The following is a 144179-nucleotide window of genomic DNA, read 5'->3' on the forward strand; positions in this document are numbered from 1 at the left end:
CACTGAGAGGTGACCCGTACTGATGGCTTTAAAGCAACTCATTGATACTTAACCCTGTGTCAGTGGTTTTGAAAAACATTAAAGCTATACAAACTCATGGTTTTAAAAAGTAAAATATTTCCACAAGGCTTGATAAAATTAGTTCCTTGACAGAAATCCCCTGCATTCTGCCTTTTTCTATTTATGGCAGCAATATTCAATTCTTGTAACTGATTTTTTTCCTCCCGGGGGGGTAGGGTGGAGAAGGGCACTTATCTCTATGTCTTTAAAAATGATGCTCATATTGCTATTTCTTGCTTTCTATTCTTTTAAAGGAAGGTCTTATATATTGATTTGTAGCTTCCTTTCACACATACCACATTCTACACTCTTTTCTTCCTAGTCTTCCAAAGTCATCATTTTATAACTTGGGGGGGGGGTATATGAAAAATCAGTTTGCCCATTAAAATGTTACACAGTGGAGATATATAATATCTTATGTTTATTTTGAGAGGCAGCAGGGAGTGAGACAGCCTAAAGTCCAACTGCCTGGATTCAAATCCCAGGGAAGGTACTTAATTCATGGTGCGCTTGAATATCTGAGCTTCAATTTCTTCAACTGTAGAATGAGGTTATAATAGTACCTATACATTGTTTTTGTGATTAATAGTTAGTAATTTAATAAATAGAAAAAGAGTCATAGTAATGTATCTCATATAATAAGTATTAAAGAAATGCTAAGAATTTTTGTCTTATTATTATCTTTGTGCAAATTTAAATTTTTCCTGGGATTAATAACAACAATAACAGCAACCATAACCATAACTTCTATTTGTATTTGCATAGTTTTCCATGTACTTATGGCTAATTTATCCCTAATCTCTCTCCAGTAAATCTATTCTCAATTATATTCAAAGGCATTTGGTAATATAGTCATCCATCCCATGTTTATGAAGTCTCCCCCAGAGTCTTTGCATCTGTTCTCATTTGTGCTGGGAAAACTTCAGGCTGTGGCAGAGTTGTCATCTCTCTCTTTCTCTTTCCCATCATGCGAGGAATCCTTTTACTTACGTTTTGTGTTTGATCACTTGTCTCCTAGATCCTCCCCCCCCCCCTTAGGTGGTTTATCTCCTCATTTTAGCAGAATATATCTTCTTGAGAAAAGATGAAAGTGAAATTCTCTTGGAGACCTGCATGTCTGAAAAGGTCCCTATTTTATCTTCACACTTCTGGCTAGCTGAAGAATTCTAGAATTCTCAGAATTTTGAAGACATAATTTCACTGTCCTTAGCTTCCATGTTGCTGCTGAAAAGTTCTATAGAGTTGTAATTTTGATCCTTTGTATGTACCGAGTTCTTTTTCTCTAGAAGCATTTAGAACCTTCCTATCATTCCCAGTGTTCTGGAATTTCATTTTAATGTGATTTCACGTAGATCAGCATCCATCTATTATGTAGAGTACCTGATGGGGCTTTCATTTGGGAAATTATCTTGAATTATTTCTCTGATAATTTTTTCTCCATTTTCATTGTTTCTTACTGAAATTTCTATTATTTGGATGTGGAATGGTCCTCATAATTTAATACCTTTATCTCCCACTTTTCTTTCTTTCCTTTTTTTTTTTTTGGTCCTTTTGCTCAACTCTCTGTAAGCATCAGTGAAATTGTATCTGAATCATTCTACAGAGGTTTTTATTTCTACTATTTTATTGCTGATTTACAAGTTTTTAAAAATAGATCTCCAAATGTCCTTTTCCCTCCAGTAAAGTGCCTTGTTTTCTTTTTATTAAAACAATGTCTTTTTCTTTGAAGATCTAAATAATAATTATATTAAATTTTTTCCTATCTCTCCAAGTTTTAAAAATTTGCATTTGCTGTGACATCTATCTTTTATTTTGGAGGATTTCTTAAAGGCTTACTGACCCTTAGATAATGACTTTTGTTTAAGAGGGAGACAGTGAGGATTCCATAGGAGAGTCTATGTCTGTGGGTGGCACTTTGCCAAGGACTGATTTAAGCTGGGCCACTAAGTTAGACAGGTGCGGAGGTCACCATCTGTAGGTCTTTTGTCTGGGCTGGTCAAATTCCCCAGAGAAGGATTGCATTTTCTACCTGTGGAGGATAGTCCCTCTTTCTAGATAGAGGAAGGAGTCTATGTAAACACTTAATTTTAAAACTTGCATTCATTCATCTGCTTTAAGTCCTGCACCTGCCCCTCAACTCTTCCTGGTGTCTTCTAGGCCAGAGAATTTTTGCTTTACCCTAGTCAGAGAAATTTCAGCCCTCTGTTGAGTGAGGGAAGAACAGTCACCCAGTTGGGGTGAGGGCAGGGAGGGTTTCTGAACAGCTAATTTTTTTCTTAAATAGATATGTTTTTAATTTTACCTCCTACATTCACAAAATCGGATACTAAGAGTTCTTGAGTTTTTTAGAACTTCCATGATATAGATTAGGCTGCTTATCAGCCTTTCCTAGGGTTAGAAGTCAGTTTTCTTGGCTCTGCTAGGTCAATTGCTACTCATACATCTGCTTTGTAGCTTCCAATGTTTTGTTGCATTTTCTTTAATTTGGATTTATGTCTTTAAAATTCATTACTATCATTCTGGTGGGACATTAGCGGGGCACAGAGAGCATTATGTGGGTAATATTAAAGAAGATAGACCTTTAACACATATCAATATATCAGCAAAAATTATAGAAAAAAACTATAGAGAAAAAATAATAAAGTAATTTAAGAGAACAGTAAAGAGGGACCTAATTTGGATTGGTGTTTTATGACATGGCTCTCTGAGAAGGTAATATTTCAGCCAAGTCCCAAAGACAAGCGGGAGCTAGTGAGACAAAGGATATAGGGAAAAAGCATTCCATGCTGATGAACAGCCTGAGGTGATAGAATCGTCAAAACTCTGGCTGAAAGTGAAAGAGTCTAAGTTTAAGCTAAAAACAGGAGCTGAATAGTATGTGTAACTGGGAAGTCTAAGATGTGGAGCTAGTAAGGCTTGGCTGGATCCAGGGATTGACATGAGGCATCAGGTTCCTGCCTCTCCATCTATAGTCTGCTTTTTTTCTATTTGGCCTCATTCTCACAGAGACTTCCTTCATTTAGTGGCAAGTTGGCTACTAGCAATCACAAGGCTACATCCTCCTCACAGCCCCTGTCCCAGAGAGAAAGAGAGAGGCTTTCCTATATCTATTTTAAGTAGCATCCATATAGGACATCCCACATCACTTGGAATAATAGAGTTCTATGTTTGGACAGAGATGAATCCAATTCTACAGGCAGAAAATAATCTTAATCATGCAAAACACTGAAAGATATTTACTATCAAAAGAATTGCGAGTCATACAAATATAGAGATTTAAAGCAGAATCTTGTAGGCAATGCTAAGCATTTGGAATTTATACTAACTGCAATGAGAAACTATTGCTGGATTTTAATCAAGGGGTAACATAAGTGCTGTTAATTACAGTCAATTCAACCCACACTTCCACACCAAATTCCCTTTCCAGTTCCTTTACCTGTGTCAGAGGCACTACAATTTCCCTCCTGCCTTAGCTTTACATTTCGAGTCATCTTTGAGGTCTCGCTCAAATTTATCACCATAAAATTAGTCACTAAGCCCAATGGGTCCCTCTTTTCTGAAGTCTCTTGGATTTATCCTTGCCATTGTGGCATGCCATTGTGGGCTCTTATCAACTTAGACTTGGTTTTTGTGATAATCTTCTAACAGGCTTCTCCTCTATTTCTCTCTGCTTCTAAGTCAATGCACTTAGCACTGTCAGGTTGTTCTATTGAAACTGCCACTGCCTTTATGTCACTCCTCTACACAGGGGCCCAGAATGTCTCTCTATCACTTAATGAATCAAGCCCAAATGCCTCAGCCCAACATTCAGAGGCTTCCATCATCTGACCCTGCTCCACCTACTGAGCCTTGTCTTCCAGTTACCCCTCCACCATAATAAGACTACATGGGCCCTGCTCCCACTCCTCCCCTCCAGGAGTGGAGGAAAGATGGATCGCTATCAAATCACTGTGCAGACTGAAGAGAATGGAAGCCAGGGTAGGAGAAAGAAAGGAGGATGTGAGTGATTCTACTGTGTAACAGCTCCATTAGGTGAGGAAGGGCTGTGGCTATAACTGCGTGGCAGCCCTGAACTTGGTGGTGTGGTCAGGCTAGCCTTTCTGAGCAGCGTGTGCAGATGACAGGGCCAAGGAGAACTCTCAGTGTGCATTTTTAAGGCGAGGCTTTGGCTGGGAGGAGGACATTTGCTCAGGCAAGCCTTTCCAGGTTGTAATACCCACTCCCTCTGACAAAATGTGTGGGCCTGGCTCACAGGTTTCTGGGCACTTGCCCAGACTCTTCAGGGTCAATTGGTGCCGCAGAGAAATGATGGATTATCCAGAGAGGTGTGAATAGTGTCAGGAAACATGACCAACCCTGGTGGGATCTCATTACTAAAGTTTGCTCAAGTAGCTTTTTGCTGGGGGCTTGGGGTGGTATTTGGAATCTGCAGAAATAAAGTGCTACTTATTACAATGGAACGGGATCTGGCAACTTTTAAACACTGACTAAAATTCTGAGGGAAATTGGGTACAAGATTTGTACCTAAAGCCTAAGAGAAAACAAAAGAAAAGTTTAAAAAGTCAGCACAGAATCACTATTATCTCCACTGGGGATTGATTTGGTTAACTGCTTATCAGTTATCAATGATCAGACAACCTGCTTAGATATAACTGGATCAAATTTTACAATAATGTCTATAAGACTTGAACTAAAATGTGAAACAAGGAGTTTTTCAAAACAAGGAATCTATGCTAGATTTTAAGGAGTGGAGAAGTTTTACTCCCCCAAGAGAACATGTGAAAAGAACATTTAAAAGGCCACAGCAATTCTGCGGTAGGAGAAAGAATGATGGTTCTCCAAAGAGGTACACACCCTACTTGCTGGAACCTCTGAATATGTTGGTTCACAAGGTAAAAAGAATGTTAGAGATGTGATTGAGGCTACTGACTTTCAGATGGGGAAATTAGCCTACATTACCCAGGTAGGCCCAAACTAATCCCTTAAGTCTCTAAAATCAGAAAATATTGCCTGGCCAGAGTGGCTCAGTGGTTGAGCATTGACCTATGAACCAGGAGGTCAGGGTTTGATTCCCCAATAAGGCACATGCCTGGGTTGTGGGCGTGATCCCCAGTGGAGGGTGTGCAAGAGGCAGCCAATCAATGATTCTCTCCCATCATTGATGTTTCTATCTCTCTCCCCTTCTCTCTTCCTCTCTGAAATAAATAAAAATATATTTTAAGAAAGCAAAACAAAAATCTGGGGTTTCAAACTGGGGTTGGTCAGCAGGAAGTGTGAGCATGGAAAAGGAGTTAGGGAGATGCAGTGTTGACTGGCTGTGAAGATGGATGATGGGGGTGGTCATTAACTAAGGGGGATGGGAGGCCTCTGCAAGGTGAAAAATGCAGAGAAGCAGATACTCACCTAGAACCTCCAGAAACACAGCCCTGATGGCATCTTGATTTTAGCCCAGTGAGACCAGTATTGGACTTCTGACCTACAAACCGTAAGAAGAAATTTGTGCTCTTTGAAACTATTAAGTTTGTGGTAATTTGCTGTGGCAACCATAGAAAAGTAGTGCAAATTATTTCATAAATATATTTAGAATGAATGAAACTAGTCTAAGAATTTATATTAAAACTTGAGGCCTGGTGCATGAAAATTTGTGCACTGGAGGGGGGGGGTCCCTCAGCCCAGCCTGCTGCCTCCACGGCAGCACTAAGGATGTCCAACTAAGGGCTTAGGCCCACTCCCTGGGGCTCCTGGGCTGCCAGAGGGATGTCTGACCGCCAGCTTAGGCCCAGGGGGTTGGCGGCTCCTGCCACCACAACTACGCTGGCCAGCCATGAGCTGGCTTCTGGCTGAGTGGCGCTCCTCCTGTGGAAGTGCCCTGGCCATCAGGGGGCAGCTCCTGCATTGAGCATCTGCCCCCTGGTGGTCAGTGTGTGTTATAGTTACTGTTCCCAGTTGTTCTGCCCTTAGGGTCAATTTGCATATTACCCTTTTATTATATAGGATCATGTAAACAGGCTCCTTTTGCCTGGGAGTGGACATACATATGCCTTTCAGAAGTGATTCACTTTTAAACGAAGTTTTATTGAGCACTTACTAAGTACTGGGCACTTTTCTTTGTTCTTGTATTAAATCTTCACAATAACTATGATCATGTCTATTAGTTGTTGCTGTTATCTTTCCAGAGTAAAGGAAGAAGCTGTTTTGAACCTGAGAAGCTGTGGGACTCTGTTTAATCACTACAATTGTGACTCCCACATTTAGCTGAACATCAAAATCATTTGTGGAGTGTTTACAAGCCCCAATACCCAGATCACATCTCCTGTCAATTGAACTTGAATGTTCCAGTTTGAAGCCACACTTACATATTTTTAAAGATCTACTGTGATTCCAACATGCAGTAAAAGTTTGGGAACCACTGCATGTGGTGCAGTCTCTCAAACTACATGATAAATGTGGTTATTTATTCCACCTAATAGAAAGAATTGAAGCTCAGTTTGCTTAAAAGTACCATCTAGATTACCTCTAACACTACATTGGTGGTTTTGTCATCGTTGGTATAGCAACTGTTATTTGGATAAAAGAACAGTTGTTAGTTAATCCAAAGACTACAATAAAATTGATTTTGCATATAGACACAGTTTGGATTGTCAGTCAAAATAAGGGAGGGCCAGCAGTAGAGAAACCTTTCCCAAAATCAGACAAGGAGGAGGGAGAAACACAGATCTTTATCAGGTCTCTGCCCCCCATTAGATGGGCACTGTTGCTGAGAGCCTGTGTGCCCTCTATTTCACTGAACCTTGGCTTCTTTTGCAGTACTTACTGGATAGCTTCTCCGGGGGGGCCAATCTCACCAGCGAGGCTGTGTTCCCCTTCTGGGCCGACAACTGACCGAAAGTTTGGGCACCATAGAATTTTGGCTGCAATCTTCTGGCTGCCACGGAGGCAGATGACTCCTTTTTTCTTCTAAATAGCATTTTCATAAGTACAATACCCAACCTTCCCCGAGGCAGGACAGGCACTCTGTTTCTTAATCTGCTGCAGAACTTCTTAACTTTTTCAATTAGTTTTGCAAAGAGAAATTGGTTCAGCGGGTTTCAACTGGAAACAGGTGTTGATGGTAGTGTCCAAATCTTCGATTGAGGTTCTTCTCTCCCCTTTGCCAGCCTTTCCATGGGAGTAATGAGCAGGCCTGTGTTGGACGTAGCAGATGCACATCCCCACATGGGCCGGAGCTCTTGGTTCAAATTACTCAGATGAAAGTCATAAATTAAAATGCACTTTTGTCTTACTGGCAATAATCGCAGATCCCGGTACATCATCTTTTTGTATACGCTAAGCCATAAACTTGCTTTAGCCAGGATTACCTCAAAATTCCTAGCTGAACACAGGCAGTCCTTTTGGCCAGAGTTCTCCCAACTGGCTACAGGCTCTCTGCACCAGTTGCCAACATTCTATTCCAACTTGTGCTGTGTAGATGTGGAAGTAAATTTGCTAAATCAGAAGAATGAAGGAAGTAACTTTACAAATTCTGCATGATGATCATTATTGGTTTTCTCTGGATTTACTCATTATTATTACCAGTTATAATTTCATTTTGCTTTTTTTTTTGTCCTTATTTACTTTCTGAGTTTTTAAATTGATCAAGACAGGAATTTGGATTTAAGAGAGATTACTCTAAATGAGATTACAGCCTAAATTTAGTGGAGAGTTTCTTGTTAATCTAATGGGTTCATATAACATAAACAGGTAGAAATACCCTCCAAAAAGTCATGTTGAGGTAATTGCATAAAACTCACTTTTCCCATCACACACATTTTCCTAGAATAAGAACTCCAGGCTTTTTGAGGTTTAAAGATGGCTGAAAATTCTGTAAAAACCACCGAGAATCGAAATCTTTCTCAAGTAATAAACTCTGTAATCCCCCACAAAACTTAAACTAGAGAAAATCAGCACTGTTTTCTGAGAATTCCCTTCCTCTACATTTTCCTTGTGGTTAATATAAAATTTCCCTTTTCTCAAAACTAATTTATATTTTATACAGTTGTTAGGTGCTATTCTATGCTTTACATTTTTCAAGAAGTTATATGATTTTCCTCTTCCTTAGAGATAATTTTGACACAGTTTACAGACACACAAATTTATCAGCCAATATCAGTAAATGACCAACACCCTAAAAAAATGATTGAAAATTAAATTTGGTTATGGTATATTGGTACCTGCAATGTGTTGGCTAATTATCCATGTTTATAAATAGGAGGTAAGAGCTTAATTTTGTGTCCTGTTTATATCATAATTAAGGAGGAATTTTGAGAAAGTTCTGTAATTTAATGGTTTAACTGTCTTTTATTGCTATATGTAAATTGACTAACAGCAGTAAAGGTTAAAAACAATCTAACGCAATACAATTTATTTGGAACACAATTTGAATTTCAAATTATGTTGAATGCTTTTGTACATATTACAGGTCTCTTTTTTAAAGCTTATCACACATAATTGACTTATTTGAGGAAACTGGAATTTGGGGAAAACAGAAAAGTAGAAGTAGAGTGGTTCTTTTGGAAATTTGACCAAATTTGTTCTTTAAAAGTGCGTCATTTACTTTCAAATGGTCCTTTCCTTCCATTATTTTGAGCTTTATCAGTATGTTCCTGTGTTATATATTTAGATGATTTCTCAATAAGATAATTTTTCCCCCAACTGCATTGTATTACTTGGCCTCAAACATTTCCTCTGTCTTTTGTATGATTAGGCCTCCAGGTACTAAGACACAATGTGCATGTTTGTTAGGCCACTTCTTCCCGTCAAAATGATTCACTAACAGACATCCTTCGATTCTGCCCTTGGTCCTGTCTTCAGGACCATCATATCCTTCCACCTGAAATAATGTTCAGTGGAAGAAAAAAGAAAATTCTGTTTTCTTGGATCCTATCTGATTTTAAAGTGTTACAGTTAAGATATAAATATGAAGGCCAGATAAGGAAGGAAAATGGAAAAAGTTCTTTTGAGGGGCAGAATTAGAAGGCTCGGATGAGATTTCAAGGTGGGGGTGTTAGAAATAAGCCGGAGGGTGTAATCAGCATTCTCTTGGACTGCAGTCAGCAATTGGGAGGGGATTACTTGAAAGCAAACTCATTCATGAAATTTATAAATCTTACAAGGAGAGCACTCAAAGTATATTGTGCGTACAACAAGGCACTTTGATCTTATGGATTTTATTTTTCAAAGAGTTCAATTTCGTACGCACAGGAGGACTTCAAACAGAATTGAGAAGATGTGGAGACAAAGTTGCTTTTAGGTTAAAAAGGAATCTATAAATCTACCATAATAAAATTATTACAAAATTTAGCAGCACATTATTATTAATGATCCATTGGGGAAATTCTTGTTTATTCTTGTTTAAACGCTTGCCTTCTTAGGGTGACTCCTTTTCTGACCTCCCCAAAACTTCCACTCTCAGGTAGTGTGATTAAAGGAATAGGTGTCACGCATTTATTTCTGAATTTATCCTTACTGTGTGCCAGACTTAAAGATGTAAAGGTGGACCAAACAGTAATGAAACTGAAAGGCTGCTGAAGAGGACACACAGTAAACAAATAATTATAATATTGTAATACATTTCTAGATGGACACTAGGAGGCTGGAATAAGAAGGGGCTTGCTCATTTTTGTTGGTTCCTGTTCCTGTTCAGATAAATCCAGCTTCTTGAGGGTAGATACAATGCTGCACTTTTCCTATGTAATAGAACAAAAGTCAACTCAAGTATAGGGTGTTAAAGCTAACTGTAAGAAATGCAGTGTTGGAGAAATATAGTTAAGTTTTCTTTCTGACTGACTGTATTATTAATTTCCCATCTTCTGTTTCCTGATTGTAGTTTTTCACGTGGTGTTATAGTTTTCTCCGCCATCTCCCTGTTTCTTTGCCCCCTCTAGTCACTGTCGGGGTTGATCTTGGTGATAGACACAGGGCTGTGTTTTACAGATTATAGAATTATAGATTTGTTCTTTTGTTGATTTATGTTGCAGACCTTGTATGTCCCACCTATCCCCTACTTATAATTGAGCTGGGTGTGATTTCCAGAAAAATAGCTGACAAACCGGTCCACATCAAGGTATAAAGTGAAATGTCAACATTAACATAAGGGTTTGGACTTCCACCAGCCTTTCCTGGATGGACAATTGCTCAACCTGTTCTTATGTCGTGCGACTGCTACGTCATCTGACAGTTATTACCCTATTCATGCTGCTATGTAGCCATGCTGCCTCGGTTGCGATTTGGCAAGATGACAAAAACCCACAAAGCAGCCACGTGATTTTATCTTTTTGTTATTGGGGGCAGTGACTAAAGACACGTAGTTCCAAATGAGCACTCGATGGAAATGTTATATAGTGTCAGAAAACTGACTTTTCTCTATGAAGAGAGATCTCCACAGAGCTTACTTGTCCTTTGTGAGGAAGAGTTAAATATCTCATGTCTCGGAAGAGATGTGACCCCATTGCAGGTATATCTGTTAAGTCAATGTTCAACAGGAAACTGGGGGTGGGGGCAGTGAGTGTGATTTGCCCTAACTACAGGGAACTTAAAATCAATCATAAAACTCACTAAAAACGGTTGGTTTTCATTATAACCAGGTGCTGGCATTTCTAGACAATGTCAGGAACAAAAGACGTCTTTCTCAAAAAAACGTTTGTTGGTCTGCTTTCTAAATAATCGTAATGGTGAATCTTAGTAATATACATGTAGCTTCAAATTAGCACCTTTTATTGCTTGCCCTTTAATAAACATTGTTTTCTATTTGGATGTTAACTTGGAAAACTCCTAGCTCTACCATTTGTTCCTCAACACATAAGGACTCAGCTGAAGTGCTTGTTTTCAGGAGTTTGTTGAGGATTCAAAATGTTTCAGCACTATTTGAGTCTTCAACTCTTGTGACACAACTCCTGTGTCTTAAGCAGTAGAGTTGAAATAAACCATAATAAAGTATAAAAATAAAGAAATAAGTACCTTCAATTCTTTGTGACCATTCAGAGTTTTAAATCTGTGTTTAAAATGTAAAACACAAAGTTCAAAGTATTCATTGGAAGTGTATATTGTAGTTCAGAAGTAAAAATCTTTTACTGCATTTGAATAGCATGCTTAAAAATTCATTTAATTTTTTAACAAAAATTGTCAGTTGTTTTAAACCTAAAGACCAAATAAAAAATATACAGTGCTACATCAGGAATACCATTTGGTACTTAACCTAAATTGTACTTTTTGCAGATATTTCAGTTTTATTAAATTCTATTTACTAGTTATTGGACAATTACCTCTATATGATTTTTGAACTAGATTTTCAATAAAAGAAAACCTATCTCTGCAAATCTTTTCTTTCTATTATTATTTTCGTGCATCTCTTGGTTATTCCCATAAGTAATTCTGTCACAGAGGGCAAGAGGTGTTAAAAATGATCTCCTGTTGGGGGAGGTTTGTCACCAGTGGAGCATTTCCATTCATAAAATGGAAGTGCATGTTTTCATCATTATGGAGCGTGCTCCCATGGAAAAACTTAGAGTCACTTCACATTTGCAGTGAAAAGATGATCTTGAAAAGCAAAACACTTGTATTTGGGAAACTGGATGGTGGAGATTCATTGGCAGCGTGGATTTTTAGTTTGTTGGTGGCATGTGGCTATGAGTTTTTTGTCTTCAACATACACTCAGAGGCTGAAGGCTAAAATGCAGACAAGCTTCAGAATCATAGAGATTTTTGTTTGATTTTAAGCCCTATCTCTTCCAAGCTGTGTAGGTTTTTTTTTTTTTTTAAGAAAACTTGTCAAGGCAAATTTTTTTAAGTTACAAAAATATGTGCATGTCAAAAATACACATATAGTTCCATACTGTGTATACTATATGTACATATTCTACGTATATGCACATACTGTTATATAGTCCATATAAGAATAATTCCAGCCATTTAAATGTTATACAGAGTAACTTACACTTTTTAAAATATGAACTTATTCTGATTTTGGATTGGCTTTTTAAAAGGTACAGCTTTAGCAGCAACAGTCAGAATATCCAAGTTGTGTAGTCTCAATTCACTTAATTTTTTAAGCCTCAGTATCCTCACCCATCAACATGTAAAAAAATACCTATATTTCGTGAGAGTTGTGTCATATAAGTGGAAGTACTTAGCTGATGCCCAACCCAATACATAGGATGTGCCCAGTGAATGTGAGTTTCCTTCCCTCTATTCTTTTAAATACTCAATTCAGTTATTACTTCTTTCTTTGCATATTTTTTACTAATTGGACCTTTTTCATGTATTCTGTACTGATTTCCAAGAATTAAGGTGATCCACTGAACATTTGCTAATAAGTTGTGGCATGTACTTTGGTTTCTTGATGTCTTTGTTGAAGTTTCCACAAATTATGTATTGCTTGATTCAGAGATAAGATAAATGATAAGCATCAATTTTTACTTTATTAAACCTGTATCTATCATTCAATAATAAATGGGATCTTTCAGCCCCTCAAATGGAGACCCGGAGAAGGTGTGGAGAGTGTGCAGTGTAAGGGTGGATAGTGAATGAGGATTACACAAAAGTTGATCCACTGTAACAATTTTATAGCATTCTCTTCCCAGGGAAGATTTGTATTGGTGGCCCCAAAGCAGAGAGCTCTGTATCCCATTACTAGCCAATGAGTCATTCAGTCCCCCACAGATCCAAATAAAGTTTTACAGAATACCCTATGGCAGGCCTTTCAAAATATATGAATGCCATAAAAATATAACATTTATTTTACCATATGAACTGACTCTGTCCCTTTTTCACCATTTGGGATAGCAATCTCACCATGTGTTTTTGGCTGTTAGGTTATCATCAGATATATTGGAGTTCTCTGAGCTTTTCCATTCTTAGTCCCCATGGTATTTTCAGGAGTTTTATAACTTGGTTGTAAAAATTCACTCTAAACTGAAAGTTGGCAAACAATATATTAATCTGGGAAGTTAATTTCTTTTATAAAGTCCAGGATCTGTTTAGCCCCTCTTTTGAATTTTCAGAGACCTTAGAAAAATAAGGTGAGCAATTAAAGTTTTTGTGTTTTAAAAAATGTAATTGCATTTTTTTTCCAAAATCCCCTCAACCCTATTTTTACAGGTGAATAGCTTATATTTTGGACTGAGTTCTGATATATTTTGAAAGAGATTTTTTAAAATGTTTTGGCACAGTGAACTAGAGTAATTAAAAAAGGAACTAGACTGAGCTTACCCGTTACATCACTGGAATAATAAAGCATGTTTAGAGAGTGAAGCCTGTCCGAATGTACAGAAAGGCCCAAGATGTTAATGTGACTGGATGTTTGCAAACCTACAAATAAATCAGTCAGAAGTATCACTTAAAATATACGATGAGCCCTCAGTCTTACAAGAGTTACTAAATGGGGTTGAAACTTGTACTTGGAGTTGAATAATTGGATTTTTGGAATGACTTGGCCATCAGGCAGTGACAGCAAATCTGAATTCGACTTGCACATCCTTTCCGCGCCAGAAATGCTGTCACCACCCTCTCCCTCTTCCTGGGAGCAAGCGTCGGGCTGAGCTGCCCCTGCAAGTTGATTGACTAGATGGAACCTATACCAACTGCCATCTCACCACGGACTAGGCCCAGGGACTAAGGAAGCTCAACACATTCCGAGGACAAAACAACGACATTTAAAATGAGGCTTTTCCAACTTTAAAATACTTTCAGTTGTAATTTACAGAAGGAATGCGGAGGAGAATTAAACCGTGGCTTCTGGAGTTGGACAGACCTGATGGTTATTGGCTGTGTGGCCCTGGGGGAGCTACTTAATCTGTGCAAGTCTCACACTCCTTATTCCGGAAAGTAGGAATAATAATAGTACATACTTGTTTGGGTCATGGAAAGGCTTACAATAAGAAACTATATGTAATGCAATTAGCAGAATGAGTAACAAGCAGTAATTAATCAATATTAGTTTTTGTTATTGTTCACTTTTCTGGTTAGCTTTATGAAATAGATTTCATTATTATTGTCATGATCATTTTACTGATGAGAACTATTTAGGTTCAAAATGGGCTTTAACCTGTGCAAGATTACACAGCTAGTAAGTATGCTTAGCTTGGTTTGAAATCTAGGTTTCCTAACAATAAACCTGATACATTTTTTCTTGATATCTGAGTGCATATTTGAGTACATACTAGATAATGCGTTGTTTCATCAAGAACACAAACATAAAAATTAATATTTTAAATTTTAAAAAAGTTAATTTATAATAGTTTGATTAAACATATTTAATGCACAGGTATCAACTTGTTTAATGGATAGAGTTTCAGAGCCCCTGCATATGGCCATACCACCCTGAATGTGCCCAATCTTGTCAGAGTCAACTGAAGTTCTTTTTATTTTATTTTATTCAAGTATATTAACCATGTACTCAAATTGCATTGTAATGCATCCAATGTATCAGTTATAGCTTATTATATCAAGAACACCTGTAGGTCTCAGTGGACAACATGGTTTAGAATGAAGTAGCCATACTAGTTTAATAGCTTATTGATTTCTATATCCTTGGAATTCAGCTGTATATTGTAGGTGTTGTTCCTGCACACAATAACCACGAGGGCTCTTATATACAGCTGGTTACATGTACACATTTGTGTGAGGCAAAAACTTGAGGAGGAAAAATTAGGGAAGGTTTTAATTTTATCTGACGCTAATCTGGATTTATGTAAAACAATGGAGGAACGGGGCTAGGTTCGTCAGATTAGTAATAGATACGCTGGATGTAGTTTTACACCTAGATCACCCTTCAAGACTGTGCGCTCATTCCCCTAGGTGCCATTGCCTCTCCCTGGCAACTGAGAACTTTTCCACCTCCAATGGCTCTGGACTGAAAGGAGCTGCTTTGCCCAAGTGGTTTCCCCCTTCCTGAAGTGGCCTCTGTCTATGACTGGCTAGTATGAGTCTTAAAAGGCCTGGCTCTTTTGCCCCAATTTGAGATAGCTTTGACATCCATTCAGCTCAGAGCTCCTGTAGGATTGGCTGAGGCCCCTGGTGCAAAAGTATCACAATTCAGCTCCTCCTTCTGCTCAGCCAATCCCGCTTCCATCACTTCCTTACAAGTGTTCTACAGAGTCCTTCCAATAAACTTCCTGCATGCAGATTTCCCTCTGAGAGCCTGTTTCCTGGGAATTTCAACCTAAAATTGGAGCCATGCACAAAAGAGCTAAGTAGGCTTATCAGAGCCCCAAGGAGAAGACACAGCTTTACAATTACACAGGATGTGGGAAGCAGAGATAGAGAAAAGGCAATGAGAATGGATGAATTTGAATAGGGGCTATAGAGTATCATATAAAGAGACATATATAATCCTTAACTTATTTACACAATGAGAATAATAGTACATGCCTCTTAGAGTTGTTGTGAAGGCTATACAGCTATGCAAAGTATTTATAAAACAGACTTGATGAGATGAATCAGAGAGGATGAACCTATATTACTATAGTGTATTATATGATGGTCATAGCTGGGTGGGATAATGTGGGTTAAGTCTTTAAGAGACAGTTAAAATATTTCTTGTGTGGCGTCTTGGTGAACATAGAATTGGAGGTCAGAGAGCTATAGGGATGGGCCTTAGGGGTGGTCTCACTAGTGGCTCAGCAGTGATGCTCAGATGGTCAGTGGGACTCCTGTGTGACATAGAAATGAATGACCCTCATTTAAAGCAGCAAGGGCCACACAACACCCCACTGTTGTGATGGACAGATATACGAGACACACGGCAGAATTAAGGGACAATTAGTAAAGGATCAAAAAACAAAACAAAAAACCAAACACAACAACCCCCCCAAAACAAGGAAAGATGTATCCTAGTCTTGGAATAAATGAGGTAAGGAACTAAAAGAGGAGCCGAGACACTGAATACAGCAGGGATCCGGATGCAGGAATTGGAGCATAATCAGGTCTAGTGTCTGGTGAATTTGTCAAGAATGATTGGATTCTTGGTCTGATAGAGTGGTACTAGAGTGATTTTATTTACAATTTAAAAATATTATTTACATGCTGATGATTCCCAAGTCTCTATTCTATGTTCACCACAAGCGAAATGTTTAATCTCTAGACCCATGTTACTACTGGGCATCTTCATGTGAATGCCCAATCTGAACTTAATATTATCATGTGTGAAATTAATTTTTGTCTTCAAATTTCATCATCCAATTCCCACTCTTGCATTATCACTTTCTGGTTATACTATTTGTCCCTGTCAGGACATGAACATAGTCACCCTCATGAACATAGTCACCCTGGGTGAGCAGCTCTTAAATTTTGATGTAGAGGGACTTAGGGGTAGAGGAAGATGTGGGTGTTCCTAGTTTGTCTCCAGTCTGTTTTCAAGTTTTGCTGCTCTGGTTCCTGGTCCCACAGTCATGACCCACTGTCATTATACTCTCCAAATCAATACAAACTGCATGTCTGTACCTCCTGGTATCTGGACTTGACCCTCAAACTCTTGGGACTGTGGTGGGTGAGGGCCTTGATCCAGCCAGCTGCTCTGTGTCTTCAGCCTTCTGTTTAATAAGTTCCACAAATTAGTTTTATTTTGGCATATCTGATCGTAAAAACTAAGGACAAATTGCTGGAGGAAAAATTGTATTTCACTTTACTGAACCTCAAACTACTAAAAAATAATTTGATAATTCTCTTTGAAGAGCACAATGTTCAACTCAGTGGAATCAAAGATGATGCAAACAGTGGATCACCTGGAAATTACTTCCTTAGCTTTCATACTGGATGAGAATCACCATTCATGTGTTTCCCGATTCATTAAGTTGAAGGGCAATGCTGATGGCAGGGAGACTCCTTAGCCTGTCACTCTGCCAGAAAAAAAAAAAAAAGTTGATCACAAGAAAAAACAGAGTTCCAAGTGGGCTAAACTTGAGAAGTGGCTCAAGGTTATCTTTTATTTATTCATTTATTCACTAACTACATATCAAACACTCTGTCTTTGGTGACTTTAGTCTCCCTATTTTTCATCTTTTCTCTTACATCTTTATTTTCTCAAGTATTCACTGTTCTCGTGTTTCTTTTTCTCCAACTCATCAAGACTTTGAGGTTTTTTCAACCATACTAAGTTTTTAAGCAATTAAGATGTTAGCTTTCTTTGGAAACCTGGCAATTAACCTTCTAATACAAAATATCAGGTTAAAGAATGAAGCGCATATCAATCATTGTGATTGTAGGACATCTGAGCCTCCCCATCTCTCTGAAATCACATTACCTAACTGATCTATGCAGTAGGTTGGCCTTAGGCTCTCATGTTCAGGATTAAGGCAAACCAGAAGTAAATTACTATAAAATGGAATGTTTGAGAGGAGACTAGCAGAGAAATCTCATTGAACAGGTGACTGTGTAAAGTAACAAGGCAGGGGCTTTGCTGTTTGACATAATAGACTGAGACTCAGTTGTGAAACCAGATGGGAAGGTCAACTATGACCTTCAGCAGGCTATAATCCTTAATAACTTATTTACACAATGAGAATAGTAGTACATACCTCTTTGAATTGTTGTGAAGTCTATATAACTATACAACATATTTATAAGATAGTGTGGATATGCCATAATTGCTTAATAAATATCTGTGATGATTATAAGGAAGAGAAGGAGGAGAAGGAGGAGAGGAAGGACTTGAACTTGATTGGTCTGTGAGAGAGTTATATTAACATCCTATATAATAAAGAAGTAATATGCAAATTGACCATCATGCCCTCTCACAAGATGGCTGCCCCCATGTGGTCACAGGATGGCTGGCAGGGGAGGGCAGTTGTGGGCGATCAGGCCAGCAGGGAAGGGCAGTTAGGGGCAACCAGGCTGGCAGGGGGAGACAGTTGGGGGCGACTGGGCTGGCAGGGGAGGGCAGCTGAGGGCAATCAGGCTGGCAGGGGAACAGTTAGACATCAATCAGGCTGGCAGGGAAGTGGCTAGGGGATGATCGGGCTGGCAGGCAGAAGTGGTTAGGGGCAATCAGGCAGGCAGGCAGGTGAGTGGTTGGGAGCCAGCAGCCCTGGATTGTGTGAGGGATGTCTGACTGTGAGATCGGGCCTAAACTGGCAGTCGGATATTCCCTGAGGGGTCCCAGGTTGGAGAAGGTGCAGGCTGGGCTGAGGGACACCCTTCCCCCAGTGCATGAATTTCATGCACTGGGCCTATAGTTACTAAAATAAAGCATGATTGATTGCCATGTGCATTGTACTGATTGCCATGTGCATTGTTCCATTCTTGTCCCTGACTCTACCTTGAAACAACAAATGCTTGTAATTTAGTCAATCCTTTGTTTCCTGTGTTTTTATTTTATTCAGCTTTGATGGAGGTTTAGTTAGCAAGACCTTAAATACAGATGAGGTTCCATAACTTTTTTGAACATAGGGTTTCTGCTATTCTTTCATATAACAAATATTTATTGAAATTTATTATATGTCAGGCATTAAGTGCTGAGAATTCAATGGTTAATTCTGTGCTAGTGGAGCTTAAAATTCAATGGAGGTTCATTTGAAAAGATACTAAATATCATTAGTCATTAGGGACATGCAAATTAAATGACAATGACATATTACTACACAACTACTAAAATGACTAAAATACTGTTTAAAAACATGCTAAAAGTACATAATGCTGGAGCAACTGGAACTCTAATATACCATGGGTGAGAATGCAGAATAGTACAGCCAGTTTGGAAAATAGTATAGCAATTTGGTTAAACATACATTTGGTATATGACCCATCAAACCCAATATTCCCAATGAAATAAAAATTTGAATTCACACAACAACCTATATTAAAGATGTATAATATATTTATTAATAATTTCCTTAATGTGGATACTAAAATATATTTAAACTGATAAATGAATAAGCAAGTTGTGGTACTAGTACATCCATATATTGGAATACTGCTGATCAATAGAAAGGAACACATTACAAATACATGTAGTGCTGTGGATGAATCTTTAAGGCATTATATTGCAAGAAAAAAGCCAGAACTCAACAGGATTACATACTGTATGAATTCATTTATGTGACATGTCATATCAGAAAACGGATCCAAGTGATTTCCAGGGACTTGGAGTTGAGAGGAAGAGATGGCTACAAAGGGATAATATGAGGTACCTTTTTAGGTAATGGAACTTTTAGAGTTAAAAAAAGTATATTTTTTGTATATAACTTTTAAAAATTTATCTAAAATAAGAAAGAAATGGTGACAGAGGAGGGGAAGGGACATTCAACAATGTATTGATAGATAGTTAATGAATCAAATATTCTCATCAAGAGATCTAATGATACCCATCTACTCCCTCATTTCTTGGGGATAAAATTTCTATGTGACCCTGCTCATGTCAATGAAATACCAATCAGGCAAACATAAATTTCTAATAATTATGATAGATCAAATCAGTATTTCATAATAAAATGTTTAAATAATTATTTCTTTTAAAAAACATAAATAGGTTATAAATACTCAACAAACAAGACTTTAAAATGCATGATTTTAGCTGGAGTAACAAAGTTGCAAAAAGTAAAGCCCATGTGAAAGGTATGGACTTTAAAGTCTTGTTGATGCAGAAAACAAAATTTACTTATAAAAGCAAGCTTAATTTGATTGCTAGTAACTTGAGTTTGATTTTTTTTAAAATGAAATCTGAATCCAGCCCTGGCCAAGAATCAATGTATCTATAACTAAAGTTCCTTAACTCAACTTGTCAAAGGTGGTATTCTTTTTTATTTTGAGAGCTCCAACCCTGAAAAAAAGTCAAAATAATTATAGCGGTTACATAGAAAGTTATAAAAATAAAATAAATAATAAGGAATTAGACCCATGATGTTAACATTTAAAATAATTAATTGGCTTTGTAACTGTTTTATTTCTTATTTCAAGTGTTTGTAGTGTTCAAAAGCATCAACCATGTCACATATATAGTAGCAGTTAAAATCAAGATAATTTAATACATTTGTAATTGTTTAAATGCCAAAGAAGGATGAGTTTCAAAATTTTGTTCTTTAGATGAATGAGTTGATTAAATTCAGCATGAAATAAACATGCATAAAAATGCATTGGGAGTGGCAAATATGGGGCAAATTGAGAGAGATCAGTGGGTGGGTTGAAGCAATGGCATTGGCATTGGCGAAGAAGAGTTTGGACATCTGGGGATATAAATAAATGAAACTTATTTTCTTGAGGAGTAAAGAAGAGCCAATAGTTTGAAGATAAAACCACAGTTACTTGACTATGAAAAGTTTCTGAAATGCTGGATAGCCAAAGATTGATCTTGTTATTTTGCCTAGGGCTCTGGTGGTAGCCAACTACTCTTTGAAGATAGAAAACAATCTCTTTGCCTCTTTTGTTACATTGATTTTTGTTTGTTTTTACAACAGATCTTAAAGTGTCCTGAAAGTGTGAGAATAGGGTGTTGGATGGGCACTCTCTGAAGAATCCCCATGTAAATCAGGGCTGTATGAACATAATTGTCATCTACTTCATATCAAACTGTCCAATATGGAGTTTGTTATTTCTTTCTTATAGGTAACAAACGAACCCATCCTCCTATCTTGAAGTTGTAGCTCTTGTTTTCGGACCTTTAGGCCTCCCTCTCTTTCACACACACACACACACACACACACACACACACACACACACACACGTTACTTCATTGAAGTCCATGGTATTTAGATATACCATCCTTTTCCGAGGCTCATTGCTTTCATCTACTGATCCCTGTTCACTTCACTTATCAAAGAACTCAAACATTTTTTTTCTCTTCTCTAGATCGCATGATTATTCTTAGGAAGTTGAACATCCATATAGAAAAATTGCTTAATACCTTCTATTCCTTGATCTGCTCTCATGTTGTCTCACCTCAGTTTCCTGGGGCCATACCTGAAAATATTCCACTTTTGAAAGATTGTTTTGAAATACCCCACTTATTCATAAGCTTTTAAATTTTTTCCTACCATGTATTTGACTCCACCCAATGCCAGTACTCTTTGGCAGCATTAAGATATACAGTCTGCTGTCTCCCATCAGTTTCTTTTTATGCGCCCTCCTCCTAATTGCCCCACTTCTCTTTTGGTCTTCTCAGTTTCCAAATCTCATCACTATGATTGCTGATGAAAAATACCCTCAGGGCACCCACAAGCTTTTCCTCTGTCATTCTCCTGACCACACTCCAATACTGGATGAACTCTTCCATAATACCAATATGTGAGAAGGTTAACTTTGCTGGAAAACTCTCACCACTGAGTGGAATAATTTTAGTTTAAATTTATAACTTACTTTTTCCAACAACTATTTATTCAGCCCCTGTTTAATTTATGTCAGGTAATATTTTAGACCTTGGAGAAACGAAAGAAGTACTAAATATAACATTCTAGCCATCATGGAGCTGCAATGTTAGAGTGTTATTCTTCTCCTTCCTTCATATCCAATTTACTCATTGACTCACTGCAGTTGGACTTACTACTCCATCAGAATTGCTCTTATCAGTGATTCCCATGTTGCTAAATCCAGGGGACAATTCTTTGGCTTCATCCTTGTCATGCACAGAACAGCATTTTTCCAGCAAGCCCTCTCCTTGGTTTGCTTCTTTTGGTTTCTGTTGTCACATCTTCCACCTTTTTGTCTACCCCACAGGCCACTCCATCTCAACCTCCTTTGTGATTTCTACCTCATCTTGTACCAGCCTCTCTATCTATGCATTTCTCAAGAGGTGACCTCATCAATTTCTCTGCATTTAAATGCCATTGTTATAGTGATGACTTCTAAATTTTTGTATTTAGTCTAAACTATTTCCCTGATCTCCAGATTTTCACAACCTACTTAACATTTCTAGCTGGGTTGTTCACATACATCTCAAACTTGATATATCCAAAATATGTCCTTTCCCCCTTGGGTCTGTGCTTTATCTCTTTCACAGCAATTTCTGTCTTAGAAAGTCATACCATAGTTCACTTATGCAAGCCAGAAAAACATATTAATAATTTCTTTAGTTATGGCTGTGTCTTATCCCCATGTCTATCACTCTCTTCTATCTCTTTATAACCCAACCATCCTAGTTGCTTCCACTTCCTCAAACTCACAAAATCTTTACTGACTCAGGGACTTTGCTTACACTATTTCCTCTATTTGGAGCATTCTTTTTACCCCGCTCAAAATGGCTATAGAATAGCCATGAAGATGATCGATTTCAGGCTTATAATGCTCCACAAGAACTACATAATTCCTTTCTACCTCAAGTATTATGAGTGTACGTATTTGCATTTATTGATTTTGATACCATATGTGGGTGGTTTTGATGGTGGCTGCTGTCTCCTTCTAACACCTGGTTACGGTTACATGTGAATTGAATACAGCCACTTGGACCCCTATTGGGCAAACATCTAGTTAGAGCTCCTCTATTGAGTGGCGATAAGTTAGGTTTTTAGGATACCCTCACTTAGCACAAGCATAACACAGGCATAAATTGGAGATCCAAAAATGATACAGTTTAGTTTTTAATACCATGAATTAATCTTAAACACAGCCGATGAATAAAAAGGATGACATCTCTAGAACAGTTAAGCTCTTTAAAATGCCCTGGCTGAGGACTCTGTGTCCTGTATTGTGTTCTTTCTTCAGGGAACACCACTGGTTTTTGACAATGCTGCTCTGCAATAATGCTCAGTACAACAATAAATTTCTTCCAGTGTGTGACTAAAAGCTGCCTGAAAGGCTTTGTAGTCATTCGGCCCATCAGTCTTCATAAACTTCCGCATTGCAATTCCATTTGTTTCTTGGTTATTTTGTACAGTTTCCCTTTAGTGGATGTCTGTCAATTTCTTCACATCTGGATGCAATTAGAGACCACTCTTTGTATGAATCTAATTATCTGTCTCTACATGTGCTCAGCAGAGTCATGATTATTAATAAGAGTTTGAATGTAGCTTTCCATTTTTAAATTGCTTTGTCCTTTTATACAATCCTCAATAACTTGAATTCCAGCCTTAATCCCAACTCTGGCTTTTAGAGAGACATGGAGAAAACTGGGACACCAGAAAGTGGAGTAAATTTGCTCTTATAAGTGGACCAAACCAGGAGCAATCAGACAAGACTAAGTGCTATGTGTATAATTTCAGGGGTGCAAGGGAGGGCCTTGGTTCAAATATGTTCTTTGCCTTGATGGTTTAAGGAGTTCTTGCTGCTCTGCCACTACTGTCAAAAGGGGAGGTGGCTTTAAGCTCATATGGTGTGGTTTTTTGTTAAATCTTGACAGCCATGTTTCTATCCTCCCCCCCTTTTTGTTAAAAAACAACAACACACTTTAATTTCTTTTTGGAGAATTTTTCAGCCCTTAATTTGTATGTATTCAGGGGCAGGGGATGTGGGGGGCTCCATACTCATGTCCAGGGGTGACACATGTGATGCAAGTCTGGCCATTTACCATTTAATGTATCCTTCATCCTAGGAATTGGTTTAGAAATGAGGATATTTTGTGAGCTATTCTAGTAAAAGCAATTTTTAAGTCTTGGGAACAGATACCAGGCAACAACACTGAACTTGAAAAGACATATGCTAAGGTACTGGAGCCACTTTTCTTTTACATATGAGTCATATCAGAGAATGTAGCCAAGCCAGAGAAAGCAAAGCTGTGAGAAGGAAAGAGAGAAACCAGGTTCTGTTGCTTTTATTTGAATTCCTGGATTGATCCAAATCTAATGTTCCAGTAACATTTATTATATTTTTAAATTATATGCATAAAAAAATTTGCCTTGTGCTTAGGAGAGTTTAGTCTAGATTACTGTTGGTTCTGACTGAAATGATTCCTAATCAAAACATTGATTATTTACATTTTTATTTTTAGCTTCTTGTCTGCAAGTAAGACTTGATACTGAAAACTGAAGGGAAAACATGATAGCAATGGATGTTGAGCAAACATGGAAGTAATTCCCGGAAAGAGAAATGTAGAGAGAATGGAACCCTGGAAGTTCAGATTTGAAATTCAAAGTCCAAGGCTTTTGATTCTGTGCTGGGATCCATTAAATCTAATTTCTCTACTAGTGACTTCTGACAAGTGCAACTATGTGGAAATGTGGCAGAAGACACAATAGTGTACGTTATGGGCCAAATGTTGTCCTCACAATTCATATATTGAAGCCCTTATCCTCAGTACCTCAGAATGTGACAGTATTTAGAGATAGACCTTTAGAAAGCTAATTAAGTTAAACTGTGGCCATTAGGGTAGCCTTAATTCAATCTGACTAGTGTCCTTATAAGAAGAGAAAATGTGAACATACAGAGACTCCAGATATGGGAGGTACAGAGAAAAGACCATGTGAGAATACAGCAAAGAGGTAGCCATTTTGCATGCCAAGGAGAGAGACCTCAGAAGACACCAAATCTGCCGACACATTGGTTTTAGAATTCTAGCTTCCAGAACTGTGAGAAAATAAATATCTGTTGTTTAAACCATCCAATCTGTGGTATTTTGTTATGGCAACCCTAACAAATTAAAACAATATACAGTTTACATTTATTATTTTTCTCAGAAATGGACTTTAATTTCAAGAGTAAATAATATATATTTAGATTTGCCAGTTACTTAAAAATGTGTGTCTATTATGTGAAAGACTGTGGTGTATTTGTGGGAGACTGGGAATCCCACAATATAAGACAAAATTCTGGAATACATAATATTTATAGTCAATTTAGGTACTTAGGCCATTTGCATATAAAACAAACAAAAGATCTAAATCAAGAAATGATAAATGAGTAATGCAAACTTGAGTATTCTGAGGGTGTCTAGAAAAGGGGAGTCACTTTAAACTGGAATGGTTAGAAATTTTTTTTCCAGAGAGATGCCATATGAGTAGGGTCTCAAAATTAGAAGAGATTTTAGTTAAGAGCAAAGGGAAGGAATTCTGGGTGAGGCAAATTTTACCACTAAAATAAGAAAATACAGCCCTGGCCGGTTTGGCTCAGTGGATGGAGCGTCGGCCTGCGGACTGAAGGGTCCCAGGTTGGATTCCGGTCAAGGGCATGTACCTTGGTTGCAGGCACAGCCCCAGTAGGAGGTGTGCAGGAGGCAGCTGATCGGTGTTTCTCTCATCGATGTTTCTAACTCTCCATCTCTCTCCCTTCCTCTCTCTAAAAAATCAATAAAATATATTTTTAAAAAAAGAAAATACAAAAGACATTAGGGGTATAAGAATAAACCATTTAGTTTAGGAAAGAGGATTCCTATGGGGAGTTGTAATAAAATAAGCCTAGTAAAATAGTGTAGAGGTAGATTATGGAGAATTTGACTGTCAGATACATTAACTTGGATTTTTTTTTCTTAAAGGCAAACAAATGGGGAACCATTAATGGTTTTCAGCAGGGAAGTGATGTGAGAAGCACCTTCTTGGGGAAAAGTTCCCTTTGCCAACCCAGAGGAGTGTGTTGGAAGGAATTCAAGGTGAGACACTGGAGTCAGGATAGGCAGGTTGACCACTGTCTTCCAAGGAGGAGACTGGGGTTGATGAAAGTTCCCCTCACCTCTCACCTGGAAATATGCGCTTAAGTGTAACTTTTAGTTTGATTTGCCTCAAGCAATGTTAACATCATATTAACTATTTCTAAACATATTCTAAATTCTCTTTTAAATGTTAAGTAAGTCCTTGTTCAGCTAACTTGTACATGAGAATTGGCAAATCCTAATAATAATATACATTCTTGAAATAAGATCTTTATATTCTTCAGTTACTAATTCCCTCTGGTGTTGTTGCATAAAATGCATGAAATCTCCTCATTATTGCTTAAATGCCCTTGCCATTATGAAACTATTTATTTCATTGTGGGAATTTCCCTTCAAACACCTGTTCCTTTTTTTTTTAATCTGAAACCTCTCTCTAGTTCAAGGTTATCTCTCTCTTTCTCTCTCTGTGTGTGGTAACAAGTATTCAGCCCATTGAATCAGTTTTCTTATAGAGTCCACTGAGGAATGTACTGATCTGCTTTCTCTTTCCAGATGTGGTTTAATTGTTTAACATAAAGACATATGCTGAGATTTAGGAAGAACTCCCTCCAGAACCCAGTATTATCATTATGTGCCAATTTAAAACCATCAATGATCAACCAGAGATCTTTTCTGCCCTTCAATTAAAACATACTAGATGGGCAGGATATGGTAAACCAGATGCAATAATTAAGAGAATGGTTTAACTGTTCATATTGCACATTGCTGGTTGCTACAGCATGACCGTTAAACAAAAAGTAAAGCCAAGAAGGGTTGTATGGCCTCATAAAAATTCCATTTGGCTTGGAAATACAGTACCATTTTACATTAATGTTAAACACGCCAAGAGATAATCACACAGTCATGAGTCAACTGTGTCAAATAATTAAATATAGGAAATAGATCAATGAAAAAAAGTCCCTCTCCTTAACTTTGACCCGTTCCAAATTAAAGAAAACATATTCACAACCTGCATAAAAGAATTGCCTTTGGAAGCCCTTGGGAACTGCAGGTGGCAGTCGGGAAGAGATTTTAATATCACGTTCCACAAACACAGGAACGCATTCCCCCACTAGGTTCAAGATTTTGCAACAAGAGTGTTTATCTAGGAAGAGTAACTATTTGGCAAATCCATTAAATTATTTCAAAGGGTTGCATAGGATAAGTTTCATGGTGACATAAGTTATGACTTTCATTTTAGGTGATTATGGGAAGGTATTCCATGAAAATCAAATAGGAAGATTTTGGATTATATGGCATATAACAGTATAAATTATCCAGCTAATTATTTCTGCTGAAGACAATCATATTGGAAACTATTCCATTTGAGTGTTGATACTGTAAACATTTATTATTCCATTTTGAAAATTTCCTTCTCTCCTTTTTTTTTTCGCCATGTCGTTCTCCCTCTGCAGATTAAAGACATCTTTCTGCTATCTTGTTTGTTAATGGCAAACTACTCTGTTTTGGAATGGGTGGGCAGAAGTTTAAACACTTTTGTGATGTTTTTCTTATGAGGGACATAGGTGTCTAACTTCTCTTTGATAGCAGGTAGTTAAGCCCATTAAAGTCTCCTTTTCTTTGGGGTTTTTAAAGATCCCTGATATGAGAGTAGCTCCGAATTCCCTGGTCTCCAATTAAGTTGTTGAGAGAGAAGGTAACCAGGGTTCTCCTAAGAGCCTGATGTTCAGGGCAAGAACTAGCGGTTAACTTAATGAACCACTCAAAGGAATTTATAAAAAGGTGACAGGCATGGGGGATCCAGAGAAGCAACTGAAAAGGGAATTACTCAGTTACATCAAAACCAAGAAAGTGAATTAAAACAAATCTTCTGAACTTCTAAGAAGTGATCATTTCATTTTAATTGAATCTGACCTTAGTTTTTAAGAATTTTATAATAAAGAATTATGCGCTCAGCTCCTGTTGGCTTTCAACCAGGCAATTAAATCCCCCACCTTAAGGGTTAGAAAAGTCCTTTTAATCTCAATTGTGTGTGATTCATGCTTTAATACTTGTGTTGTAAACTTATATTTTTATCTTTTATAGAAGAAACAGTTTAATCTAGATCAATAACTCAACCATGTTAGTGAGCCACTGGGAAGAGAGCCCAGAACTACGCAAGATGAAGGAACACTCTTATCAGGACTTTCCAAGTTAGGGTAATGGGTAGTATAATCCAGTGATGAGTTACACTTAAAGTACAGTCACATTTTATAATATAAATACATATAGGCCAACTGCATTATGTTCACAGAGTGGATTTTCCCAATGCCTTGTGATAACTTCTGGCAGAGGTTATAAATTTATAGCAGGACACCATCCCTGGGCTCAGATGTGAATAAGTATCATCATGAAAAGGCCTTCTGTTGGAGAATGAAATAGAAAATGATTGTGGCTTACTTCTTTTCTTTTGTTCAGTTTATCATCCTTTGTAGTGGACATATGGTTGTTCAGTCATTCTTCCATAATGCTCTGCAAGTCTGTATGGCCAGAATGGGACTGGCACCCCCAGGCCTGTGTCTCCAGGGTGGGCATGTGACCCAAGTTAGGACAATCAGAATCTTCCTATTCTCTGAGCTCTCAGTAAAAAAATGTTCACTGTTTTTTAGTGAACTTAAGCTGTAAGAGTGCTGTGCCCATCTTGCTGCTAAGAGAGCCATTTGGGGAAGGGGTTCACACAGAATGAAGCAAACAAAAGAAGAATAAAATACAAGACCCTGATGACAGGAAACTCTTGGAATCATGTTTGAATCTAGTTGCATCTTTTGAACTTTCTAGTATTTTGAGCCTATTATTATTATTATTATTATTATTATTCAGGTTAGGTTTTTGTCATATGCATCCTAAAGGAGCATAATACAATCTATACTAATAAAAGAGTAATATGCTAATTAGACTGGGAGACCTTCTGGAGACCTTCCGGACATCCTTCTGGACAAAGCCAGGAGCTTGGCTGGCCCGCAAATTGCTTCCAAATGACCCTCACCCTGATAGAGGCGTGGCCAGCCTGCAAACAGCCATCAGCCCCTTGCCCAGGCTGGCCCCGCCCCCCAAAGGGACTCCCGCCCTGATCTGGGACTCCCTTCAGGGCAGACCAGCTGGCCCCCAACTGTGCACCAGGCCTCTATCTATACTAATAATCTATACCAGTGGTCGGCAAACTGCGGCTCGCGAGCCACATGTGGCTCTTTGGCCCCTTGAGTGTGGCTCTTCCACAAAATACCACGTGCGGGCGTGCAGTGTGATTGAAACTTTGTGGCCCATGCCCAGAAGTCGGTTTTGGCCTAGGCAAGTCTATTTTGAAGAAATGGTGTTAGAAGAAGTGGGGGGTGTCAGTTGGTCGGGCAACGGGAGACGCAGCGCAGGCGGGCAGCAGAATACACAGCCTGGGGGAGGCACATGTGATTCATGCACAAGTTGAGTGAGCCAGTCAGTCAGCAGTCTCATTGTGCAGTGGTTAGTGCTAAGTCGCGTCTGCAAATCGCGCGCAGGTGGCAAAAGTACCTACTCGAAGCATAAAGTTACCTGTATTTTTCCAACCAGCTGCAAATCCTACAGGTATTTTTGTCATCAATTTAAGAATTGTAATTATTTTGTGATGGTGGCTTTATTATATAAAATGAAACTTTTTTTTAGGTATGTCGAGATGGTTTGGACATATAGAGAGGATGAACGAAAGGAGACAGACGAAACAAGTATACAAGACGAGTGTGGATGGGAGAGTTGGAAGGGGTCGACCTCAGCGAACGTACCTCAATCAGATTGAGGACGTTTTTAGCAAAGGCCAGCTTAGGAGTACCCTAATTAAGTTAATAACAATGTACCTACCTATATAGTTTAAGTTTAAAAAATTGGCTCTCAAAAGAAATTTCAATCGTACTGTTGATATTTGGCTCTGTTGACTAATGAGTTTGCCAACTACTGATCTATACTAATAAAAGGATAATATGCTAATTAGACTGGGAGACCTTCTGGATGTCCTTCAGACAAAGCCATGGTGGTGGGGCTGAGGCAGAGGTGGTTAGGGGCGAGCAGGCCAGGAGGGCAGGGCAGTTGGGAGTGATCAGGCTGGTGGAGGTGCAGTTGGGGGCGATCAGGTTGGTGGGGGGCAGTTGGGGGTGATCAAGTTGGCAGGCAGAGGTGGTTAGGGGTGATTAGGCAGGCAGGCAGAGAGGTTAAGGGTGATCAGGCAGTCAGGCAGGCAAGCAGTTAGGAGCCAGTGGTCCCGGATTGCAAGAGGGATGTCCAGCTGCCAGTTTAGGCCTGATCCCACAGGGGGTCTCAGATTGGAGAGGGTGCAGGCTGGGCTGAGGGAAACCCTCCCCCCCCTGCATGAATTTCATGTACCAGGCCATTAGTTTTTAAATAAGAAACATTAATAGTATGTGAGACAGGGTTATCTGTTTCTAGCTTTCAAGGATAAATATGGCTTCAGAAGATTTCTAAGGCCCCCAGTGAGTACTAGATGCCGATAGGTAGACAGATTTGAATTGTGGATCATTCCAAAATATGTATCTTTGATAGCTTCATGGGCACCCTCCCAGTGATTTTGGTTAAGTATAAGTGGAGTAGAACCAGCTCAGGAAGTTATATTTATAATGAACTCCTCACTCTACACAATGGTATTGATACCTGATAGACTGGGAAAAATAATTATGTCATACTATTGTATTTACTATAAAGAAGGGAGAGAGTGACCAATTCAAAGGACCTTCAAAATATAGATAGGGTGATGGTGATTAATGCCATGGTAGAGGGTTTTCCGAATTATCGACTCATTATTTAATTAAAATGATAGCATGTAGAGTTTATAAGTTTAGGATCTTTTGGTCCTAACTTCTATGTGATGCATTGATTTATTTTATTATAACCCTGTTAAGATGTCATTTAGCTTTCATCTGAATATCTACTTCTATTAATGTTGATTATCTTCAAATATATCTAATTTCATTTTGGGAAGATTTTATTAGAAAGTTTTCTTTCATTCTGAACAGATTTTTATTGCTGTTTAACTTTAACCTATTATACTAACCTAAAGATTTATAGAGTAAGTCATCACTCCCCTTCATATGATAGATGTTTATGTATTTGAGGACATCTAGCAGAACTTGACAGCCTTCTCTCCTTTTATGTACTGTTTGTTAGTTCTTTCAACCAAACCACTTATGCCATAACTTCACAAAATGTTTCTATCATGGTTTCTGTTTTCTGAATTGCTTCAATTTATTAATCCTTCTCAAGAAGTATGCTTTGAATCACATACTACACTTGAGATGCAATTTGAAAGCACAGGAAGAAATACCATTATTTTCCCTGGTTCTGGATACTAGACTTCAATTTATATAATTTAAGACAACTTGTTTGGGCAGCCTTATAACAGAGTAAATTTGTTTTGAATTTGTACTTGACAACACCCAGTTGCAGAAGCATTGTGTGATTATTCGCTTTGATTGTCCCTTTAAGAAGTTTTTTGATACCAATAGCTTGTAATTATGACACTATAATATACAACTCCTTATATAATTATGACTCTTAAATATGACTCCTTAATTACGACTCCTTAATTATGACACTATAATGTACGACTTGCTAGAAACCATCTAAAGTCTTGCAAGTCATTGGTCATAAAAAGAGTGACCATATAATTTATCATATAATTGCAACTCTTTTGAGAATATAAGGGGGTGCTAGTATTAGTACTTAGACCAGTGTAAATAGAAACTAACCCAGCCAAACTGGGATGATGTATGGTTCCCTTAACTGTGGAAGGATTTGAACTAATATTTATACAAGCTTCAGTCTAAATAAGAATAAAATCAAACTCATCCGCTTGAAAACATTTGTTAACCACTGAGTCACTTGACTGTGGTTTATTGATTTAGGAGAACCATTTTATTATTTTTCTCTATTTTGACCTTTTTACTCTGTGGATTTAAAGGATGCCTTCTTTGACTCAGAATTTCAGGTTGACTCACCTCATTTCCTTCGGAGAAATAGACGCGCCAAGCCAGCATCTCCAGTTTCAGATGCCCATCTTTCCCCCCTCAGTTATCTCATGGGGTATGTTTCCTCCCCTGTGAAATGTACAGTCAGTTGAGGTCACTGGACAAACATTTAAGTAGCAACCATCAGCTGAAAGCTGCGTGTCTGGGCTCCACCCATGATCTCCAAGGATTTGAAGAATTCTAAATCCCTCTAAAATTCCCTTTGGGTGTAACAAGGAAGAGTGTGCAGGCTGGGAGCCAACTTGTCCTCACCTCAACTTAGTGCTCATGGTCCACTTGGGAACAGGCAGTTTTAAAACAAAACAAACAAAAAATGCAATCCGACCGTTTCTTCAAATAAACTTTGTAAAGTACCAGAGTTGAAAAAAAATCCTTTGTGCTTGTTTTGTTTTTGTACTCTTCCTTTCTGGATGTTGCATATGGGCTGTTTCCTGCCTTCTAGTCAGAGCCAGACTCCAGGCTTGCATAAAATTGTGGAGGTTAAAAAGAGACATGCTTTTGGGTGGAGCTGGGGGTTTGGGGAGGGCAAGTGGAGAATAGAGACTGCTTTGAAGTCTGAGATTCCTGTCTTCCCGATTCTGCTTGGTATTTTGCAGCAGTGCCTTACTAATTGTAAATATCTTCTGAAAACTTGTTTAGAAGAAGTAAGTTAGGTTTGCAGGGTCATTTTTAAATTAAAATTTATAAAAACATTACAGAAAAATGTAATTTATTCCACACCGTGAAAAGAAATGTACTGTTTCTGTTTCTCTTCTTTGGCTCTCAAAGATATCAAAGAAAGCACATGATCTCCATAATCTTCTCAAATCCAATTTCTGAGACTATGGAGATGCATATCACAAAAGACTTATACTTGAACACTAATGCTTTTACTTTAAAGACCATAAACTTCCTATTGAAGAAACTAAGTAACAGGAAGATGATTTCAAATTATTTACTTGCTGTTTGATTTATTTTAAGTGCACCCAATGCTTAAGGGCTTCTAAGCTCATGTACCAAGTATAAGTGGCACAGTAAAACTCACGCCAGAAGACTGTCCACACTGCATGGAGCAAGGCCCAAGAGATTTAATCTTATCTACATTTCCCAAAAAGTGAACACATTGGAACTAAATCTGGATTTTCGGGAAGCCGCCAAAAAAATAAATAAAAAGGAGATGCAAAAATCATAGCAACACACTCAGCATGCTAACACTGTGTCTCTGGCTCAATTCCAAGTCACGTTTTCCTGGATGCCAAGTTGGCAGAAGGGCTCCTACTGTATCTGCTACATCATCCACATATGCATCTTTTGATATGATCAAGGCCAGATTGCTTCCTACCCCTGGTTTAAAGAGAGTGATACCATTATTCCATCATAAGCAAAGCTACCTCTACGACATGTATTTTCTTCAAACTGAATGGATTTTTTTCTGATTCTGAACATAGACTGTCTTTGATGATCAGGAAATAGACAAGAAATGCTCCCTGTCTCAGCTGAGGAAGTAACTGTCTCAATTGCCTCAAGTTCAAAACATTAATGGAATGAGGTAAGCAGAGCCTTACTATGCTCATCATTGCCACTCCCCATAGTCCACCCCTTCCCAGCTCTATAAATTTGTAAAGGGAATCTGTGTAAACTTGAAAAATGCCTGGATGCTATTGGATCGATTCTATGATTTCTGTCACGACTCAACTAGGTTTTAAGTAATCCACGTCTCATGGATAGTAATTAATACATGTTCCCAAGTAGAACACTTGAGCCCTTGGAGTGATGAGTATATACTTAGAAAAGTTTAAAATATATTTTAGTTTCTTGATTTTGGCACTTTCTCCATTTTTTTTTATTACTATCCACTAATCTTAGAGTAATATAGTCAATTGGTATACAAAATTCTTATTCCAGAATATGGAAAACTGGATAATTACAAAAAAGTAACTATACATTTTCATTCTATTTGCTTAAATAAACTTCCAGGGTGTTCATCTGCTCATTTATTATATTAATTCCAAAGAAAAGAGTGTGGGATTTAGTATATAATACAAGTATTTGCAAATAAAAATAAGGAAAACAATTTCATCTATTGTTTGGAGTTATTGTGATTATCAGCTAGATTAGTGGATATGAAATTGTTCTATCAACAATGTTCTATAAACATTGTTAACATTTATTATTTCTTTCATTCATCAAACTCCTATTTGATATTATATAATACCTCAGCTATAGTGTTCAATGCTGTGTACAAAAGTATGAGCCAGACACAGTTTTGCTGTGAAGAAGCTTACATCCTGTTGAAGGAGATGCATTCCAGCATCATGATTGTCATCTTGTTATTTATTGCATATCCACTATGAATCAGGTTCTTGTTCTTCGCCCAAAGAAAAAACAATGGTGAGGACACCAGAGTCCCTGTCCTCCTTGGACTTAGAAAGACAGTAAGTAAGGAAATACCTTTCAGATAGTGAAGAAAATAAAGCAGGATTAGGGTATATAAAGTAATTGGTAAATATTTTTGATAGGGTGGTTAGAGGAAAACTCTCCAAAGAGGTTATGCATGAGTTGGGATGTGAATGATTTTGAAGAAACCATGCAAAGACCTGGGATCAGGAAAATGACCTCTCAGGCAGTAGCAAAACCATGTGGTGAATTGGAAGGTAAGTGAAGAAAGGAGAGGTCAATCTTAAGTGGTACTGACAGGCTGATTAAAATTAAGAGTGAGAACTGAGCTCTATGTGGGTAAAATGAAGGTCATCGGTGGCCTTGTAAGAGTGGTTTAGGAATTTTTTGGGAGAAAAAGACACCTGATTGGAGTAAGATAAAGAAAAGTTGGGTGGGTAGTAAAGAGGTGGAGCCACTGAATATAGACAAAATTTTAAAAACTTTGTTTGAAAAATGAGAAGTAGGAAACAGTGTAGTACTTACTAAGGGACATAGAACCAATCTAGAGTTTTTAAAGATTTCAGGTCAGTGGTTCTTAAAGTTTTTTTGTTTTAGAATGCCTTTATATATAGTTATTGATATTTACTGTATTAGAAATTAAAATGTATAAATATTTAACATATAAATTGATTAAAATAACATTAATAGTTATTGCATGCTAACTTAAACAACATATTTTAAAAGAGAATAACTATATTTTCCAAAGCAAAAAAAAAATACTGAGCCAAGTTTTTACATAATTTTACAAATTCCTTTAATGTTTGGCTTAATAGAAAAAAGATGGATTCTCATATCTGCTTCTGCATTCAATCGATATGTTGTTTTAGTTAAGTATATGAAAAAGATCAGGCCTCACACAGATATGCATTTTAATAAGCTTTTCTGATCATTGCGAGTATATCATGTAGCTTATCCTTAGATACTGAGAGTGAGGAATTCCAATCATTTTCTTGTATCTTTATAAAATAATTTTGACCTTATGGACACCCTGAAAGCATTGTGGGTCCCTCAGTGGTTGATGGACCTCACTTAGAGAATCACTTACCTTATTTTATAGCCAACAACATCTGAGTTTAGTTTTGCATGAAATATTAGAGTAACAAAGAGTGAAATAACCAAAGCAGCAGAGAGCTTATGGAAAGCTGAAATTCCTTTTCTTCCAAAAGAGCAATAGCTACATTATTTTTTTTAAGTCTTATAAAGTATACTAGCTATGAGGTTTGCTGTCTGGCAATACCCCCAACTTGACAAATAGAGATTATATATATTCTCCAATTGTGTGTGTGTGTGTGTGTGTGTGTGTGTGTGTGTGTGTGTGTGTGTGTATATATATATATATATATATATATATATATATATATATATGTTATACAACTTGATGTTTTGATGTACCTATACATTGCAAAACAATCACCACACACTGGTTAACATATTTATTACCTCACATTGTTACCATTTTTTTCTTTTTGTGGTAAGAGCACTTAAGTTCCATCCTCTTAGGAAATTTCAAGTATACAATACAGTATTGTTAATTATAGTCACTGCAGGTGGTGACTGTTCTGAAAAGAGTATTTCCGATGACTAGCGCTTTCCTATGATTAGTAATGGATTTTAGAAATTGTTATTTGTCCTTTTCTTTCAGCTGTGAATTATTTTGGGGGTGATAGATGGATATGTGCTGAAATGCATTAATTTTAATGTGTTTCTTTATTTTTCATGTCATAAAATTAGAGATGGAAGAGACCTCATGAGTTGTGCAGTCTATCACTGTGGCATAATATCATGGTTCTTTCCAGAAAGGCTTTGTCTGGCTCAGTTTTAAATGAGAAAGGCAATTATATTCCCATTAGTTCCCATGGGAGACCGTTCTATTTACTGATAGATCTCCATTTTGAAATGTTGCCCAACATCGAGCCCGTGTTGGCTGAATACTATTAATCCTTGACTGGATATGCCCTGTGTGGCAACCTCTACCCACATTACTCCTATAGTAGATGTTCTACTAGCATGCAAGCAATCTGTGCTCTATGAACTGTGCAACCCAATGGGTTACAAGTGCATTCTGCACACTGGCTTATAAATTCTCTCCTGTTGAATCATCTGATAAAGAATTTATTACATAATTTAAAATTTCTGCAAGGACATTCACTAAAAAGGCATTAAGAATTATCATATGTAGAAGATAGGTGAAAGGGTGATCTTGCTTGGTAAGAAAAATGTTATGCACCAGAAAGAATGAAGTGTTACTGAGATATTCAACATGTTAGTCCAAAAATAGTCACAAGTGCTTTTCTTAGAGTCACCCTAGGAAAATGACTGCCTCTGAATATGTAAATAAGTATCTCAGGTATTTGTAGTAATGATGATGACATTATTTTATAAACTTTTAAAAGATAGAGAACACATTTTTTATTTTTATATCAGAAAGTCAAGATATAAATCTCCAGCTGCATGCTTCTAAAACGGGTAAATTTTGTATGCCTTGAGGATATTCATATGGCTTATTTAAACCTTTTTTTTTCTGGAAGCATTAGTTCGAATTCCCAGTTTCTTCATGCTTAGCCAATTGGATGATGGTCTGGGAGACATACTCCCCCCTTTCTGTGCATTTAAACATTTATTTCTATTTACTCATAAATCTAGATTATTTTGTCTCCACTTTGAAAGCAATTTCAACAAATCTCTTGATGTAGTCCAGTAAACATTCTCATGTAAAATGATCTCCAAGTTATTTCTTAAGAGGCAGGTTTCCCCCTCTACTGACATAATTTCATGATTTGTTCAAGTTAAGAAGAGGAAAAAGAAACAAACAAGAAATGAAAGTATGTTTATTTTATTGTTCCAGTGCTAAGGACTGGGGCAGAATGTGGTTGTTTTTTTATTAATATAGAAGACCCTCATGGTTTTAGTTGGTTTTGTTGTTTTTGTTGTTGTTTGTCTTTAAAGGAGAATGTTTGGGTGAGTCAGTGCAGCAATAATGAAAAACAAGAGGTTGGAAGTTCCCTCTGTCCTCTCCCAGACATCATGAGCCAAAGCAAGTGCTCCATATGGTGTTTTGAAAATAAATCCAACTCTTCTCTGTTAAAAGTGTGTGTGTGCACTCACACACACCACATACCACTCATACACGCACACACACACACACGCACACACAAGCTAAGGCTCATTAGCTATGAAAGAGAATCTTTTGCTCTGACCGGTTTGGCTCAGTGGATAGAGCATCGGCCTGCAGATTGAAGGGTCCCGGGTTTGATTCCAGTCAAGGGCATGTACTTTGGTTGCAGGCACATCCCCAGTAGTGGGTGTGCAGGAGGCAGCTGATTGATGTTTCTGACTCTCTAGCCCTCTCCCTTCTTCTCTGTAAAAATCAATAAAATATATTTAAAAAGAAAAAAGAGAGAATCTTTTTTATTCAATCTGGAAAGGCAATAGTCCATTGTTCTTTTAGAAATAGTGCTTTCTCATCTTTAGAATTTGTTTCACAAAGGCAAAGCCAATGCTGATACTCAGTAACTCCATTATATATCCACAAACTTTTAGGTTATTTACCTGAAATTAATTTAAAAAATAGAAACTGCTCTTTTCAAGGTCACCTAAAACCTCCATGTAGGTGAACTCTCTGGTGAACCTCACCTTTTTTTACCGGACCTATTGGCAGCATAAGCATTAGCATTAGCTTGTTCTCTCCTCTTGGATCAACTTTCTCCTTTTAGCTTCCATTTCTTCCCAAACGTTTGTTTTTTCTCCTATTTCTCTAATTTTTCCTCCCCAATCTCCTTTGTTAATCCCTCCTTTCCTTCCCAATATTTAAAGTCTGGAATGCCGGAGGATCCAGTCCCCAGAATGCTTCTCTAGTTGCACTCATTTAAGTGCAAACTCATCTGGTCTCATGGTTTTAAGTAATGCTTATATCTTCAATGTTTTCAAGTTCATGTTCTGGTCCCGGACTTCTCCCTTGAACCTTAGACTTATCTCTCTAGCTGCCAACTAAACTTTTCCATTTGCTAATCTAATAACAATCTCATGCCTTGGACCAAACTCCTGAACTTCCTTGCAAAAATGGTTCTCCAACTGTGTTTCTACTTAGTTAATTGCAAATCCCCATGTTTGGGTTCTCAGGCCAAAAACTTTACATTTATCCTTGAATCTATTTTTCTCATACCTTCATCTAATCCATCAAATTCTACTGTCTCTACCTTTAAAATATATCATAATAAACCATTTATTATCACTTCTACCACTAACACCCTGGTCCAAGCCACTATCCCTGCTCTGGATTATTTCAGTTCCTCCTAACTCAGTGGTTCTCAACCTTGGCTACACATTAGAATCATCTGGGAATCTTTTTAAAATCCTGATTTCTTGGCCTCATCCTCCAGAAATTCTGTTTCTTTGTTATGGGGTAGGGCCACAACATTAGTAACAAAGAAACAGAATTTCCGGAGGATGAGGCCCAGGAATCAGGATTTTAAAAAGATTCCCAGGTGATTCTAATGTGCAGCCAAGGTTGAGAACCACTGTCCTAGCTGCTCTCCTGGTGACACAGCTGCCTTCTGTGATTCTCTACCAGCAGTGCTGTTGATCTTTACTCACTGGTACCTCACCTTACTTTAAGTAAAAACCAATGTCCTTCAAGTACTTAGTACAGACTCAAAATATTGAATGGCATGTAACAAAGAGCAAAACAGAATGTCCAATGACATAACTGTTCCTCCTCTTCTGTTCTTATGCCATGTCACTTCACTTAACCTCAAGAGAGATGTTTCATGGCTGTAACAGACTCCTATGCTGCATCTCAGCCTTTGGCACTGGTAGTGGGATGAGCGTGAAAGGAAATGGTAAATATGAGAGACTGAGATAACTTTAGGCAACAGGAAAATGTAAGTAATGGTTAATGAGCAAACATCCTGTGCTTTTGCTCTCAGGACATAGCCTTAACAGTGGTCAGCAAACTCATTAGTCAACAGAGCCAAATATCAACAGTACAATGATTGAAATTTCTCTTGAGAGCCAAATTTTTTAAACTTAAACTATATAGGTAGGTACATTGTTATTAACTTAATTAGGGTTCTCCTAAGGCTTAGGAAGTGCCACACTCAAAGGGCCAAAGAGCCGCATGTGGCTCGTAAGACGCAGTTTGCCAACCACGGGTAAGACATGCTAACTGCTGCCTAAAGGCCACTTAGGTTAACCTTTTTTCATGCTCTTACATAGCCTTGATAGTTTAAACACTAGCTCTTAAAAAGATAATCTGTTAAACATAATTATTTTTAAGCATAATCAAATAGTATTAAGTTTATACCAACAAATTTGATTTATAAGCATCTTTTCAAACAGGGATTTCCAAGCCTTTTATTGTCCTGGTGGAAAAAAGACAGGAGGCAGATGGCTGAGAACACACAAACCAATGTAGGGTGTTCAGGGCACACAAACTCGAAAGAGAAACAGACTATTTGTTAACATCCTGTAAGAGTGCTGGGAAATGATTGTGATTGTTTTCTGTAAATATAGAAGACCTTTTTCTCCCATTTATCTCCCTAAAATAATTTTGTACAAACCATTTTCTTCTTCAATCTGGCATACACTAAGCTTACTCTGGGAGTAATTCAACAGAGACTTTTTAAAAAAATAGTTGCTGGGTTGCTGTGCCTGAAAATTTGTGTAATGTCAGTGATGGCAACAACTTTTGTAGAAGGATTTCAGATGACAGAGGGACAATGAAAACTGCCTTTATGGGGCATGCACACTGTGCCAAGCTTGAGACTAGAAGATCTGAAAATATTATAGAATTCTGTCCCTGTTTGGTAGATGTACATACCTGCTAGAATAATAAGTTTCTCCTAGTCCTCTCCTCCATTTTCAGCAGTGACTTCAGATCTTTTCTGCACTGCTCAGAATTCTGACCTTGTCATTTTCCCCACTCTTAAGAAATAACTGTGCCTTTTACACTACAAAGGAACCAGAAATAATTAAAGGAAGTTGTCTCAGTTCCCTTACACCAAACTAATTTGGACACACCGAACTGTCCTTTTCCTTATTCTATTTATATTGACAGAAAAATGCTCTCCCATCTTTACTGATTCTAAAACATCAGTATTAAAACATGCTTGGGGGACTTTTCACTTTAAAACAACAAATGAATAAGTAAATAGTCAAAAACTCCTATTTCTCATCTGGATCTTTTTACTTCCCTTGAGAGCCAAACTTTTCTACTCATTGTCTCGAATTCTTCACCCCTCTTCTGTGGTCACAATGCTGCCTTCCCCAAGGTCTCACTCCTTTGAACTCTCAATTGCTAAGTCCAGTGGATTCTTTCCTGTCCTTATCGCCCTGTCCTCACAGTGTTATTTGGCTCCTTACTTCTTTTTTAAAAATTTATATATTTAAATAATAATGTTTCTTAGATTCCACACATAAGTGAGATCATGTGATATTTGTATTTCTCTGAGGGGCTTATTTCACTTAGCATTATATATATTAACTTTATATATATTAACTAGAGGCTCAGTGCATGAAATCATGTGGGTAGGGTCCCTAGACCTAGCCTGCAATCAGGGTCATCTTCTGCCCGTTCGCCAGTCCCCAGGCTGAAGGCCGCCTCCGCTGCCAGGGAGGGTAGGTCACAGGCTCGCCCCGCAGCTTCCATCAGCGCCACAAGCCCCAGTGGCAGCGGTGATGGTGGCGTCCACGTGAGCACCCTGAGGGGGCAGCACGTTCCATCAGTGGCCAGCCCATCGCATGCGCATGGAGGTGAAGTCGCCAGCACCCACTTTCCCGCCAGCCTGAGCCCCCAAACAGCCATGCACACATGGAGGTGAAGTCACCAGCGCTTGCTTTCCCACTGGCCTGAGCCCCGGAGCAGCTGGGGATGAGCTGGGGATCCCAACAGCCTGACAGCCAGCCTGGTTCTCTTGCCACCCACCCTGATTCCCCTGTTCACCATCACTGATCCATCAGAGCCGGTGGGCCAGAGGCAGGGACCAGGAGGTCAGCCGTTCAGCCCGCTGGCCAGTCCCCAGTCCTGCCCCGCCACTGCTTGCAGCTCTCCGCCTCTCCCGCTGTGCTCACGGGCATCACAGGCTGGAGTGAGGGGAGGGACCTAGAGGTAGTCAATGCATCTCATGGCAACTGGTTGAGTGGTCATTCCGGTCATTCTGCTTATGGTCCCTGGCCTTTTATTATATAGGATGTTGACAGTATTACAGATTTCCCCCATTTCCCCTTCCGTTGCCCACCCCCCACCCGACCCCTACCCCCCACACCACACTACTTACCACACTATTGTCTGTGTCCATGGGCTATGCATATAAGTATATAAGTTTTTTGGTTTATCTCTTCCTGTTCCCCACCCCACCTCTGAGATATTTTGGTCTGTTCATGCCTCCGTGTCTCTGGACTTACTTTGTTGGTCAATTTATCTTGTTTATTAGATTCCACACATAATTGAGATCATGTGATATTTGTCTTTCTCTGACTGGCTTATTTCACTAAGCATGAAGAGTTTTCTTTTGTTGACTTCTGTAACTATATGTTCCCCTGATTTTCCTATGGATAGCCCTTCTTATTCTCTTAGTGAAACTCTTTTTCTCTGCCCAGTTTGATGTTGTATTAATATTTCTTAGGGTTCTGGCCTACAGCTTCTCTTTTTACTCTATGTATTCCCTGGTAGTGTCACTTCAGCAATTGAATTTATAATATTGTTTTTAACCTTTTGCCTTTTGTTACACTACAAATTTATGTTCAGGGAGCTTGACTCTTCTATACATTTTGTAAGTGTTTTTGGATGCCTTTTTTGTAATATGTGGGATTAACATTCCTTTCTGATTATGAGAACAAAAGCAGCATTTTTTTTTTTTTAGATGAGCTCTGGTTTGGAGGACTCTCCTCAATTTAAATCATTTTTCTTTAGTCTTATTTCAGCTTCAGGATTCACATCTCCTCTTTCCTTGGGGCAGGTTTAGCATCAATAATTTAGCACTTTATCTCTCTCTTGCACTCTGTGTCGAATACTACAGCAACAAGTAGGTTTCAGCCACAGATCTACCATGTAACATAGCAGACAACTTGTATTGATGAATTTTTAGAAGCATGAAATGAGTTTCTCTTTAAGGAAGATGTACTCAGATGTTCAACACAATAGACACGAGGATCCTGTTTGGTCAGAGACGGTGGGATGGGAGTATTGAGAGTGGGTCTACAGTTTGAAATGAGTTGTAACTTAATCTGTAAACACAAATATATACACGGGTGTAAATCTTGAAAGATGAGTGAACTTTGTGGTGCAATCTTACCTGTGGATAATAGCTTTGTAATGCAAATACTAATTTGGCAAAATTTATTAGTGGATCTCAATATATCTACCTGGTATGAAGAATTTCAATAGGTTTCACTAAGTAGAGAACTCACTCGAGTTTCCTTTTTTCAAAACATTGTCACAAGGGGCACCTTCATATGGATTAAAAAGCTATTGAAATAGAAATAAATGACCTTTTGAGCACATAATAAACACATGGGTCAGGTCTTCCATACACAGGCTTACATTTTCACACATTACCATATGTTTTTCACACATTGTACACCTCTTATTTAGAATCTTGGCCACCACTCAGTTCCTCTCACACCTGCCTTAAACTACACAAATACATGTTTTATATTTTTTATGTACAGTGTATAAGTCAGGCAAGCCAATATCCCCCTTTTCAAAAGATTTATTCACATGGGGGAGGTCTACCTTCCATCCACTGTGCATGTATAACTCAAATGCAAGCTAAGGTAGACTATGTTTTCATGTCTTGGGAGGAATAAACTTCTTAAATGCTTTACAAGGCTTTTATTTTGGCACTGGGACAGGACCACCTTGTGTTCTCCAAGTCTTTAAAATATGAAATCTTTGATTCATTTTGGTTTCTGAGAGCAATTTTTTTAAAGCAGCAGACAGAGGTAATCTCAGCATTCTGATGTACTACCTGCCACAGTATATTCAATGTAATGAGCATATTGGAAATAGAGGCCACTAGCAATAAGGAGATTCTTAAATTGAGAAGAATATGGCTAGTTCAGAGCCAAAAGCTGTCAACTTGTTAGGAACCAACACCATCTATTGTTTCAAAAAATATGTTCACAATGATAATCTGTGAGGGAAGTAGCTGAGTTTTGTGAAAGATGAGGTTTAAAGTGCCTCTCTTGTGCAGCGAGTGAACCTTAGATGAAAAGGCCCACTGGGCTGGAGAGAAAAGTACGTTTTCCACATGGCTGTACATATTTTTAACAAATAAACTAAGATCATTTATTCTTCTTGCATTCCAGTAGTCACCTCTCTGTCACCTCACAGTTCAATTTACAGAGGCTCTGTGTCCTGTTATTTTTATCGTCGTAGTGCAAACATATAGGAGCAAAAGGCAGCAACAGAAATGCAAAATCACAGCTGTTCTAATCCAGATACATGAAGTGAAGACGTGTCTGGGGCTTGCTATGATCAGAGCCACACTACATTTTCTGGCCAGCAAGCAGGAGGCATTACTGCGTCAGAGCCAGGAGAAACTGGAAGTCTGACTTAGAAGTCCCTTTCATCTGAGCCAAATAATTTCTCCCCTCCCCTCCTCTCCCTCTGGCATCATATTTGCCTGCACAAAGAGAGTAGAATGAGACTCACACTAGAAGGTATATTAACTCTCCCTCTTAAAACACCTGCACAGAGAATAAACAGGTTCCAGATTCTTTGTTAGTTTGAAACAGATATAAACCGGGTTTATAACATCAGTATAACCTTTAAATTGGTAGAACAAATCAATAGAGTAGAGGAATTAAAAGCAAAACAGACAGATAAAGAAAGGGGGGCTGAGTTTACCATCAATTCTTCATTTTCAACAACCAGGAGAATCAAATCTCAGCATCCAGTGATCTATGCGAACAGGTCCACTGCATCTTCAATATTGACCTGGAATCTGCCACTCTCAGGAGAAAGGGCTCATGTGCCATTCTTATACATCAGCATAGTCCAGCTCTATGTCACTCAGAGACAACCCTGTGTGGGCTGCATCATTTATGTCATCCTGCACAGACATCAAATAGCATTTTTCAGTGCACAAATTTCACTACAAGTCCAACTAAGTTAATCTTGTAAATGACACCATCTATGGCTGTGAAGCCTGCTTCTTATGGACTGCAGGACGTGAGTGTCCAGGGAAAATGAGGAGAAATTAGTTTATTTACTTACTGCAAAGATTGGAAAATACTCTTTTTTTAAAAAATGATCTAAGTGTATGTGTGTCATGATTCCTGGCTACATGAACATTAAATTCCTGTATAAGTATGCTTTCTATGTAATCATGTTGGGGCATAGCTCAAAATATTTGGATTCATACATCATGTACAAAGAAGAACTTTCCATGTTTAAAAAAATTATCTAATTATGTATGATGCCTGTCTCAGATAGGGGGCACACACAGTGATGAAAAGAAGCTATTGCTTGCTTTCTCAAGATTTATTATATCCATTGGTCTATTTTGTCATGAAACTTCATTGTGCCCAATTCATTAGGGTAAAGAAAAATGTCACATATTTCAGAACATGTATGCCAGGCAGTAAAAAGGCATCCTCCACCAGATAAATCTTAGATCAAAACTATCATGCAGTCTCTTGTGAAGGCTGGACTCCTAGTACTGTGCTTTTCATTTGGGCCAAAGGCTTTCTATTCCTCCAAATTAATGAGAGGGCCAATGAGGATGGATTCAGACTGCCAGGTTCCCATCTAGCACTTGGCTGTGTACAGATATGGATTTAAAAAAAAGATTTCTTACATTTTTACCAAATTTTTTGCTTATGTCTTCCCTTATTTTAGACCTTTCTGGAATCACATTCCTTTCACTTGAAGTATTATTAAAGCTTAAAGTTTCTTTTAATGGTTTTACTTTTTATAAACTCAATTTTTGTTCATCGAAAATGTCATTTTCATCTTTATTCTTGAAAGATAATTTTGTTGCACACAATTCTAAGTTGACAGTTATTTCTCTGCACCTTGAAAATGTTATTATGCTGACTTTTGCTTTCTATTATGAATTTTGAGATATTTGCCTATCACATTTTTTCCTTTTGTATAAATTTATCTTTTTCTCTTTGCCAGCTTTTAGGATCTTTTGGGTTTTGGTAGTGGTTTCACTAAGTTATGTTTAGCAGTATGTGTTTCTTTTTATGCATTTGGCTGCATCAGTGGGGCAATACAGATCTGGGTCTGTATTATCTTCCCTTACTAGTAATTGTCCGGGCTCAGTGGATGAGTTTCAGGTTCACTTCCCATTTTGAGGTGGTTGACATTGTGTTAAGGATAATTCTGGGTTTCTCATTATTAATCACAGGCTGAGTTCAGTTCACTGTTCTTGAGATTTTGAAAAAGATCCATAATTCATTAAGTTTGTTTTGGAAATTTCCCTTTCTCAGAATTCTAGCAATGCATTAAGAAGCATGTTTGTTTTCATAGATCCATGATCCATTTTCTTGTATCAGGGGGATCTTCAAAGCACAAAGGTCACTGTGATTTGAAGCAGAGATCCTTATTAATTTGCTTTACAGATTCTCTTTTTAGTGTTTTATTTTTTTCAGAACCATTCAATCCCTTTTTCTAAATGCACTTACTGACTATAAAGTAATCATAATCCTCTCACTCTGGCATGTCAATGTTTCCTTCCTTTATGTCTAGCTCTTTCCATGGTTTTCATGCTTTCAGCTTATAAAGAAATAGAATATGTCTATATCTGTGTGTGTGAGTATGTGCTGTCACAAAAGTCTGTGCCATAGTTATAATCAACTTTATCTAAAAGGAAGATAACCTAACATTCTATGCCCCTAGTAAGATGCAATATGTAGCAAAGTTCTGCCTCCCATCACCCTTCCCCAAATATTCTGAATTTAATAAATCCTTTAATATAATTTTTATAGAAATTCAAGGAGCACAGAAAAAACTTTATGAATATCACCATAAAAATAGATCAGCCTTATGGAAAATTTGTGATATTCTGCAGGTGAATTGGTTTCTTCAATAAGATAATGGAATAGGGAAATAAAAAAGAACTGAGGAAGGGGATGGCTTTGGATTAAAAGAGAGTTAAAAAAAGAAAATCAAGGGGCATAACAATAAAATATATTAAATAGAGACTTGGCTGGTGTGGCTCAGTTGGTTGGAGCATCATCTTATGCACCAGAAAGTCATGAGTTTTTATCCCTGTCAGGGCACATATCTAAGTTGGAGGTTCTATCCTGGTTGCCTGATTGGGAGTGTACAGGAGGCAACTGATGGATGTGTCTCTCTCACATACTTCTTTCTTTCTTTCTTTCTTTCTTTCTTTCTTTCTTTCTTTCTTTCTTTCTTTCTTTCTTTCTTTCTTTCTTTCTTTCTCTAGAATCAATAACAAATAAATAATAAATAATATATATTATATATAAAATAGAAATTGTTTGTATCCTTATTTAAATGAACTAAAATAAAAATACATTTTGAGATAATGGGGGAAATTTGGATATGGATTGGGCATTAAATATTAAGAAATATTAAATATTAAGAAATGATTGCTAATCAGTTAGGTATAATAATGACACTGGGGTTATAAAAGAAAGCATCCTTTGTTTGAAAATAGTTTTACTGAAGTATATCAGGGCAAAATTATATTATGTCTGAGATTTATTATAAAATAAATATCTTCAAGATAAAAAAAGATTATTTAAATGGGACAGTTCTGGCAAAATGACATTGGGTTTTGATGCTGAAGTACATAGTGGTTTATTGTGTACTTGCAAGTTTTCATTGAAAGTTAGAGATGTTAAATCCACTGACAAACATATATTTCAAATTATTCTGTGACAACAGTTAAGCATAAATAACGCCCTAAAATATGCTGTGTTTAATAGCCTGCTTTGAGTCACCATTAGGAACTGCAAGGTTAAAAAGAGTTTTTATGCAGCTACAGCTTTGAGAGTCCAGGGCTTTAACTAGTCATATTGTAGGTTGTCTGCCCCTATTTGTTGTTGTTGTTGTTGTTGTTGTTGCAGTTAGGAAGATATGTAAAAGATCATGCTTGTCTAGTACAAGCTCTAACTCTAGTTTCTGGTTCCTGGTTGCTTTCGTCACTGATTTTACTTTGACTTTTTTTTTGAATTGCTCATCCCTCTATGTTTGGGAAGGCCTTTGCTTTAGATTTTTGCCACCAGTGAGTCACCACTTTACCAGAAGTAGACTAAGAATAGTCAAGAGCTCCAGCTTATAGTGCTGCCACTGCTCAGCACGATGGTCTTAGGTCTAGATATGATTGTATTTTTTTTTATTACAGTTGTAACAAATTTCCACAAACTTAGCAGCTCAAAACAACACCAAGTATTACTTTATAGTTGAGTAAGTCGGAAGTCTGGCATGGGTCTCACTGAGCTGATATGAAGGTATGAACAGAGATGCATTTGTTTCAGGAGGCTCTCATGGAGGATCCCACTCCAGGCCCATGTGGGCTGTTGGAAGAATCCAGTTTCTTCTGGTTGGAGAACTAAGAGTCCTGTTGTTGCTGGCTGTTAGCTAAGGGCTGCCCCAGCTTCTAGAGGTCATGTGCATTCCTTGGCTCATGGCTCTCTTTCCTCCATCTTCAGTACCAGCAGTAATGGGTCCAGTCCTTCCCATGTTTCCAATTTCTCCTCTTTTTTCTTCTGCTTTATCTCTCAAAAACCCTCCTCAGCTAAAAGAATCACTCTCTGCTTTTAAGGATTCACATGATTAAATTGGGCCCACTTGGAAAATCCAGAATAATTTCTCTGTCTTAAAGTCTGTAACCTTGATCACATCTGCAGAATCCCTTTTACCATGTAAGGTTTTGAGGCTTAAAGACTGGACATAATAGGGGTCATTATCCTGCCACCCACACACATTTTTACATCTCTGTCTCAGTTTCTTCATCTTTGCAGTGGGGCTAATAACTCTCAGTTATATTGTTGAGAAGATCCACTCACTGGCTTGTAGTGAGGATCAAATGACAAGGTTTATGTACTTTGTGTACTGAAAATAATATACAAACATGAGATAGGAATAAAATTATTAACAAGTAATATGATTGCTAGACTCTCTTCTTAACTTTGAGTCTCCAGTGATTAGCAAAGGACTTAACACTCAATACATGTTTATGGAGTGACAGAATGAATAACTTACTATTATTATCTTTTAATAGAGGAGATCCTATTTTTGTGAGACTGTAATGTTATACAATCTGTAGGATCCTCTTTAAGAAACAGATCTAAAATTATACATGTACAATTAGGTACAGGAATTAGAAGGAGGGGCTTTGATTTCAGTTTCATTAGTTTTCTCAAAAAATCTACCTCTGCCTCTATCTTTACTGTTTTTACCTTTTTCCATTCTTGCTGCACATTGCTCCCCTTGCCTTGTACCTATATTTGATTCCTTAATTCCTGTCCTTTTGTTTGTTTGGTGTTGCTTATCCTAGCTTGAATCCCCATTTCACTGATTTCCTATTGTCTCTTGTTCAGTGTGACAGTAGCTATGTACTAGAGGAATACACAATGTAATATATATATATATTACCCTCAATACGCCAGACATTGGGCACAGAGCTATGGACACTATGATGACACCATAGGTTACATTTCACAAGCTGCCTGCTCTGACTGAACAAAAGATAAATCCTGAGGACAGACATTCCCATGCAGAGGATTTACTCAACATAGCCTAAGGAAAACAAGCTGGAACAGAATCAGATCTGCTATAAGAAGTTATATCTCAAAAAACAACTGGCAGATGAATAAACAAAAATGGGAAAGAGGAGTGCATTTGAAAAACCAAGATAATTGGAAGCAAGACAGGCCTTGTGCATGTGAGGAGAGGGTATAGGAGCCCAAGTCAGAATTCCACTGCTGAGTCCCCTGGGACCCAAGGTGAATTGAGGCCACATAGCGTATCGGGTGTGGTGCCTAAAGAACTTTACAGGGCAACATGCCAATTCTGGAGTTGCTCTTTATCAGTTCACCTTGAAATCCTAATTTGGCATCAAATTCTCTTTCCAGAGCTTTTCTTTTTTCATCAATCTTTTCTTTTCTCATGTCAAGATGAACTTAGGTTATTAATCTCTCATAGACATTGTGATGTTTGACACATATTGTATTACTGGGATAAATGGAATTATTAATAGAAATTCCAGGGAAACTGAAGACTCTTGGGAAACATTTAAAATGAAAGAGACAAGACTTTTTATTTTATTTTTTAGCAACCTTTTAACAGAGTCACCGGGAGCACCCACGATATAACCTTGGTTATGTCTGGTAGTGCCTAGTTTGTGCTTAGTATTTGTTGTGGGATTTTGCATATTTGTGGCACTTATAAAGCTCTCAGAGTGAGGGAGGTGGCTGGCCTTATTTTACTTGGAGTCTGTACTTACCCATAAGTGACTTCGTCTCTCAACTCCTGACACTATATTGTTCCAGAAACTGTGCTGAGGATGCTGAGACAAGACATCCTCTATCTCAGTGTGGGGAAAGACCAGATAGAGCAGTGATTTTCAACCTTCTTCATCGCCTGGCATATATAAACTAATTACCAAAATTCTGTGGCCCATCAAAAAGTATATTTTTTACCAATATGACAAAAAATAGATATAATTGTAATTCATTCACACCAGTCAGCTTATTGTGTCTATAGTCATTTTTTTTTAATTTGACAATCTAAGGAGAATCAGGGATTGCCGATTTTTAAAACTGTTGCAGCACACAAGTTGAAAATCACTGAAATAGAGGAATATTACATGACTGGTGGAACAGACCATAAATAAGAAAAAAGACACCCTGCTTAAAAAGTGAAGAGACAACTTCCCAAAGGCTGATGTTTTCGATTTTTGTCCTAAAAGATGAGTGGGAATTTATTAGGCTGCTATAATTCATGAAAGCAAATAGTTATTAAGGTGAGGGGGAAATGGGTTTGGGGAATGTGAAAGGGCAGAGAGATGAGGATTTTTTAGCAGTTCAGGTGTTTGGAAGGACAAGAAAGAGGTGCTGTTTAATAGGTGAGGTGATAAGGTTACAGAACCCAAGGCCTCGAGGTTTCATCAGATCTGTTGGCACTGGATTCAAGTCTTTTCTCTCCTTCCACTAGTCTGCTTCCCTCCTGGCTTCCTAGGCATATGCCCCTTGAGCCTCAGGGTCTGGCATATCATGGGCACCTAAATATTACTGTGGAAGGACAAGGAAGTACGTGGATGATTACCACACTGCGTCTTAACTGACCTGTAGTTTCTTTTTTTACTTTTGGGCACTGTGGACAGATCCACTCTACTTCTCTGTCTAATTTTCTCTATTATTGCATTCTCTCTTTTCTACCCACTTTCATGCTCTCTCTTACACACACACACACACACACACACACACACACACACACACGAGTTACCCAATAGTGTCCACTATTCTGATTGACAAATCATTTACACTTCACAAGTATAAGCACAGTCAGGAACTTAGAAGCTGGTTAGTCAACACTCTCATTATGAGCTTTGGATATGTGGAAAATTTAGAACAGAAAATCCTAGTTACAACTTCTAACAATTTCAAGCCATACATAAAAAAAAACCAAATGACTACACTTCAACAATCATCTCTTGTCTGATTCTTCTCAACTAAAGTAGAAATGGTGAGGAAGAAGCATAATACCTTTTCTTTGAATTCCACTTTTTAGAACTATTGTTCACGTGGCCAAAGAAAGAAAGAAATTCTATGAATTAGACATAATGATAGTCCCTTTGACTGCGTTGACTTTGATTAAAAGCAGGACATTTTCTACTGTTTTTAAGAAAACATGAAATTACACTCTCTTTCCTTGTAATTTTTCTGGTTGTGACTCATTTAATGAAATATTTAATTGGCCAACTGGTTTTCCAGTAAGTTGTTTTAGCTGCCATGAGGAACAGCCAAGGTTTAAAGTCTATACATCCTTTGTATAGAAAGAAGACACTCTGCCTACCATTTGAGAAAATATTTTGAGTGTAGATTTGAATAAGTTGTATGGCTCTTTTCTCCTGTCACCCTGCTTTTTCTACTCTACTTTTTGATCTACCTTCTCCAGATAGTGTCCCCCTTTTTCAGATCTTTCTCTGCCTTCCTACAGTCATACTTTATTGTATTACATTCCACTCCCTCATATTTTTGCTTTCAGTGAAGTGATGAAATTCGATCTGTAAACCAAAGCATGTTATTGACTGGGAGCATGTGTACGTGTTGGCTGTCCATCCGAAAACCCAGAGTCATGGCTTTCCTAGTGGGGATTTCAGGTACTACTTGGACAGAGAGGAGTACATTTTCTGTTCATCTGCAGAGGAAGTTCTTGTCTCCAGCTAATGCAGGAATGAAAAGAGGAGAAGTTGAATATGGCTATGGCTTCTGGTTTTAGAAACAGATGAGGATGCCTGGACCATTTTCAGATTGTGGAGCTTAAAATGAAATGTTCTTCTTTTAATTCTACTGAGTGCAAAATTCTTTTCCTTTCTCTGGAAGACTCTTTAGACCTTAGAAAATACTCATGACCCTGAGACATTGCCACATCTTTGATGACATTTTAGCTTCTACAGACAGTCTGAAAAGAGTCCTTTAAGATGATCTTTCCAGCTGCTTCAGCTGCACACATAAACATAGATAAGTCACTATACTAACAAAGGTATTTCCTTAACAGCATGGAGTGAGTGGGAAGGGTGGTGGCAATGAAAAAAGAAACTTGATTGCTTCTGTTTGAAAGAGCTATCTGATTAGAACCATAGCAACAATAACAACACCAACAAAGAGGAAAATACCACCAAAACAAAACAAAACAAAAAAATCCCCACAATTTTCACTTTGGATGGGCAATTTCCTTTGAAATAAAAAGAAAAAAAAAATGAGGCAGTTACACCATGGGAGTCCCTAGCACAAGATGAATCCAACCTATAACTTCTGATTACTCAGAAATTCACCGAAAGTAAATCCAGATAAGATTAAGAAAGCCCCCAGGGACTAACAAGTGGGAGAATATTTATTTGTTTATACCAAATAATTAACTGAATAATGAATAACTATTAGCTTATGTTGCAATAAACACAGTTATTTAACTGAGACCTAACAGTGTGCATTTTTTCCTTTTTCTCCTCAGCAGCCTCTGAACATCTGAACAACATCTTCAGAGTATCTCACAGAGGAAGACTATGACCTCTATATAATGGAATAGCAGCATTGTTTTTCAGCAATTTTCTGATCTTTCCTTTTGTTTTCCAAAGAGATGCTTGTTAGACTATAAGAACAGACACTCACAAAAATATATTTGCCCATTTGGACAAGGGTAAAGGTTTGCTTTATCTAGAAATATTTAAGTCTTTTATAACAAGGTGATGTTTTTAGAAGCAGAAGACTAGGTTCTAATACAGAATTATGGTTCTCAATCACTGGTTATCTTCACCATCCCCTTTATCCATGTCTTTTGGGGGTGAATGTATTAACATTAAGGTTTATCAAGTTATAGAAATTGAACACATTTTCATTTTTTCTTATTTGATACTTTTTGTGGATATTTTACTAGGGAATACATTTGTAGCCAGAAAACCACTTGGACATTTAGGGAGAAGTTCCCCTTTAAAAGAGGGAGATAGTCTGGCCAGTGTTGTTCATTGGTTGAGCATCAACCTATGAACCAGGAGGTCACAGTTTGATTCCTGGTCAGGGCATGTGCCTGGGTTGTGGGCTCGATCCCCAGTAGGGGATGTACAGGGGGAGGCCAATCAATGATTTTCTCTCATCATTCATGTTTCTATTTCTTTCTCCTTCTCCCTTCCTGTCTGAAATTAATAAACATAAATTTTAAAAGAGGGGGATATACAGGGCTTTCTAGTATCCTTAAAATATTTTTTATGTAGTACAAGATAGGAGTATGACAAGAGGACCTATTTCAGAGGTGAAAAAATGGAATATAAAGGGGATATTTATGCACAAGGGCTTAGTCAGTGGTTCTCAACCTTCTGGCCCTTTAAATACAGTTCCTCATGTTGTGACCCAACAATAAAACTATTTTCATTGCTACTTCATAACTGTAATGTTGCTACTGCTATGAATCCTAATGTAAATATCTGATATGCAGGATGGTCTTAGGTGACCCCTGTGAAAGGGTCATTCGACCACCAAAGGGGTCGTGACCCACAGGTGGAGAACTGCTGGCTTAGGTTATAGCTTTATGTAGAATAAGGACAATGCTTGTAGTTCCAATGTGATGAAGAGGTTGTAGTTATATCTTTATGTTTCCAGATGTATCTAGGGTAACAATTTGCAATATTTATCTGGATTCTTTCTCTCTCTAAATCACTCCTTCTATTCCTGCCAGGGAAGAGGTGTATAAAGACAGAAAGTAGAAATATCTTGTTAATCTCTGGGGCTTTTTATTTGTTAGATTATTTGTTTGTTTTCCAGAAAAATCCCAGAGAAGAGAGAGAATTGGCCGGTTGGCTTGAAATAGCAGGTAGAGCTGGACTCAATCCTTTAAGACTAGAGAGATGTGTCTTAGCCTGGAAGGTGAAAACAAGATAGCATGTACAAGCCTGTGTGTGGTAGGGACTGAGGCCTGGGTCATCAATAGCAATAGTGAGCAGTGGCAAAACTCTGAGAGGAAATGACTGTGTGGGGTGCTGGAGAAATAGGATCCAGGGGTAAACTCAGAGAAGAGTTCTCTGTACCAAGCGTTCCTGAAAGCATGAGTGAGCCGGCAAGTTAGAATGGGTCATACAGATGGAAGCTGAGTGAGTCTCAGTTGCTCTCGGTATGGATGAATGCTTGAAAATCAGAGGTTCCATTACCGAATCCCAGATCACTCTCCAAGGCTCCACAAGGAGACAAATTATGAATGGGTTTGAGTTCAAGTTGCCTACCACTTCTGTGGGAAAGGTGCATCTCAAAATAAAAACTGAGTTTTAAAAAGTAAAGGACTGTATATGTATTGCTCAATTGAATTTGTAGTCTGAGCTTTACACCTGTTAATAGAATTAAAAAGAACAAGTACTCTAATATTAAATTGATGATACAGGAGGTAGGGTTGAGAAGGGAAAACAGAAAAGATCCTTATTCATGTTAGGTAGCAGGTACCTGAACCATCCTGTCCTGGTGTTCTGGGATCAGCAAACACCCTGAGTTTACTGTTTAGAAGACCGTAAGGATAGAGCACCAATTGCTTCAATTAATACTGGAAGCCCAGGGGTAGTCCTGAGGGCACAAGATCAGTGGAATTTCTTGAAAGTCAGCTGGTTAGCATTTAGACCAGTGAGATCATCACAGAAAGAGACTACCTTGACTAGTGGATGGGGTAGGGCCTCTTTCCATTGTCCACTGTGCTGCTGCAGGATGCAATGAAGGCAATTATTTGAGAGACTGAGTCTCTGCAGGTTTGGGTGTGGAAGTCTGTAATCCTCTTTTTAGTTTGTGTAAGCCACCTTGAAAAATGAAGAGCACCTGGAGGGAGAAACTGGACTTTTTTTTTTTTTTTTTTTTTTTTTTTATAAGAGAGGTAATCCTTGAGCTATTGTTTGAAAATATAGATGTGTTCATATCTGCACTCAGATTTTGCCAGCATTTCATATAGGAGTAATCCATATAAAGTGTGTGTGTGTGTGTGTGTGTGTGTGTATGTGTGTGTATTTTTTTTCTCCTCCAATGAATCTGTTCCACACTGCACTACTGATTCTCTCAATGCCAGAAGATTTATTTCAGCCGGTTGGTGTTCTCAATAATTCAATATAGCAGAAACAAATTCAGTTTATGTGAAGGGTTTCTAAGCCAGGTAGAAAATTCTGGATTAAGGGTACCAGGTTGGAGTCAGACCATCTTGGGCATGCCTTGTCTATTTCCTCATTAGTAAAATAGAGATGACAGCACTGTATGGTGATGCAGAGAACAGGCTGACATTCTGCTCTCCAATGAAGTATGATGGAAGTACAAGGAAAAAATCATTAATTATTCCTGAGGGATGGAATCGGAGTAAGTGACAGTTAGCTTTGAGATTAAAGGTCTACTAGAATTTCATCACACCTAACATTTTAAGCATAGCCATAGAGGTAAAAGTGAAAATGTGTGCCATGGGCACTAAATTGGTGCCCACCCATTATGGCTTTGGCATTCACCATCCTGGTAACTTGCATTCTACTGGAAGCACCTGTAACCTCTGCTGGAGACTTCCTATCGTCCATGCACAGGGCAGGCTAAAAGTCTGAGGGAGTGAATGCACTCAGAGCAATTCTTGTCCAGTGGCAAATAGATTGGAGAATAAATATTCCTTGGAGGCAAGTAGGATTTGGGTTTGGATAACAGAGAGGGGGCTTTCTTGCTGTCCCCCAGGATTTTCCAGTGACAATGAATCTAAATTTCTCTAGTTCTAAAACCTGCTTGATGATAAACACTTTATTGGTCTTTTTTCTTCCCTGTCTCCCTTTCCCAAATGTTTAAGGTACTTTTGGGGGACATCTCCCAAATTATAAAACCATTATATTCAAAGCCTTGTCTCTGCATCTGCTTCTGGGGAAACTAACTCAACATAGAGACATACAATATAGGGAATATGAAGAGGGTAGGCAGGTGTTGATGGGGGAACTGTTGTTTGGAGGCAGATAGTGAAATCTGATAGGACATGTTAGTATTTAGATAATATAGGAAATAGGAAGACAATGAGAGTCTAAACAGAGCGAAAGCAGGGAAGGAAGCAGAAGCAATATTTCATAGCTACTTTTTTTAAAAGATGATTTTTCAAGAGCAGTTTTAATTTACAAAAAACATTAAGAGGAATGTATAGGGATTCCTGATATATGCTCTGCCCCCCCCTCCTTATCAATATCATTCATCAGAATGGTTCATTTATTACTAAGGATGAAAATATATTGACACATCATAATCATGCAAAGTCCACAGATTACATTAGAGTTCATTCTTGATTTGTATACTATATACATTTGGACAAATGTAAAATAACATATGTTCATCATTATAATAGCATATAGAGTACTAAAACGGCCTAAAGTTCTCTGTGTTCTGCATATTCATCCCTCCCCGCAAAACTTAGCCACCACTGATCTTTTTACTGTCTCTATAGTTTTGCATTTTTCTAGAACATTCTATAGTTAGAATTATACAGCATGGAGCCTTTTTGTATTGACATCATTCACTTAATAATATACATTTATATTTATATTTCTCCCATGTCTGTTCCATTTCTGTTGAAGTCTCCAATTTTAATAGTGCAGTCATGTGTATTTCCATGAAGTTCTATCAGTTTTTGTCTTATGTAGTTTGACACTCTGTTATTAGGTGCTCTTGTGTTAAGAGTTATATTGTGTTCTTGAAGAATTGACCCTTTATCATTGTGCAATGCCCTTCATCCTTGAAAACTTCCCTTACTTAATGTCTGCTCAATCTAAAATTAATATAGCTACTGATTTCTTTTTATTATTATTAGGGTGGTATACTTTCTCCATCTATTTACTTTTAAATAATATGTGTCTTTAGATTCAAGTAATTTTAAATAGGCAATAGTTTGGGGGCTTTTTTCTTTTTGCTTCATTCTGACAATTTCTGTCTTTTAGTTGGTGCATTTCAACCATTGATGTTCAAATTGATTATTGATATAGTTTGATTAAAGTCTAAGATATTTGTTAGTTTCTGTTTTTTGACCTTGCTCTTTGTTCCTATTTTTGCCTTCCACTATTTTTCTTCCTTTTCTGGTTTTAACCTGAGCATCTATTTTCTCTCCTTTCTTAGCATATCAAATATACTTCTTTTTTCTACTTTTTAGAAAACAAATACTACCAACTTATAACAAAATAGGTTGGAGAAAGCATTATACTAGGCAAAATAAATGAGTCTAAATATTATTTTGGTAAGTAATAATGAAACCAAAATTTGTGTTCTAATAGTGAATTTGAAGAGAGTCTGTAGAACTTGGTAATTATTTGAATATGAAGTTTAAAAGAGGGAAAAATAAATGGACTAATTTCTTTGAGTAGGCAACAGGGCTTTGTCTCCAGTGCATGTGTGTTGGGATTGGCTCTAGAAAGACTACAGGAAATTCATCTTTCAAAACAGCCAGGACTGCCGAGTGAGTACAGATGCCAGTGGGTGAGTGAGGAGATGTAGCAGTGGGAGTGTGAGCAAGTTCTCTTCTAATTGTTTTACTTTTCCTGGTAAAGGAGGAAGAGAGATGATTATGAGCTGAGAGTGAAGATGGGCAAGCAGGCATTGGAGGCTTAAAGGAAAATTAGGTGTGGGACAGTCACCTAGGAGAGTGGACTGGAAATGAAGTATAACAGTGGTTCTCAAAGGGTAGTTCCCAGACCAACAGTATAAATATCACCTGGAAACTTGTTAGAAATGTAAATTCACAGTCCTTACCTCAGAACTATTGAATGAGGAACTGGAGGGTAGGGTTGGGGTGAACTCAGCAAGTCCTCCAGGGATTCTGATGCACAATGAAATTTGCAAGTCACTGGATGGATAGTTACTGTATGATTTTGGGGTCACCCCAACTACCTTGAATGTCAAGAACATGTAAAGTGAGACCAGTCAGTCAGTGCATTGTAGGTTTTTCTCCAATTGCAATCAGGTATAGTTTTTTATGGGATAGACTAAGAATCAGATTTACAAATTATGGTCATCTAATCTGATAATAGACAAATATTGAAATTGACCGTACCTTCGCTACACCTCCCATTGGCTAATCAGCAAGATATGCAAATTAACTACCAACAAAGATGGTGGCTAATTTGCATAATGTGGGCAGATCCCGCTGCGCCACCCAAGGGGAGATCCTGGCCTACCATGTCTTGGGTGGGGCGGGCAGGGCGGGCAGCAGCACATCTGAGCGGCTGCTCGCCCCAGCTCTGGATCCGGGCCTGCCTCATCTTGGGCGGGGTGGGTGCAGCTGGCGCAGTGGGTGGCAGGGTGCTCCAAGCTACTGTCTGCCCCAGCACGGGATCTGGGCCTGCCATGTCTTGGGCGGGATGGGCAGGGCGGGCAGGGCGAGCGGCAGCGTGATCAGTGAGAGGGCACAGGTTGGGCTGAGGGACCCCCTTTCCTGCCAGTGCACAAATTTTTGTGCATAGGCCTTCTAGTCCTATATAATAAAAGCCTATATGCTAAGTGTCCGGTCTTTCGTTCAACCAATCAAAGCATAACATGCTAATGATATGCTAAGGCCACTCAACCGCTTGCTATAATGTGCACTGACCACCAGGGGGCAGACACTCCTACCCATAGGTTAGCTTGCTGCTGGGGGCCAGACATGCCCTGCAGCCCTCCCACGGTTTCTCTCTTGCTGGCCAACCTCCCGCGCCCCTCCCCGGCCCTGATCGTGCACTGGTGGGGCCCGTCAGCCTGGCCTGCACCCTGTCGCAATCTGTAACCCCTTGGGGGATGTCGGAGAGCCAGTTTCAGCCGATCCCACAGGCCAGGCCAAAGGACCCCACTGGTGCACGAATTCGTGTACTGGGCCTCTAGTTGTTTTATAAAAGATGTAATGATTACTGTAAAAATTATAATAATGAAGACTTTTATGGGTTTAGTTGTGTCCCTCCCAACATTCACATGTTAAAAGTCCTAACTCCAGTACCTCAGAAAGTGGCTATATTTGGACATACGGCCTTCAAAAAGGAAATTAGGACTCAGAGACACAGGCAAGGAAGATGTGTGAAAACACTGGTACTATGTGGCCATCTGTAAGTCAAAGAGAGAGGCCTCAAAAGAAACCCATCCTGCCAACACCTTGATCTTAGACTTCCAACCTCCAAAACTTGAGGGGGAAAAAAATTTTGTTTTTGTTTAATCCACCAATTTGTGGAACTGTGTCAGGGCCTGATAAACTAATACAAAGAGACTAGGAAAATATTTTATTTTCTAAGCATTTACGATAAAAAGGGATGACTTCACTTACTAGGTCAGTACTTGGGCTAACTGACTTGTGTCGTTATTCCTTTCTGTCTAGGAGAATTATAATAGCACCTACCTCATAGGGCTAGTGTGGAGATTAAATGAGATAATTTATGTAAAGCCTTAGCTCAGTACCCAATCCACCAAGTCCTCAAAAATGTCAGTGTGAATAAAATGGCTCACCTCAAAAGAGCGAGTATGCCTTACCAGGACAGTTCTTCCTCTCGAACCCGCAGTTAGAACTCTAATTGCCAAGTCCCCGAGGAATCGGGCTCTGCAGCTGGCGATTTGAGGTCTGTGCTCCCAATCCTCTGGCACTGCCCTTTTCTTCTTCTGCTTACCGAAGCAGCCCTGAAGGCCACAGGCAGGGTTGGGATTCCTGGATTGATTTTCTATTTGACACAACGGGCACCCTGTCTGGTTTATAAATTGATCCTATGCTATTTCCAGGTCTCTAATAAAAATGAGCCAGAAAATTCTTTCTTACAGGATTGCTGGATTTTCTCTTGTGTCATTGAGTGGGTTTGTGGAAGCAGAGATGGGGGCAGGGAAGTGACAGAGAGACATTCTTTTTCTCCTCCCAGTTTGTATGTACCTGTTTCAAAGTGTCATTACTCTGAGAAAATACTGTTTAATTGCGATGTGATAATTTTCTTACATAAGTCCCAGTCTAGGCTCAGGATGGTATTTACTCTGATTATCATTTCCAAGTGCGATGGATGCTTTGTTGTATTTTTCCTCCACGAGCAGTTATTTGTTTGTAATGGATTTCTGTAAGCCAAATTACATCCTTCCTTTAAGGACCATTTTGACAGTGTATCTACAACACCCCTTTCAGAAAGGGCTAATTATTATTGACAGGGGTGACAGAGAGACAGATTCTCAGAGCTCTGGGCAGTTAATCACCTCTTGTACCAATTTACTTTGCACAGATCTGTTGTTGAACGGACATTCATGATTTGTGTTTAAACTACAATAAAAATAAATGTGGAATGTCTCAATTTATATAAAGACCAGCACTTCTATGATCTTAAAGCCCTTTTAAAATTCTGCTAGTAGATGTTTGTGGATTCCAGACTACTCTTAGGGTCACTGAGTATAAAGTAATCATTTTGCAAGTGCCATATTTTTCCATTAAGTCTGAGAAACAAACTGGTGGCTTAGGGTTGAATCAGTCCTACATAGCTAAGATCTTTGTTCACTTACCAGAGTCAGAGTGTTTTTCTTTTGGTTTCATGTGACCTTGATTTAATAGGGATCTCAATCCAATATCTTATATAGTTGTTCAAAAATTTTCCAAGGTAGTATTGGACTTTAATTTTACTTATAGTGTTTTCTATGGTGAATAGTATAATGTTTTTATGTTCACAAACCTATTTATATTTTCTCTTTTGATGTAAAGTAAAAATGTACATTATTTTTACCCCTTTCCCCTAACTCATTAATTATCCCACCCTTTTCTATTCTTCCCTGATTTTAAGTGCTTCTTTTGTGACACATTCTCATTTATAGTATACCAAGTAATCTATATAAGATATCTGCCTAGTTCCATGATTTGTAAGTCTAGTATCCGTAGAGTATATTTTCATGTATGGTAAAATTGGTCATCTATTACTCCTCTTTATCAAAGAATTTTATTTATTCTGACATTCTTGTCAATTCAAATATACTTTTAACATTGTAATTACATACATGAAACTATCAAGTGTGGAAGGATATCTGGTAAAATACAAAAATATCTCTTTGATTTTTCAATCCCACCCTAGAATTAAACACTTAATTTCATGAGTGTACTTCTGGATCTTTTTCTATACATTTGTATATTATGTGTTTTCAAAGTACTTTCAAACTTTGTTTTTACATAATTATAATAATATGCATATACATATTATATATATAAATATATATATACATATATATATATATATATAATATGTATATATATATATATTGAACATTCACAGATAGGCACTGGGATACATGTGACTAATACAAGCAGAAATCAGTGGGGCTTGTGGAGCTTACAGCTTAGTGGAGAAAATTCACAATAAACATAATTAAATCATTAACATCATAGACTATAATAAATTCTATAAGAAAGCAAAGTAGGATATGGGGGTGAGAAGTTCTTATGTGTGTAGTGGGAACTGTCACATTTTTCAGTAGGGTGGTTAAGCATCCCCACTGAACAGGTAACATTTTAGTCTTGTAGGAGATATCCCAAAACTTGGTTTTAACACTTAAACTATCTTCAAGTTCTTTTGTGTGTGTGTGTGTGTGTGTGTGTGTGTGTGTGTGTGTGTGAACATATAAAGATCCCTTTGTTCTTTCAATTCCTCTTTAATATTCTATAGCACTTTTGTTCTTCTTTCTTGGAAACCAACTAGTTTACTAAGAGTTCAAAAGATTGAAGAAACACAATAAATAACATATATTTTCTAGACATAGAGGGATGTAATCTCAGTTAAGAATATATATTATTTTCTAACATTATTAAAATATATACAACAAAACTCACCATGCATTAGGCAATAATTACTGTCTCCATAGTGATATTAGAAACTATTAATAGCACTGTAAATACTATTAATCAATTCCTATGGGATACAATGAAAGAAATATTCAGAGTTATTATGGAAACCTTAAACATTTATTTGAAAATCACATAGTTTAAAATAAAATCTAGTTCCACAGTAACACAAAATGCTGAGTCGTTTGAAGCAATGACTGTTACCTCTAATGTAAAGGGAATGTGATCTCTAAAGTTTTCACCCAGAAAATATCTCATTCAAGTATAAAAGACAATTAAAACTACACCCATATACATTTTTTGCCTATCAGATTAGCAGAGACCAAGAAGCTTAATAACACACTTTATATTTGCAAGAGTGTGGGAACACAAGGGTTCTCTTACACAGCAGGTGGGTGATCCAATGCTATAACTTCTATGGTCATTCCACTCCTAGTTTTTTTTTTCTTCAGAAATAATTACACAAAAATATCAGGATATAACACAAGATTTTCATGTAATATATTGGTTATAGAAAATTATTGGAAGCAAACTACATAACCATCAATAGGGAAGTGTTAAAATATATTGTTATATAACAAAAAGAATAAACAAGGTAAGTAACTTTCTATTGTAAAAGGCCAGATGGCAACACATTTTATCAACGAAGGAGCCTTTCTAGCTGCTTACTCTACAGTCAAAATTCTATAAAGATTGTTTTAATAATTAGAAATACAGCTACCATAAGCATTCTCTTCACCTTATCCTAAATACTTTCAATAACCTGTGGATACCTTCCCCTAAGTGCCCTCATATTTTCCCTACCTTTTGACTCATCAAGACTCTATCTTAAGAAAACTATGATAATTTATTCTCTCTTTTTTATTGATAAGAGAATAAGAGAGAGAGAGAGAGAGAGAGAGAGAGAGAGAGAGAGAGAGAGAGAGATTGCCTCACACACACATAAATGTCTCAGGAGATATACTGCCTGACGGAAGATCCAACCCTCAACCTGGGTATGTGCCCTGACAGGTAATCAGGTAATCGAATGCCACCTTCTGGTGAATGGGAAGATGCTCTAATCAACTGAGCCACATCACCAGCCAGGAAACATCTTTTCCTTTCTTTTTTTTACTTTTTTTTATTTATTAAGTTATTACATATGTGTCCTTATCCCCACATTACCCCCTACCCCCACTCATGCCCTCACCCACCCCTGTTGTCTGTGTCCATTGGTTAGGCCTATATGCTAGCATATAAGTCAGCGGTTCTCAACCTGTGGGTCGCTACCCCTTTGGGGGTCAAACAACCCTTTCACATGGGTCACCTAAGACCATCGAAAAACGCATATATAATTACATATTGTTTTTGTGATTAATTACTATGCTTTAATTATGTTCAATTTGTAACAATGAAAATACACCCTGCATATCAGATATTTACATTACGATTCATAACAGTAGCAAAATGACAGTTATGAAGTAGCAATGAAAATAATTTTATGTGGGGTCACCACAACATGAGGAACTGTATTAAAGGGTCGCGGCATTAGGAAGGTTGAGAACCACTGATATAAGTCCTTTGGTTGATCTCTCCCCTTTACCCCCAGCCTCCCCTACCTTCCCTCTGAGGTTTGACGGTCTGATTGATTCTTCTCTGACTCTGGATCTGTTTTTGTTCATCTTTTCTCTTTAAAGCATAAATGTCTCAGGAGATATACTGCCTAATTTGGGGGGGGGGGATTATTTGCTGTTTAAGAGAGTGCAACACTCTTTAGCCAAATGAATAAATACATTATTGTGGAGTCTCTGTGCCAGCTTGCCTGGTGATGAGCCCGGGGAGGTTGGTGATGGTGGGAATGTAACCATTCCATTGTTACTCAAATCTTATACTTGGCCTAGGTATAATCCTGGCCTTGTCCAGAAAATACATTTTTGCATGTACTGGTAGAAAAAGTTTTTCTATTTTTGATATTTTGTGAGCTTTTTATCATCTCCCTTGGGCACTTGCGTAGAGAGTTTGTTTATTTGTTTGTTTTATGTCCCTCTGTCACATTCACATGTCACACTGCATTCAACTAACGGCTAGGGAATGCGATATAAGATCTTTTCAAATTCAATATTTTATGTGCAAATAATGCATAAGCATTCTCCTGAGAATTATGAAGAACATTGGAGATTTTTCCTGACCTGTTTCCTCAGTTTAAGATTCACTGAACCCCTCCCTTCCATATTCTCTCAAAATTTCTCTTTCGCTTTCTAGATGTCTGTTTTTGAATAGACCAGCTAAGTATTGCCTTCGCCACAAAGCCTTAATTACCTCTCCAAACCCAGAAATCTCTTTTCTGAACTCATGGCCCAGACTGAATAGATCTATAATGTGATAGTTTACCAGAAAGTAGCACTTCTGTTATCTCTCTCTCTGGCCTTGCTGGTGTGAATTTTCAGGGTTAACAGGTTCATGGACATGCTTCTTTGGTTACAATGTGTTGTATTCAGAAATATTTATTTCATTGAACTAAGCGATGTCTCTTCCAGTTACAATTTTTTTTTTAAGCACTCTTGGTACAAAAATACATTACCATTCTTAATTAATTCATTTAGAAAATAGATAATTAGCAACCCACTCACTACTTGCTAATAGGAAACTACACTGCCTCATCATGTCAACATTGGGAAATTACTGGCTGTGGGGGCATTTATTAAGCTGTTAATAAATTTAAGATGGACCAAGATGGGGAAATTTCACTTGTGCTTCCTTGCCATGGAAGCAACCATCACGGATTCCCAGATTAGAGTCAGTGCCATTTCTATCACGATTCCACAGTCGTTTCCCATCTTCCTGGCTGTTGCCTTCAGCAGTAGATTGGCCTCATTCATTTCATTCACTTTCAAAATCAGGAATTCATGTTCAAAACACTCCCAGTTTATAAGAGATGGAATAGACCATATGTTTTGCTTTTAGTGACCCCTTCTAGAGTACCATTCCCGGGTTATGCATTCAGGGTTTACTATTTTTTCCTGGTGGTTCTCTAACCGGATCCTAAGCATTTCCATGCAGCTAACACATCTTTGTATCCTTGGAACCCTTACCCAAACCTACTGAACCTACAACAGAGATGTTGCTAGACCATTAGTATGTGTTACTGAGGGGATGAGACATAGCCCATGCTTTCAGGGAAGGGTAGACCGGATGGCTTGTGTTCTGCTGCAGATAACAGCTGAGTTCCTGCTCTCTTCTGATTTTCCACTGTCCCACTACCGGGTTGTAAAGTGATGTTGTCAAATGTCATGGCTGGTGGCTGGTCAGTTCCTGGTGAGCGTATCTCTCCTGCTATAACATGAGCATTTCTGAGGAGAAAATATACTGGTGGGCAGCCAGACTCTTCTCTCCTCTGCTCAGGTCCCTTTCAGGAGGGAACAGAGTTCTTATTCTGGAAAAGAAGGTGACACTAAATCTGTTTTTACAATATCCAGAACATCACCAATCCAGGACCCTTACCACTTTTCTAAATTAAATTTGCTAATAAATCATTCTCTTCTCATATACCAACTAGGGTGATTTCCAAAATTCATATTAGGCATGTTTTATCAGATGGGTTCCATGTCATGAAAGAGTTAAGTAGATCTATATTTGGTAAAAACAAATATGTAGAAATAGCATTTTTTGACCATACATTTTAAAATCATGGTTTCATCCTATAGATCAATAGGTCAAGCATGTTAAGTCAATAGTTACTTTGTAATAACACTCAAGTATTTTTACTAAAATTTAAACAAAATTATTTGTGGCCATCATCCAGGTTGCCCAAGATGTAGTGCTTTCAATATTTTTCTGAAGTAAGACTTTTTATTTTCTTGCGGTTGGATGATTTGATATAAAACACATATCCTATATAATAAAAGCCTAATACGCAAATTGTACGACTGGGAGTTCAACCGCTCACTATGACATGTGCTGACCACCAGGGGCAGTGTGGAACATGGCAGGCATTGGCAGTGGGTGGCAGTGGAGGCACTGCTGGCCATGATGGGCCCAATGAGAGTGGGACCACGGCGGGATGGTGGAGCAGGTGAGTGGGTGGTGCCAGGCCAAGGCGGGTGTGAGCAGGGGCCCAATCACCCTGCTGATTGCCTCACAGACAGTGACCAGCAGCGGCGGCAGGGGACAGGGTCACGGCCTGGCTCCCAGGTGCTGAGGGAGCTGGTCAGGGTGTCAGGTGGGGCTGTGGGGCTGTGAGACTGAGGGTACTAGCTGGGGCTGCAAGGCTGGGGGCATGAGTTGGGGCCCGATTCCTACAGGCCACCCTGAGGAACCCCACCATGCACAAATTTGTGCACTGGGCCTCTAGTCCTTTAATATATATTTCCCAGGGAAAGTGGAATCTCATTGGATTTGAAATTTATGGCTGAGCATTTTTTTCAGCTTATAGACAATTTGGTAAAATCAGATGAAAATAAGATACACAGGAATGAATTCTGAGCACAGTTCTCGAGCTTGTTTAATACTATATATATATATATATATATATATATATATATATATATATATAATATATATATATATATATTATACAGTTCTTATTCTCAGGGGCTAGCTTACATGTAAGGGAGACCTTCAAACCTCCTTTTAAAAGGTTACTATACCTGCCTTAGAATTGTATCCTCCTAGAGAAAGATTATGTATTGAAATAATTGTAAAAGTAGACTTTTTTCCCCAAGAAAGTTAGAAAATTTTTCTTTGTGTTTTATTCATAGTAGAGGAAGTCTGAGAAAAAGGTCTCCGTTGACCTAGATTTGCTGTTTTCCTGTATGCCAATAATTTAAAGAACTCAGATTTATGCATTTGACACTATCTCGTCATAAGTAACGATGTTCCTGCATATATAGGTAGAAAGTGCTCTTTAAGAAGTGCAAATCATTTTTCACAGATTTTCTCATTAAACCTTCTATGCTGTTAATGCCCAAATTTCAGGAATATGGAAATTAAGATCCAGAGAAGTGGTTACTTACCAAAAACTTATACTATGCTAAGTAAAGAGTTTAGGAATGAATTCCCAGAGTTCTGTTCTTTCCCATAGCATCTTTGGAATGTGTTCCTGCATAAAGTACCATATACTTTGAAATAAACAGGGATATATATTTTAGGCCAATTAAATACTTTTTTAATTTATTTACAGTGGACACAATGTTTCATTTGGGAGATCAATACCTCACCAATACTAAGCCATGAAACATAAATTATTTTGCTTAAGAGAGAGTTGCCTCCCTTATCAATTTATGGAAGTTGGCTATTAGCATCATGACCCTCCAATCTTTCACATTGGCATAGGCTTTGAGAATTTATTTTGCTAAGGGCAATATTTATACACATGAGCCATTTTTTATTCCAATAATGAATGCATTAGCTTCCCTCAAATGTACAGTGAAAAATTACTCTGCAGTCATTACTCTGGCTCAGTAGATGGGGCTAAGGATGAGGAAATAGTCCTGTGAAGACTTTTTAAAAAACTATCTTAAAGCCATCATTCTTCTACAGGTGTGCATCATGTATGTGCAAACCATTCTGAAGAGAAGTCTCATTCAATCTTTACTTCATGTCCACTTTTCCCTCCTCTTTGAAGTGATTGAAAAGTTATAAAGTATACTTCCCAGACTCCTTTGCAGCTAGGTCTATCACTTAGATGGACTTGAATGAGATCCAGAAACCAGAAGTGAAGCAGGGGCCATTTAATTGCTGTTGCAGCAGTTGACAGATATTCTCTAAGAGTTGTGAGGGATCATAGTGGCTCAACATGACATAGTTGTAGAATAGTCACCAGTGACAGTGCCATCGATGTGAGGAGACTGTGATCCTGAAGTGACAGAAATCAGTAGCAGTAGCTGTTGCTTGTCTCTAGGGTTTCATGTATACTGGTATGACCTTAAAACTGAAAGTTCAAGAGGAGACCACGGTCATCCATCCCTCCAGCCCTTCCAAAGATTTGGTAAACACAACTTCCCTGAATAAAATAACTTTCTACTCGTTATGTTTTCTGTGGTTTTGTAACCTAGTGAAGCTATAGCTGCTCTCCCACTTTTAAGTGCTGAGGAATACATAACTGAGGGTTGTGTCATCACAAAGTGGAAGATCAGCATATTTGGGTCCAAATCCTGGTTTTGACAATTAATAACTGAAATTTTGGTTCTATCTTTTCATCTTAAAAATGAGTCTAAAAGTACCAACTTTATTGGAGTTTATGTAAGTAATAATGTGCATAAAGTGCTAAATCAATAAGGTGGACTTGGCTTTAGTAATAATATTTTTGAAAATACTGTTTTACTAAAACTGGTTTAAATAATAAGAAAATTTATCATCTCAAATAATTGCCAGTTACAATGAAGGATAAACTCCAGGAATTATTTAACCTGTGGTGCCGGAAGCTGGTCCATCCTTGCTGCTTGACACAGTCGCTGCAGGGAAGAAATATCTGCACAGCATATGTTTCAAGGGACCTGGCGTATATGGCATACTGTTCTTAATATGTTTGCTCATCTTCTTGGCACTATGTGTTTTAACCAAGGTGACCTCTTTGAGAAAGGTTGTTTCCCCAGGTAGGGATTTTCCCCTGAAGTTAGGGAGGGAATAAAACCCCTTAACTAAATGCCAGGTGGGTAGTTAATCACTTTAACTATGAACAATCACCCTTAAGCTACATAATCTTTACTCCCTGAAATGGAGATAAGAAACGCCCTAGCCTTTGGAATAGAAATTGACAGGATTAAAATCAACTGGTATAAATACAGATGTAACAAGACAATAAAACACAGAACTTGGCTGGAGATTCTGGCTAGAGAACCTGGCTAGGCTGCTGATCAACTGAACGCTGTCTTTGTGTCATTCCTTCTTCACCCACTCTGTCCACACCTTTGGGAACCCCTGGACCTGCTGGGGTTGGACCCCAACATCTGAGCTGCCAAGGATAGTAGTCCTCCAGCTATATTGATTGGCTGCAGGTGGGCAGTGGAGCTCCTCTAGGCACCTACCTCTGTAGCTAAGGACCTCACAGGACACCGGGGGCTGACCTTAATTGACAAAGAGAAATGGCAGGTGAAGGAGCTGTGGCAAAACTCCAGACCGAAATCAACTGTCCCATCTGCCTGGATAACCTGAGAGACCCTGTCACCATCGAATGTGGACACAACTTCTGTCGTTCCTGCATCGAGAGGTCCTGGGCTGATGTGCAGGACAGGTTCCCTTGCCCTGTGTGCTGTCACCCATGCAAAGAGAGGCACCTGTGGAGCAACACCCAGCTGGGAAGGATGGTTGACATGGCCAAGCTCCTCCAGATCACCGGGGCCAAGGTGAAGCAGCAGGAAGAGAGGCGCTTGTGTGAGAAGCACAGCCAGGCCCTGACCCTCTTCGGTGAGGAGGCCCTAAAGTTGTTGTGTCCCCTGTGCACTCAGCCCCCTGACCACCAGGGCCACCACGTGAGGCCCGTGGAGGAGGCTGCCTCTCATCACAGGCAAAAGCTCAGAAGTTACATTGAGCCCCTGAAGGAGCAGCTGGCAGACCTTCAGAAACTATTAGCCACTCAAGACAGGCAATGATCAGAACTGAGAGAAAAGGTGGAAAAGCGGAGAGCGAAGTTAGCCTCTGAATATGTGAGTGTGATAGCATCCATAGAGTGTGAGCAAGCGGCAGCTCAGTCAAGGCTAGCTGCATAAGAGCAGCACATTCTACAGAATCTCACTGCAAACAAAGCTGCATTTTCAGACCACATTTCCAAACTTAGAGTTCTATGAAAGGAGATGGCAGAGACGAGTGTGGTGTCAGATGTGAAACTGCTGATGAACATCAAGGGTGTCCTCCATCATTGTGATAACCTCCAGATGTCTATTGCGTCAAGTATAAGAGAGAAGAATTCAGTCTTCCTCCACAGTGTTCGGCCCTGCTGCAAATCATGCAGACATTTAGGGAAGAAGTTACTCTGGATCCCAAAACTGCACATGCTAATCTGCTTGTGTCTGAGGATAAAAAGTCTGTGACATTTGTGAGGAAAAAGCAAGGAGTTCATCGGAATCCAAAGGGATTTGCAGACGTCGCAGTCCTGGGTTCTGAAGGGTTTGACTGTGGCCGACATTACTGGGAGGTCCAGGTGGATGACAAGCCTGAGTGGGCCGTGGGGGTCTGTAAAGGCTCCCTTTCCAAAGAGAGAAAGCAGCCCCTGCTCAGACAGGAGAACAGATGTTGGTCGATTCAGCTGCAGGATGGTGACTATGTGGCTCCAGGTCCTGTTCCTGTCACCCTTGTGCTGCAGGAAATGCCCAGAGGGATTGCCATCTACATGGACTATGAGATGGGTCATGTTTCCTTTTATAGTTTGAATGAGATGTCTCACATCCATTCCTTCAGGGATACATTTTCTGAGGTGCTAAAGCCTTACTTCTATGTCAGATGTGATCCAAAACCTCTTACCATCCATGCTTTAAGAGATTAGGAAGGATGAACTGTTACTTTGATTCATTTTCTTCCTGTGACTTCTAGGCAGTAGGTAGAATCTTTTAAGTTATAATTTTATTGTTACTTTATTTTTTAATACATTTTTATAGATGTCAGAGGGAAGGGAGAGGGATAGAAACATCAGTGATGAGAGAGAATCATTGATTGGCTGCCTCCTGCACACTCTCTACTCTTGATCCAGCTCCCAACTGAGGCATGTGCTTTTAACTGAATTGAACCCAGAATCCTTCAGTCCACAGGATGAAGCTCTATCCATTGAGCTAAACCAGCTGAACCTCTTGCATGGGGGCGCTTCCCCTCCCTCATTTGCACACCTCACATCACCCTGCTTGGCCCTGGAGGATGGCTGGTTAGCCAGAGATGGGTAAGATTCCTCAGGGAAGGAACAACCTAAGACAGGCACAGTCGCAGAGGGACCATCGGGAGACAACTTGGGGGTCAACAGAGGTGGGGCACAGACCCTCTTCCCCCCAACTTCGCAGAGGCCTGAACCCTCACCCCTTCTGAGGGAAGTCTCCTGCCCCCATGGCTGCTTCGCTTCCCATGCCCAGCTCAGATCGGGACCCAGGTAAAGACAGAGACTGGCTGACAGCAGCTGCCCTCTCATTGCAACAGGACTTGTTTCCCATTTCTACCTTGGACCACAGGGAAAGGGGCAGCTGAAGGAAAGGGCTGTGTCAGGATGCTGACTTCTTCCCTTTTTTTCTCCCTCTTTTTTCTAAACACTTCCATGCCTTGTAGTTATTTTGCTTTCTCTTCTTTTTCTCTCTACTACCCTCCATGTCCACCTCATCCTCCTCCCCGGTATCATCCATATCGGCCGACCCAGAGGGCACAGCTGACTCCTCCCTGGACACAGACACCACCATCAAGCATGGCCTTGATGGACCCTTAGATGCAGCCCTTCAACTCGCTGACGCTTCGGGAAGCCCGTTGACAATGATGCCGCCCGCTAGCGAGATCAACAAGGACAACCAAACCCCCGACTTGAGGACAGTTGAAATCCCTTGACTGAAGAGGCCAGCAACCTTCTACAGGGACAAGGCTCCTTGTGCACTCCATCCACTATGTTTATAGCTATGCTCACTATCATTGCGTGTCAGTCTTCTTCCAAGTCTTAAACAACCCAATCTGAGAGGTGGCTGCTGATTTACATGCACTATCATTTAAAAAAATAAAAAAGGGAGAATTTGCTGGAAGCCAGTCCATCCTTGCTGCTTGACACAGTCACTGCAGGGAAGAAACATTTGCACAGCATATGTTTCAAGGGACCTGGCATATATGGCATACTGTTCTTAATATGTTTGCTCACCTTCTTGGCACTATTTGTTTTAACCAAGGTGACCTCTTTGAGAAAGGTTGTTTCCCCAGGTAGGGATTTTTCCCCTGAAGTTAAGGAGGGAATAAAACCCCTTAACTAAATGCCAGGTGGGTAGTTAATCACTTTAACTATGAACAATCACCCTTAAGCTACATAATCTTTACTCCCTGGAATGGAGATAAGAAACGCCCTAGCCTTTGGAATAGAAATTGACAGGATTAAAATCAACTGGTATAAATACAGATGTAACAAGACAATAAAACACAGAACTTGGCTGGAGATTCTGGCTAGAGAACCTGGCTAGGCTGCTGCTCAACTGAATGCTGTCTCTGTGTCATTCCTTCTTCGCCCACTCTGTCCACACCTTTGGGAACCCCCGGACCTGCTGAGGTTGGACCTCAACACTGTGGCTCAACGATATCAAAATGGTTCAATGATATTAACTGGCCAATGGCTGTTTTTAAAAATGAAATTTTATTTAACTGGGTTATATCCTTCTGGTGACTTTTGCATTACAATGGTTAAATTAAATAGTTACCACAGGAACCACAGACCATCATGTTAGCAAAGCTAAAGTATTTACTATCTGGCTCTTTGCAGTAAATTTATTGACCCTTAATAGAAACAGTGACACTACTGTCCTCAGCAATCTTATCCTAAGGATGGATCCCTCCATGCCCACAAAATGTGCCAGCATCAATCAGAGGGAGAGAGAGAAGGAGGAAGGGATGGAGGAAGGGAAGCATGGAGGGAAGGAGGAAGGGAGGGAGAGAGGATAAGAATAAGAACTATTTCCTCCAGGCATGGCACATTTTGTTTCCTTCAGCTTTATTGGACCAGATTATATCACACACTCACTCCTGGACAAATAACTGTTGTTCGGAGACCTGTTAAGCATACATTGGTTTAGAATTCTACTTTGGAGCTTATCATGGGCCACTTACCTGAAAAAATTGGGGGTTTTATACGGCTGAAAAAATGCTCAGCAAAAAACATTATTTACCATAAGCCCCTAACAGAGTGCTCAGAGCCGGATAGGTACTCAATAACTTTTCATTCCTTTGCCCAGCAATGATGGTCTCTACTTGGGTAGGTTAAAATAAGCACTGGGCTAGATGTTGAGTGACCTGGCATTTGATATTGACTTAAGCTAAGAGTAGCTTGTGACCTTAGAAAAAAATCATTTAATTTTAATTTTTGCATTGAAATATAAAGGGTTATGGATTAGACACTATCTAGAGACCATTCTGGTTATTAAATAAAAGTATTCATTAATGGACCTATATTTGTGTAGTGCATTAGCATTTTCAAACTGATTTCCATATACACTACAGGGAAGCTTGTTGGCAGTAGTCAAGGAGAAAATGTCTCCAAGGTGCAAGATCAGAGTGTATGTTTACTTCTTGATAGATTCAAATCCTCACTGGGGCTGAGTGTCAAGCAGAGGTGAGACATGACCAATGTGGCAGAACATGTTCATTCATTCATTTATTCGTTCAATACATATGATTCAGTGTCTGCTACCTTCCAGGCACTGAGCTAAATAGAAGAGGGGCCATGATCTCATAGAGTCTACATTCAAAGGGCAGTAGAAGAACAGTCAGAGACGGCACAAAAAACAACACACTTTTATATAGTGACAATGTTTATGATGATAACCAATGACTGTGGGGCTGCATCATGTGACAGGGTCAGGATAGACTTCGGTGACAGGATCTTTCATCTATGAATGTGTAAATCTGGAGGAAGAACATCCCTTTCCTTTTAATATATTTTGCCTGAGTTTTAGGTTCCATTGATATAGCAATAATTTTCCATTTCTCTCCTAACACTTTTCTCTGTTGAGAAGTTCTTACAAGTCTTCCCTTGGGAAAAAGATATGTGTTAGAAAAAGGAAGGTTGGGGAAGGGGAAATGTTTAAATAGTTTTTGAGTTATTTCAGAATGACAGAATTTCAGCCATTATAAAAGTTAAGCTCATGTTTTCTAATTTTGGAAGCATATTTTAGGCAATAGAAACAAAAGTACTCAGAGACCTATAGCAATCTCTTTATATGCCAATCAAATCACATGAAGAGGCACAGAAAAAGCACCCTAGATTGGCCCACTCCTGAGGAACGTGATTTGTTAAGCTTCAGAGAAAAGGAAAAACATACTTCAAGAGGTAGCAGTAGTATCTTTCTGCCTAGACTGAAAATGGATTCCTCACGTGCACAGGGTACAGCACTTACGGTATTGCAACCTCTCCACACAACAGTAATTGATGATGTTACCGCTAAGTTAATCCTTTTGCTATTGCAGCAAGCGTGTGATGTTACATTTAGTGAACCCTCATTCATGCTTCCTGCTCTTGAATCTCTAAAACCCTGTTTCTCCTTTTGAATGCATTTTTCAAAGCAGCTTATAAGCATTTATACATTTGAATATATTGTTAATGTGACACTTGCAGAGAAAAAAATTGTGTTAATCTGGGAAATACAAAAGCAGCTTGGAAAAGCATAAGCCTGCCTCCAGGCAAAATGGACCCAGTTAATGTTTGTAATGATTGGTTTGCAGGGATTTTATAAAAGTCAGTTTGTCTTATCTGAGGCTGAGTCTACATAGTGCAGAAACAAAAGATTAATGCAATTACTTTGGTGACTCCCTCCCTAGCCTCAGGAAAAAAAATAAACCTATTTTGTATCATTGTCCCCATAGCAAAATTCTGAATATATCACTTCATTCATAGTATATGATTAAATTTTTTGAGATCATAACAACCAAACTATTTTGAAGATAAAAATATAAAAAATGTAATTGTTTGAGAAATCATATAAATATAGCTATATATCCTATCTAATAAAAGATAAACATGGTAATTAGCTGTACATCCGCTACCCTTCCCATTGGCTAATCAGGGCTATATGCAAATTAACTGCCAACCAAGATGGTGGCCAGCAGCCAGGCAGCTGAAGCGAACAGGAGGCTTGCTTGCTCCAGTGATGGAGGAAGCCAAGGTTCCCCGCCTGCCGCTGCCGGCCTCTGAACTGCACTCTAAGCAACTATGTTGCAATTATAGAAGCTAAACAATCCCCAGAAACCTGCTTTCAGTCAGCCGGGCCTCAGAGCTGGAGTTGCAACAGTGTTACAATTATAGAACCAAAACAAACCCAGATACCTGCTTTCAGCAGCCGAGGTCTCAGAGCTGGAGCCGAGACTCAGAGCTAAAGCTGGCTCTCAGCTCCAGTGACAGCCATAGAAGGTAAATAAAACCCAGAATAAAAAAGAAAAAAAGGAGAGGTTGAGAGCTTCAGTCACCCACCAGCCTGAAAACAGCCCTCAGCCCCTCATCCAGGCTGGCCAGGCACCCCAGTGGGGATGCCCACCCTGAAGGGGGTGTGATCAGCTGCAAACAGCCATCATCCCCTCACCCAGGCTGGCCAGGCACCCAAGCTGACCCCCACCCTGATCCGGGACACCCTTTAGGGCAAACCAGCGGGCCCCCAACCGTTCACCAGGCCTCTATCCTATATAGTAAAAGGGTAATATGAAAACTGACCCTAACAGCAGAAAGACTGGGAATGACTGGTCACTATGACACACACTGACCACCAGGGGGCAGACTTTCAATGCAGGAGCTGCCCTCTGATGGTCAGGTCGCTCTCATGGGAGGAGCTCTGCTCAGCCACAAGCCAGGCTGATGGCTGCCAATACAGCAGTGGTGGTGGGAGCCTCTCCTGCCTCCTCAGCAGCGCTAAGGATGTCCGACTGCAGTTTAGGCCTGCTCCCCGCTGGCAAGTGGACATCCCCCGAGGGCTTCTGGGCTGCCAGAGGGATGTCTGATTGCTATCTTAGGCCCAATTCCCCGGGGAGTGGGCCTAAGCCAGTAGGTGGCCATCCCCTGAGGGGTCCCAGACTGCGAGAGGGCACAGCCTGGGCTGAGGGACCCTCCCTCACCCCCGAGTGCACAAATATTTGTGCACAGGGCCTCTAGTATATATATAAAAGCCTAAGCAACCTTTACAACCAAATGACTGGTCGCTATGACATGCAATGACCACCAGGGGGCAGACACTCAATGCAAGAACTGCCCCCTGGTGGTCAGTGTGCTCCCACAGCCAACCTCCCCTGGCCCGCCAACCTCACATGGTCCCTCCCCCCGAGCAGCAGGCCCCGATTACCTGATAGGGGTTGGGCCCTGGGCTGGGATGGGGAACCAGGGGTGGGTGGCGGTGAGGCTGGTGGCCAACTTCCCCTGAGCTGGCAGGCCCTAGTGATGGTGTGGCGGTGAGAGAAGGAGGAGGGGGTGAGGCGGGGAACCACATGGTGGCAGGGGTGCCAAAAGCAGTGTCGGTGTCTGGCATCCGTTCCTTCTGTGCCAGCCAAGTGACTGTTGCCTTTACTCCCAAGCCCACCAGGGCCTTCAGGCCCCAATCGGCCTTGCCCCAATCACCCTGGCCCCAATTGGCCCTGATCACTGGCCAGGCCTAAGAACCCCACCAGTGCATGAATTTTGTGCACCGGGCCTCTAGTACATATATAAATAAGTGACAATGATAGCACTAAGATAGTTCACATGCTTACAATACATCAGACTCCACCTGATGCTGCAAAGCATCATTCAGGTAGATAGATTCTTTGGAAATTCTAAACCCAGACCCTAAATAGCACCCTCTTGCCTTGGTGGCTACAACAATGTCCAAGTTGGCCTGGATAAAGGAAAAGAGATATTGGGTATATATACATGTAGAGAATGATCAGGATTGCCTCCATTTTAGAGGTCAGAAATCGAGGTTTAAATAAATTTTAAGTAATTCTCCCAAAGTCACATAATTCATGAAAGTTGGGTTTTAAGCTCAGGTCTTCATAATGCTAAGTTCTCTCTACTACAGCAGGACACCTGCTCTAATACATTCTTGCATTTACCATCATGCCCACTACATATGAAACCCAGGCAACAATTTTCTAATAGACTAAAATAATGGCAATACTCTACATGTTAAAAATAATTGAAATTATTAAAGTATCCTTCCAACTTCCAATGCTTATTTTTACTCTCAGAGTTAAACAGATGGTTGCAGGCAAACTTATTTTTAAAAGGGCCAGGTATTAACTATTTTAGGTTTTGCAGGCCATATAGTCTGTGTCATAATTCCTCAACCCTGTTCTTATAGTGCAAAGGGGGCCACAGATGATAGTAAGCAAATGAGCATAGTTGTGTATAATAAAACTGTATTTATAAACATGGGGCCAGCTTTAGTTTGCTGACCCCTGGTTTAGATAGTAAAGCTATTCCACTTTCTGTTAATAATGTGTATTTTATGATTTTACACCTGTAACTTATAGCATTTGCTTCCTGTATCCATGTAGACAGAGCTCAGTTTGACTTGCATTGTCCTTGTACATATCCTCTTTTTGATATTTGTGACTGTCCCTCTCATAGCCTGTTAACTGACATTATGAGCAGCTATTACAAATTACAAACTAGAAAGGATTTCAGGACAATTTACTTTGTGTAATATTCTTTTGAACAAAGCACAGACTGGGGCAGTGATGGCAAATCTTTTGAGCTCGGTGTGTCAGCATTTTGAAAAACCCTAACTTAACTCTGGTGCCATGTCACATACAGAAATTTTTTGATATTTGCAACCATAGTAAAACAAAGACTTATATTTTTGACATTTATTTTATATATTTAAGTGCCATTTAACAAAGAAAAATCAACCAAAAAAAAATGAGTTTGTGTGTCACCTCTGACACACATGTCATAGGTTCCCCATCACTGGACTAGTGTAAGTCCTTCTCTTCGTTTTAAGATAATAGCCTTTGCCTGGCTGGTGTGGCTCAGTGGTTGAATGTCAACTTATGAACCAGTAGGTTATGGTTTGATTCCCAGTCAGGGCACATGCCTTGGTTTTGGGCTCAATCCCTGGTAGGGGACATGCAGGAGATAGCCAATCAATGAATCCTTCTCTTCATTGATGTTTTCATCTCTCTCTCTCCCTCTCCCTTCAACTCTGAAATAAATAATATGTGTAACGGACTTTTATTAACTACTTTTCCAAGCAGTTCTGAGTTCACTCATTCCTCTATAGTTTCTTCATAAGATTCTCCTCTGCTGCATTCAGCATCCTAGTTGGGATGGTTTTATTACTGTTATTTTTTAAAGTATATACTTCTCTGTATGACTCCTTGAAAGCAATGCCCAGGTAAGTGTCACCCTGGCAACTGGTCCACTTAAATTACTTTCTCTCTTGCCCTGAGCCTGTCTTCAGAAGAAAGAATGCATGGCCAAAAACCTCATTTAAAACTTTCAGACAGAAAACCAGGCATTTGAGGAATTGCTTTGGACTCTTTGGACAGTTTCAAACACAGTCAAAGATGAGAAAGTGATATGAATAGGAGGAAGAAAGGGAAGGTAACATATTGGTGGGCATACCTTGTTTTTGATAGCATTTTTATAGTCCATAAAACAATTTTAATGTCTTATTTCATTTGTCTCATACAGCTTCCTGAAGTTTGAGACCTTTGATATTTTGAAAACTCAGACTCAGATAAGAAAAGTGAGATGTCAGCATATTTGATAAACAGAATTTTTTCATATCAAAATCCATCGTGTTTTCTACATTTTTCCCATGGAAGCTTTATTTATTTTTTATTGATTTCAAAGAGGAAGGGAGAGGGAGGTAGAATCATCAATGATGAGAGAGATCCTAAGAGGAGGAGAAACCAAGATGGCGGCATAGGTTAACGCCGGAGATTGCTGCCTCGAACAACCACTTCAGAGATATAACTAAAGGACAGAACAGACATAATCCAGAACCACAGGAAGGCTGGCTGAGTGGAAATTCTACAACTAGGAGGAAAGAGAATATCATACCCAGACTCAGAGGAGGCTCAGTGCTGAAGTGAAATACTCAGGTGCGGAGTGCGTGCGAGCGGGCTGGCGGCGGAGGGCGCGGTTGTTGTTTTCAATCGGGAGGGAGTTTCAGACTCTGAGCTCCAGTTCTGGGCGAGTCTCTGGGGACCCAGACTCAAACGGGAGAAGCGGAACTGTCTGGCTTCCGTCGGAACTCGAGGGCAGCTTTCTCTCCGAGATTTGCAGCGGTTGCTGGGACTCTGAGAGGCAGAGCACCTAGGGACGGAACTGAGAGCAGCCATAACTGCTTGTTCCGCCCGACCTGTAGATCCCCGAGGACCTGCCCCGCCAAAGCCCTGCGCAGAGCCATTTGCCGATAGCCTCAGGCAAAGGCTAGATTAGCACAGCCCTAGAGATCCAGCACAGAAGCTCTCCCACTGCAGACACAGCTGACTCTCATAGACAGTTAGCCTGGAGGTCAAATCACCCCTGGTATTACCGACAACAATCAAGGCTTAACTACAACACTGCGCACAAAGACCACTAGGGGGTGCACCAAGAAAAGATTAAAAAAAATGCGGAGACAAAGAAACAGGACGCAAATGTCAGAAATGGAAGATATAGAGCTCAAAACCACACTTTTAAGGTCTCTCAAGAACTGTCTAGAAGCTGCCGATAAACTTAGTAAGGCCCTCGAAAAGACTGGTGACACCGCCGATAAATGTAGTGAGATCCTCAAGAAATCTAATGAGACCCTCGATGTTGTGATAAAGAACCAACTAGAAATTAAGCATACACGGACTGAAATAAAGAATATTATACAGACACCCAACAGCAGACCAGAGGAGTGCAAGAATCAAGTCAAAGATTCGAAACGCGAAGAAGCAAAAAACACCCAACTGGAAAAGCAAAATGAAAAAAGAATCCGAAAATACAAAGATAGTTTAAGGAGCCTCTGGGGCAGCTTCAAGCGTACCAACATCAGAATTATAGGGGTGCCAGAAGATGAGCGAGAGCAAGATATTGAAAACCTATTTGAAGAAATAATGACAGAAAACTTCCCCCACCTGGTGAAAGAAATAGACTTACAGGTCCAGGAAGCGCAGAGAACCCCAAACAAAAGGAATCCAAAGAGGACCACACCAAGACACATCATAATTAAAATGCCAAGAGCAAAAGACAAAGAGAGAATCTTAAAAGCAGCAAGAGAAAGAAACCCAGTTACCTACAAGGGAATACCCATACGACTGTCAGCTGATTTCTCAACAGAAACTTTGCAGGCCAGAAGGGAATAGCAAGAAATATTCAAAGTGATGAATACCAAGAACCTACAACCAAGATTACTTTATCCAGCAAAGCTATCATTCAGAACTGAAGGTCAGATAAAGAGCTTCACAGATAAGGAAAAGCTAAAGGAGTTCATCACCACCAAACCAGTATTATATGAAATGCTGAAAGGTATCCTTTAAGAAGAGGAAGAAGAAGAAAAAGGTAAAGATACAAATTATGAACAACAAATATGCATCTATCAACAAGTGAATCTAAGAATCAAGTGAATAAATAATCTGATGAACAGAATGAACTGTTGATTATAATAGAATCAGGGACATAGAAAGGGAATGGACTGACTATTCTTGGGGGGGAAAGGGGTGTGGGAGATGCGGGAAGAGACTGGACAAAAATCGTGCACCTATAGAAGAAGACAGTGGGTGGGGAGTGAGGGCGGAGGATGGGGCGGGAACTGGGATGAGGGGAGTTATGGGGGGAAAAAAGAGGAACAAATGTAATAATCTGAACAATAAAGATTTAATTTAAAAAAAATATCCGAAGAGGATAAAAACAAAACAAAACAAAAAAAATGATGAGAGAGAATCATTGAGCAGCTGACTTCTTCATGCCCCAAACTGGGGATCAAACCTGCAACACAGATATATTCCCTGATTGGTCATCAAACCATGACCTTCATAGGTAGATGCTCAACCACTGAGCCACGCCAGCTGACTTCCCATGGGAGTTTTAATATTAAACCTGAAACCATCAAAAAGCTTATTACTAAAATTAAATATATTATAATTTAAATATAATAACATAATTATATATAATCCTAACTATAGTGCATTGTCTCCATATTTGTTGAACAAATATGTATACTTCTATATACTTATATACAATTGTCATGCACAATCTTATTTCTATAGAAAAATGGTTTTCATTTTCACTCTAGGTACAAAATATGTTTTGCTATATCAGTGGTGGTAGCACCTTCCCTAGTGAAATTGGAACAGAACCTCCACAGGGCAATAGAGGGGTGCAGACAGCATAACCATGGCAAATCATAAGGACAGAACCTCTGTATTTCTGCATAACACAAAACATCTTTCAAATACTCTCTGTACCATGGTACTCAGGTTACATCATCTCCTTCTCTGCACATGGCAGGGATTATACCAGCTGCCTGCTGTGGGCAAAAAAGGAGATGCTGGGACAGGAGTACCATTTTGCTCTTATAGATTTTAATAATAGAGAAGTTTTGGAGGAGTCATTTACCTAGTGGGTTGACAGTATTCTTTCTCATTTACCACAGAAGTCACCTCAGAATCTGTAACACAGCACTCTGGGCCTGCAAAGCCAATCAGTAGGATTTTGCACTAAAATCAAAAACTCTTGCTGTAGACATTCTGTATTGGATATTAAGGTCAATTGTCTCTTTTATTGGATAGATTTTGGAAGTGATTCATTCTTGCAAACACATGAGTTGGGGCCTATCTCTATGGTGAAAAATGTTGTTATACAGAGATTTTGTTATATTGACCTTGAGTTAATATAGGAGCTATACTTAATACATTTTTACTTCATTTAATCATCTGTTTTTTATATTTCACTTCAATCTTTTTGACCACATAGAAATAAAAATAACAATAATGAACTTCAGTCTAGTGTATTATGCTTGATGCGACATTTAAAGATAGAGTGAAAGTAAAATTTTTCTATTAATTTTATTAATAGTTCTTTCAAACTATTCTCTTATTTTTGCAACTGATTTAACTTTAAAGAAGTATTTCTGTTAAAATCATATTCTACGTTTATTTTAGAATTGTCAGGTACTTCTCAGGGATATTTTCTATTTATTTCATGTTTGGGACTTTGTTTTTACTTTCAAAGTATTCTGTTTTGATATAGTCATTAGCGATAACAACTATGAAGAGTAGTGTAGCAAAAATAGAAAGTATCTTGACACTGAAATAAAATAATTTGGCCCTAGCTGGTTTGTCTCAGTGGATAGAGTGTTGGCCTGTGGATTGAAGTGTCCTGGGTTTGATTCCTGTCAAGGGCACATGCCCAGGTTGCAGGCTTAATCCCTACTAGGGGTTGTGCCGAGATCAATGATTCTCTCTCATCATTGATGTTTCTATCTTGCTCTCCCTCTCTCTCCCTTCCTCTCTGAAATAAATAAAAATATATTTTTAAAAATTTGAAAACTGGACTTGAAATTTAATACTGTTAGTTATAAGTTCTAAACTTAGAAATTAGTTCTTTTCTTAAAATTTCCTAGTAAATCAGTTGTTCAACCATTATAGTTAGACTGATAGACTAACTCCTAAAATCTAATTAAAACAGAGTAGAGCTTAAGGTTTTAGATGTAATGAGTAAAAAGGTAAATAGATAGCAATATGAATAACACAACTGGATAAAATGATGTTTAATTTATTTTGAATATATATATATAGTTTAATACAAAAATTTATTCACTTAAAGAAAAAGAAAGATATAGATGAAATATTTTATAAGACTTAAAAAATAAAATTTAGGACATTTTTAGAAATGTTTTAGAAGGAGGCACTGATATTTTTTAAATTGCATATAATTCTGAAAATGGTTTTTTATTTGCATTATTGTATTTTCTGCTCAAATTAGAAACATTTCTGGAATCTATACAAAGAAAAGGAAATAGAACAAAAATTTCAGTCAGGTAAGGGGGGAATAATTGAAAGAGAGAAGAAAATATGAAAGGTTAAATATATTTGTGAGTTTTCCTCAGGTGAAATCAACAAAGTAAGAGAAAAAGCAGAACATCTATGGGTTCTACCTTTTATTGGGTGGAGAGAGGATGTTGAGAGAAAGATACAGTCATGGTTGATAATGTTGGCCTAGGGCAGTGGTCAGCAGACTGCAGGTCAGCAAACCGCGGCTTGCAAGCCACATGCGGCTCTTTGGCCCCTTGAGTGTGGCTATTCTACAAAATACCGGCTCTTCCACAAAATACTGACTTCTGCGCATGGGCCATAAAGTCTCAATCGAACTGTCCGTGCGCGCCCGCACATGGTATTTTGTGGAAGAGCCACACTCAAGGGGCCAAAGAGCTGCATGTGGCTTGCGAGCCTCGGTTTGCCGACCACAGGCCTAGGATAAGTTGCTGTATGTTTCCAGTGAGCTGTGAAAATGGTATAGATGCCACAGCCACCTTAGAAGAAAGTTTAGCAGGTTCTTATAAAACTGAACATGCTTTTGGCATATCATCCAGCAGTCACATTCCTTGGTATTTACCCAAAGGAGTTTAAAACTTATGCCCACACAAAAACCTATACACAAATATTTATAGTAGCTTTATTTATAATTGGCAAAATTTGGAAGCAACCAGATATCTGTCAGTAAGTGAATGGATAAATAAACTGTTGTATATTAAGAAAATGGAGTATTACTGAGTGAAAGAAAAAAGCCATCAAGCCACAAAAAGACCTGGAGTGACCTTAAATGTAATTTTCTAAGGGAAAGAAGTCAATCTGAAAAGGCTACATACTGTATGATTACAACTCTAGGATATTCCAGAAAAAGTAAAACTGTGCAGACAATAAAAAGACCAGTAGTTGTCAGAGTTTGGAGGAAGGAGATGGATGAATAGGTGGAGCAAAGAGGATTTTTATAGCAGTGAAAATAATCTGTATTATATCATAATGATGATACATGTCATTAAACATTTATTCAAAGCCATAGAATGAATTACACCAAAAGGGAACCCTAATGTAATCTATGGACTCTGGGCAATAATGATGTGACTATGTATATTTATCATCCTATATAATAAAAGCCCAGCAACCAAAATGGTAGAACGACCAGAACAACCAGAGGCCAGAATGACCATGGCCCCTCACCCTGGCCAGCACCCCCCCCCCATTGAGAGGTTAGGGGTGATCAGGTAGGCAGGAGAGCAGTTAGGGGCGATCAGGGAGGCAGTAGAGTGGTTAGGGATGATCAGGCAAACAGAGGCGGTTAGGGGCAATCAGGCAGGCAGAGTGCTTAGGAGCAATCAGGTGGGCAGGCAGAGGCAGTTAGGGGTAATCATACAGGTAGGCAGGAGTATTTAGGGGTGATCAGGCAGGCAGGTGGGTAGTTTGGGGTGATCAGGCAGGCAGAGGTGGTTAGGGGCATCCAGGCAGGCAGAGGCAGTTAGGGGTGACCAGGCAGGCAGGGGCAGTTAGGGGTGACCAGGTAGGCAGAGGCAGTTAAGGGCAACCAGGCAGGCAGAGGCAGTTAGGGGTGATCAGGTAGGCAGAGGTGGTTAGGGATGATCAGGCAGGTAGAGGTGGTTAGGGGTGATCAGGCAAGCAGAAGGGTTAGGGGCGATCAGGAAGGCAGAGGGGTTGGGGCGATCAGGAAGGCAGACAAGTGGTTAGGCTGATCAGGCAGGCAGGCAGGCAGGCAGAGTGGTTAGGGGTGCTCAGGCAGGCAGGCAAGCAGTTAGGGGCCAGCAGTCCTGGATTGTGAGAGGGATCCCGGATTTTGAGAGGATGCAGGCTGAATTTCGTGCACCAGGCCTCTTGTTTCTAATAAAAGTACCACTCTGCTGAGTGATGTTGGTAATGGGAGGGGCTACACATGTATGCATACAGGGGAATATAGGAAATCTCTGTACATTTCCCTCAGTTTTGCCGTGAAACTTAAACTACTTGAATTTTTATTTAAAGTTGGTATAGAGGCTAAGGGAAATGATTCATTTATTAGTTCTTCACAGCTAAGGGGTATCTAGTGGTTAAGATACCCACTAACTGTATTTGTAACAAAAGATGCACACACACATAACTAATAGATTGGTCAGTACTTTTGTGTATGTGTGGAAGAGTTGGGGAATGGATCATTTTACCCCTTGTACGGCCTTACAATGGGAAGTTTGCTGGCATATAGAGAAATTCAGTCAGTACAACACCCGCTTCCAGGTTAGGATGATTTACTGCGATGTTCTCTGTATTGCTGTCTTCTTATAAATATGTTACTCAACCACAATTTCCTTGGTAGTGAGCACTACCTCTCCGTAGTTTTCATCTTGTCCTACAGATTGAAAATCTCGATTTTGTTCATAAATTTGTAATCCTTGGTCCAATGCAAACATACTGAGAGGATCCCAAGTTGTCCCTACGTTTCTCTGGAGAACCAGAGTGGCTGCATCTTTCATGTGTGATTAACAGGGACATCTCTCCTGAAATATCAGAGATTGTTACACATCCCCATTCTGAGATCAATCTCCATAGATTTCACTGCCAACACTGAGCTACTGTGAATAATCTGATCACTTGGATACACATATTATTAAATTGCTCTTGATTACATTCATTTTGCTTCATTTTCTCTGTTTCTGACAAAAATATGTAGAGAGAACCAGGAATTAAGTGCAAGAGATTCTAAAGAAGATAGTAACTTATTTCTGAATTACTTTTTAAAAGAATTTAGACCTGCTATGTGGGCACTTAGGTCCCTTCTTATAATATCTACTTCCTTTTTAGAGGAAAAAAAAAGTAACTAAAGTGATTTTATTCAAGTATAATTATTTTGAGCCTATTTTCTGGCTCTGAAGGCTCTATCGTGAAATATTTTTGACATGCAGAACATAGCTCCCATATAATATTTTATTTAAAGAATTTCAGAATAGTCAAAAACACCAAAGTCTGGAGATAGACTATTTCTTCCCCATTTTCTGAGCAAAGACTTTCTTTAAAAAAATGACAGACACAGCTGTAACAAAAGAAACTTGAGGGACCATGCCTTCTTATATCAACTAAAAGTTGCTAATTTAGAGATGTGATTGTATTTTCAGTATATTATAAACAAATGTTCTAAAATAGTGTGGTAAAGGGGAAATTTTCCTGGACATAGCTGGAAGACATAGAAATTATTTCTCAGTTTTTGATGAAATAAATATTATTGGATTCAAGTAGAGTTTGCATGTGCAAACAAAAATATGGATTGACCTACTTCTCAAGCAGCAATGTCCTGGTGCTAACGACATGCTGCTGCTTCCAGATTTTCTGTGAATGGGCAGGAGAATGTGTGTGCTGTGTGTGCCTGATGCTTACATCATAGCAACTGGTAGACTTCTCTCTGAATAACATTTGCACCGGAAAGGGTTCTAGAAGAGAGATGACGGCATTGGGGGCAGCAGCCAGTGCTCAATCCTGAAGCATGTACAGCAGCAGGATAAGGCCACCAGTGAGATGAGGATTAACATGCCTTCTCCTAATTCCTCTGGCTGACACACTGTCGGAGCTACAAAACAGAAGGGGGCTTGATAATGCCCCATGGGGTCTCAGCATTTGCTTGAAAACTTCTGAGATTCCCTTCCTTTTTATTTAGCAGAGAAGTGGGGAAAATTGAACATACCTTTCAAAATCACTTGGGAAAATTTGGTGTCACAGTCTTAAGGATACTGGCTAGTAACGAAGATAGAGGGTCTATTGTCTTCATATTCTGTGTTTATTTAGAAACCCTAAGAACCATATTTCTATCACTGGGAATAATAATTTTAAAGCCTCATGACCCAAACCATATGTATGTGGAATGGCCTAGACAACAGCATAATGCATTGGAGCTGCAACCCCCTCTGTGGCAATGTGAACGCCGGTGAGTGAGTAAGGAGTGCGAGACTTTGGAATACGTAGCCACCTGCATCTTGTGACTTGGAAGATGCTGGAATGGTTTCTTGTTTAAAAATGTCTCCTATATCCTTTTCAACCAGGTATCATTTAAAATCCTATAAAAAATAAATATTCTTAGTTGAAAAAACTTTGCTTTAAATTTCCTGTTCTTGATTTTGTGGAGAAATAATTATTTTATTATATTTTTAATCTTCACCCTAGGAGGATATCTTTTTGTTAAGACAAAAAAAGAGGGGAGAGAGAGAGATTGCCTCCCATACATGCCTATGACCTGGGGATTAAACCAGAAACCTAGGTATGTACCCTGACCGGAAATCGAACCCACAACTTTTTGGTGTATGGGAGGATGCTCCAACAAACCAAGCCACCCAGCCAGGGCGAGAAATAATGTTTTTATAAATTCTATATAATTATTATTGATAGAAGTAATAATAACTTAAAAAAACATTAAAATCACTTATTGAGTGCTTGACATGTGTCGGTCGCTGGAAGAATGTTGCTAAAGGAAAATCAGACACTTAGCTTTTTATATAACTATAAAGAATGCACCCATGGAGGAAGTGTGCTTGTCCTCACTGCATAGCTGGTGATTTTATATAACAGAGTTAATCCCGTTAGTCCAGGTCATATTGTTAATGATTGAAGGCAGAACATTCACTCCCAGAACATGTTCTCTTGATCACCATAAACTTTGTTTATGACCTTGTGTACTCCTTTTTACATTGCTATAGATAATGTCATGTGACAGTATAAAAAGCTAAGAATATAAGACTGTTTCTGCGTTGGCTTATGCAGTTTCCTCCACCTGTGCTTTCTTTCACTTGAAATTCTTTATAATCCTTCTTCCAAATCAGGTCAAATGCTAAAGGGTCCAAGAAGTTTGTTTCAGTACCTCCCATCCATTTTCATCCCATGTGCTGGAATTATTTCTTCTTCTCTGCCCGAAAAGCATGTTCTCTGTGCCTAAATTATGGCAAATCACACTGGGATTATTTGATTATCTCTGACCCATCCTGAGATTGCAAATTCGCTCAAGTGCATGAACTGTGTTTGTCATATTTCAATTCCCCGTCCCTAGCTCTTTTACCCATTACAGGTACACAATAAACAACTTGTGTGGGTTTGAATTTATTCCACAATCCTGGGGGTAGAAATGGAATGCTTCTTCACTTTCTCTGAGTCATACTCGCTGATAAGTAGAAAATTAGTTCGGAGTGCATGGGAGAAAGAAAATCAGAAAAGGAAGCTGGCAACAAGTACACTGTATTCTGAATACTTTACATGTCTTCTAAGAGACAAACCAGAGAAAAACACCTGTTAGTCTTGTTCTAGACACAAACAGCATATCAAAGAGACTAAATAACCAGATCTGGAGTGACTTTGGCCAGGAGATAGAATCTCTTTAAGTATAAATTCTCTTATTTGTTCTACTAGTTAGGATAACAAATACCTGATCTACTTATATAAAAACCCTGGATGTAACATCACATCCCAAAGCTCGATCAACCGGAAGTCAGTCCTGCAGGGGTCGTCTTGGAAACAGCTGCACCCTCCCCCAGCTGTTTCCTGGAGGGCGAGGTTTCAGGCAGGAACCTACCCTTGGAGCAGAGCGTGGAAGTACTGAGTCCTGGGTTGCCTTGCCAAGGGGTGTGCCCTCCCCGAGCTGTTTCCTGTGAGGCCCGAGGGAAGAACCCATCCTCGGAGCGACAGGAGTGCCCAGCAGCAGTCAGTCCTGGGTTGCTGAGGCGGAGGCCACAGTGTGGTAGAACTCTGGGTGTGGCCCAATAGGGGGCGTGGCCGGCCTTCAAACCAGACCCTGACAGGAGGGAGGAGGGAGCCCCATTCCTCACAGAATCTGCTGTTGGATAGCTTGCTGTCAGTGGCCTACCAGCCAGGAACCCCATTCACCTGCACCCTGGAGGGAGGAGGGAGCCCTATTCCTCATGGAATCGACAGGTGGCCAGCTTGCTGTCAGGGGCCTGGCAGCTAGGAATCCTATTCACCTGCATATCTGTATAAAGTTTTAATACATTATATTAGAGGTTGTGGTGGTATTGTTTTACCCACAGTGTCTACAGGAATTGCTACAAATTTACTTCTCAGTGGAAGTGCCTTTCATTCCCAATATAAATTACCCATTCCATTAAAGGAAACTTCAATTTCTAGACTCAATATAAAGAGCGAAGTTGCTAAAACTATTAAAAAGGTCCAACTTCTCATTATTGATGAATGCACCATGGCATCCAGCATGCTATGAATGCCATAGACAGATTACTAAGAGAAATTATGAGTCTGAATGTTGTATTTGGTGGGAAAGTTCTCCTTCCTGGAGGGGATTTTCGACAATGTCTCAGTATTGTACCACATCCTATGTGACTGGCCATAGTACAAACGAGTTTAAAGTACTGCAATGTTTGCAGATGTTTCAGAAAGTGGTCTCTACAACAAATATGAGATCAGAGGATTCTGCTTATAGTGGATGGTTAGTAAAACTTGGAAATGGCAAACTTGATAGCAGTTTTCATTTAGGAATGGATATTACTGAAATCCCCTGTGAAATGATTTGTAATGGATCTATTATTGAAGCTACCTTTGGAAATACTATATCTATAGATAATATTAAAAATATATCTAAACGTGCAATTCTTTGTCCAAAAAATGAGCATGTTCAAAAATTAAATGAAGAAATTTTGGATATACTTAATGGAGATTTTCACGCATATTTGAGTGATGATTCCATTGATTCCACAGATGATGTTGAAAAGGAAAATTTTCCCATCGAATTTCTTAATAGTATTACTCCTTCGGGAATGCCATGTCATAAATTAAAATTGAAAGTGGGTGCAATCATCATGCTATTGAGAAATCTCAATAGTAAATGGAGTCTTTGTAATGGTACCAGATTTATTATCAAAAGATTACGACCTAACATTATCGAAGCTGAAGTATTAACAGATCTGCAGAGGGAGAGGTTGTTTTGATTCCAAGAATTAATTTGTCCCAATCTGACACTGGCCTCCCGTTTAAATTGATTCAATGATGGTTTCCAGTGATGCCAGCATTTGTGATGACTATTAATACATCACAATGACAAACTCTAGACAGAGTAGGCATATTCCTACCTGAACCCGTTTTCGCACATGGTCAGTTATATGTTGCTTTCTCTCGAGTTTGAAGAGCATGTGACGTTACAGTTAAAGTTCTAAATACTTAATCACAAGGGAAATTAGTCAAGCACTCTTAAAGTGTTTTCACTCTTAATGTGGTGTACAGGGAGATATTAGAATAAGTTTAATTACTTTATCAGTCATTGCATCACTGTTTTTATATCATGTTTTTGTTGTTTTCATATCATGTTTTTGTCATTTTTTATCATGCTTCTGCTGTTGTTATATCCTTTTGTTACTGTTTATTTATTAATAAATTTATATATTATTTTCATATACATTTTACTAATTTCCTTTCATCTCTCACACTTCTATTATAGAGAAAGGGCAAATAGCAATATTAAAATATCTCCGCTAATTAATTCCCTTTTAATGTGCATGAATTTCGTGCACTGGGCTACTAGTATTTAATAAGAGGTTTTAGCTGAAAAAGTCATTGGTATATTTTTACTGCATAAATGACTATAGACAAGGTTCTTAGTTTGAGCCTGTTTCCTCATGTCTAACCACTTCTGGAAGATTCTAGTACTTAATATTTGGGGACACTGGATGTAACTAAAATACAATATTTATTTGATGAGGGGTTTTTGCTTCCTTTTTCTATTGTCCCAAATGAATATCCCTCAGAGACTATTCTGAACAGAGCTCAAACCAAATATCTTAGTAAAAACCTGCCATTTTGAATAGGAATATTTTGCCTATACTAGATTGACAGGCCAACATTTGAGTTCTTATTTGTTAACATTTTCTCTGATTTTCAGTTTGTTTTTGTTTCTAAATGACAGCTAAACTAATTGTATTCAAAACAAAAGAGGTGTGTCTGTAGCACTGTTTCTATTGCCAAGGAATACATGAACCAATAAAACTTGACTGGTTTACACACTAAAATATGGGCCTTTCAGCCATAACATGCTCCCCACTCAAGCAGTCACAATTTCTAGCCTTTCCAGAAAAATTTAATTTTTTTTTTTAGCAACATTCTTCCAACCACTAAATAATAAGGTTCACAGATAATTGGTGAATGGAAGACACAATCCAATGTGATCATTTTCTTTAACAAATAATGGCAAAAACAAAAAAGAAACTATGAGTGTTCATCAGATTCAAGCACGATTATTTGCCAATTGTGAAAGTCTTTGTGAACTTCTTTTTGGTGGTCCCTTTATTTGTGGAATTTAAGTAAAACACAGAACAAAGAAGATTTGGAGTTTGGCATGGAATAAAGATTATGAACAGGGTGGACATAGATTTGCTCACCAAGTCTCATGGTATTTGAAAGTTTATATAAGCATATGGATTTCTAGCATGTTTGTAATGGGAACAGATGAAGATTGTGGTACATATCTGACTGTTTGAAGTTAACATGAAGATAAAGTCTGTCCTCCAACAAAACATAACCAATGGACACAAGACACTGGGGAGGTGGGGTGAGGGCATGTGCTGGGGTTAGGGGAGGCCAGGGGAAGGTCAATGGGGAAAAAAAAGAGAAGACATATGTACTACTATCTGTAATACTTTAAACAATAAAATAAAATTTAAAAACAGCAACAACAACATTCCAGACTGTCCCTGTCAAAGTAAAAAATGTACAGAGGAGCCCATTTGTGTCTGAAAAGAAATGCACACCTCTTTTCCTTAATAGAAATAAAATACTTAAAAAAATTAACAACAATTACAATGATTTGTTTTCAAATTTATCTCTTACATGTGTAATTTTTAATTCTTAAGCAGGGGCACTCAAAATTTGAATCATAGATGACTTTTAATGGAGGCTTGTTGAATGAATGGATAGATGAATTGAAGGGAACTTTAGAGATAGGAAAACAAGGTGATCTTGTGGGTTACCATGCAATATTCCTACTCATAAATTTTAACCAGTGACTGCAGCTCCAATTCGAACATTTGTAACTCCCATGTTAGTGCAAACTAGTATAAAAGTGTGAATAATGTCATTTGGATGGAAAGTTGGTGCTTCATGGCCTTTTGCTCTCATTACTTTTATTAATTTGTTATATCCACAATTGCATTTATTTATTTCATTTACTTTATTGGCCATTGTCCTTATGTATGTTTTCTTCATTTGCCTTCTGACTGTCTCTATTTTTTTAAAAAAATATATATTTTATTGATTTTTTTACAGAGAGGAAGGGAGAGAGATAGAGAGTTAGAAACATCGATGAGAGAGAAACATCGATCAGCTGCCTCCTGCACATCTCCCACTGGGGATGTGCCCGCAACCCAGGTACATGCCCTTGACCGGAATCGAACCCGGGACCTCTCAGTCCGCAGGCCGATGCTCTATCCACTGAGCCAAACCGATTTCGGCCTGACTGTCTCTATTGACTTCAGGTGTAGCCTACTGTGGCTTCACCAACCCATCAGCTATTACGGTTGGTCTTGGTGCTGTGAGTAGGCTGCTGGTTGCAGCTGCTGGTGGGATGGGCCATCATCTAGGTCAGAGGCTATTTTCTATCTCAAATGAACACTGTCTATATTTCACTGTCTTTTTATCTAAATAAAATGTTCAAACACCATAAAACTTGAGATTTTATGTTAAAATATAAAAAAGAAAAGCTGTAGGACACATGATCTTAGATTTGGTGGTTACATATCACGCACCCAAATGTCTGCTTAATTATGAAGTAATTCAAAAGAACCAGTTGTGCCATTTCCCCTAAAAGAACATCTATCTATATATAAAACCTAATATTTTAAGTGTCTCTCCAATGGTTTGATCTTTTGACCAGTCACTATGATGTGCACTGACCACCAGGGGGAAGATGCTCTGACTGGTAGGTTAGCATGGGATCCAGCAGATTGGGACTGGGTGAGATGGGCAGAACATGACCTGGAGCCCTCCCACTTCCCTCCGCGGCCCTGATTTTGCACCCGTGGGGTCCCTTGGCCTGGCCTGCACCCTCTTGCAATCCAGGATCCCTCGGAGGATGTCGGAGAGCCAGTTTCGGCCTGATCCCCACAAGCCAGGCCGAGGGGCCCCACCAGTACATGAATCCGTGCACCAGACCCCTAGTTAGAAATAAATGTCAAAAGTCATCAATTATTGAATATAAATTCCATGTGTTATTCTTTTTAAGGAATAACATTCAAAAAAGAAATTCATCTTACATGCAGAGGGTTTAAAGGTCTGTGTTTGCTTTGTGTCTTTGGGGTTTAGTCCCAAGTTTTCTTTGCTACATGTTCCTTTGCAGCATTATCATCAATCCAATCCAGACTCGGACCTGAGATCTATGTTTACAAAACACTAATGCTTTGATTTGGACTCCCAGTATTTCTTTCTGACCTTCATACCTACTGTTGCAGAAAGAGCCCAGCTCTTTAAACAATAGAGTCTGAGACAAACATCTGTCTCCTCTCAGAAGCATTTTTTCACAGGCTAGACAGCCAAGAAGACATTAAATACCAGAAGCAGGGTTTCAGGGCAGAATATGAAGCCAGAATAACAAATCTACAGTCTGTTCACGTTCTCAAACAAATAGGGTTACCTTTTTAGGAGAAGCTAGTGACCCCTTTTTTGGTTAAAAAGTAATTGCATCTATGAATAAAAAATCAGACTAGTCAACAAATAAATGTTGACCTTTTTCTTAGGTTCTAGGCAATCATTATTATAATGGACATTAAAAGGCAAATACATCTATCAGCCTATTAAAATGAATATCATGCCCTGACCGGTTTGGCTCAGTGGATAGAGCATCGGCCTGTGGACTGAGGGGTCCCAGGTTCTATTCGGGTCAAGGCCATGTACCTTGGTTGCAGGTACATTCCCAGTGGGGAGTGTGCAGGAGGCAGCTGATCAATTTCTCTCTCTCATTGATGTTTCTAACTCTCTATCCCTCTCCCCTCCTCTCTGTAAAAAATCAATAAAATATATTTTAAAAATAAAATAAATATTATTATCTAAATGGATTTACAAACATTAAATACATCTTCCCTTAAAATATAAATAATGCACCCTGGTTCTGACCTTTTTGTAAGTCTGTGTGAAGCGGAAGAAATATTCTGAAGAAATGGCTCATCCAGATCTGTGCCAAGAGAAGTTGGCTTCTTTATAAACAAAAGTTCTAATGGCTTACCTTTGCAGGATCACACATTCCTACCATGAATCATTCTGTATTGTCTGATATATTTTCTAAATTTAGGATGCAATTCATTGTCTATATCCTTGAATATTTCAAGACTTTTACCCTTTTCTCTTCAATGTGTAAAAATAAAATAAAAATCCCCTAAATCCACAGCACAATTAACACGATAAAAAGCTCTTTGTTTTAGAAAATTACATGTCAGTACTGTGTAATCTATGGCACCAATTAACCAACAACAATAATTATAAGTTTTTTAAAGCCAGCAAATTTGTTGTGATATTTTAGAGATCATGTTGACTTTTTTCAAAAATTTTCCTCGCCTCATTTTATAAGGCCCCACTTCTTGAGGGCACAAAGTTATTTATAACAATAGATGTTGTAGGAATTGGAAAACTGTGAAACCCTAGCTGGAATGGCAGAACAGCTCCTCAAGGAGAGAATGGACTTTATACTTAGGGAGTCCCAAATATCTATACTAATAATAGACAAACATGGTAATTGATTGTACCTTCGCTATGCCTGCCATTGGCTGATCAGAGAGATATGCAAATTAACTGCCAACAAAGATGGTGGCTAATTTGCATACTGCAGGCAGGGCGGGATAGCGCGAGCCGCCATCCAGGCCCCTGTGTGCGACCTAGGGGTGGGGGCTCAGGCGAAGCAATTGCTGATCACTTCGCCTGAGCCCCCGCCAGCCTGCTGGGGTTGGGGCCCACTCCCGGGGGCAGGGAGGGGCTTAGGCGAAGGCAAGCGATGCCAATCGCCTTGCCTGAGCCATTGCCCACCCCTCCGGAGACACAGGGCCCACTCCTGTGTGTGACCCGGAGATGGACGGGGGCTCAGGTGAGGCATTTGGCATCGCTTGCCTTTGCCTGAGCTCCCACCCGCCCGCCCACCAGGGACACGGGGCCCTATCTGAGAGAGAGAGAGAGAGAAAGAGAGAGAGAGAGAGAGAGAGGCAGAATTTGGCATCCTGCATCCCTCCCTGATCGACCACTTGATTCTAAGCCAGCGAGGGCTGCCTTCAGGCCACAGCTCCAGGTCCCTCACCCTCACCCCAGGCCAGAGAGTACAGTGCTGGGCAAGGGCACCCAGGGGTTTGGGAATGCAGTGCGAGGGGCCGGCACAACATGGGGGGGCTGTGTTTATACCGCCAAGTTCCCCACTTCTGCCCTGGCCCGCGCATCCCTCCTCCTTCCCCTCAGAGGCTAGCTCCTGCCTACATGTTTGCTGGGCAGGCCCAACTGCACTGGGGAGTGAGCCATGGTGATCAGGATGGCCACTTCCTGGGATGGGAAGTCTGGACCATGGCGATTCATGAGGGCGATGAGGCCTGTGGGGCATGTGCAGCCCTCGGGCGGTGGGGGTGGCCAGCCAAGCCGAGTCTGGCTTCAGCAGAGCCAGTGGGAGCCCGAGGCCACCCCAACCCCCACAGGTCCCAGGCAGACAGTGGCTCAGTGGAGAGAGGCGTCTCCATGCATGGTGCCCAGGGGCGGCTGTGAGCTGCTGCAACCCCGCCCCATGCTTCAGGGAGGGGGAGAAGGCTCGCAGACACCAGCACCCTAGGCTGCACCGCCTGCACCTCAGCCTGCCAGGTTGGCAGGGTCCAGAGCAGGTGAGCTGCTCCCTTCCACCAGTGGTAGAACAGGGAGGAGAGCACTGGGTGCAGGGAGGGGACCTCAGCTGGGATCCTCCTGGTGTGGGGAAGGGGCCCAGCCTGAGCCCGGTGGGGAGCTTATTCCTAAGCTGGTTCATACCAACTCTCACTCTGCCATCTTCCTCCAGCTCTTCAAGCTATTCCCCTTGCCCCACCTGTCTGGGGGAACGGGCTCTGGGTGACCTCCCTGAGCTCAGACTGTGGACCCAGAGACCTCAAGGAAGAGTGCCTGGCCGGGCCTGGGCAGGGGCCAGTGCAGAACTACCAGGGCAGAGTTGCTTTGGTGTCTCGGTGAAGTTTGCAACTGACCCAAGGAGGAAACTCAAGCGGGGAAAGGCTGGGAGGCATGAATTGCCAGCACTTTAGCCACTTGAAAACAGCTCCACTTGGAATGTGAGGCGGTTGTATGTTCAGCTGAGAAGTGAGGGGGCTGAACTCCATTGTCGCTGGGCTCCTGTCAGTCCGAGGCCCAAGTGTTCACCATGACAAGGAAAGAACAGAGCGAAGGGCCCGGAGGAAGGGAGGACAATTGAAGAAAACCGTGTCTAGACTTTCCCCAGCCCTCTCCTTCTTTCTGCTGCCTACAAGAGCCCCAGGCCTGGCCACAGTTCTGTCTCCACCTTTTAGTGCCCTATTCTCCAACCACAGAGGAAAGAAATAAGGAAGGAGTCTGTGCTGCCTTCAGAAAGTATCTATATACCTGATCGGCCAGTTGCCTTCCACAGAGGGAGGACACACTGTGGCTTACGCCTGCTTCCCACAGGGATATCAGTAGGACATCCTGTGAGGGCTCTCAGACTGTTAGAGGGGGCAGGCTGGGCTGAGGGATGCCCCCCAAGTGCACAAATTTTTGTGCACCGGGCCTCTAGTATAAAAATAAAGGGCTCGCCAGTTGCCAGTGGGAAGTGAACATAATTATGACTTAACAGCTGCTTCTAAAGAAAAAGACGAGAAAGAGAGAGGGGAAAAAAAGGAAGAGCAACACTTTTTCTTGTACTGCATCTAAAAAGAATATGCACAAAGGGAATATATTTATGCCAGATATAAGAAACCATAATCAAAGTAATACTGTAGGTCCAAACTGATGCCAAGAAATTCAGTAATCTTGACTTGGCAGACTACAAATCAAAGATATGCATCTACGTACTCTAGTAATTAGAGCAAACTATGGAAAATTGGGATCCTCAAATATGTTCCCACTAGCATGTTTCCCCTGACACTTGTAGAATGGTCTTTCAGCAAAATTCAGTTTTCCAATTCCTACAACATCATTTACATTACTGGTTTGAAATATGCAAAGTGAGCCTGTGTAGGGAAGAATCAAAACTTGTGTCTGATTCCAAAGTGTGTGGTCTTAAGGAAGGACATTTGGAAAGTTTTGCTTGGGACCTTGGAAATTAAGCTTTATGAGTTCAATGAGATAGTCAAGGTTACTACTCATACCTGCCAGGACTAGATTGTTTAATCTAGAAGAGTTGTTGCCAACTTTTTCAGTAAATGATTAGATTGTAAATATTTTAGATGTTGTAGGCCATAGTCTCTGTTCTAACTATTCAATTTTGAAAGCAGCTACAAATACTATGCAAATGAATGTGCAAGGAGGCTATATTCCAATAAAACTTTATTTACACAGACAGAAGTTGGATTTGGTCTTAGGGCCACAGCTTGCAGATCTCTCTGGTCTACAAAATTTCAGTTTAACACTGGAATTGCAATAGACAAATGACTATGTGAATCTTTATTAACACTGATGTTTACTTAATGCCATTAGTGTTTTATATGAATAATTTTAAGATAGTGGTCATTTATTTAATACTTTTTTGTCAGTTATTAGTGGAGAGATGTGTACTAGGAAAAGGATTTCTTTATCAAAAACACCGTAAAAATACTTTGGTTATTTGCTTCCTTACAAAATCATTGTATCCAGAAATTGAATATAGGAACTTATATTGAACCCAAAAATTCAATATTTTTATCTTTATATTCTTGGCATCTGTAACAAATAGGAAGAAAAAAAAATAAGCAGTCAATCTGATTTTAATATAGATATTTCAGGGCAGGGAGAAGGGAGATATTGGCTGAATCAGAGTTAATTGTGAATCCTCTTGAGAAAGCCTCATGAAAAAATAATCTTTTCAATCTGCTTCCTGCTCCACATTCTGAAGAAATGTCAAAATTCTGAGTGATAACTACAGGTGAGTTCAGGGTGATGTCTTTCCCTGGTTCTTCCGGTAATCTGCCATTGACCTCTATATGCCACTTAACATCTATTTGATCTACTTCCCAATTTATAAAATAAAGTTGAATAAAAAGATGTCTGAAAAGTGGTTTGAAAGGCCCTGTGAAACAGGATAGTTAAGCTTCAAAGAGTCAGGAGGACACTTTAACTATTGAGAATACATTTTAAATCATGTCAGCAGACACAGTGGTAATTGTGTGAATGTCATATTACTCAGCAGTATTCCAGAGGGTCAACTAGATAAGGATTGCATAAAAGTTTAATATATTCATTATATTTAACCTTTTAATTAAAATAGATATAAGAAAAATATATAAAGGAATGAGTTTAAATTGAAAGTTGTGATGTCAACATAGACATAAATTCACCTAGACCAGTGGTTCTCAATCTTTCTAATGCTGTGACCCTTTAATACAGAGTTCCTCATGTTATGGTGACCTCCAATTTCACCGTTACAAATTGAACATAATTAAAGCATAGTGATTAATCACAAAACAATATGTAATTATATATGTGTTTTCCGATGGTTTTAGGCGACCCCTGTGAAAGGGTCGGTCGACCCCCAAAGGGGTCGTGACTCACAGGTTGAGAACCGCTGAGCTAGACATTTTCAAAGGCATATATATATATATATATATATATATATATATATATATATATATATTAGAGGCCCAGTGCACAAATATTTGTGCACTTGGGGGGGGGTCCCTCAGCCCGGCCTATGCCCTCTTGCAGTCTGGGACCCCTTGGGGGATGTCCACTTACTGGCTTAGGCCCGCTCCCCAAGGGATTGGGCCTAAGCTACAGTCGGACATACTTAGCGCTGCTGAGGAGGCAGGAGAGACTCCTGCCACCACCGCTGTGCTAGCAGCCATCAGCCTGGCTTGTGGCTGAGCAGAGCTCCCCCTATGGGAGCTCACTGACCACCAGGGGGCAGCTCCTGCATTGAGCGTCTGCCCCCTGATGGTCAGTGTGTGTCATAGTGACCAGTCATTCCCAGTTGTTCTGCTGTTAGGGTCAATTTGCATATTACCCTTTTATTATATAGGATAGAGGCCTGGTGCATGGGTGGGGGCCAGCTGGTTTGCTCTGAAAGGTGTCCCTGATCAGGTTGGGGGTCCCACTGGGGTGTTTGGCCAGCCTGGGTGAGGGGCTGATGGCTGTTTTCAGGCTGGCCACAGACCCTTAAGGGTGGGGATGTCCCGCTGGGGTGCCTGGCCAGTCTGGGTGAGGGGCTGATGGCTGTTTTCAGGCTGGCCAAGCCTCCTTCAGGGTAGAGGTCCCCGCTGGGGTGCCTGGCCAGCCTGGGTGAGGGGCTGAGGGCCATTTTCAGGCTGGCCATGCCCTCTGGTGGCCCAAGCTCCCAGTCTCTCCTTTTTTTCTTTTTTTTTCTGGGATTTATTTATCTTCTATAATTGAAACTTTGTAGCCTTAAGCGGAGCCCAGGTCTGGCCAGGGCAGGCAGGAAGCTTGGCTTCCTCCATCGCCAGGGGCAACCCAAGCCTCCTGCTAGCTCCAGCTCTGTGGTCACCACCATCTTAGTTGGGTTAATTTGTATACTCGCTCCTGATTGGCTGGTGGGCATGGCTGGTGGGCGTGGCTTGAGCATAGTGGAGGCATGGTTAATTTGCATGTTTTCTCTTTTATTATATAGGGTGTGTGTGTGTGTGTGTGTGTGTGTGTGTGTGTGTATGCACATTAGAGGCCCAGTGCACAAAATTCATGCACTCAGGGGGGTGTCCCTCAGCCTGGATTGTGAGAGAGCACAGGCCAGGCCCAGGAACCCCACCGATGTATCAGGGCCAGGAAGGGACTCGGGAGGGCTCTAGGCAGTGTCTGGCCTGTGTTGCTCAGTCCCGATCAGCGGGACCGACCCCAGCAGCAAGCTCACCTACCCATTGGAGCATTTGCCCCCAGTGGTCAGTGTACATCATAGTGACTGTCGACTGGTTGACTGTCTGCCCCCTGGTGGTCAGTGTCAGTCAGAGCGAGTGATTGAGTGGCCTTAGCATATCATTAGCATATTACACTTTGGTTGAATGGATGACTGGATGACCGGACACTTAGCATATTAGGCTTTTATTATATAGGATTCAGAATACTGATTAAGTGAGATACTCAGACTTGGTAATTTCTTTAATAGGAAAAAGAAAGGAAACAAATCATTTTACTTTTTTCAAAAAAAAAGTGTTGGCTTTGGGCATAAGGTTTTTATTGTCTTAGTATTCTCATTGTAAAATATTTAACATCCCTTGTCCTCATCCAAAAATGCCAGTAGCACTCTGCCATGGTCATGGTGAAGATAACATACTTTCTAAAGGGTCAATACCAAATCTGGATGTTAATTTAAAACATCTGTGAATTCAAAAGGCATCAGATCATTTTGTCATTAAAGAAAGTTATAGGTACATTTGTGAATATACTGGCATATCTGAACTCCTCTCCTTAATGACCAGGCATCTTCTTAGAAGTAGGGCAGAGGTGAGAATGGCGAATTTTACATATTAAAATACTCAAAAATAACTGTGATGATGAAAAGGATGTGGCCCTGAGAGCATGTACACACACACACACACACACGATTCAGTGAGGGAGCCTCAGAGGTAGAATGGCTCAAAGGTAGCATGGCTCAGGGCAGTTTAGAACAGTCAGGACTGGTGAGAGGCCATCAAATAAGTTTCTACACATGTGAGCTATACATGGGAGGTTAGGGGGCAGAATAAAAAAGACGTTCCTTTGCTCCATGCTTGAAGTGTGTTGTTTATAAAAGAAAGAGAGGAAGAGAGAAGCATGCTTTAAAGATTATTTAAAGATATGATACTACTTTTGGAAAAGTACTAAATTTTTATTCTCATTAAATATATGAAATAATAGAAAAGTGTGAAAAGGTCATTTTAGTGCTCATAACTGATTCAGGATGGACATAAGAGAAAGCTTAAAAAGTTTATGAATACTTTACCCCATAATTATTTTGGTTCTATTATGAATAAGATCAGAATTGCTTCTGAGAATTTATTCTGGCTGCCTTCAAACAAAAATGCAGAATTAATAGTCTGGGGAAAATAATCCAGTTCTCTGTATTAATAACTCCCATTCATTGGGGTCTTAGTGTGTGCAGTTATTGACCAAATAATTTTATATACTTAGTTCTTTTACTCTTCACAATATATCCATAAGGTTGGCACTAACAAAGCATTCCATTTTCAAATGAAAACATAAAACTTAGAAAGTCAAATTTCTTATTTGAAAGCACATAGTCAGTAAGAGAAAGAATCTGGAATCAGAGCCAAGAGTGCCTATCTCAGAGCTCACACTGCCAGATGAAAATGCTGAGGCAGGAGTGAGGGATGGCAAGTCTGGGAAAAGCAGAGGGAAGTGATTACAAGATGGATCTACTGGTGCCCACAGTACTTGTTAGGATGCTGGACGTATGGTTCTTAGAATGGGTAGATCCTAGACCCAGAAGAGATCTATTTAATTTAATTAACCACCCCTGCCACTGCCCCTAAAGAGAATGTGAGTCTTTTCCACCCACAAATCAGACCATGAGAGGATTATCTACGTGGCTCATCAAGGTACTGCTCCACCCCCACTCTCTCATGCTCTGTCTGCAAGAAGAGAGTTTCAAAGGAAGAATTCAGAGCATACAGTGTGGGCATGCATTTCCCCTTGACTCACAGAAAGGTAAAATAACAGACTCCTAGTCACCAGGAAGCAGGAAGTCTCCTCCTTGGTCTTTTGATTTTTTTGTTGCTCTGAGGAGGCCCACATATCATTGGCTTTGCCATTTCAGGCCATTAAACCCATTTGCTCCTTTATATATCTGCTAAACATAGACACTGAAATGAAGAAATACAGCCTAAATAAAGACACCAATAACAGCTTGCAGGAAGCATTAGAAACAATTCTGCATGAGGTTAGGAGCCATGCCTTTTCCACTGTGAGCTTTAAAGGTGCTCTCTGTGATCAGCCACAAGGTTAGGTCACAACAGGTATAAAGTCAGAAATGCTGAGGATTATTGAGCACTAAATTTTAACAATGGATCAACAAGAGTTTATCAAGCACAGAGAATGCCAAAGCCACAATACACTGAGAAGACAGAGGAAACTCATGAGTGTTTCTGCCTCCATGACCTGGCAGGCCACATACAACTTCTTTTTGTGTCTTCTCTGCCATCTTCGAGGGCATGGCATCAATTAGCATATTCCCTCCTTATTGGCTGTGGCACTGCCATCTTTGTGATGACGTGAGGGTCAATTAGCATATTCCCTCTTTATTAGATAGGATAATATTGTACTGTATATTTGAAAGTTCTTAGAGCAGATCTTAAAAGTTCTCATCATGAGAAAGAAAACATTTTCAACTATACGTGGTGATGGATGTTAACTAGAATTATTGTGGTGACAATTTCACAATATATACTATATATTGAATCATTATGTTGTATACCTGAAACTAATATAATGTTATATGTCAGTTATATTTCAATAAAACATTTGTTTTGAACCCAGGCCTATGTGACCCCAAAGTTCATGATCTTATAGAGCTATTGTTAAAAGCATGGAGTCTAGAGCTAGAGAGACTGAGTTCAAATCTGGACTCTGCTACTCATGAGTATTGTGATATTGGGCAAGTCACTTCTATGGACCAGAGTTTCCTCATCTGTAAAGAGAAGATAAAATGTTAGTATCTACTTCATGTGGTTTTATGAAAATTAAGTGAGTTAAGACATTTAAAAAATTATCTCAGAGCCTTGCACACTATACACTATGCATATATGCTCTATTATTTTTTAAATTGTGAACACTATAATTATGATCATAACTGAGTTATGACATGTACATAGGACATTTCTTGGTAAATAGTAAGATAATAATAGCCACTAGCTGGCTATTATTATTATCATTATTATTATTATCTGATAAGTTATATTGTATTTGAATAGTGTACCTGTCTTCAATAAAGATTGTCATTCCCTTCCCCTAATCCTCCATACTACCTTAGCCTGTTAATGGTATCACAATACTCCATTACATTATTTTAAAAATTGATGTCTTTGTTGCCTTCAATAGATAATCACAGACATTCTGGGATCAAAATAGGCCTAGCTTTAATTATAAATCATAGTTTTTTTATGAAAATTAATGCATGGTTATATATAAACTACAATAGCATATAGTACATACTTGTTGATTATTGTTAGTATGAGTTAATCTACTCTCATTTAACATATCATAGTCAGTGAATCTTACAAATCTTTTGACCCTAGACTTTCCACTAGATGTAACCCATTCTACATATTGTTGTTGCCTTCAACACTTTTGCTAGATTCAAAACACCATCAGAGTTTACTACTTTTTACTATGTCAGACAATTCTACCTGGTGGCCAAGGTCTTCCTTAATTCAGATCTATTTTGTCTGACTCATTCTAGTCAAAATAGACTGGCCATTATCTTATCATAATTCCTATCTTATGTGGACTTTGCACTGAATTCATGTGATTTTCAGTTCCTCATCTGGGAGCCCTCCATCTCACTCTCTGCTGACTCAAGTCTGCCTACCCTTCAAGGCTCAGGTCATATACCACCTCTCACCTGAAGCCTGCCTTGATTGCTCCCATCCTTATCAACCATTTCCTTCTCTGAAATCCTATAGCCTTGAATCCTCTTGCCTAATATAGTACATTATGAAGAGTGATATTACAAAGAGGTTAATTACATGACCTCTTAACACGTTATTTGAATTACAAACTTGACTCTGCTTCTTTCTTTCTAAGGGATCCTAGGCCTCAGATTATTGACCTGTAAAGTGAACACCACAACAATACCTATCTCCAAGTATAATTTTTGAGGCTTAAATGACATAGGCTATACGAGGCACTTAGCATATATGTGTGGTAATTATTTAGTTATGATGTAGTTGTAATGGTAAAAAAAAACCACATGCTTGTTAAATTAAAGAAAAAAACACACCACAAACACTATTATTTTTATTTCTACCTAGCTTTAAAATGTCTGTGTTTAGACCAGATATTCAGATAATAGACAACATTCAATAATCCAATGAGGATGTATATTTATGTTTATTGCTAGAATGTTGTTGGAGTCCTCAATGTCATCATATGTGCATTTGGGTGGTCGAAAGGCTTTCTTCATCTTATTCTGGGTTTTCACTCTTCCACTGATCCTTGTTGCTGACCACCCCATGCTCGATCAGTAGAGAATGAAAGAGGGTGATGGAAGGCTTTAGGTCACTGCAGATAAAATGCACACAGACCCAGGTTTCCCCATATTGAGTACAGAGAATGCTTTGGAGGAAACTTTTAAAGAAGGTTGAAGTTATTTTCCCTTTAAAAATCAAAAAGCAGCCAGTGGTTTATAATCCAGAGGAATAATAGACAGAAAAGTTTCTTTACCTACCCATGAGAGCAATGGCTATCTCGTAAGGTTTTCTAATGTAGTCAGAGGTTAACAGCCCTTTCTCCTTAATGACCTGCTATGCTTTCTTCTAGAAGCACTTCTGCTCTTCTCTGATTCTTTTTTGGATTAAACAATTATTTTCCACCAACATTCTTATTTCTCCTCTCTAATACTCTCTTTCTCTCTAGTGGCCTGGCTTTGTTGCTGACCCTGATGGACCCTCTCAAGGGCACTTAGCAGAGCTGTTGTCTCAGGCTCGGGTTTTCTCCCTGTCCTCTGACCAGTAATAGAACAAAGGACAAAAGGCCATCTCTCCAAGTAACAATATCACTTTATTGAAGCTTTGTTCTGCTGCTTTGGGTCTTTTGCTCTTTGATTCACTGGCCTCATATTTGAGCAACTTTCCCATTTCTCTTCTTTTTCTTACCCCAAAGTTCTGGAATGAGTAGGTTAGATGTATTGTTTCCTGTTTCTAACTTTCAATAAATCCTTCAACATAATTTACTAAAAATTTGGGGAATATGGAAAGATGGAAAAATCAAACCAACATCAATCTTTATGTCTAGGTCCCCTGTTTGGTGACCAGAGCTTAGGGTCCTGCACTTTCCCTCTTAAACCCCAAGATTGGCCAGACATCTGAGCTTTTATTGCTGAACTAGCTAGTGGGGAAACTGGAACTCCCAAAGGCCCTTTCTTCCTAAGAATCCATTCCTAATGAGACAGAGCCACAGTTTGGGAGGGCTACACAAATTCAAGGGCACATGGAATAGCATTTATGGGTTTCTTTGTGGCTCCACCATTTTGTCTCTACTTCTTACTGCTTTGTTAGTCCTACAACAAGCCTAACCCTGTTGGAATATTCAAGCCCTTGTATATGTTCTTACCCTTGCTCATCCAAGCTCCATTTCCCTCTAAAAATGAATTAATCCATCCAATTTTTTTCAGGACCCTTTGTTTGTGCTGCTAGTATAGAAGTTGTCACATTGTGCCATTATCTTATTCAGTCTAAAATTCCTAGTACCTGGTACATATTACTTGTAAATAAATATTGATGAAAACATTATTACAGAGAAGAATAAACTATTTGGTAATTGATTTTGCATATCTTTTTTCTTTCTTGTGCTCCCTATGAGTTGTGGAAAGTTGGTAGAAATTAATTAATATAACTATTCCATCCAGATAGTTTTACCACAGTTGTTAAGAAGGCAGGTTTGGAACCAAACTGCTTCAAATAGAAATTATATATGATGTTGATTCCTTCATTTAACTTCACTGTGTTTCAACATCTTTATCTATGAAGAATATGAGTTTCTAATTTATAGAATTATTGTGAAAATAATTTTTTAAAAAATCCTTAGAGCAATGTCTGATACAAATTATATGGTTAATATTTATTAGCTCTAATCTTTTTAACTATTCTAACTATTATTCTTATTAGTCACATGTTTAACTAGAATTATATAATGTGTGTTTCTGAGGTTTAGTAAGTAACCTTCATTTTTTTCTCACCAGAGAGTAAAACCAAAGACCAATATAATGATATGATAGACAAAATTAAACTTTTATTTCTGTTAAATTGTCAGAGAACATGGATTAGGTGTTTGGCAGAAAGGGCTTCCCAATGCTTCAGCCCAAAACCAAACTTTTCTACCCAGTCCCTGACACAGCTGAGAACATAGCTTTTCTGCAGACATCTAGTTCCAAAGAAGAAAGCCACATATGCCGACTTCCTTCCCAGCCCTTCAGTCAGCTATGTCACTTCTCCCTTCTGCTCTGAGCTCCCCACTCTCCACTGACTCAAAGTATGAATGAGGGTGAAGAGCAAGGCCCAGGGAGCTAATCTACGTGGGAGTAATAGGAAAGTATCCCCCAATGTGTAACTGACCTCCTCATTCCATATGTTTTACATATATCATCTTTAATCTTCAAAACAAATCTGTGAGATAGGTCTAATTATCATCCTCATATGAAAGATGAAGAATCCATGGCCCTAAAAAGTTAATTAGTACCTAAAATAACCTCACGGTGAGTAGAAGAGGCATGAATAGAATCCAAAGTCCTCTATAATGGTATGTTACCTCTTCTCCCTCCAAAAACTAGCAATATTAAATTATCTCTTTATATCTACACTAGTAACCCTGCACATGAAATCGTGCTCCAGTAGCTCACCAGTACCTCGCTGCTGCCCTCTTGTAGCTCCCCCACCCCCCCTCATAGCTTATTGCCCTGCCCCCTCCTATAGCTCTCTGCCACCCGATTGTAGCTTGCTGACCTACCCTCCTTCTGATCCGTGATCTTGTCATTACGCCGTCATAACGACCATTTGCATATTACATCTTTACTGTATAGGATATGAAAGGATTTTATTTCTTTTACTTTTAAACTTTGGTTCTTTATAATGGCAACAAAAAGTATCACTTAAAAATGATTGCTCCTCACACCCTACACAGTATATTAGTAGGTACATGCAAATGCATACAAAGACACACAATGGGCCACAGGTAATATCCAATGTAATTTTAAAACAATACAATTGATTTTTAGAGAGAGAGGAAGGGAAAGGGAGAGAGAAAAACATCAATGTGAGAGTGAGCCCACAACTTGGGCAGGTGCCCTGACAAGGAATGGAACCAGCAACCTTTTGGTGCATGGGATGACATCCAACCAACTGAACCACACCGGCCAGGCCCACTGTGAATTTTTTAGCTTGCATGTCATCATAACAGTTTGGGAAAACTGCATGTCTTTGTGGCTAAGGAAAATTTTCTCCTGAATCCTCTTTTATTATTCAGCTTGGTATTATAGATTGAACCTCACGTGAATTTCAAAATATTCTCTATGCCAAGGCAGTTCCTATTGGATCATTTCCTTACAGAACATTTTCTTTTCAGTTTTCATTTAAGAAGAAAATAACCATTTTTATGTTTCTAGGCTTAGTTTTTCCTTTTTCAGATTCTAGTTGTTCTTGAGTTGATTAGCTATTGCTGCCTCATGGATAACTTTGGACCTCCTACCCTAAGCTTTTGCACCCTAGTCCCCCAGTGTTTATTTTTGTTTTATTTTTTGCATTTTCTTTCTTGGATCAACTGTAAGTGAAATAGACATTAGACTTTTATCTGCCTTGTTTACTTCTATAACCCTTGTGCCTAAGTCAAGTGCATCACCTAAATTATTTATCAATAAGGATATGCTGAATGAGGATGAAATGATATTGATGATAATGAAATTATTTTTTAGCTTTTGGGTAATATAAGAATAACTTCCAGTCTGGAAAAAATCTTGTTGAAGCTATTAACATAACTGTCATTTTGTGTCACATGGTCAATTTTTTTCTCAGCTGTAATAGCCAAAAATTTTACTTTTTAACTATTTTCCAACTCAATTATCTATGGGTTAGAGATACATTGTATATCATTATGCTCAATTATTGTTGGGGATGTAATATGTCATTGTCTCTCTCCAAACACTCCCAAAATTAAAGTGTTGAATTTATTTTACAATCCAGGTGAGTCCCATGAGACAGAATTAAGATTATGGTGGCCTTTAAGTGAAGTGTTGGGTTTTGGTATAACAGCTGAAACTTGCTCCTTTCAACTGGGCTGTTCAGTAATTTCTCTTTAGTGATAGGAAATTAATAATAGCTACCCATATTGTATTGTCGCACATCACTCTTGAAGATACTATACATATTCCAATAGAACACAATCTTTAAAAAAATGTTAAAGATATAATTTTTATTGATTTCAGAGAGAAAGGGACAGGGAGAGAGAGAGATAGAAACATAAATAATGAGAGAGAATCATTGGTCAGCTACCTCTTGCACTGACAGGGAATTGAACTGTGACCTCCTGGTTCATAGATTGATGCTCAATTACTGAGCCACATCAGATGGGCTAGAACATATGTTCTTGACTTGCGTTCTTATGTGATAGTGCTGCAAATGTTTATGGCTCCATCTGAGTGCCTGGTATAGAGTGGATTGCCAGGAAATGGTAAATCTATATAGTAATACAAATTATGAAAAAGAACTTTATAACAGCAGGAGTAATGGTGACCCTCTTCCTGAATAGGTACATGTGCCTTCTGAGACTCTGAATATAATTTATAAATATTACTGGAGAAATCTTTGGAAAATTTTGCTTAACCATGTGTGAAATTCTAAAGATTAGATTTTTAAGAGAAAAAGTTGCATTCACATGGAAAGTAAGATGCAGAGTCTCATTTCGTCAGCACTTAACATGGGCTCATTTAGGTTTTTCCCAAAGAAAGAAGAGGTGGCCAGTGAAAATTTGTTCTTACGGTTTCTTTCTCTCTCTTTCTCCTTTGATGTCCATTAGTTCCCATGGAAACTACACTGAAATGGCTTGAGAGAGTGACATCTACAAATGTAGTGTAAGGTCAGTTTTATCTAATGCTTTGAAATTTAAACCATGATTTGTGATATACAGTGAACTACGCTTAACATATTCTGAAGGACTATGAAAAGACAATATTTTGAATGCAAAAACTAGACACGTGACTGCATTATGCCAGTTCAACATTGTTCTGTTCATAGACAATCAAAAGGGGCCTTATTTCCCCTGTTTGCCTTCAGGAGATCCTGGCAAAGCAGCTGCCCTCCTTAACATTGAGTGGGGAGAAGCCCCTCCTTCCACCTCCTTCCTTATTAGTGCTGGGAGCTGGCGTGGCCACCAGGTAAGGGACACGGACACGTGTTCAAGGCTCTAATGATGCATTAAGTAACTGCATGTGCATGATAAAGCTGTAGGTGTTTTCTGTTTCTGCACAATTTCTACCATGACCTTCTTAGGGCACTGGTGTGATTTCCTTTATTAATTTGCCAGTGCTTCTCCTATTAAATCCCAGATGTATTTGAAGGGAGATATGTTTCTAAGGAGATAAATAGAGCCCTTGGATAAAAATGACTTGAGATTTAGTGGAATATGATTATTTTAGGCTTTTCAGGCACTTTTCAGGGAAGAAAAGTTGAGATGCCTAGTTAGGAGGTCTGGGTTCAAATTCTGCCCGATTCATGTCCTTTCTAGCTCTATGTCTTGAGCGAATCAAAGCTTTTCTGAGCTTTGGTATCATGATCTGAAGAACACGGTGACATTTTAAGTGGAGTAACCCTGAAAACAAGGTAATTTAGAAAAAAGATGTGTAGTAGTTAGTTACGTGTCAGGAACTCAGTTTATTTGCATTGCATAAATGAATTAGTTATTCCATTAAACTACGTTTATACCTGTCTTTGTTCTCCTTACAGTCCTTTATGTAGAAATGACAGGTATCCCTTCCAGTCAGGCTACATCCGCCCCACCTAACTATGGGGTAAGCCAGGGAGGTGTCAGCAAGCATGTCCATCCCTGGTGTGCACTACCTTCTGCATTAAAAAATAGTTCAATAAATCTCATTGTTCAAAACTGACAATTGTCCTAAAAAAGAAAATTATAAAACAAGCACATTTCCAAGAAATGGCAAACACTGTGTTTCTGCGGACATTCTTGTTTGATCTGCTGTTCTAACACCCCTAATTTTATCTACAAGGAGAAAAAGAACAATACATTCTTCATGGATATAGTCAGTCACATTGCTTTATGTCTCCTGCCCACAGACTTAAACTTTAGGAGGCGTATAAATAAGCAACTTAGCATATGTGACCTCCTGACCACGAAGTGCTAAATTCCAGGAACTATATTACTCCACCGATTTTATTTGTCTGTGAGAAATCTCTTGATTTATGCCTGATCCCAGATACAATAAAACTGTGCAGGTATGCCAGCTAGCACGATTGGAGCTTGTCAAATAAAAATTTTAGTTGCCCTTAAAATCTACAAATAAAAGTAACCTTTGATTAAGGATAATGCAGTCTACTTCATACTTCTATCAGTATTCAGACACAAAGCATATCCAAACAATTTAATTTTAATACAGCACCATGCATCACGGCCTTCAGAGAGAAAGATCCTCTGCAGGATGAAAAGGAGAGTTTCTTCTTTGCAGAGGAATTACAACAGAAAAGAAGTTCGAGCCAGAAGGAGCTAAACCAGTATAGACAAGGCAGATTAACAGAAACATTCTGTGGAGCAAGGTCTGAAGTTTCTCAAGTTTGGCTTATTTACACTGACCATTCATTTGTCTTTTATAGGCTTCAGAACGTCAGATGGGGTCCAGCTAGGATTATAAACCAAAGTGCCCAAACAACCCACAAGATTCTTGGAAAGGAATTCCCAGCTACGCTTTTAGACTCTGGAGGTTGGGATCATTCCAAAATGATTCTCAGCTCTTAGACATTTTAGACAGGTCCACATTGAGGCAGAGCGAGACTCAAAAGCAACCTGGAGAATTTCCATCTCATCAGCACTTCATATATAGTGTACCTATGGCAAGCCTCAGCCTTGGAGTTCTGGAATTAGCTTAGACATGAGGGAATTAAAATCGTAGTCAAGAGGAAGCTGAGTACAGATTCTGTTGTGCATAGTTGTAGTTAAAGCACGCTCACATCACCTTTGAACTCAGAACACTCTGAGTGCTCAGAGGATGAAATATTTCATTACAAATTTTATGCATTTATTATTTCTTTGTCATTAAACATTATATATTCGTATCCTGCTTCATTTTTAAACTTGTCACTTTTTTTAGATATAATTGACATATAATGTTATTTGAGTTTCAGTGTACAAAATAAAGATTCAATATATGTATACATTGAGAAATAATTGTAGTTAATATCCATTATCACACATAATAATTATTTTTTCTCTTGTGATGAAAACTTTTAAAATCTACTCTTTTTAAACATTTTTTTTTATTGATTTCAGAGAGAAGGGAAGAGGGAAAGAGAGATAGAAACATCAATGATGAAAGAGAATCATTGATTGGCTGCCTTCTGCATGCACCACACTGGGGATCAAACCTGCAACCCTGGCATATATATGACCTGACTGGGAATCTCCTGGTTCATAGGTTGATGCTTGCTGGGGTCCAACCCCAGCAGGTCCAGGGGTCCCCAAAGGTGTGGACGGAGTCGGCAAAGAAGGAATGACACGGAGACAGCGTTCAGTTGATCAACAGCCTAGCCAGGATCTCTAGCCAAGTTCTGGTCAGGATCTCCAGCGAAGTTGTGGTCAGGATCTCCAGCCAGGTTCTGTGTCCATGTTCTCTTGCTAGGTTCTCTAGCCAGGTTCTCCAGCCAGGTTCTGTAGCCATGTTCCCTCGCTAGGTTCTCCAGCCAGGTTCTGTCCAGGTTCTCCAGCCAGGTTCAGTCACCAGGTTCTAGTCAGGTTCTCTTGCCATGTTCTATCCAGGTTCTGTAGCCAGGTTCTGTCTCCAAGTTCTGTGTCCTGTTGTCTTGCTACATCTGTATTTATACCAGTTGATTCCAACCCTATCAATCTCTATTCCAAAGGTTAGGGCGTTTCTTATCTCCATTCCAGGGAGTAAAGATTATGTAGTTTAAGCTTGATTGTTTGTAATTAAAGTGATTAACTACCCACCTGGCACTTAGTTAAGGGGTTTTATTCCCTCCCTAACTTCAGAGGCAAATCCCTACCTGGGGAAACAACCTTTCTCAGAGAGGTGATCTTGGTTAAAACACATAGCACCAAGAAGGTTAGAAAACATATTAAGAACAGTATGCCATATACACCAGATCCCTTGAAACATATGCTGTGCAGATGTTTCTTTCCTGCAGCGACTGTGTCAAGCAGCAAGGATGGACCGGCTTCTGGCAGATGCTCAACTACTGAGCCATGCTGACCAGGCAAGATCTACTCTCTTAACAACTTTCAAATATACAAAATAGTATTATTAACCATCATCACTATACTATATGTTACATCCCCATGACAATTATTTTATAACTAAAAGTTTGCATCTTTTGACCCTTTTCATCCATTTCACTCACCCTCAACCCCCCACCTCTAGCAACTACCTATCTGTTTTCTGTATCTTTGAGTTCAATATTCAATGTTTTATTATTTTGGGGGGTTATAGATTCCACATATAAGTGAGATCATATGATATTTATTGTTTTCTGTAAGATTTATTTCACTTAGCATAATGCCCTCAAGGTCCATCCATGTTGTAGCAAATGTCAAGATATCATTCTTTTTCATGGCTGAATAATATTCTATTGTGTATGTGTGCATGTGTGCCTCATGCACACTTAGGCTGTTTCCATATTTGACTGTTGTAAATAATGCTGCAATAAATATAGGGGTGCTGATATCATTTTAAGATAGTGATTTCATTTCTTCTGGATATCTAGCCCAACATTTAATTTATGGATCATATAGTAGTTCAACTTTTAATTTTTTGGAAAATGTTCATACTACTTTCCGTAGTTATTGCATCAATTTTTATTCCACCAACAGTGCAAAGGGTTCTCTTTCCCCCACATCTTTGCCAGCACTTGTTATTTCCTGTCTTTTTGATAATAGCCATTTTAACAAGTATGAGGTCATATCTCACTGTCATTTTGATTTGCAGTTCCCTAATTATTACTTTTCATGTACCTGTTGACCATCTGTATGTCTTCTTTGGAAATATGTCTATTTAGATGCTTATTGATTTTAGAGACAGGAAAAATGGAGGGAGGGAGAGAGAGAGAGAGAGAGAGAGAGAGATATCGATGTGAGAGAGAAACATTGATCAGTTGCCTCTCATACATGCTCCAGCCAGAGATCCAAGTATGTGTCCTGACCTTTTGGTGTATGGGACGATATTCCAACCAACTGAGCCTTTGGACTGGCCAGGTCCCCTCCTCCCATTTTTTAATTGGATTTTTTCTATTTTGACTATTGAGTTGATGAGTTATTTATATATTTTGGATATTAACTCCTTATCAAATATAAGATTTGCAAATGTTTTCTCTCATTTAGTCTGTTACATTTTCATTTTGTTGATTTTTTCTTTGCTATGCAAAGCTTTTTAGTTTGATTTAAAAACTGGATTTTTTTAATATGCACACAAATACTCATTTATTAAAACCCTCTTTGAGAGCAATCAACAGCTTTAGATTACCAACCCGAAAGTTAGTAAACATTAACTGGCTTGTTGTGGTGGTAGACTACAGAATAGAGAGGGGAGAGAGGTTGGAGAGGAACCCAAGTGAGTTGATGAAAGAGGGACTGACTGTAAACTGGAAAAGTCAGGCAAATTAGCTAGAACTACATAAAGAACAGTAGGAAGAGAGCCCACGAAGAGTCCATGAATGGAGATATTACTTGATCTGCCTACCTATCTCACCAGGTTATTGTGAAGTCAAATGAAATTATTGATACAAAAGCCCTTTCTAAAAGAATAGGATAACATATAAATATTCAGGATAACCTCCTAAAACAAACTGGGGGATTCAATCTACTCTAGAGCAGAAAAGAAACTTTGGGGCAAAATCAAGACTCAAGGAAGACTCAGAAGTTGGCACATGTCACTCAGGTACTTAGCCTCAGAATAAGAGCTGGAATCCTGTTCCAAGATTTCCTCCTCAAGTGATCATTTCATTATTCCATGCCAACTGGGCTTTTGATGGTCAAAATTATTAAATCAAATCACTTGGGTTTTAGATCATTATACATTTTTTAAAACATGTACAACCCTACTCTGAAAGCACCCTATCAAATTAGGGCTGAAAAGAGTGCCACTTTGCAGACCTTGGCAGCAGTTAGAGTCTGTGCCTCACTCACCTTTGTGCCTCCAGTGTTTCATGCAGTGCCTACCTAGTGCAGACGCAATGCAAACAGCACGTGACCACAAGAGCTTAATTTGCTTTGGAAGAACCAATATCGTTACCAAAAAAGTATCAAATTCAAGAGCAGAAGCAATGATAGAAACTAAAACTTGGAAGGAAGCTAACTCCTCCTTCCAAGTCCAAGCTCTTGTGGTCATGTGCTGTTTGCATTGGGCTTAAAAATTCCTCACCTTAATGTTTGTGGGTGAGGAAATGAATGAATGAATGAATGAACGAATGAATGAGAATGAAATTGCATCCATAGTTTATTCCAGACAGATTTCATTCAACACTCCCCTGTGAATCCTAACAAGACCTTAGTCAAGCCACAGACCACATAAGATGGCACAATTAAATCCTCACTGGGGCAGTGTCTGGTTGCAGGGCACTAGGACTCAGCCAGGGTCACTGTACACATTATATCAGAAAGTGTTTTTAGGCAATTAATTGCCAGGTTGAAATTCTTGTTGTTTCAGGAGTGCATAGTTTGATCATAAGTTTCTAGTAACTTCCAATCATCTGTGATTCCAGGAGTGATCAGGCAATACAAAGTGGCAGGTACTTGCAAAATCACTTGTATTAGGTTTGACATGTTATGCAGCAGATTCAATTGTGTCTCTTATAGGCCAAGACTAACATCAGTTATTCTCACTTTTTTAAAAAAATATATTTTATTGACTTTTTACACAGAGGAAGGGAGAGGGCCAGAGAGTTAGAAACATTGATGAGAGAGAAACATCGACCAGCCGCCTCCTGCACACCCCCCACTGGGGATGTGCCCACAACCAAGGCACATGCCCCTGATTGGAGTAGAACCGAGGACCCTTCAGTCCGCAGGCCGACGCTCCATCCACTGAGCCAAACCGGCCAGGGCTATTCTCACTTTTATAACACACTTTGACTAAAGCTTGCTTGATTTAAAAATAATGGATGAGAAGGATTCAAAGATCAAATGATTTTCATGCATAAAACACACGTATGAGCACATATTCATATACTCATAATAGCAACACTCATATAATTCCATATTATATAATATATATTCTATAATATACACATATTGCATCTCTCTCTCTCTCTCTCTCTCTCTCTCTCTCTCTATATATATATATATATATATATATATATATATATATATTTGAACATATAAAAATGAATCTTTCCCAGTCCCTGCCTTCGTGAAAATCACAATTTACTAAGGAAAAGAGACTCACACACCCGTAAGTGCAGTTTAGTGGGAAATATAGGTAAATTCTTAACTGCTTAAGAAAAATATGTTTCAAGCATTCACCAATGCCTTTTACTTATCACCTGCAGTTCTTTTCTCTTTTATCTAATCCTATCAATCTTCTAAGTAATGAGTTTTCAGATAATTTTTACCTTAATAAAACCTGAAAATGGTTGCAAGTGTTGGTGGGAAAGTTTTTATTTATGCCTCTAAGAGCTATAATGCCTTTTGCTTTCACCAGCAACACATGACATTTTGTTGCTTGAATTTTAGAGAGTATTTTTCCCTTTTGAATTTCCTCCCTTTTATCATATTGCAATCTGTGAAGTAGAATGATTTATTAATGGTTTTCTTTGTTTGTTTTTAAACTTGTCACATTTATAAATATCTTTGCAGTATTCAGAGGGAGTATGAGTTCTATATACATTGGAAGTAAATATACACACAAACATTTGCATGTTCAGGTGATAAAAATTATAGCACAGCTGTCTGTATCATGATCTATGAGTGCACGTATGACTGTAGAATCTGAAATATTCTGAATAATCTGTTTCAGAGTTTTCATCTGTTACATAGGATTGTCATGAATGTCAAATAAGATAACATGAGTAAAATAGACTATACAGATAGTATACGAATGCCAGGATGTGAAGACTATTTGGTCACATGTCAGACTTTCACAAGTTTTTAAGTTACATGAATGGCACCTATAGTTGACCACAAGAGAGCATAGGTATATATTTCATAGTCATCATTCTCTACCAAATTACTTTTCCAACCTCTTTCAAAAGCCTAAATCTGTTCCCTTTCTCAAATTGTTGTATCTCTTTTAGTTTCTATCATTGCTTCTGCTCTTGAATTTGATACTTTTTTGGTAACAATATTGGTTCTTCCAAAGCAACTAGTAGAGAGGCAAATACGATTGGGTTGCTCGTGCTAGCAAACCGATCTAGGTTGCCTCTCCATCACCTTCCCTAATTTGATGCAGAATCCTTCTGCCTGGAAGTTAATGCCTCCTTCCAAGTATAAGCCCTTGTGGTCACGTGCTGCTTGCATTGGGCTTGCCCCAGAGTTCTTAAAGGTAACAGATCGTACACATCTTAGAATGACCCAATGCGATTTAGCAAAGGCAGACATGCTGAACATTTATTTTACAAAATGGCTCAGGCCTCTGAAGAAGGGTAGGGATTTCCTAGGCATATTCAGTTTGAAAATATATTTAAAAATAAAACACAAAAAACTTTAGACTCATGTGGGGTAGAAGCCTTGATGACTCTGCAGATAATTATGTAGCATCATTTCCTGTTCTCCATTACAATAAAAGGGAAATATTTGGTCTCACCGAAATCATATAGACAGCTAAAATATGGTCTTTTGGTCAAATGATCCTACAGTGTATATTTTAGTATAATGCTTAACACAATAGACTTTTATTTCATAAAAACTTGAGTTTGGGGTTTGGCCATGATATTTAATAGATTTATGATATTGGGCAAGTTACTTGGCTCCCCAAGGCTCAGTTTTCTCATATAAAATGAATCTGATTGGCTACTTTTTTGCTTAGAATGTAGAAAGATGCAAGAGAATGTCACTCCACCATAACAATAAGATTTTTTTTAAAAAATCTATGAAAGCATTGTTTTTCTTAAGAGCATTAGAGAAATGAGACCTCCACTCACATGAACTAGTTTCCAAAGCCTGGGAAACCCACTCCAAAGAGAAATGAAGCAAATAAACGGTTTCACCCTTGGAAGAACATGGAAGAAAGAGTGACTGCCAATAACAGCAGGTAAGGAGAAAATAGCCAAAATTTTAACACATTTTTAAAGGCCAAGTACAAGTTAGTGTGACAGTAAAATCCCCAGGAGTTCCAGATACAAGTGGAGTCTGTACTTTCTCAAAAGTATTTTCCCAGGCTCCCACTGGTGCTCACAAAAAATATTCAGGGAAGGTAGAAGAACTAAGTGAACTCTCCTCAATGGGGCATCTTTACGTTTCTCTAAAATAAAGTAAAGTCATAAGCTCCCTGTGAAAGGACAGTTTACACTTCTGACCCCCCTTCCTTCAAAACCACAAAATACTTAGGGGTGCATCTAACAATATAACTGGAAAATGTGTATGATGTGTATGCTAAAAATGACAAAATGTTGCTGAGAGAAATTAAAGACCCAAATAAATAAGGATACATAATATGTTCATGGTTCAGAAGTCTCCATATTTTTAAAATATTAATTTTCCCCAAACTCAATGATAAAATCAATGCAACCCAATCAAAGTCTCAGAAGGCTTTTTATGAGAACATGTCAGGCTAATTTAAATGTTTATATGGAAAAGCCAAGGTTCAAGGCTAGCCAAACAATTTTGAAAAAGGAGTACAAAGTTGGACTTATACAACTTGATTGCAAGGTTTTATTTACTAAAAGGGTAAATAAATTATACTTTAATAAATCTGACTTTAAAAAATGGACATAATAAAGTTCTTACTTCAAAGACTTGTTTCACAAATTGAATGAGGTGGCAGTACCCACACAGGGAAGCGCTCAATAAACCATAACTGTTAACATCGGCATTTGTTATTTGTTAGAGAGTCATAAAGAATAATTCCTATTTCCCTCCTGCCTCCCCTCCCATGCCATGTTCTGGCATCAAAATGGGTCTTTTTATGTGAGACATTAAGAGATATTTATTGGCCTGGGTATAGATTCAAATCATTACTAAGTCTTGGATATGTATTCTGATGTATCAGCCTCAAAACTGGGCACCCTTGATTGTGTCCAGTAAGGCATACACCTGCAGTGTATACAATTACATTATGATTTTATAATATTTTAAAGGGAACTGTGTAAAATAGAACTTATCAGAATTCTTTTAGGCATAAACCTGGAGCAGTATGAAAAAAGCTGGGTACACCAGATGAGTGATTTCCACTATATCTGATCATATTGAGCGTATCTGACATACCTCACCTTAACAGAGCCTCACAGTCCCTAAAAAAACAATGTGCAAAATTTCCACACACGGTGATGCAGCCTGAAGACACAAGTGTCCCAGTGACAAAGCATCTACACACATTAACCAGCAATTCCATGTAGGTAGTATATAAGAGCAATTTGATTACATAGTTCTCTAGCTAAATGCAATATAGAAGACATTTCAAAATGCATTTGAATTTCTCTTATGTATGCCATGATACCAATTTATTTACATATTTTCAAAATTATTGGTCATATTACTAAGCAATTTAAAGATTAAAGATAATGTATGTATACTGTACAGACTGATCTGGGCACATACTGCTTCATCAAAGCACCTAGCAATTATTATTTCAGTGCTGTAAGTTTGGTGAAATATCGGGTCATTAATACATAACGACTGCTTATTCTAGATAGTGCTGTCCAGTTGATTACTAAGGATGCCTTTGGGGAGTTCCAGTGGGAGATGGAACACACTGACAAGGGCCTTTGAGCAGTAGGCATTTGTTTCAGTGGAAAACTTTCATGGTGGTACCTTCTCAGACTTGTCTTGCTCCAAGCTTAGTCCAAAAACCATCCCTTCTGTCTCACTGATGCAGGCCAATCTACTTGCTCTTATCATATCCTAAGAGAATTTTCAATTTCTTAGACATCTGCAAGAGTGTTGTTTATTACTTATTTGAAAAATAAAGTAATGCCAGGTGCCAGCCATTAGTGAAAAGAAACACAAGAACAGACTCTCCCTCCCTGTTCTCCTTTGCTGGCAAGATACTAAGTCAGCAAATGAGTAATACTTAATTGTGCAGTCGTCGAAGTCTAGATATTTAGGCATAACAACATAATATAATTATTGTGGAATTAAATAGCTATTGGATGTATTATAATAAATGAAAATATTTCATATTCAATAACTGTTCAATTTCCTTTATAGCTTGACTTTGAAATATCTGAACTTAGTACTTCCTACCCTCCACATGTCCTCTCCTGTAAATAAATACTTTGTTAAAGCACACCAGTTGTATAGATAGTGATGAAGATATTAAAGTGCAACTTATTTTATATCTGTGTTGTGGCACTTCACATGGAGTAATTCTGAATTTGGCTACATGCAGCCATGTAGAAAACTTTACAATGAAATATGTGGGGGTTATTTTCATCAACAAGAGATCAGAAGGATGTGCAAGGATCATATAGTAATGGCATTAGTGACTCAGGCTCCTATAAGCTTTCCATTCAACTATCCTAAACGTGTGGCTTTATCCTCATAGTGACCTCAGATTCAAAAGAAGGCTGCTTCACAACATCCCACTGTAAGGGGAAATACAAGGTACAGCTTTCTAGCTGCAAGGGAGGCTGAAAGTGGACTTCTATGTTTGTAGGTAGGTATGTACACATGCATGTATGCTTATATTTTTAGGGAGAACACATACCTAAAACTAATTATAATTGAAGGAAAGGGAGACTAGCTCTTGAGCAGGAAATAGGTAAGTTCTTCTATACATAGTAGTTTCACAAAAGTCTAGGGCAGCGGTTCTCAACCTTCCTAATGCCGCGACCCTTTAATACAGTTCCTCATGTTGTGGTGACCCCCAATTTCATTGTTACAAATTGAACATAATTAAAGCATAGTGATTAATCACAAAAACAATATGTAATTATATATGTGTTTTCCGATGGTCTTAGGCGACCCCTGTGAAAGGGTAGTTCGACCCCCAAAGGGGTCACGACCCACAGGTTGAGAACCGCTGGTCTAGGGGATGGGTGTTATTCCTATGAAGAATAATAAAAAAGTTAAACAACCTTTCAAGTAAGTTGCAAGAATTAAGTTTGCATCCAAAAAGTCTCATTTGGTGGGTAATTATTACAAATAATTTGTCATTAATATGCTTAAAGAAATATAGGAGGATCATAAGGGTCTTCCACAGGCTTAAAACTGTCTGTGCTTCACAATTTTCTCCAATATATGAGCACTTTTTCACTTCCATCCTACGAGTTTCCTCTGGATTGCTTTAACACTCCTTGGGGCTCTGTTCTTATTGTCCCCTCTTTTGAAACCTTTTCATCTGGTGTCTAGGCTGTCCAGATTCTCCTTTTCCTTCATGTTTCAGCTGAAATGCCATCTGCTCAGAAAGGCCTTCCATGAGCTCCCCATCTGGTGTTGCCTGTCCCCAAGTCACATTCTATCACATCATCCTGGGGTTTCTTTCTCAACTTATTCCTACCCAAAGTTATCTTGCTCATTTACTTATTTATCTCTGCATTCGTCCCCACCAGAATGTCAGTTCATTGGAAGCATGGATTTTTGTCTTTCTTCTTGTTTACCAACCTTGCCTGGTATCATCGCCAGAGCCTGGTAAATGGTAGACTCTGAAGATTTGTTTTATTTCTGAGTGTAACTCTATTGGGAAGGGGTTTGTGGTAAGGTAGGGGAAAGAGAGGAGGTGACAAGCGTGTTTCTTCTAGGCTCTGGTCAGTATCTGTGCTCCTGTGGGAGCACGTGTGTGGGCAAGTGACGGGATTTGGCCCCAGATAGACGATTCCACTGAGCACAATAAAGGCAGAGAGTGAGTGCAAACAATTAGCAGACTAAAGTCAAGCCATCAGAGCCTTTGGCATAAAAGAGGTCTGGTTATTAATGGTGTTTACATGGAATGGTGGGAAGAGAAAGCACAGAATGTGCTGTGTCTCTTTGAACTTTCCAAGTGCTTATTGCATAGACATCCGGTATGTCTGGGGGAAAATGCACAGCTGAGCAGAAGGCACCAGTTCTTTAGACATGTGGGTGACATGAAGTGTAATTCTGAGTAGGACCTAATTCAACCCAGAAAGCTCAGGAATGAACTCTTCAGAAATATTTAATTCCACGGATATGAAGCATTTACTTGAGTTGAATAATAACTGAAGGGTTTTCTCCTTGCATAAGAAAGGGAACACCCTTTATGTTCTTAGCAGCTTTTTCTTGCCTTGTTATGAATTGTGACCCAGCACCTTACATTTGCCTGTGGATGTTATTAGGAACAGCAGAAACCAGTGAAGCTCCTGAGCCAATTTAAAAAGTTAACGTTTTGAGGTAAGAATCAAGTTGGCAAAATGTGCTTTTGTCACTGATAAATATTTTATTTTCCACAAGTTTTTTTTTCCCAAAGTACTATTGAAAAACTGTCTCTTTGCTCTTAAATGATAGGAGACTATTTCAATGACATTATATGATATTTTATTGTCTAGAGTGAGGATTTTAGAAGGCAAAACCACCTGCTACTTTCCTCTGGCTGCGTTGACAGTAATCTCAAGGTAATTCTTTGAAATAAAAACCTATAAAAAAAATGCTGTGACAGGACAAAGAGATAACATGTGTGGCAGAGGAAATAAAACTAAAGTGTTTATTTTTCTGATAAAATAGAAGTGCCTTTTCTTTCCCAGTTGTAACACAGTGACTCAGTTCAGTGAACTACATAATCTTCTCTGGAGCTTAATTAGAAACCTTGTAAACTGAGTGCAAGAGGCCAGAATATATGTTGGATGAACACACAAAAAAAAGGTTTTTGATAAAAACAGGAACTCCCCCTGAATTATCTTACAATTGTGTCTAATGACTTTGTAATTGAATCACCCAATTTGGGTTCATAAAAGGGGTTCTTCTGTGCCTACAGGGTGATGCGAAATGTGGACTTCACAAGCTTATAACAAACACATTCTTCCATTGCTCCCAAATTTCAGAGGTATAAAATACATTGACCTCAATTCTCCTAGTTGCTGACTTGTAGGCTGTGAACTAAAGCATTGCAGTGATTTCCTAAATGGTACCTTAATGAGCTAGAAGGGTTAATGCTGGTTCTCCTAGGGTATAGAGAGACCCTGGTTCAATTAAAACAACAAGAAGAAAGAAAAATAAAGGGATATCAGGAAGGAATCTAAACTCACTGTTTCTTTGAGTAATTCCATGCTGTCTCCCCTCCATTGGGGGCGTTAAAAGGTGGGGGGCTCTCTTCAAAGGGGTCAGTTGATTTCCCATCTCTTGGAAAGATAGAATCCATTATTCTGCACTCAGATGATGAACTGTGGGTCCCTTCTAAATATCTTTTGCCATTTCCTTTTCTTTGCCCTTACATTTTGCTTTTCCCCTGTTTGCCGTGTCCCAATGTGAACTTTTACCACTTTCACTGTTAGTTTATTAGTTTCCATTTCGGAGGTTATTAAGATTTGATGAAGGCTGGTCTCCGTTTTGAAACTCAGTTTGATTTATTTTAAAAACCTATTTTTTGGGGAGTCAACTTTTGTTGAGCAAAACAGCCATGTTCTTTGCCCTGGAGTTTATAGCCTAGTGTACCTAATGGAATTATTGAAGGACTGGGATGTCGGTTTTATAATTTTGGAGGTCCTAAGTACCAATAATGTGAAATTATTCTCTAAAGTATATTTTGTTATTCTTTGTTTTTTTAATCAATTATATCCAAAAGCTTATGTTCAACTTATATTACATGAATAATAGTAAATAAATGGATGCATGCTTTTAAAGTGGCAGTTTGTGACCATAAAAACACAAAGGACTGATAATTAATCAAATTCCTTCAGTAAACTCATCTGTTCAATTCAGCACAACTCTCATCTTCTGAAATATGCTGGAAGATACATTTATTCAAACAAATGCACTTGGTAATTATTTTTCTACTTTTGAACTTTTTACAAAATCACATGATGATATACAGATAATGCTATATGTCTTTCAGTGTTGGTTTGGTGTTTTGGGTTGTATTTTAAGGTAATTAATTAGCATTTTTCTCTAATACCTTCTTATAAAGGTGCTATACAAGAGATGAACACATAATTCCTACCCTTAATTAAACAATAATTGAGGCAAAGTGAAAGGTGAGTTGTGGCCAGATGTGCAGGGCCTTATGTGATAGGGAAGAAATTTGACTTAATTTGGTTGATGATAGGAAGTCACTGAGGGTTTCAAAGTAAAGTGAATCATACTATGACTTGTGTTTTAGAGAAATGTCCTGAAAACTGCTTGAAGAGTAACAGAGAAAAGGCCAGAAAAGTGATGTAGGTTAGTTGTATGAAAATACTAAAAATACTAATAATTATAATCTTTGCCATTTTTTAAAAATCTTTATTGTTGAAAGTATTACATATGCCCTTCCCCTCCCCCACTTGACCCTTCTAGCCCACCCCCAGCCCCTTGCCCCAGGCCTTCACCATTCTATTGTCTGCATCCATGGGTTATGCATATATGCATACAAGTTCTTTGATTGATCTGTTCCCTGCTACACCTTCCCACTGAGAGTCCACAATTTGTTCCATGCTTCTGTGTCTCTGGATCTCTCTCTCTTTCTTTCTTTTATTTTTACCATTTCATTTAATGACTATTTTAGGTCTGAGTGTTTACATATGTAATGTCTAATTCTCTTAACCATCTTAGAAGATAGGTATACCCATTTATAATGATTAAGAATTTGAAGCTCAGTGCCTTACTCATAGCCTAGTTAAGTAGTATACTAGTATACCTTGACTTATACAAGGCATAGCATAAGTAGGGTATACAATGTTTAATACTACATTTCTCTGACCTTAGGATCCACAACAGAAAGTAGGACCACACTGTTCTTTTTTTAAAAATATATTTTATTGATTTTTTTTTTTTTTTTACAGAGAGGAAGGGAGAGGGATAGAGAGTCAGAAAAATTGATGAGAAACATCAATCAGCTGCCTCTTGTACACCCCTTACTGAGGATGTGCCCACAACCAAGGTACATGCCCTTGACTGGAATCTAACCTGGGACCCTTCAGTCCTCAGGCCTACGCTCTATCCACTGAACCAAACTGGTTAGGGCAACCACACTGTTCTTAATGAAATGTGTGACCTTGACTAGGTCCCTCAAGTTTCCCAGGACTCAATTTCTCCATATGAGGAGACAAATCAAACTTTTAAATTTTACAATCTATCTGTACTCATGCATCCAATTCTCATACGACCAATGCTATGCATTTTTATCCCACATGACAAGGGAATCAAATAGAATCCAATATGAGATTTTATCAGAACTTACTTGCTAGCTAACTCTTCAGGCTGAACTGTAATGAATTTGAGTAATTTCTAATAATACAATTTTTACAACTAAAATGTTATTATGGGGAATTTATGTTTACAAGTCATGCAAATTCTGCTGAAGTAAGATAATTTTAACCATGATTCTAAAAGATCTGCTCAATAATATTTTGCTTGCAGATACTCTGAGTTTAAAAAGACAAAGCTTGAGGAAACATAGAAAGGCACTAAGCCCCTTTTTACTTCAGGTCAGTGGGAATCAAGAGCAGGGTTCGTCAAAGAAATAACTGAAGACACCCTGGGAGGAGGCGACGGAGGCTTTGCCGTTTATCATAAATCATTCAATGCCTTTGGCAAAGCCTTGGTGGGAATTACGAAGCTGAATATTGTAATGTCATTTAAGTGCTCATTAAGGACTTAATTTTTATTCTGATGGAAATTTTACCCAAGAAAGGACTGCAGAACTGAATTCTAAGAGACAGATTCTGTTGATCATGGTAATGTTTTGCCTTTAGCAAGAAGGTGAGTCGCTGTTTTGAACACGAATGAGAAGCTTATTTTAGAAGCACTGCCTCTAATCCTTTTATACTGAGCAGGAGTAAACCAAGGAGAGGATGTGAAATCTATTCCTCTTCTAGAAAAAGAATAAATGAGAGTACCTTTATTTGTATAGGACTGAACTTAGAAAATGTCTCTGAAATCTGTATCAAGTGTGTCTAAATGGTATAGGCGTGTGCATCAGTGATGGCTCAGTAGATCTGAACCCGTCTGAAAATCAGAGCAATTGGAAAATGTTTGTGCTCACTCACGTGCTGACAAAGGAAACAATAACTAACACAGTAGGAAGCTACAGCTATCTCTGACACATTATGTTTTCAGCCCCAACTGTCACCTGAAGTCGATGAATGGAGATGAATGAAACACAGCACGGGTCCTGAAACACGCAAAAGGAGAAAAAGGCCCAGCTACAAAAAAGGCCGAGGTTCTTCAAAGCCCAATAAGCTGTTGACTCAGACCTTTGCAGAGTCAAGAGCTTGTGTTCTCCAGTGAGGGGAAGGGTCTTATCATTGGCCAGGCAGGGAAACATACAATCACTAATTTGAGGTATTACTACAATAGGTGAATTCTTTGCAAAAAGCCCTTAGAGAGAAGAGCTACAGTAAAACTTAGAATAATTTGCCACTTCTCTATCGTTTGAAAATGTAAAGAAGACTCCAAGCATATAATGTTTAAAGAAAAAGGGACCCAGAAGTTTCCAGAATTCAATTTTACCAGAACTGATTTTATAAATTTTTGCATAAAGTATCATATGACAGTAACAAAAGAAGCCTTTCTAACTGGTGAATAAAATAGAATCAGAGGCATGGAAATGGAGCAGATAAGACAATTCTCAGTAGAAAGGGGAGTAGTGGGGGAAAATATTAAACAAAGATCTTATATGCATATATGCATTACCTATGGTCACAGACTATAGGATGGCTAAGGCCTGGGGCGCCGTGGGAACCGGGTAGAGGAGGGCAATGGGGGGACAAAAGAGGGACATTTGTAATACTCGCAATAATAAAGATTATTTTAAGAAAGAATCCTTTCTAACTTGTGAGAGTTGAAGATAGCTGATCACCGAAGATGTTATTAACTTAATAGTAGCATCCTCTCAGAGTGTTCCCAGATCACTATTTTTTTGGAGTGAATAAGAACTTGTGAAAGCACAAACATTTCTTAATTAGATGAAGTTAGAAATGCATGCACATTTGGAACAGAAGGGGACCATAAGAAAATGGGAATTATCTTTCAAAACTTCAAAAATTTATTTAGTTATTTGAGTCAATAGCACATTTGGGGACTCTACTGAACAAAGTTACTTTGATTAGGCTAAGGAATAGAATTGAGTTTAATGTATGTGCTGGATCTCAGCATATCTCCATTCTTCCTAGTTTTCTGTCTTCATTGGTTATGTGCTTTGAAGTAGTCTGGATTAGAAACTTGGCTATCTATCGAATAGGTGCACAGAATAACATTAGTGTCGTGCAAGAGCCAGGAAAAATTAATCTTAATATTTTCATGAGATTAGTATGACCCTGAGTTCATCTAAAGCACCAAGTTTTGTAACTGTTTTTCTGTTTCAGAAAGGGAGTGTTAGTGCCTTAAATGATTATTTAATTAGTTATTACTATTTTTTAAATTATCCTTTAAATAATATTAATAGAATCATAGTCAAACTCAAGTCACATTTTGAAAATTGTGCAGGTAGCTTCATTAACTGGGGAGACAGCACTCTAGTTAGATAACTGGTTTCAAATGAGACAAATTGGCAGGAGAGAAGGGAGGGCTTCACATTATGTAATTGGACTCGCCATGCTGCTCATTTGAAAGAAAGTAGAAAAAATGAAAACAAGTTTGGAATTTCTTATATTTGTGATAGATGTATTTTAGGAGAGGCTATTTTTATATTTGTATATGAAACTTAGATCTTTCTCTTCCAAGGATCTAAGATATCATAAAAAAATTTTCAACCCCATAGAGTTTGGATGCTGGTGAAATAGCACAGAGACTAATATATGTCCACACTTAAGCTAAAATTAAGCTTTGACACTAGGGTAGGTAAATAGGTTCTATTGTTTTTCATCACCAATTTATAATTCATAAATAGACAAAAATGCTTCTTCTCTAATTTTTTTCAACACTTAGCTCAATAGCTGACCCATCTATATATATAAAAGCCTAAGCGACCTTATGACTGAATGACTGGAATGACCAGACGACTGGTTGACCAGTCACTATGATGCGCATTGACCACCAGGGGGCAGACGTTCAATGCAGGAGCTGCCCCCTGGTGGTCAGTGTGCTCCCACAGCCAACCTCTCACAGCTGGCTAACTACCCATGGCCCCTCACCCTGGTCAGCCAACCTCCCGCAGCCTTTTCCCCCAATAGTCCAGCCAATCTCCTGAGACCCCTCCCCCTAGCTGGTCTGCTCCCCAATAGGCCTTGATCACTGGCCAGGCCAAGGAACCCCACCTGTGCATGAATTTGTGCACCAGGCCTCTAGTAATCCTGCATAATAAAACTCTAATATGCAAATTGACCGGATGGCAGAACAACCAGTTGCTATGATGCACACTGACCACCAGGGGGTAGATGCTCAATGCAGGAGCTGCCCCCTGGTGGTCAATGCGATCCCACAGGAGGAGCGCCACTCATCTAGAAGCCAGGCTCATGGCTGGTGAGCACAGTGGCAGTGGCGGTAGCCTCTTCTGCTTCCGTGGCAGCACTAAGGACATGGGGAGCAGGCCTAAACTGGCAGTTGGACATCCCTCGAGGGGTCCTGGACTGTGAGAGGGCACAAGCTGGGCTGAGGCATCCCCGCCCCTCCAGTGCACAAATGTCGTGTACCAGGCCTCTAATAATAATAAAGGAATTTCCTCAAAAATGAGATTATAATAACTTTATTTTCTCAAGCACTTGAAATCTCTCTGGCAGGAAACCCAATATAAAAAATCATGTGCTAAACCAAAATTAGTATAAAACATTACACATTTTCAGCTTCTCCTTTAATAATTTTACAAAACTCCATTTTAGTTGTATAGGTATTATTATCTGATGCTTTAGCAGTAGTATGCAAAATACAGGGGTGAGCAAAAGTAGTTTTATAGTTGTGAGTATGTGAAATAGAGTTTATTCTTATATTTTTAAAATTAATTATTGTATTAATTATTTGTATTACAATTGTAAACCTACTTTTGCCCACCCATGTGTATTATTGGATAAATATGCTACAAAAGTACACAGAGCAAGGTTTAGGGCTATTAAATTATGTTAACAGCTTTCTCTAGCTTTACTTAAAAAATTGATACAATAAATGTAATTTTAAATATTTTATCATACATTTAATCTGGTAGAGTAAGGCTCTGGCAATTTATTCTTTAACATAATGCTTCTTAATAAGGTTTTCATAAATGAAATTTATTAGTATTGAGGAAAAAGAAAAATAAGTGAATCTGTATTTCTATGTTGTTGTGTTTATGATTTGTAGGTATATAAATTAAACAAATATGGCATTTACACTAATAAATTAATTGTACATATATTATAAAAGTGTGACATTTAATTTTTCAAATTTGATTTTTAACAGCATTTGTACTAATTTTATGTATATATAATATATTATGTCCTATATAATAAAAGCCCAGCAACCAAATGGCAGAACAACCAGAATGACTGGTCGACCAGTCTCTATGAGGCACACTGACTATTAGGGGGCAGGTGCTCAATGCAGGAGCTACCCCCTGGTGTCAGTGCACTACCACAATGGGAATGCTGCTCAGCCGACCAGGATGAGCGGCTGCTCTGGCTGTGAACCCTGGGCCAATGGACAGGAACCTGGGCTGTGATCATCGCCTCCTCACCCCAGGCTCCTCCTCCTCCTCACTCCCCCTTGCCTCCTTTGGACCCTCCTAGGCCACACAGCACTGCTGCCAGGCTGGCAGAGCTGACCCCAGAGGTTGGAAGGTGGGTGCATGGCCGCTGTGAGACTGAGGCCTACTCTGCCGCCTCTCAGTGCTATTATCCCTGGGCCAGGCCCAACTAGGTCCCCTGGAGAGGTGAGTGCTCCAGCTCCACGGAAGATGCTGGACCAGGAAGCAGCCTCTCAGAGGGCAGGTCCACAGCCACTTGCTGACTGGCCTGAGTGGCGCTCCCATAGTGGGCTGATCCCCACAGGCTATGCCACCTACCAGTGCACAAATCTCATGCACCCAGGCCTCTAACATTTTATATACATATATAGTCATTCCTCATAGTTTCATCATATGAAGCACCAGTTTACAATTATTTCAATCTTTGTTTTGTGATTTTGAATGTTCCTAGAGATTGATTGATTGATTCATTCATTCATTCATTTATTCAGAGATATATATTACATGCCTGATATGAGCCAGTTACTAATTGATGTTCTGGAAGTACAGTGGTGAAAAGGCACAGATTTTACCCTTTAATAGTTTGGCTGCCTCAGAGAATGATGGAAAGGCATATTAAAAGCTTAGCTAATGCCTAAATTCAGGAACAACACCCTAGAGCAGTGGTTCTCAACCTTCCTAATGCCACGACCCTTTAATACAGTTACTCATGTTGTGGTGACTCCCAACCATAAAATTATTTTCTTTGCTACTTCATAACTGTCATTTTGCTACTGTTACAAATTGTAATGTAAATATCTGATATGCAGGATGTATTTTCATTGTTACAAATTGAACATAATTAAAGCATAGGGATTAATCGCAAAAACAATATGTAATTATATATGTGTTTTCTCATGGTCTTAGGCAACCCCTGTGAAAGGGTCATTCGACCCCCAAAGGGGTTGTGACCCACAGGTTGAGAACCGCTGCCCTAGAGGATTGGAATGTAGTCCTACTGGATGTGTATATAAACCAAATTAATGATCAGTGTAGGGTACTGTGACCCCAAAAGCCAGAACACATGGGTCCAGGAACCAAGAAGTAGAATGGCCCTTTGTTATCCTGCACTCAGGGTGACTCAGGTGTGGAGTTTGTGCTTCCCATGTCGACAATCTGGGCTCTGCTATTCAGAAACCCAATTACCACAGGAGCAGAAAGGTCCTTCATATAACCCTGAAATTATGACTACTGCTTGGTCATCCTGGGCTTTTTATGTAAGTGGCCCCAATGGCAGAAAAGAAATTCACTATGTTGGTGGGGATAATTGAGCCTGATAACCATGAGCAGCTCTGATTGCTGCTGCATAATGTTGCCATGGGAGATCATATTTAGAACCCAGGCACTTCACTGGAGCCTTCCTAGTAATAACAAAGTGGTCCATTGTAAAGACAATGGCCTGACCAGGGTATAGTAATTAAATACTCCCGCTTGGGGTGAAAATCTGGATCATCTCACCAGCCAAATGAATTTAAACCAACTGGAGTGGTAAGAATGGGGGAAACATTGAATGGGGGTGAGTGGGTTCTGTCAGAAACCTCTATGTCCCTCCCATTTTCTCATTCAAACTTTTTAATACATCCATTGATGCAGGTGAAGCAGCTAACACCTAGTCCCAACTTTTGTCCCAGTGCTATTTTGTGTGGACCACTTATGGGACTAGTTAATCACACTCAAATAAGAGCCTAAATATCACTCAGGTAGACAATTCTGAACTATATACAAGGCTTTCCAGAGGATTTCTAATGATATTAAGCTTTAATGACCCACACTAGTCACCAAGTTGATAATGCACTGGTATATATTAGCTTTCCTTTCTTTCCCATGTTACTCTTCTCATTTTCCCACTTTTGATTCTTGCTTAACTTCCCCAAAAAAGTTATCTACATGCAAGTTCCAGTCTTGAACTCTTTTTTTTTTCTAGGAGAGAGAGGTGATATTGGAAATGATGTTTAAAAGACTTTTAAAGGAAAGTGTAGCAGGGAACGGGGTATAGGAGTATCAAGAAGAGAGGAATTGATGACACTTGAGGAGAGACATAAGAAAAAGGAATAGCCATGTGGATTTCAACGGCAGAACATTAACGGCAGTGGAACTATAAGTGCAAAGACCCTGTGGAAGTTTGCCTGACACATTTGAGGAACAGCAGGGTGGCCAGTGTAGCTGGAGCAGAATGAATGAGGAAGCACATAATAGGAAGTAATTTTATAGAGGCAATTGGGCCAGATGGAATAGAGGCTTTTAGTGTATAATGTCAGCATATTTAGAATCTCTGGGCTCTCATTTATAAATGGGGATAATAATGCTGACATCCTGTGGTCTTAGGAAGAATTCAAGATAATATAATGTCTGGAAGAAATTACCCTGCTTATCTATTTATTATCTATCTATCTATCTATCTATCTATCTATCTATCTATCTATCTATCTATCATTTATCATCATCTATCACCTATCCATCTAATTGATCTACATTTCACTTCTTAATTCTCTCATTCTCTTCCAGCTCCCCCTCTATCTAGTACAGAACCCATAGATACAGCCTATTATGGACTTTGGCTACACGGACAGCAATGGAAAGGCACTGAGAGCTGAGAGCCTCCAGGGAATGGAATTCTCATACCTACATATAGGTCACATTACACCATTTGCCTCCTTTTCTTATTGTGTCTCCCTTGAGCCTCAAGAGCTCTGTCATCTGTTAGCCTAAAATTTTTTACTGCAAGGAAAACTGACATCCTGAACACTTAGAGGGCCAAAACCTTTAGGATGTACTTTCTTGAAAAGAGCCTATAAAACTTGAGGGGACCTTGACCCTATTATGTATTATTAACATCAGGAAGGTTCTTACTTTGTTGAATCTTGTTTCATATTATTCTTTTCACTCTGGCTTTGAATAAGATGTGAGTCACCATTATTGATAAAAGGTAAAGGTGAGTAAGTTGACTCTTGTCAGAACATGTGTAAAGGATTTGACATTTTCTAGAGCAACTGACTATAATCTCTCATGAAGCTACTTCCTGTTCCATACTTTGCCTACTCAAATATCTGTTCACTTTCCATCTAGTGATGTCACTTCTGCCAAGTACTGTGAAATCTACTGCTTATAGACTATAGGAGATCCATTCACTAATTTATTTGCTAGGAAATATTTAATTTTGTAGGGTTGTAAAAATTGTTATGATTGTGACTTGGGAAGTATTTATACCTTGTCACTCTTCTCCACAAAATTTTACCTGATGCTTTTCACGGAGGTAGGTTGGGCTTCTCTTTCTTTCCTTTACCAAGTGTTTGAGTGTGCCCGGTGTGGTATCAGGCACTGATGATATAATAGCATATAAGACTTGAGCTTTCATGGAGCTTAGAGTCTTGGGCGAGGCTATTAAAAGTAGTTGAGGAAAGGAGAGGTACAAAGGTCAGAGGATCTAATAACAAAAGGACTGACTGGGCATAGTGATTCTGGAAGTCTCGGTTGTACTATGTTCCTCATTTGTCCACTTATCTTGCCATTTCAGGTCTGCTACCAATAATTGGAATTACATAGTGACTCGAGCTGGAGGAAGACATGGCCTTAAGGACCTGGAGAGGAAGCTCAACAGAGCACTTCTGTATTGGGAGAAGCACCTTAAAGAAAGGCTGCTCAGAGGCTCAATTTGGGTTCTAAATTGTGCAGTTGATTTTAATCTGGAATTAAACTAATAGGAAAGTTGCCAAATTATTTCCTCCTACTTTATCTTCCTGCTCACATCAATGTCCTCAGTAAAACCAAAACCAGATTAAATATAAGTGCTCTCTTAGATAAAATTGGCTCCAATTTGGTGGTATTTTGAGTTACAATGGTACTGATACAACTCCAAAATAGATGCATAAAATTATAGGCAGTAATAAAGCCAAAATTACAAAGTGTTTCTTGTGGCCTAAATATTGCAAAGCCCAGGCTCCCATAAACCATATCAGGAGTAGGAATTCCAAAGACAAGACCTTCAGCATGAGGGAATCTAAACCAAAAACAAACAAAAATCAAATAATTGACAAGAATAATAAAGATGAAAGGAATTTGAAAATAGAGTTTTAGAATCTTAACAAAATTGGGACAAACTTTTGAATGCTCATGACACTATTCTAAAGAGATTTCACTATTTCACTATAAGTTTTTGAATGTTTTAATTAGTGATTATACAACTCAGATGTTTTATTTTCCAAAGTATATTTTTTGTTTAAATACATTTAACTATATTCACTGATATGTTAAAAAGCCACATTTAGGGGAATAAGTGAATGATTTTTTAAAAAATAAATAAATGCATGCCTTTAATCATCTCTTTTCTTTTTCTTCTTCTTGTAGACACTTCACTCTCCTGAATTATTTTCTTCCTAACTGACAACTTCTTCTCAGTCCCATTTGTTGGATTCTCCTTATCTCCTTGAACTCTAATTGGTTAGTGTCCAAGAACTCAGTCTTTGGACTTCTCTGTCTGCATTCATGACCTCAGAGTTGCAAGGCTTAAGATATCTCTAGAGAGTACCCGCCTGATCACAGACTCCTATATACAATTACTTGCTCAACCCCTACTCCTAGGTGCCTAATGTCCAAACTCCTGCCCAATCTGCCCCATCAAAACCTACTTCTCCCATTTTTTTCTCCATTTAGTAAATGGCCACTCTCTCCTTTCATTTGCTCTGGTTAAAAACTTGGAATCATCTTTGACGTTCTCTCACATTATTTTAAATCTAGTTTATCAACAAATGCTCAAACTTCTGAATCTACTCAGAATCAGACTTCTTCATTCTACTTCTAGGAATGATACACCCTGCATTATCTCTTACCTGGATTATTTCTAAAGCTTTTTAACTAGTGTCTTAACTCCCATTCTTACTCCCAATAGTCTACTCTCAAGTAGCTTGGTGAACCTTTCTGAGTCATTATGGAGATCATGTCACTTAAAATCGTTTGGCAGCTCCCCATATAAATCAGGATAAAAGCCATTCAATGGACCCCCACCTCTTTTACCCTACACACACACACACACACACACACACACACACACACACACACGCTATTATCACCCCTACTATCACCATATATCTGACCTCATCAACTGCAGCCCTCCCTTCCTTTCTAATTCTGCCTCGGGCACATTGACCTCTCCACTGTTCTTCAAACACTCCAAGGTGGCTCCTGTCTGGACCTTTTGCACTGGCTTTTCTCTCTGCCTAGAACATTCTCTCCCAACAACCAGCTGCATAGCTTGCTTTCTTACTCCTTCAGTCCCTCTCACATGCTCACCAACCAGTCCCTCTTTTCTACTTTGCTTTGCTTCATAACACTTATCATCAACCAACATACTACGTGTTGACAAGTTGTATTGTATGGCCCTGCCGCAATGTCAACTCCCCGGGGAGAGGTATTTGGTCAGTGTTGGTCACTGCTGTTTCTCCATAGTGAAATGGTGGTCTTATAGAAAAATTATGACTATGCACACACTAAGGAAGTATGCATATTACACACTCAATAGCTAACTGAGCCTGTGGCATGGTGAGGGCTCCATGTGGACTTGGCTCTGAAGCAAATTGTGTACAGTTAAGATTCCAAAAGTGTCTTCAAGAATAAGACATCTACTTAGATAAAGTTTTTAAAGAACTTAAAGCATGATGTTTAAACAATCGTGAAAAAAGTCACAAATGTTATTTTAAAAATATCATTTACGTTTAATGTTTGCTATTTATGTTAACATGTGATTATCTGCAGAATTCAATGTGTTAATAAATCATCAAAAATAACCAAGGTTAGTGAAAGCACTTCCAGAGGCGAATCTGGTCTATGATAATCAGATAACTGACTATCACAGAACTCAAATCTATAATCCACCGTATGAGACAATTTCTCACAACCCTTAGAAATCTCTATAGGTCCCAAGGGACTCCAAATTGAAGCAAGCCAGACATGATGGCATCCATGCAAAATTAGGTGTGACAATTCATTAAAAGTATCTTTGGGGGAAACGGACGTTTCTCTTAAATTTGTGGCTGCAAAAAAAGAGATGATGTCCTAATATCATATTTAACTGACTGACATCTTTTCTTTTTTAATAATAAAAGGATTTTCAGTGTCACAATGAGATACTCATTGCCAAACATAAGAAAGGTGTGTGTGAATAGGAAATAAATGGCTGTGAACACGGTGAGCATGATCGTCCATGTGGATCTCCTGAAGTTGTGCATATTTATAAATTCTCTTGGACCTGCACTTAGCATTTCTGGTATTAACAATCCCTGGGATTTTAGACTGTTTGTTTACAATTTAGGAATATAGTGTTTCATTTTTCCTGATACTAATAGGGCTTATTCATAATGGCATCATCTTATTGTGCGTACAAACATTTCTCAATAAATTCACAGCTTGGTGCTTTGGCAAAAAGGAAATGCCATTTAAAGGACAGAGCTTGCAAACTGAAATATGATGCAGAGAAACAGCCGTGAGGAAATTATTGAAAATGAAACTCATCTCCCCACTAGTTTAACAGCTTTATTGAGCCAATCACGATTGCAATTTGGGGGCTAATTTCACCTGCTAACAAGTAAGTCATTCACAACTGCTCGGGTCTTGAATTCAGCTTTTGTATGTTTTACAGACTTAACGCAGAGATTTGACTGCTTTTCCCTGTCCTAATCTGCGCCCTTCACCTTGTGAGGACAGCTGGCTACAGTCTTAATCATTTTAATTCTCCATTCCAAGATAAAGTCAAAATGGCCATGGAGTGATAGTTGCTCAGAAATTGAAGGATGGGCAGCTCTGTCCAGACCGTGTATCCTCACACAAACATTTCCAAGAGTATTGAAACTTAGCGAAGCACAAAGATTGTGACTGTGGATGTCTTAGGAGTTCAACTCCAATAAAAGGGAATAGGACCTGCTTAAAAGTAGTCCTGTCTGCACACACTGCAGCCTGAATAGTCACTGACAGTCCCCGCCAAGTCAGTGTGAAGCGCCCCTTAAAGCAGGAATGCACGTGGCTCACAAGGCTGCGCATTTGGATGATTTGCGGCCCAGGATCAGAAATCGCTTCCACTTGTTTGAAAGAAAAGAGCAACATATTAAAACAAAGCAAAACACAAAATCCCATGTGATGTTGATTCTTGGAAACACCTATTTTCCTTGTAAATGTACAACATAGAGGAGTGCATCTTGCATTATTTATTCCTGGCCTGGGGGTGTGTGCCAGAGTGGAAGGGCTTTTCTGTGCTGGCATACAGGGTTGGGATGAGACAAGCAGAGCAACACAAATATTCCATTGTTTGCCTCTGTAGATGGAGGGGCTGGAGACAAAGGCACTAGAATGCTGGAGAAGCACTTTTGTGGAAATGCTGATGCGAACCCCCAAATGCTATCTTCCCCTTCTGTCTAGCATGCTTTCATTTTTCTAGAGCTGAAACGAGATAATTTTAAAAACACAACTAATAATAATAATAATAATAATAATAGAAAGGTGATGTGCCAAGTTGAAGTTACGAATGAGCAGAGCAATCTTATAACATTTATAAAAAATGAAAACCTACTCAGAGCCCCCCTCATCGCCATGCATACACCCTCAATTAAAACAATGCCCCTGATAGCAGCCAGTATAATCTGCATTTTATTTCACTCATGAGCAAAATAACAAGTTACTCAGGCCTGCGGCACTCATGAGTGATATGGGGCGTGTAATATCCTTTCCATTGAGTTTCCTATTATTAAGCTTGAAATAAAGAGTTCAGAATTAACTGTGACAATGATTTTATCTAGTGTTGGCATCACCATTAGCTTTTGCAGTTTACTGCTAATAAAACTTTAAATTTGCTATTACTTCTAATAACCTTCTTGCCACCTTCGCTGTAGAAATTAGACAAAGAACCCTGCTGACATGTGGCTAGTGACATTTTCTGGAAGCGTAGAAAACTCCGATGACAACAGTGACTGTTATTTACCAAAGTACAATAAAACCAGGTCCTGCTGGCCTTGGCAGCCTAATTTAAAGCACCTGTTCCTGGGGCTTGATGAGGCCTGTAACAGAACAAAGCATAAAATGTTGGTTTCTGTTATTATTGTTTCAAGCATCAGATTTTTCTTTCATAGCAATCCAGTAGATTCTACAGTAGGAAAAATAACTGGTGACTAGGCCTACATGAGTGGAATGAAATATTAAAACAAGTCATTATCTGCTTAATTCAGAAACCAAAATGTATTCACCCGAAACATTAAAAACCGATGCAGTAATAGACACATCTGTGAGTTTGATCGCTTTTTATCAAAACTCTAATCTCATTCAGCCCTTCCTCTTTGTTGTTGGACATTATTCTTATTCAATAATTAGAGTTATGAATGTCCTGATGTTTTCATACTGTCAGTAGAATTAACATCTATTTGGATGTTATCACTTTGGTTATAGTTCATACCTATCTGGTAACCCTCTCCCAATGGAAGTCCTCTAAATACATAAATAAAATATAAATGAGGCAATGGGACTTGAGCATATAGATAAAAACAGTTATGAATGTTATAAAATATTTTAAGGGAACCGCTTTTAATCACAGAGAAAAGAATTAGTCATTCACCACACCTTTATTTGGGAATCTGTGTTACACCCAGTCTGGGTAAAAGCCTGGCATGTAACTTTCTTCTCTCACACATTTTCATCTCAGAGCATGCTGTGATATTGGAAAGTTTACTGTTTACCCTCATTGGGCAGTGTGGCTATTTTATGAGAAAATCTGCATTCTAGAAAATTGGGGGATCAAAGTGAAGCTTGTTGGTCAGTTAAAAACATGTTTTTGTGATGATTCCTTTCAGTGGTTCTCAACCTTCTGGCCCTTTAAAGACAGCTCCTCATGTTGTGACCCAACCATAAAATTATTTTCGTTGCTACTTCGTAACTGTAATGTTGCTACTGTTATGAATTGTAATGTAAATATCTGATATGCAGGATGGTCTTAGGCGACCCCTGTGAAAGGGTCGTTCGACCCACGGTTGATTAGGCCTTCTTAGTCAACTGTTTTCTCATTTTTAAATCACTGGATTTTATCAAGAAATGATAAAATGTTGGTTTCTGTTAAGTTTTTCTCTTAAGACACCCCATTGAGGATGTTCTTTTAGCCAGTAAGTGAGAAGTCAGCAGGTCAGTGATGCTCTGAGCAAGACCAGCTGTAAGTGGCAATAGAGCAGCTAGCAAGCTCTTGAGATTTCCTGCGCTGGGAAGGAGTTGTTTATAATTGGAGAAACAAGCCCAGACCATTCTCAGCCGTTACAAAATTGATGATGGCTGCAGCATATGGTGGCACTTTCTTCCTCAAGTAACTTCTGGGTTAATCTCCTCCCCCTTGAGGACCATAACCAAGTCCTGAGAAGGTTAAGTGTGCACCCATTCTGTGTTCTGCCTAATCCTTAATCTCTCTTAGTCCAACACTCCTAGAAGATGTAGAGTTTCCAATACTGCTTTTTCTGTGCCAGCCTTTGTGAGGCCAACAGGAGGTCTAACTAAGTCTCGAAACAGATGATGCGGGAGATGACTAAGAGGAGGGTTTAAAACTGGGAAGGATATTAAATTGTATTCTCTTGTTATGACTTTTCCGATGACCCAGGAAGTTTCCTATGGCTTTTCTTAAAGTTCTAAATTCCCTCTCAATTCTAGAAAACGCTATCTTGGCATTCTGAGTCAGGAAGGAACTGTATCTTTCTCTTAATGAGCCAGGACTTCATTCTCTGTGAATGCGAACTATTCTTTTCACATCTGGGATTCATCTGTTCAACCACAAAATGTCGGTTCAGAAAGAAAGAATTTAGTAAGAAAGTGTTATTCAAGGCCAGCCTATTCTGTCTGAGTTGGCTGGGAATTTGGTTATAAGAGATCAAAAATGACTGAGAATCAGGTGAAAACTACTGATAGCTACAGAGTGAAAATGGAAGCACACAGCTCCCAACCTTCATTGCTAACCCCTCAACTTCATTTGATTCCTTCTCATTCCAGAGCCCCACCCGAGGATCTTGTATTAATCTAAGCACTCTGCCCTTAGAAATTCCATTTTGTTTCTCTAAGTTACAGACCTAAGGCTCGGGGAAGAAGAAGAGAAGAGGATGTTCTCAGGGATGATGGCAAACTCCCAAAGTATCCTTGTTTGAAAATTGTGTTCAAACTCCAGTCAGAGCTTTTAGAAATTAAATTGTCACTATGTGTGATATTATTCATATGAAATAATGCATTTTGGGTTTTCCAAGTACTTTCTTTCATCAGAGCTTTGAAAAAATACAAATTGATTCCTAAATTGCTTTTGTAAAAATCTGCTGGTTGTGCTAATTTCTCTAGATTGCTTTGGATTTTATTACCTATTGACAGTTATGAGTAATATGTGTTTGTTGAATTTTTTTCTTATTATTCAATTGGTAAAAAAAAAACAAAAACAAAAACAAAAAACACCCAGACAAACAACAACAACAAAAAACTTAGGTAAACTCATTATTTTTCTCATAAAACATCACTGAACTTGTACATACTTGTACTCAAATTGGTTTTTCTTCTAAGTAGCTACTATACACTTGGACTATTCATTTCAACAGCTAACCCCCCCAAATAGGTATCTATTGTTACATACAAACAGCTTTGAATCTACTGAGGGCAAATTAGAGGATAATCGAACTTTCCTCTCCCTGTGTTTTTCTGTCTTTAAATTGTAGGCTGATGGTATTTTGCAGACTAATAGAAATGGCAGCCTTCCTGAGCCTCATACTCTTTTTATTATGCTACTGCTACTGTCCATTTTCTTGTCCCTGTTGGGATTTAGAAACTCAAGGAGTGCAACTGAGCTTGTTTCACATGCTAAGAGAGGCTAATTTAACACGACTAGGTAGAGCTTGGATGGTTCTGAAGAAAAATATTCAACATGGAGTGGGAGAAGGAGACTTGGCTAGGTGACCCTTAGAATTTGCGTATTCTCTGTGTTAAAGATAGATTTCTCCTTAAAAGTAAAGGAGCTAGACTTTCCTGTTACTACGTTCCATACTATGTTCTGACATATTTTTCCTCTTTTCTTTTATGAACCCTGTGGAGTATATAGTTTGCTTTACCTCATTTCTTTGAGAAACAGAGGCCTGGAAGATTTCTTGAAGGGGGAAAATGGCACAAAAGGAAAATCATGGTCTTTGGAGTCAGATAGCCTATCATTCAATTTCTGCTGCACCTTTTCTAATTCTTACTTTGCCATGTTATGGGAAATACTGGAGTTTTACTTTACCTCGCTTACTTATGGAGTGATAGTAACCAAAGACTTAAACTGAGTGAGTTCAGGATTCCCTCATTCACCGAACACTCATTGAAATTCTACAATGTGCTGCATGTTATTAAGATGTTGAACATACAAAGCTGAATAAGATGAAGCCCTTGTTCTCCAAGGGGTTTTGATCCAATGGAGAAGACAGGAAAGGCAACAGAAAATCACAAGACAATGGAATAAGGACTGTGGTATGTAGGGCGATGACAGGAGTTCAGGAAGAGATCCTGGAACTAGTGGAAATTAAGCTGAGTCTTGAAAGAAAGGCCATGTTAATTAAATCAAATGACAGGTGAGGTTAGGGCAACAATATTTAGGGAACAAATGAGTAATGATAGATGATCATAAAGGGAACTCAGGGAATTATAAACATACATTATGGATGAGAGCACAGAATTTGGGGACGTGGCTAGAGAGATAGTGGGTGGAGTAAGGGGTAGGAGAGGTTTAAGCGGATGATTCAGCATCTGAATGTAGATTTTCTGATTTCAAATCTTTTTTCATCACAATCCCCTCCAAGCTCTGCACATATGTGTGTGTTTGTGTGTGTCTGTTTGTTTGCTTGTGTGTGTATAGTCATATGTTGAAATGAGTCCTTCACATTTACTACTCTAGAGATGGGCTTTTCTTTACAGCTCACATGTGGGTACACATTATTATACTGCTCTAATGGAACCAAAATGTCAACATACTTTGAGAGAAGCCTTTAGCTATATTTTTACTTATTATTATCTTTACAAAAAAAGAGAACAATTCAAGCCATTAAAAGCTGTTTGTAAAATATCCAAGCTTTAAAAAGTTGTCTTTGATGAGATAGAGTACAAGCAAAGAATGAAAGCAAAGCAAACTTGAGCAGCATATACTTATCATTTGATCTGAAGTGAGAACCAACCATCCTAATGGACTTAAAAACTATAAATATTTCTCCAGAGAATGGCAATTTGTAGAGAGAATTCTGCAAATAGGCTATTTTTGCACTTCAATTTTTATAAATTTAGATTCCTAGATAGGTGGATAATGGATAAATAGATAATTTATCTACATAGGGAAATAGCTATTACATTTTTCTTTTAAAACACAACCAATATGTGTAAACATAAGACCTGAATTCTGTGTAAAATGTAAATTTTCTGGCCCAGAATGTCACTCTCTTAATGAAAATAGATAACATTGTGTATTTGAAGTGAGATACTGTTTTTCTAATCTTCCAACCCCAGCCATTTGATTGCAGAAGGCACAATGAAAACATTTAAGAATGAAAAAAAATACACAAAACAAAAATAACCTAGCCCATAACTAATAGCTAACAGATTCAAATATTTATAATAAATGGTCTCCTTATAAGAGTGTGATTTAGAAAAAATAGCCTAGAGTTCATATACATTTTAACCTTGTTCTGGCAAACATATGACACTGATATCTCTCTTTTAATGGCTACAATACATTTTTATAAAATACGGTTTATGATTAAATGTTTTTAAAGCAAAATTCTGTTTCCTGTTGCTTGTCTTGTAAACTAGGGGAATATTTCCATAGTCTGAATTGAAAGTATTTTTAAAAAATATATTTTATTGATTTTTTACAGTGAGGAAGGGAGAGGGAGAGTGATAGAGAGTTAGAAACCTCAATCAGCTGCCTCCTACACACCTCCTACTGGGGATGTGCCCGCAGCCAAGGTACATGCCCTTGACCGGAATCAAACCTGGGACCTTTCCGTCCACAGGTCGATGCTCTATCCACTGAGCCAAATCGGTTAGGGCTAAAAGTATTTTTAATGGGGATACTGGAGGAGGTAAGAAAGAGGTTAGTTATTCCCATTGCTCCTGGAAACGTGATCACAGTATTTTCACTTGCCATAATGTTGTATTTGCTAAGAAGTAGAAGGTAGAGGTTAATGGACTCCTCTTTTGTACTCCTTTGTTTAGTTTTGTTTAACTTTTATTCCTCAAGATCTTAGCAGTTTCTCCCATGCTTATATGTATTATTTTGCACTCATAACTCTGGAAGCCACAGAGCCTTCTTAACTTGGTTGTAAGGAATGGTATAGGAGCCGCACTTTCCATGTCTAATGCAGCTGAAGAACTGCCAATTATATTGACAATTCTATGGCCTAGAATATATATATCTAAAATAAAATATGACTCTATATTCCCCTCCAGGTCATTCTCCAGGTTTGTCTCCTTTTCCTATGTCCCAGGAGGCTGATGTGAAGGGACTGTGAAACTAAGTCTCTTTTCCTCTGGCTTTCAGTGAGGCTCAGCCAGTGGTAGACCCCAGTAGGGAACCAGAGGACAGGAACAAAGCAAAAATAGAGTACTTGTTCATTTGATTCTCACTCCCATTGGTTCATGGATCGGCAGTGTCTGGGTTCCTCCCTTAATGGCCAGTTTATTCATTCAGGACAACCTTCCATACAGGTCTCACCCTACTTCCTAACATTCCCCTTTCTTGTCATTTCAATCCTGATGACGATAGGAGGCTCAGAAATGCCTGCTTCACCCTCTTTGATTGGTTTCTCTAAACCCTGCCCACCCTGCATGTCTTCATTAAACCTCTCTTAAATCACAACCTTTGCATGTGCCATCTATTTCTTGCCAGAATTCTGACCAACACAACTTCCTATGGACAAAAATAAAGAAAACAGTCAGGAAACTATCAAATTTTGGCATTGAATAAGCTGAAATTTGTTTCCCTGCATCACATTATACTGCATAGAACAAACACATCCTATATAATAAAAAGCCAATATGCAAATTGACTGAACAGAGGAAAGACGGGTCGCTATAATGCGCACTGACCACCAGGGGGCAGACACTAAATGCAGGAGCTTCCCCCTGGTGGTTAGTGTGCTCCCACAGGGGGAGCACTGCTCAGCCAGAAGCCCTGAGCAGGGCTCATGGCTGGCAAGAGCAGAAGTGGTGGCGGAAGCCTCTCCCGCCTCTGCTGCAGGTGGATGGTAAGGAGCGAGGGGTCCAGGACTGCCAGAGCCCCGGACTGTGAGAGCGATGTCTGATGCCAGCTGAGGCCTGATCCTGCCTAAGCCAGCAGGTGGACATCTCCCAAGGGGTCCCGGACTGCGAGAGGGCATAGGCCTGGCTGAGGAATCTCGTGCACTGGGCCTCTAGTGTGAATATAAAGTGCATGATTTCTGGGGGAAAAAAAAGAGGTCCAGTTAGAAATTTTAAAGTTTTAGTATTTAACTATGTTTAGCTTTTGCAGTACATTAATAAGATGCAAATGGTACCAATTTGTACTGAAAAGTGTACTGGTTTTCCTTTGTCCTAGAAAGCCAGCTTCTATTTTTAATATGCTAATGTTTTCATGCAAAGAGATATACAAAATATGGAAGCCAACACCAGATGACTCCAAAGCCACAGTATTGATCATTTTAGAGGCTCTTCAATCTCTCCTTCAGAATACTCTGATTATGGGAAAACCCTGCCCTCCCATCAATGGGCCTGTACTTAAAAGGTAAGCTTCACTTACCACGAACTCCATTAATGCAATTTGGGGGGTTTGTTTTGTTTCATTTCATGGCTCATTTCCTGCTCCATACTGCCTTGGTCTCCAGTGCTGCTTTCTACCATGAGTTAGAAATGAATTTTTAAAAATAAGCACTTGTACTTTGAACCATAAAACAAAATCTGAGGCTGAAATCAAAGAAGGAAGGTGAATTACTTTTAGTGCTCTGCAAAGAAACTTTCACTTGGCCATTTCCTGTTGTTTTGAAACTCTGAAAATCAATACGGAAACATATCATATTCTGAAGGCAGGTCATCTGTGCACAAGGTGTTTTTAACAGTTGGCTTTGAAGGGGATACTCATGCCCCCTTGACATGAATCTACAGTTCTTTGCACTAAGTGTCCCCATGAAACTACACTTTTGCTTGGGCTATCCATCTCAATGGTTATTACTTTTTACTGTTCCAGGCTCCCATCTTCTATTATAGATTCACTGATAGATCAATATGACAGAGGCAAGATGATAAAAGTCAGTTAGCTGCACATGTCTATTATGAGCGTGAAAATTCACACACATTTCTCCTGACAGAAGCCAGGCGCGTAACTGAGTCGTTACATGTCTGGGTGGTTTTCTAGTCTTTTCTCTACAAACTCACATTTCTGAACATCTTTCTTAATTTTGAGGTGCTCGTGGCCTGTCAGAGACTTAGGAGTGAGTGGTTCCCTAGGGGAGAGAGTGATTTTAAAATACAATCTTTATTTTTGAAAGGAGAGAACAAAACACATTTGCTGCTACACTGAGGCACTAAAAAGGAGTGCTGACATGCGCGGTTTCTAAACCACAGGCAAGTGGACTGTAAAACGAAGTGATGGCTCAAAGTCAGGGGAAAACTTTTGTAGTCCTCTAGTGGGTCATGAGAATGAGGAAACTGGCCTCGGGTTGGTTGGGAACCTCGAGTTCTTTCTGGGGTTGATTACTTCAGCTATTAATCATCAAACATTGTGAGAAAGAAGAAATCTTCCCAACATTTAAGCCACTGTCCACAAGATGGTTTATAATACCAACTAGCATTAGTAGGGAGAGACTGCTGAAGTCACACCATGAAGAATGGAGAAATGGGCAGCAAAAGAGGCTGAGATCCAAATGGCTTCATATTTTACAATTTTAACTCTTTTTGTGAGTTATCATTAGGCTATTGACAAGAGATATGAAACTTGAAAAGTCCACCAAGGGTCACTAGAAATTCAATTTAAATGTAGGCCGTTTACATCACCAATTAATTTACTCACTACATGGGTTGAATAAACACATATTGAGCTCTTACTGTATATCAGACACTTTGCAAGGTGTCAGATTTGACAGTGGTTGT

The 144179-nt window shown here is 39.0% G+C and overlaps 1 pseudogene; it reads left to right on the forward strand.

Moving 5' to 3' along the window:
* The first annotated feature begins 68535 nt into the window (after positions 1-68535).
* Positions 68536-69932, forward strand: LOC132229453 (tripartite motif-containing protein 75-like; annotated as a pseudogene).
* Positions 69933-144179: the final 74247 nt, after the last annotated feature.

The sequence above is a fragment of the Myotis daubentonii genome, chromosome 3, assembly GCF_963259705.1.
Source record: "Myotis daubentonii chromosome 3, mMyoDau2.1, whole genome shotgun sequence".
Classification (NCBI taxonomy): Eukaryota; Metazoa; Chordata; class Mammalia; order Chiroptera; family Vespertilionidae; genus Myotis; species Myotis daubentonii.